Source organism: Euprymna scolopes, chromosome 11 (assembly GCF_053919585.1).
Source record: "Euprymna scolopes isolate OS-2025 chromosome 11, ASM5391958v1, whole genome shotgun sequence".
In the NCBI taxonomy this organism is placed as follows: Eukaryota; Metazoa; Mollusca; class Cephalopoda; order Sepiida; family Sepiolidae; genus Euprymna; species Euprymna scolopes.
Window position 1 is genome coordinate 22,569,889 of NC_136492.1, and position 142,313 is coordinate 22,712,201.

General features: G+C 33.5%; 1 protein-coding gene across 1 annotated transcript; it reads right to left on the reverse strand.

Annotated features, from left to right (window-relative positions):
* Positions 1–33,668: 33,668 nt before the first annotated feature.
* Positions 33,669–121,045, reverse strand: LOC145287804 (putative sodium/potassium-transporting ATPase subunit beta-3). Its single transcript, XM_080135649.1, has 6 exons — positions 120,651–121,045; positions 79,269–79,409; positions 73,295–73,402; positions 56,033–56,214; positions 37,308–37,409; positions 33,669–34,590 (listed from the first exon to the last, which is right to left on the reverse strand). Exons 1-6 carry the CDS (start codon positions 120,781–120,783, stop codon positions 34,351–34,353), a joined length of 906 nt encoding a protein of 301 aa, XP_079991775.1. The 5' UTR covers positions 120,784–121,045; the 3' UTR covers positions 33,669–34,350.
* Positions 121,046–142,313: the final 21,268 nt, after the last annotated feature.

Sequence of the window (142,313 nt, forward strand, 5' to 3'; positions counted from 1 at the left end):
GAGCAAATAAATACCATCTGTTCCGGCAGATACTGCAAGCTATGACTAGCTATGACTAGCAAAGACCAGATGTGGGGGCAACCCCACATGCCTGACCTTTAACCAGCTCCCATTTCCCACCTCTCGGGAGCTGGTCCCCTTTTTCCCTTCCCCCTCCCTTCACTCCTCACATTAAAAATTGGCCTTGTGCCTAATTTGCTCGGTGGGGGAGCAAATAAATACCATCTGTTCCGGCAGATACTGCAAGCTATGACAAGCTATGACTAGCTATGACTAGCAAAGACCAGATGTGGGGGCAACCCCACATGCCTGACCTTTAACCAGCTCCCATTTCCCACCTCTCGGGAGCTGGTCCTCTTTTTCCCTTCCCCCTCCCTTCACTCCTCACATTAAAAATCGGCCTTGTGCCTAATTTGCTCGGTGGGGGAGCAAATAAATACCATCTGTTCCGGCAGATACTGCAAGCTATGACTAGCTATGACTAGCTATGACTAGCAAAGACCAGATGTGGGGGCAACCTCACATGCCTGATCTTTAACCAGCTCCCATTTCCCACCTCTCGGGAGCTGGTCCCCTTTTCCCTTCCCCCTCCCTTCACTCCTCACATTAAAAATTGGCCTTGTGCCTAATTTGCTCGGTGGGGGAGCCAATAAATACCATCTGTTCCGGCAGATACTGCAAGCTATGACTAGCTATGACTAGCAAAGACCAGATGTGGGGGCAACCCCACATGTCTGACCTTTAACCAGCTCCCATTTCCCACCTCTCGGGAGCTGATCCCCTTTTCCCCTTCCCCCTCCCTTCACTCCTCACATTAAAAATCGGCCTTGTGCCTAATTTGCTCGGTGGGGGAGCAAATAAATACCATCTGTTCCGACAGATACTGCAAAGCTATGACTAGCAAAGATCAGATGTGGGGGCAACCCCACATGCCTGACCTTTAACCAGCTCCCATTTCCCAACTCTCGGGAGCTGGTCCCCTTTTTCCCTTCCCCCTCCCTTCACTCCTCACATTAAAAATCGGCCTTGTGCCTAATTTGCTCGGTGGGGGAACAAATAAATACCATCTGTTCCGGCAGATACTGCAAGCTATGACTAGCTATGACTAGCTATGACTAGCAAAGACCAGATGTGGGGGCAACCCCACATGCCTGACCTTTAACCAGCTCCCATTTCCCACCTCTCGGGAGCTGGTCCCCTTTTTCCCTTCCCCCTCCCTTCACTCCTCACATTAAAAATTGGCCTTGTGCCTAATTTGCTCGGTGGGGGAGCAAATAAATACCATCTGTTCCGGCAGATGCTGTAAGCTATGACTAGCTATGACTAGTAAAGACCAGATGTGGGGGCAACCCCACATGCCTGACCTTTAACCAGCTCCCATTTCCCACCTCTCGGGAGTTGGTCCCCTTTTTCCCTTCCCCCTCCCTTCACTCCTCACATTAAAAATCGGCCTTGTGCCTAATTTGCTCGGTGGGGGAGCAAATAAATACCATCTGTTCCGGCAGATACTGCAAGCTATGACTAGCTAGGACTAGCTATGACTAGCAAAGACCAGATGTGGGGGCGGCCCCACATGCCTGACCTTTAACCAGCTCCCATTTCTCACCTCTCGGGAGCTGGTCCCCTTTTTCCCTTCCCCCTCCCTTCACTCCTCACATTAAAAATCGGCCTTGTGCCTAATTTGCTCGGTGGGGGAGCAAATAAATACCATCTGTTCCGGCAGATACTGCACTTAAGATGGTTTGTACCAGTCAATGGAGGGGAAGCCCTCTATACTGGGACAATTATTATTTTTGGTAACCAGAGTGCCCCCTTTTTGCCTACTTTTGGGGGAGCTGGTTTTTACCTCACATTAAAAACGGCCTTGTGCCTGATTTGCTCAGTGGGGGAGCAAATAAATACCATCTGTTCCGGCAGATACTGCATGCTATGACTAGCTAGGACTAGCAAACCCCACATGTCTGACCTTTAACCAGCTCCCATTTCCCACCTCTCGGGAGCTGGTCCCCTTTTCCCCTTCCCCCTCCCTTCACTCCTCACATTAAAAATTGGCCTTGTGCCTAATTTGCTCGGTGGGGGAGCAAATAAATACCATCTGTTCCGGCAGATACTGCAAGCTATGACTAGCTATGACTAGCAAAGACCAGATGTGGGGGCAACCCCACATGCCTGACCTTTAACCAGCTCCCATTTCCCACCTCTCGGGAGCTGGTCCCCTTTTTCCCTTCCCCCTCCCTTCACTCCTCACATTAAAAATTGGCCTTGTGCCTAATTTGCTCGGTGGGGGAGCAAATAAATACCATCTGTTCCGGCAGATACTGCAAGCTATGACAAGCTATGACTAGCTATGACTAGCAAAGACCAGATGTGGGGGCAACCCCACATGCCTGACCTTTAACCAGCTCCCATTTCCCACCTCTCGGGAGCTGGTCCTCTTTTTCCCTTCCCCCTCCCTTCACTCCTCACATTAAAAATCGGCCTTGTGCCTAATTTGCTCGGTGGGGGAGCAAATAAATACCATCTGTTCCGGCAGATACTGCAAGCTATGACTAGCTATGACTAGCTATGACTAGCAAAGACCAGATGTGGGGGCAACCTCACATGCCTGATCTTTAACCAGCTCCCATTTCCCACCTCTCGGGAGCTGGTCCCCTTTTCCCTTCCCCCTCCCTTCACTCCTCACATTAAAAATTGGCCTTGTGCCTAATTTGCTCGGTGGGGGAGCCAATAAATACCATCTGTTCCGGCAGATACTGCAAGCTATGACTAGCTATGACTAGCAAAGACCAGATGTGGGGGCAACCCCACATGTCTGACCTTTAACCAGCTCCCATTTCCCACCTCTCGGGAGCTGATCCCCTTTTCCCCTTCCCCCTCCCTTCACTCCTCACATTAAAAATCGGCCTTGTGCCTAATTTGCTCGGTGGGGGAGCAAATAAATACCATCTGTTCCGACAGATACTGCAAAGCTATGACTAGCAAAGATCAGATGTGGGGGCAACCCCACATGCCTGACCTTTAACCAGCTCCCATTTCCCAACTCTCGGGAGCTGGTCCCCTTTTTCCCTTCCCCCTCCCTTCACTCCTCACATTAAAAATCGGCCTTGTGCCTAATTTGCTCGGTGGGGGAACAAATAAATACCATCTGTTCCGGCAGATACTGCAAGCTATGACTAGCTATGACTAGCTATGACTAGCAAAGACCAGATGTGGGGGCAACCCCACATGCCTGACCTTTAACCAGCTCCCATTTCCCACCTCTCGGGAGCTGGTCCCCTTTTTCCCTTCCCCCTCCCTTCACTCCTCACATTAAAAATCGGCCTTGTGCCTAATTTGCTCGGTGGGGGAGCAAATAAATACCATCTGTTCCGGCAGATACTGCAAGCTATGACAAGCTATGACTAGCAAAGACCAGATGTGGGGGCAACCCCACATGCCTGACCTTTAACCAGCTCCCATTTCCCACCTCTCGGGAGCTGGTCCCCTTTTTCCCTTCCCCCTCCCTTCACTCCTCACATTAAAAATTGGCCTTGTGCCTAATTTCCTCGGTGGGGGAGCAAATAAATACCATCTGTTCCGGCAGATACTGCAAGCTATGACTAGCTATGACTAGCAAAGACCAGATGTGGGGGCAACCTCACATGCCTGATCTTTAACCAGCTCCCATTTCCCACCTCTCGGGAGCTGGTCCCTTTTTTCCCTTCCCCCTCCCTTCACTCCTCACATTAAAAATTGGCCTTGTGCCTAATTTCCTCGGTGGGGGAGCAAATAAATACCATCTGTTCCGGCAGATACTGCAAGCTATGACTAGCTATGACTAGCAAAGACCAGATGTGGGGGCAACCCCACATGCCTGACCTTTAACCAGCTCCCATTTCCCACCTCTCGGGAGCTGGTCCCCTTTTTCCCTTCCCCCTCCCTTCACTCCTCACATTAAAAATTGGCCTTGTGCCTAATTTCCTCGGTGGGGGAGCAAATAAATACCATCTGTTCCGGCAGATACTGCAAGCTATGACTAGCTATGACTAGCTATGACTAGCAAAGACCAGATGTGGGGGCAACCTCACTTGCCTGATCTTTAACCAGCTCCCATTTCCCACCTCTCGGGAGCTGGTCACCTTTTCCCTTCCCCCTCCCTTCACTCCTCACATTAAAAATTGGCCTTGTGCCTAATTTGCTCGGTGGGGGAGCAAATAAATACCATCTGTTCCGGCAGATACTGCAAGCTATGACTAGCTATGACTAGCAAAGACCAGATGTGGGGGCAACCCCACATGTCTGACCTTTAATCAGCTCCCATTTCCCACCTCTCGGGAGCTGGTCCCCTTTTCTCCTTCCCCCTCCCTTCACTCCTCACATTAAAAATTGGCCTTGTGCCTAATTTGCTCGGTGGGGGAGCAAATAAATACCATCTGTTCCGGCAGATACTGCAAGCTATGACTAGCTATGACTAGCTATGACTAGCAAAGACCAGATGTGGGGGCAACCCCACATGCCTGACCTTTAACCAGCTCCCATTTCCCACCTCTCGGGAGCTGGTCCCCTTTTTCCCTTCCCCCTCCCTTCACTCCTCACATTAAAAATTGGCCTTGTGCCTAATTTCCTCGGTGGGGGAGCAAATAAATACCATCTGTTCCGGCAGATACTGCAAGCTATGACTAGCTATGACTAGCTATGACTAGCAAAGACCAGATGTGGGGGCAACCTCACTTGCCTGATCTTTAACCAGCTCCCATTTCCCACCTCTCGGGAGCTGGTCACCTTTTCCCTTCCCCCTCCCTTCACTCCTCACATTAAAAATTGGCCTTGTGCCTAATTTGCTCGGTGGGGGAGCAAATAAATACCATCTGTTCCGGCAGATACTGCAAGCTATGACTAGCTATGACTAGCAAAGATCAGATGTGGGGGCAACCCCACATGCCTGACCTTTAACCAGCTCCCATTTCCCACCTCTCGGGAGCTGGTCCCCTTTTTCCCTTCCCCCTCCCTTCACTCCTCACATTAAAAATCGGCCTTGTGCCTAATTTGCTCGGTGGGGGAGCAAATAAATACCATCTGTTCCGGCAGATGCTGCACTTCAATTTCTTGTTCTCTGTCAGTTGAGGAGAAATCCTTCACGACTGAGACAATTTTTATTTTTGTTCCTTTTCTCCACGTTAAAAACGACCCTGGTGTCTAACTCTGTCCCGTGGGGAGGCATTGTAAATAGGAACATGTTCTTGGTGCCAATACCTGGTACAGCATTCACCCACGGTAGGTTGAGCTGGATTTTCCCCAAAGGAGGAAATTCCTAAGCTTTTATGATATTTGCCAACAAAATGTGCTTTTTTGCTTGAAAAAAAAAAAAAGAAGACAACACGTTCAGTAGCTTCCTTGTGAAGTTTACTCTTTGGGAGGAGAGCTTTATTCAAGGGAGAGAACTCAGACTGCAGTTATAAATGGGTTGAATTTTTGTGACAGAAGTAGTATCCGGCTTAGCAGTGTTAAATATACACTGAGAAAAATCATTTTGACAAAGACGTACACCTGGCGACAAATTCGAGAAACAATAAAATAGTTATCAAATGTATCAAAAGGTTATTTGAATAAAAATTATGAATCTGACACCAGGCACCTGCATGAAAAGGAAGATAAGTTCAAAATATAATATTTGAAAGTTAACTTTTTCGCAAAATATTACACAGATATAATCAAGTCACACCAAAGTCAGGTCAATTCAGTGAAATGATAATGGCCTAATAAAACGCCCATTGACATCCCAATATGGCGTTTCAGGTAGTTATAAATGATTATATAATAACAACTGAAAAGGTTATCATTGTTGGTTGACGATTTGGGCTTGAGAAGAATCAACCCATCATATTCCTGTATACGCATCACATAACAACCAACCATCCATCCATCCATAACTGACAATGAAGACATATTCTAATAGTGTTATATATCAGTGTATCGCCATTCTTTAAACGGATGTTACGTGCTTAGTCTGTAATGGTATGACCTTTAAGGCTGTGATCATAGCGTAGTATCTGTGTTAACTGTGGCAAGCAGGGCCAAAGGTCAAAACATTATTGTTATTATTATTATTATTATTATTAATTGATTTGAGCAACGGATGGTCACTGGATTAGTTATTATGAGTAGAAGAATAAACAATTAGATTATTTTTTTTTTTTTTTTTTACAAGGGTGTCACCACTTATCAAGGCCCAGAGGCCACTCGAGGATAAGGGTTTATAGGTATACATTAGTCATTGTGATTTTAGCATAGTAAACAGTGGGAATCTTGAAACTTGGATTACTTAGGGGGACGATTCAATTAGAACTTGTTCACATTGGACTTTTTCTTTTTTTTTTTTTTTCATAGGTATCAACTCATTATCAAGGCCAAGAGGGCACTCAAGGATAAGGGTTAAAGAGTGTACAGTAGAAATTGGACAATATAATAATCATTAGTAATGAAAATTTGTTAAATTTGATAACTTATATGGAACGGCTCATCAAGAACTTATTTACGTTAGACTTGAAGACAACCATATTGTAGTCAGCCGGAAAGCAGGAAAACGGAAGACAATTCCACAGGCGTGCAGTTCTAATAAAAAAGCTTTGTTCATGGAATCTACGTTTAGGTTTAGGCACAGATAAAGAGTGGGGGGAATTATTGATAGTGTTTACAGCTAGACGAGTGTTTCTTGTGAAAGTTTTGCAAGGGGGGACCATAGATTGAAGCTCAGTCGAACACTTTCTATGAAAATAACGATACATCAGAGACAAACTCGCAACATCTCTTCTGTGAGATAGAGGTTGCAAGGAAGAGAAAAGGACATCTCCTACGAGGCTACGAAGTCTATTTTGAACTCTATCAAGGCAGGCCAAGTCTTTTCTAGCAGCTCCTGCCCAGATGTGGCAACAGTATTCCATCCTTGGACGTACCTGGCTCTTATATAGATAGAGAATTGCATCAGCAGTGAGATATCTACTGGATCGATAGAAAGATCCCACCATTTTTCCAGCGGCCTTGGCAACAGATTTGATGTACGTGTTCCATTTAAGATCAGGAGTAATGGTCAAGCCCAGAAGCTTGTCAAAACTTGAGGCCTCCTGAAGATGTAAACATTATTTTGGGTTTGGATAAACAAATAACTAGTTGGGGACATTAGATTGGTCTGAGACACGTAACGAGGTGATGTAAAGGAACATGTGATGTAGTTAGTTTTGGAGAGATTGAGAGAGTTGAGGTTTGACCATGACAGTGGACAGAAGATCTAGACAGGGGTGGACAGACAGCGTGGGAGCAGGCTGTAAGAATAGAAAATGTAGACGAACTGACCATTTGAGACAACTGTAATAAATTTATATTATAAAAATATAAAGAGTTGGTTTGTGGTTTCACAGGTAAGAACAGATGTCTCAATTGGATGGTGCTGGTCGTTTCATGGTTCGTCATGGAGCAGCAGGAAGATAGAAGAACTCTTCAAGAAAAAAGTTATGAAGCATATATTATTATTCTTATATATGAACTATAAAATATTCCCGTGCGATAAGTCTGATACAACATGACTCAGTTTACACGTCAATATCATATCCTCTTAGCTAAACAACATGCATACGATTTATACATTTATTATCTGTCTGTTAAAAGAACAATATCTCACATCCACTACATAACAAATGATACGTTTTATTAAATTTCTCTGTTAATATAATCTCCTATAATATACAAGTCTAGGTTTTTGCATGAAACAAATCTAAAGAGAAAATAACACCAATTGCCTCCCAATTATAAAAAGAAATTTTTATTTTACAAAACTGAAACAAAAACAATTGCTTAATAGTTATAAAAAACACTCTGTGTACTAATATTGCAAGAAACGTAAAAATGTAAGGGAAGTAACTCTTCTTAACTTTAAGTCAATTATTTAAACAATACTAGACTACTCATGGCCCGTTGGGTCAGTATGTTATATTAGCTATGGAATTCATGTATGAGCGTGACACTTGTGACGTAAAGGAAATAGGGTTTTTTTGACATAACAGAAACATTTCTATGAAAGTATATTAAAATGAAAAAAGAATATAGATAGATGTGCACTGAACAGATACCATAATACTTATTTAAACGCAAAAAAAAAAAAGAACAAAAGAACAATTGGGACGCTGAAATATTAACGTTATTATTTCGAACTTATTATTTAGCATGGGAAGAGTGTAGTTTAAAATAACTTAAACGTAATAAGAAATGAACGATGTAAAAAAAAAAAGAGCAGATATATAAAAATTTGAATTTAACTATAATAAGTATTATGGTATCTGTTCAGTGCACATTTACCTATAAGTATGGCTAACCGCTTATAATTCAGTAACTGTAAATTTTTTTTCAAAAATAATCAATTATAATAAACAGAACGACTCATAGAAATCTACCTATATTCTTTTTTCATTTTAATATACTTTCATAGAAATGTTTCTGTTATGTCAAAAAAAAACTATTTTCTTTACGTCACAAGTGTCACGCTCATACTAATTCCATAGCTAATATAACATACTGACTCAACAGGTCACGGGTAGTCTATTATATATATATATATATATATATATATATATATATATATATATATATATATATATATTCTTCATAAGTTATGGTTTTGGCTTCAATTCAAGTTGCTGCACCCAAATCAAATGGATATATATATTTTTACTTTTGAAATCGCAACTTTATAATGAATAAAAATCGATAGAGAATTAACTCTATAACAATATATATGAAATCTGCATGAATTAAAATATATTTAAGTGTAATTTAGATAAATACTTTTGCAGTTTTAACAAAAGAGCTACAATAATATCAGGGCATATCCATTTACGCTGAACATTCACAGAATGCTAGCATCAATATATTACATATGAAGAGTCTGCTGTGGAATTTCCATAGGTCTCGCTAGTTCAGATTAATTATTTTTATACAAAAAAAAAAAGGAACAAGCAATCAAATTGTTTTTCAGGGGTACAACTCTAGTGACCAACGTCAAACGATTGTCCTCTTGACCTTTAATAATGCAGGGAAAGTAGTAATTTGATGGACCAGGACACTTCAATATCTCTGCACTCTTCATCAGAGTAGGTATCAAGTGATCAAATGAAACCCAAGAACGGCCAAAGTTGTGGACATCACGAGAAGTAAGGGGCACCCAAACACGCAAGACAGTTTTTTTTTTTTTAGTTGCAACAGATGCTTTTATTGGACAGTTAATAATGCCTCCGTTCAGTCTTAAAACACAAAGGATACCCCCTGTAGGGGCAGCTGCACATATAATTGTGAGGCAAGAGTTGTACAATAACCAACCACACCTCTCCTGAATCAGTACTGTTTGAGTCCAATGGCAAGGAGAAGTCCAGGAGGACTGGAAACAATGCTGAGATAAGCGGGGAGCACATAGAACACCTGGAAGTCCCAAATGGTCACCCATGGTACTGACCAGTTAAATATATTCACAAATAGATCAGTCCTGAGTGGTGGCCATTTTTAACACTCGATAAAACCGGACACCTGTTAGGCCCTTTATCTCCCCTTAACATAAACAGTGTACATGTTAAATGTGTACTTGTAAAATCTGATCTCCTATGGCATGTTTCCTGGCCTTGATAGAGGCCATTTTGTCTGACCATAGCTTCTTTGAATAGTGCTAAGAACCTCACTGACATTTAATTCAGTTTTTTTTTTGTCTCAGCAAAGGAATGTATATATATATATATATATATATATATATATATATATATATATATATATATATTATATTTTATAGAGGGAATAAACCTGGAGTCTAAAAGCAAAGTTTATTTTAATGTATTAAAACTTTAAAAGAACAGTGCTCATAGTAAACTTCTCCTTCTTTGTGCAAATGAGAAGACCATGTAGGGGACTAGAATATATAAATAGCCCAATCCCGTTACAAAAGAATAATGAAACGAATGGGAATTGAAGGAAACAAAGACTCAATTGATGGATAAGATAAATGTCGTTTATTTGCTGTTGAAATAAATGAACGTTTTAGTTATAACATGTCCGCGCGTATGTAACCGAGGTTCGTTGTAGGACTGGTGTTGTAGCAAGAAAAGGAAATGTGTTTTCATCTCAAGTTCGGGTCACTATTGTTTGTTCGCGCGTGGGAAGAGAAATAAATGTTGTAGGAAAATTGAGAATGGTAGTCCACTGTGTAGACAAAGAGTGGATATTAGAGTTGTCATCAGTTAGTAGTCAGCTACGCGAAGGTGTTCTTAGTGACCAGTAGTAGATGGAGAGAGAAAGAGGGAGAATGTATACATACAGTCATTAGCTCGTGCCCCATATATAGTAGGAAGTGGCCGTGAGGTGCGCGTGCGCGCGCCGAAACGGCGGCGGCTTGTTAGCCCAACCTCTCTCGTTGAGAGTTGGTCCTAAAAAAAAGGGTTAGAAACAGCTTGTCTCCATGTTTTATACTCGTTTCCAGAGTGTATTTTGCGCATGTGTATTTCCTTAGAAAGCGGGAGTGACGTCGTCCATGTGCGTGTTCGTGTTCGCGTGTATGAGTACATGTGTATACGTAAGCGTGTGTGTATATATACGTGAATGTGAGTGTATGTACGCGAACGTGAATATGTGTACATGTGTGGACGTGGGCGCGTATGTTTGTGTGCGCGTATGTATATGACAGCTTGAAATATGAATGTGTGTTTTGTGTGAGACTTGAAAAAGGCTCGTACAACCATATTCGAAAACACAATCTTTGTCAATTATTGTCAATGTTTATTGTCAATTTTAATAAAATGAATATCTTTTTCAAAACAATCGTACACTCAATTTGATTTTGTTTGTTCATCCTTTTGTAACTGAGTTATAATATCCAATTATTAATCTTTATACTCAGTATATATATATATATATATATATATATATGTTTTATTTTTTTTATTACCGTTTTATCTGTTTGGTTACATGTTTCGGATGTTGGACCGTTTTTACGATCTAACAGCCTTGTCAGACCTTACAGAAATGGTTGGTTAGTATTAGAAAGAATTGTTTTAGGAGGAATACGGAAAAAAAAAGAGGGGGGGTAGGAGATAATAGAGGGGGAAGGCGCGTAATGACAATATTTCAGTTTTGAAGTTTAAAGTATGTTAGGTTGTATTGTGTGTGTGGGGGTAGCAGATTCAGGTAGGCTTGTGTGGAGGTATGTGGATATAGGGAGGAGGAGGGGGAGAGAGGATGGTAAAGAGAAAAGAAAAAGTAATGAGAGGAGGGGGGGGAAGAGTTTCAATTTTTGGGGTTTAAAATTTTGACTACTTTTTTTTCCTGTTCAATAAGGTATATATATATATATATATATATATACATTATTGAACATATATATTTATATATATATATATTTATATATATATATATATATATTTATATATATATATATATATATATATATATATATATATAAAACATGTATATATATAAATATATATATAAAACACCTTTATAAGAACAAAGGAAATCGGCATTGTTGCAACAATTATCGTAGAATTTCTCTTCTTTGTATCGCATAAGGGATCCGGTAGATGACATTCATTCTGAATCAAAGTGCAGGTTTAGCTCTGGCCGGGAAACTGTGGATATGATTTTTTCTCTTAGACAAGTTGCCAAAAAAGCATGGGAGATAAACAGTGAATTGTACTTTGTCGACCTTACTAAAGCTTTCGACACAGTGAACAGAGAAGCACTTTGGAAGGTACTGAGAAAGTTGGGAATATCAGATGCAATGCTTTTTTTTTTTTACACGGTGGTCACCACTTATCAAGACCCGGAAGCCACTCAGGGATAAGGGTTATTGCAAGTACAGTACGTTAGTGTGGAGATTTGATGAAGTGTTTACTTAAGGGGGCGGTTTATTAGGAATTTGTTAACGTTGGATTTGAAGACATCCAAGTTGTAGTCAGGTGGGAAGCAGGCAGACGGAGCAGAGTTCCACAGGCGTGCAGTTCTAAGAAAGAAGTTTGTTCATGGAATCCATTTTTTGATTTAGGCACAGATAAAGAGTGGGGGAAATTTTTCACAGTGGATTCAGCTAGACGGGTGTTAATGTTATTGTATCATTCCATGACAGCATGAAAGGTACTGTGATCTCAGATGGATCTGCTTCGGATCCTTTTGATGTCTCAAATGGTACAAAGCAAGGGTGTGTGCTCACTCCAGTTCTATTTGCGCTGTATTTTTCAGTGATGCTTCGGCATGCATACAGTGATTTCAATGGTGGTGCGAACTTCCAATTTCGTACCAGCGGTGGATTGTTTAACCATCAGTTAAGGCAAAAACATTGCTGAGAACCAAAATGATATATGACATGTTATCTGCTGCATTGGTCGCTACATCGTATGCCGAAGCCCAAGAACTTGTCAATAGGTTTTCTGAAGCCAGCCAATCATTTGGACTCATAATAAGTATTAAGAAAATTGAAGTAGTTCATCGGCCGCTTCCTCTTCAAAAGCAAGCAAATGGTGTGAAACAAAATCCTCCAGCTCATTCTTTTCCTGATTATTGTACTACAATAGATGGAAAGAATTTGAAATATGTCAAACGTTTCACATACATGCTGAACTCAAACGGATCTCTTAACAATGAAATTGTAAATCGTACAGCGGAGGCAACATCAGCTTTTGGTAAACTCCGGAACTGTTTGTGGAATGACAGAGGTATAAAGCTAGAAACTAAAATCAAAATGTACAGAGCTGTTGTTCTGACAACTCTTTTTTTATGGTGCTGAGGCTTGGACCCCTTTACCGCTCACATATCATGCAGTTGGACATATTTCACAAATACTACCTTCGCACAATATGTGGATTTACCCTGAAGAACAAGATGATCAATGCTGATCTCTTTGAAAAGTGTGATATTAGTGGAATTGAAACTTTTCTTATACAGTGTCAGTTACGTTGGACACATAGTCAGAATGATTGATGATAGAATATCTTAGGCACTTTTATACAGTCAGCTTCAGACTGGTAAAAGGTATGTTGGCCACCCACTGTTGAGGTACAAGGATAAGCTCAAACACAATCTGACAACAACTGTAAATGTTTGAACAAACTGCTTCAGACAGAAAACAATGGAGACTGACATGTCACAAGCCTTAAAAGTCTTTGAATTAGGAAGAGTGCAAAAACTCTGAGAATCAAGAGAAAAGATGAAAGAATTGGCTGCCAGACCAAGTGACATTTCATTGAATACATTTTCATGCATGGCTTGTAATGACATCTGCAAGTCACTGGCGGAACTCAAGTCCCATGAAAGACTGAAACACTGAAACTGAAATTGTTTTTGCGACACTCATGCGTCGAAATCGACAGGAGAGTCCATCATATATATACTAGTGATGGAACGATTTCAATATTTTTCTGATCCTGATACAATTACCGATTGTGTTCTATAATCCCGATTCTGATACATTTACCAATTCCGATCACGATTCTTTTTAAATCTCTTCTTTATTTTTTTTTAAATTTGGATTACTGTAAAAGCCTTTTTCATATGTGCAAGTTCTTGAATCATCCTTCTCAGTCAGTTGTTGTAGACCCGTGCTAGGGGTCACAAATGAAAAAAACCACAAGTAGTGTAAAGTGTATAAATATAATATGTATTTATCATAAAGAATACAGGAGCCACTAAAGTGGTATGAGAGGAACGTGTTCGTAGCATACGCTTAAACATGGTATGAATGTCTCCCTCTAGTCTCTGAAACCAGTGGTATTTATAGGACTGGTTAATTTCACTTAGGGGTGATTTGTACCCCACAACACCCCGCTTCCGAGCTTTTCATTCCCCTGGAATGAACATATAGCTCTTTTCCCTGTGATTGATCTCTATTGGGTCGATCATTTTCCTTTTTCTTAAGGACTGGCATTGTCCAGCTGCTTGTGGTGTTACTAGGTCGAACGTGTCATGTATCTGATCCATTACCTCTTCTTGTTCAGCAGGAGGTTGTCTTTCGTCATCTGTGATACGTTTCCGAATTTGGTTCAAATGCTTCTTGTGAGTAAATCTTGGACCTTCGATAATGTAAACCATCCGCCGATCCTTTTCTGGACTTTTCCTAGTTCCCACATCGTACTATTATTTTTGGGTACCTGGAAAAATACCTTTTCACCAGGTAAGTAGCTCTTTTTAGGAACTGCAATATTCAGCGGTTTCACCTGTTTTGGCAAAAGTTTCTTGGAGACCGACCTAATTTTTCTCACGAACATTAACTCTGCCGGTGACATCTTCAATAGAGCGCTTCCATTTGGCATAATTTGGTAAACTTGTAAAAACTGCTGTAGCACCTTTTCTGAAGGTGTTCCTTGGGACTTCTTCAAGACTCTTTTCAGTGTGTCTAAAAACCTCTCTGCCTGACCATTTGATCAAGGATGATAAGGTTGACATCAATATGCAGTTAACCTGGAAATCCTTGCAGATGCTTTTAAAATCTGCTGAAGTGAATTGTGTGCCATTGTCTGATACTTGGCAATCGACTACACTAAACAATTTGTGAAGAGCACTGATTGTAAAATCCGTCATTGGACCTTTACATCGGAATACGTCAGACCATTTTGAAAAACTGTCTACCAAAAACTGTCTAATAGTGTCACTGAGACTAAAGCTGCCTTCAGGACCGCCAGCAACCACTGTAAAAGAGTAATAAAAAAATGCAAGAGAGCTATATGCTCAGTTCATTAAATCCAAAGTAGCTGAGCAGCGGCTTGGTTCCCACCAGTTTTGGCAAATAGCAAACAGGATCCTGAACAGAAGCATGCGTTCTATCCCAACCATCATCAATGGACCTGAGGTCATCTCATCAGCACCAGCCAAGGCCAAACTATTTGCCAAGAACTTTGCAGCTAATTCTACCCTATACGACGAAGGTCATCAACTCCCTGTATTTCCTCCTATAACAGACAACATGCTATGCAACATAAAAATATCTGTGCGTGAGGTCAAGCTAATCAAGAACCTTGATTCCAGTAAAGCAACTGGCCCTGATGGCATTCCAATTATAGTGCTGAAAAAGCTTCAACCAGAACTTGCCCCCATACTTACAAAACTGTTTAAGCATTGCCTTAAGAAGTGCTTCCCAACATCCTGGAAAACCTCATCAGTATGTCCTGTATTTAGGAATTCAGGTGATAAGTCGTCTTCCTCTCAGTACAGACCAATAAGTCTCCTATATGTCATGAGTAAGTTGCTGGAATCCATATTAAATAGAGAAGTAGTCAACCACCTCAGCAGAAATAACCTTCTTAGTGACATGCAATATGGTTCCCATTCTGCCAGATCTACAGCAGATGTGCTAACGGTTATCTCTCATAGGATTAGTGAATCTCTCGGCAAAGGCTTCCTTTCTGGGGCAATTGCTCTTGACATATCAAAGGCCTTCGATAAGGTATGGCATAAGGGCCTATTTTACAAGATTTCCAGCCACAGCATAACTGGAAATGCTTTCTTAATCATTAAATCATTTCTCTCTGATAGGCTCATAAGAGTAGTGGTTGATGTGCAGAAATCAGAGGCCCACAGTATTAATGTGGGAGTCCATCAGGGGTCCATCCTGAGCCCAACTCTCTTCCTGATCTACATCAATGATCTCCCAAAACACATACTTAAATCCTTCGTTGACATCTATGCTGATGACACGACCATCTATGGCAACACATCTAAGGCTATAAATGACAAAGTTCTCTCTGATTCTCTCTCCTCTGATGGTACAGTGGGGAAAGGGGTGACTGGTTACTTTTAATGCATCTAAAACCAAGCTCCTATCTTTACATCATCAACGCTCTAATCCCCCATCTGGCATCAACTGAAATGGATGGCTCTTGTCTAGGGGAAGCTCCATGTTTTGATAAGCTTCTGGGCTTGACCTTTACTCCTGACCTGAAATGGAACACGTACATCAAGTCAGTTGCCAAGGCCGCTGGAAAAATGGTGGGATCCTTCTACCGCTCCGGAATATATCTCACTACTGATGCACTTCTCTATCTGTATAAAAGCCAAGTACGTCCAAGGATGGAGTACTGCTGCCACATCTGGGCAGGAGCTTCTAAAAACAGTCTATCCTGCCTTGACAGAGTACAAATACACTTCGTGGCTTAGTGGGGGATGCCATTTTCTCTTCCATGGAACCTCTCTCCCACAGAAGAGATGTTGCGAGCCTGTCTTTGTTTTATCGTTATTTCCATGGCAAATGCTCGTCTGAGCGCCAATCTGTGGTTCCCCCTCACCAATCTTTCATGAAAACCACTCGTCTTGCTGAAACCACTATCAATAATTTTCCCCATTCTTTATCTGTGCCTAAATCAAAACGTAGATTCCATGAACAAAGCTTCTTTCTAAGAAGTGCATGCCTGTGGAACTCTCTTCCGTTTGCCTGTTTCCCACCTGACTACAACTTGGATCTCTTGAAGTCCAACATAAACAAATTCCTGATAAACCACCCCCTTAAGTAAGACACTTTATCAAATCTCCATTACTAACGATTACTACGATATTATCTGATTGATTACTATACACGCAATAACCCTTAACCCCAAGTGGCTTCCGGGCCTTGATAAGAGGTGACTACCATATAAAAAAAAAATACATACTCTGCCATAAAGGTCTCTTGATTCTACCCCTATCAGCTTTAGAACTGTGCTGCTCAACCGCAGAATACTGCACAGTGGAATGGTCTTCTTTTGCTTATGCCGCAAAGGTTGACGTCAAACTCAACAAGTCATGCAGGACAATTACTGGCAACCTGAAATCAACCAACCCATCATCTGTCTACAATCGCTCGCGGATTCATCAAGAAATGACGGTGAAAGTAGAACACAACAAACAGAGCAACGGCAATCGTCATCCTCTGTTTGGACATCAAGAGGTGCCGCAGCAATTATTTTGAGAAGTTTTATTACGACACAAGCTGTAAAAATCAATCATAGGTTCTTTGATATAACAGAGGCGTGTTAGAAATGACCGTTTCTGTTTAAAGCACAATTAAAATACAGTAGAACCCCAGGATACAGTACAGTATATAATACACATGTATATAATCAAATAACATTATTAATAACACCGTAAGACGGGGCAAATACTGTAACCAGGGGCAGAAAAACCTTCGTAGTCCACATCCACCTTAAAAAAAAAAAAAAAAAAAACGTATCGCAAGGTTCTACTGCATGATATTTGACTTTTACATTTTAAACTTTAATTGAAACCATTATATATAGAAATACTTTTATAAAATCAACAGTAGGTTCTCTACAGTGCAATGTATTGTGGATTAAGTCACTACGGTGATATATGTGAAGCTTTCTCCTGGTGCACAGCGATGGGTCCCCAACTAGAGTAGGCAGCAATCAATTGATTTGATTGAAAAATTTGTGATTTCACCAATTTCAACAACAATAAAAATATAGGATTGTAAAACATTTGCTGATCATCATTCCATCTCGGGTCACGTCAGGTCTCCCTGCTAGTATATTATATTAGCCGTATCGCCTGAAGAGGTCTCTAGTTACTTATAACTGGCTGACCGAAACATGCTCAGGAGTGTGTAGCAAGATATAAATGCTTATGTAAAAGTATATCCTGTTCTACTTCAGTATCAAGCACTTTTGTATTAACATTGTTAAATTTCACTGGGTTTTTCACATTTAAAAAATATCAACCTGGAATATTTATAACAACACAAAAATTTTTTTCTGTCCGTTGTAACATTCTGTTGTTTTTATTGTTTAATAATTATTCTTTTATACTTACAGACACTAGTGTTTCATGCTTACGCAATCATCAGTGTAAGGTAACAATCCCTACCGGTCATAAAATTCGAACCCAGCAACAAAGCTGCCTTTTGCACCATTTGCTGAGCCTCTACCTCAGGGTCACCAAACAATTACGGCGGGAATAAAGGGAATTAAAAACTATTAAATGCCAAAAACTGCAGACGTGTTTTCATGCAAATAAATAAAATATTTGTTGTACTGCTTCATGTTCTGTCTGGGAAAAATTAACGTTGTTTTTATTGTTTACCAAAAGAAAGTAATCAGGTGATCGTTCATCCCCCTCTCAATACAGGCCAATAAGTCTCCTGTGCATCATGAGTAAGTTGCTGGAATCTGTGTTAAATACAGAAGTAATCAACCATCTCAGCAAAAATAACCTTCTTAGTGACACACAATATGGTTTCCGTTCTGCTAGATCTACAGCAGATGTGCTTACAGTTATATCTCATAGGATTAGCGAATCTCTCGACAGAGGCAACCTTTCTAGGGCAATTGCTCTTGACATATCAAAGGCCTTTGATAGGGTATGGCATAAAGGTTTACTTCACAAGATCTCCAACTATGGTATTGCTGGAAATGTCTTCTCAATTATTAAATCATTTCTCTCTGATAGGTTCATAAGAGTAGTAGTTGATGGGCAAAAATCAGAAGCTCACAGTATAAATGCTGGAGTCCCTCAGGGGTCGATCCTGGGCCCAACTCTTTTCCCGATCTACATTAATGATCTTCCAAATCACATCCTTACATCATTCGTAGACATTTTTGCTGATGACACTACCATCTATGGTAGCACATCTAAGACAGTAAACGACCAAGTTCTCTCCGATTCTCTCTCCTCTGATCTTGATCACGTTGTACAATGGGGAAAGGAGTGGCTGGTTACTTTTAATGCATCTAAAACCAAGCTTCTATCTTTACATCATCAACGTTCTGATCCCCATCTGGCATCAATTGAAATGAATGGCTCTCGTCTTGGGGAGGCCTCAAGTTTTGACAGGCTTCTGGGCTTGACCATTACTCCTGATCTGAAATGGAACACGTACATCAAATCTGTTGCCAAGGCCGCTGGAAAAATGGTCGGATCCTTCTATCGATCCAGTAGATATCTCACTGCTGATGCAATTCTCTATCTATATAAGAGCCAGATACGTCCAAGAATGGAGTACTGTTGCCACATATGGGCAGGAGCTGCTAGAAAAGACTTGTCCTGCCTTGATAGAGTTCAAAATAGACTTCGGGGCCTGGTGGGAAATGTCCTTTTCTCTTCGCTGCAATCTCTGTCTCACAGAAGAGATGTTGCGAGTTTGTCTCTGCTTTATCGTTATTTTCATGGAAAGTGTTCAACTGAGCTTCAATCTATGGTCCCCCCTCGCCAAACTTTCACAAGAAACACTAGACTAGCTGAAAACATTATCAATAATTTTCCCCACTCTTTATCTGTACCTAAACCTAAACATAGATTCCATGACCAAAGCTTCTTTCTTAGAACTGCACGCCTGTGGAATTGTCTTCCGTTTTCCTGCTTTCTATAATATGGTTGTCTTCAAGTCCAACGTGAACAAGTTTCTGATGAGCCATTCCACTTAAGTTAACAAATTTACCGAACTTCCATTACTATCGATTACTATATTGTCCTTTTGACTACTCTACACTCTTTAACCCTTATCCTTGAGTGGCCTATCAGCCTTGATAAGTGGTGACGTCTATGTAAAAAAAAACATCCTAGAGCCACGGTATCTCGGGGTTCTACTGTAATATTTTGGTATCTTATCAATAAAATGAAAAGTGGTTCTGGTGAAGTGGATACTGGCCTGAACTGATAACCTGGACGTAACAAGTCCGAATCTCTCATTTGCATAGCACCACTTTTACTACGGATGTTGGCAACCTTCAGTAATTAACTAATTCTAAAAAGAAATGGTGGGGAGGGGAATATTTAATATTTGCTCGATGATGACACGATGCGACACTCCAAAAAGTACAGCACACTTTCTAAGAGCATTGTTTTTACTGTTTATCAAGAGAGAGAGAGAGAGAGAGAGAGAGAGAGAGAGAGAGAGAGAGAATCAGAAAGAAAAAAGGAGGCCTATCTGCTTTATATGTTGCAGTTATATTGTCTTCCTGGTCCTTATAAGCAGATCATAACAATGAACACTTCATTATAAACGATGCAGAGGTTTTTTTGTTTTTTTCTATAAGGAGAAAGTTTCTAGGGAATATTATATTGGTCAGTAGAGATGATTTTGATGATTTTTTTCGCAGTGAAGTATTGGCATCCTCCCATACGGATCTCTTGTCTTTCGTTAACATCAATGATCAAACGAGAACTGGTGTCGAAACATGCTTCTGCTGCAAGAAAATTTTGTATAACAAAAAAAAAAAAAAAAAAAATTGTATTTGATTGCTATCAGGTAGAATCAAAACGAAAAGCAAAACTGTAGCATTCAAAGCTGGTGACGTTACCACTGTACCAACATGACACGCATATGGACTGCTTAAAAATTAAAAAATAAAATAAGATGAATGTACAAAATGTATAACGATTTTTTTTATTTTCATCCATCTTTGACTCCTTAAAAGCTATTTTAACCGGTTAAAAACCCATAAAAGAACAGCCTGTAAAAAAAAAAAAAAAAATCCAATCATTTGAGGTTCCTAGCATCGTTCTGCAACTTTTACTTTCGGTAGAGATAGATTTTGAAAATATGGAGACAGACAGACATAAATCCTTTGATATATTAGATCATCATTATTATTATTTTGATTCATTCGACTATTGTTCTCATATTGAGTGTCATTTTCACAACGTTTCGGATGATGTAACCTCCAACAGGTGTAACTTGTTGAATTCAGGAATTCGAACTCAAGAATCCGGATGGAATTTTGAACAGAACCCTTTATTTACTTCACGGGGGTAGCATGCTCTTGTTCCGTCAGCCACACTTGGATAAAGTGGCTAAGTAATTTGCAATTGTATTTTTTGGTCACCTAAATTGAACCTTCAGATTTCAGGAGAAAATCACTTTAACAATTAATTTTTCCAATTACTCTAACCACAGCACCATCCTTGATAATATGATAACCAATCCTCATCTCAAAAATTCTGAAACGTTATAAGGAAAATAGATGTTTTTAAATCTTTAAGCTGAGGATTAATAACACTGCCACACTAAAAAAGTACAGAACATGTGTAGTCATTTTTATGTGCACAATGGCATAGAAAATACATTTCTGGCTATCTCTGTCAAATTACAGGGTTTTTGTTTTGTTTTTTTTGAAAAAATTATCACTTTTATCAGAATTTTGCAGCGAATCTTAGTGATGTGAGCAAGAAACAATGGTGAGAGATTCCATCAAGATATTTCAGTGATGAAGAACCGTTTTAAAAGGAAAATGGAACCCTGGCATGTTGACAAACTACTGCCAGAATATAAAAAGAAAAAAAATGACATTCAACACAACAGGGTTCAGAGGACAAATGTTTAAACTGACAATTCTGTGGGTTTTTTTTTCATTCATAACCTACCTATACATATATATATATATATATAGATAGATAGATTGGTTAAGAATGAAAAAAAATATATATATATAAGTGAAAGTGTGTGTGTGTGTGTGTGTGTACGTACATTTCCATATGCAATAACTCAATTTTAAGTCTACGGACTCGAAATTTGATATACAGGGTACTGAGATTTGGGAAAATCTTTGATCGGTTTTCGGCCAGAAATTTGGCTGTTAAGAGGTCAAAGTTCAACGATTTGACCTTTGAGAACTCTACCAAACTCCGACAATTTTGGGTCTAAACACTTGAAGTTTTAGATATAGGTTCCTTGGACATGGATCTAACTTAATAATTCTGTGTTTTTCATTCATAACCAATAATAATTAAATATGATTTTTAGTACATGAAAACAGTGCCTAATCTTAAAATTAATGTTAGATTTAGTGTCAAGATATTTTTCTTACACAGAAACAGGAGATTGGACCTAGTAATTCACTTCCGTTTGTTCACACTTTTCTCAACCACGCCTTCGATTTGTTTGAAATTTTGCACAAATATTAGTTGTGGTGTAAGTAAATTTTTGCCAGAACAGATTTCGAAGGATAACTTTGTTGTTCAGTGTAATTTGTATTATTCAAACTAAGGTTTTCATCTGGTGTTATTCACACGTTTCATCTGATTTAAACTCACACCTTCTTCAGGCATATCTTGTCGAACTCTGGACTCTTTCTATCAAACTGAAGAATCTGAGCGGAACCTTTTATTTATTCATGGAGGTAGCATGTTTTCGTTCTGTCAGCAATTCAGTCGTATTCATAATATCACCCGTACTGAGGATTAAACCTTCAATCTCCAGATGAGTGTCACAACTGAATTTTACCTAGTACTTTATCTGGTACATCATGGGTCATTGCACAAGATAAAGCTTCAAGTGATACGAAGAATACAATTACAAATTACGTCTACCCAGTCATGGCAAACAGAACGAGAGCATGCCACCTCAACAGATTAAAGAAAGGGGGTTTTGTTTGAAATTCTGTGCAGATTTATGAGTTTGACAAAAAATACCTGAAGATTAGAGGTGACATCGGCTGAAACGTTGTGTAAATAACAATCAAGACGAGAGAACAGTAGTCCAAATAATCTGAAGAAGTATAAGTTTTGTTCGCATGTTAAAAATCAAATGCAATGCCACGTGCGGACACCAATCACTTTAATTTTTTTTTTTATTTACTACTTTTGTCTGTCTTGAAAATAAGGCTTACTATCAGTGAAGTTATAGAGATTACTGTGAAAGGACCAGATATACAAAGTAGAAGAACCCGGATGGAGGAGTTGTGGAGCAAGAGGTCCAGATTATACTTCTCTCTGTCCAATTTACTTTTTCTCAGAAACTACTAGTCCAATCTGGTTTAAATTTTGTATGGACCTTTGTTATGGCATGGTGCAGTGAACTAAGTATTATGGTATCTGTTCAATGCACAGTTAGAGTAAACAGTGATTTGTATTTCATGCGAAATCGAACCAAACCATCAATTATCAGAAGAAAAGAAAAGAAAAACGAAACGAAAGAAAAACGAAAAGAAAAAAAAAACGAAACGAAAAAAAAAACGAAAACGAAAAAAAAAAAAAAACGAAAACGAAAAAAAAAAAAAAAACGAAAACGAAAAAAAAAAAAAAACGAAAACGAAAAAAAAAAAAAAACGAAAACGAAAAAAAAAAAAAAACGAAAACGAAAACGAAAAAAAAAACGAAAACGAAAACGAAAAAAAAAACGAAAACGAAAACGAAAAAAAAAAAAAAAAACGAAAACGAAAAAAAAAAAAACGAAAACGAAAAAAAAAAAAACGAAAACGAAAAAAAAAAAAAAAACGAAAAAAAAAATGAAAAAAAAAAATGGAAAAGAAAAGAAAACGAAAAGAAAAAGGAAAAGAGTTTGAATTTTTGATACTTATCGAGTTTATAACAATCTCCTGCAACTTTGTATCGGCATCTTTTCATAAGTTACATAAACAGCTAGAAGAATGCTGGAGCAAAGACTGCATGATGATTTATTTGAAATGTGCTTCTTATTTAGAAAGCCATTTTTAACATGGGGAACGGGGTGGGGGTGCGACGTTGACATAATGTGTTAAGTCATTTTTGGTTTTCAACATTTTTTTCTTGATTTAATGACTTCCACTGAAACTTGCCGTCTAACAGCCCACCGGCTGCGGTAGCAGTGTCAGAAATTTCGTGAAAATAGTGAATAATTCCACCCCATCTTTCCAAGCTTATAACTCCTCGAAAAATGTAATTCAAGCCCTAATTTTTTTTTTCAATTAAAGGAGTAAGGACCAAGGTTTTATTTTAAAAAAAAACAAAACAAAACAATGTGTTTTTTTTTTTTTTAAAAGGTTTTAAACTTCGGACTTTACAGGTAAATTTCTAAAAAACTGATTTTTTTTTTGTTTTAAATTTGAATATATTATTTATTGACCTTTTCTCTTCAATTTGTGATATATAAACCTATTAAACATAAATTAATTATTTACTTTTTAATAGACATTTCAAAATGAGAGGCGTAAATTATTCGACCCCCTATCTTTCTAAGCTTATAACTCCTCGGAAAATGTAATTCAAGCCCTAATTTTTTTTTCAATTAAAGGAGCAAGGACCAAGGTTTCATTAAAAAAAAAAAAAAAAAGACAAAAAGAAAAAATGTGTTCTTATAAAATAAGGTTTTAAACTTCGGACTTTACAGGTAAATTTCTAAAAAACTGATTTTTTTTTTTGTTTTAAATTTGAATATATTATTTATTGACCTTTTCTCTTCAATTTGTGATATATAAACCTATTAAACATAAATTAATTATTTACTTTTTAATAGACATTTCAAAATGGGGGGGGCGTGAAAATGGGGGGGCGTGAATTTAAAAAAAACGTTTGTCTAAAATATTATATTCGGTTTATTGGAAAGAACATAAAATTTCACATTGACCCTGAAAATATCGTAAAAATAGAATCAATAGAAAAATTTTGATAGATTTTTAAAATTTAAAAATTTAAAAATATTGAGTTTAAAAATTGAAAAATATTGAGTTCGGAAAATTCATTACTGTTTTAAAAAAAAAATAAAAATATTTTTATTACTTTTAAAACAACTGTAATAGTTTATTTTGGAAGTATAATCCATAAAGAAAATAAATAACCCACTTTTAACAGAGAAATTACGAGATTTTTATATTGTATTCGCAGTTTCGTGTTAGGGGTGTCAAAAATTCCTACAAAAATTCTGATACTGCTACGGCTGCGGCGCTCCAGCATCTTTTGTCTACTTATATAACCTACCAGAAGATGCTGGCGCGAAGTTGTCAGAGATTGGGTCATAAAATGTATATGTACGGAGTTTTCTGTCTTTTACAAAGAAGAAAAAAAATATCACGAAGACTTTTCTTTTATGTCCTTTTTATTCAGAACAGTATTTCTTGGGTACAATAGAATGACTTTTACAGGATCTCTATCGATAGAGGATCATCTGCAACATCTATTAAAAATCATATGAAGAGTGAAATTAGAATGCAGGAGCAAAGAAACGTTTGCTGGGTGATCTGTCTTTAATAATAATGATGATCATCATGATGAGCATAACAATAAAAGTAATAATAATAAAAAAAGAAGTCTTAATTTTTTTTTTTTTTTTTTTTTACTTTAAGCTAGCAAAGGGAGATAACTTATCTTTTTTTTTTCGATAATTGATTCTTATAAAAATTATTATTATTATTTGTTTTCTTGTTGGTTGGCAAAAAATAGCCTACTTTTATGTTTCTTCCAATGAAAAAGTTGCTTTCAAATAACTAACTAATGAAAAAAAAAAAAAAAAAAAAACTTTCATTTCCATTTTAGAAATTTTAAAAAAGTTTTTGTAAATAAATTAAATTGTTTGCAATAACATTTAAAAATAAGTTGAGAAAAAAGAAATAAACATAGAAATACGAAAACTTTTCGTTAAAAAAAATCTCGTAAACTTAGTTTTTATTTACTTTTTAATTTATTTTACAAAATAATTTTACAGTAACTGATTTTTATTTTCAATAAACATTTTATTTATTAATAATGTTAATGTAAAAATAAATAAATAAATAAAGTCCTACTTTTCAGTTCTTCTAATAGAAAATTTTCTTTTTTTGCACCAATAAGATTTTTTCATTTCCATTTAAAAGGTTTTCAATGCTTTGTTTTTATAAATAAAATCTAAAATAAAGTGTTGATAATAAAATCTAAAACTAAAAAGATAAAAAAAATAAACGTAGAAGAAATATGTAAAAAAATAAAAAATCTTCCTAAAAATCAATTACTAAAAAAGAAAAGTTGAGATGAGTTATCTACCCTGCATTTTCAACCTAAAGTAAAAAAATAAAATAAATAAAATGAAAGAGGTCTATATAAAAAGTAGAATATTTAAGTGGCAAGGTATCCACATTTTATAAATAGCATCATTTTGCAAGCCAGACATCAGTTCATCATCATTATTATCACATTAATAATAGTTCTCAGTTTTCTTGCTAACAGCTCTACCGTATTCAGAAAACGGTTACTAAATAACAAGGCATTGCAGGTTTAGGTTAGGCCCCACCCCCTAATTAAAATTTGGAAAAAGACTGCAGCAAAAAAAAAAAAAAAAAAAAAAAAAAAAAAAAACGCCTACACCCCTCAAGTAAAAAACAGAACCTGAAAAGATGAAGCCCAAAAAGAAGCAGAGAACTGGAGAGAAAGAAAATTTTCACCGTTCAAACTGGAAAAATATATATATATATATATATATATATACATTTTTTTTTTTTTTTACTTAAGAGGGTGCTGAATAAATGCAATCTAGAATTCCTGAACTATTTATTTTTAGATCAACTTAAAAAAAAAAAAAAAAAAAAAAAAACAGTTATTAGAATTTTATATATATATATATATATATATATATATATATATATATATATATATATATAACACTTTTAGACTTCATCAGGCGATGTTGCTTTTACAAAATTGGAAAAGCAACATCATCCGATGAAGTCTCCAGTTATCTATAAGTAGTTAACTGAAACATACTCATGATTGTGTAGCAATACCTAAATGTTTATGCCAATACACAGTATATCTTGCTCTACTTTGTATAAACCTTATAATTCATTCTTTGAATATTCTTGGAATATATATGTTATGGAATGTTTTATGTATCAAATTTTAATATTTACTTCAACAGTGCTCAATACACGCGCAGAGCTAGGTAGTAATTTATGAAAATTACTGACAATTAAGCTACACAGAATCTTCCACAGATTGATTTCCATAAATTACTAATATACAAACACACATAATTTAGGAAGTACAAACACATATTGCTCAACTATGTTTGGCTGAGTAATATTTAATAATTATATGCGATACGAAACAATTTGTGCCAAAGGCTTCAGATCGGATAGGAAATTTGGCACAAGAGGCACCAATAAACTCTACCATCCTCTCAGTCAAATAGTTTAAATATAAGTTATAAATTACATATAATACTACAAGAACTTGATTAGCTATTGATACTTGTGGTTTTGTAAATGTACAAAAAAGTTCATCCACTGAATAGCTACATTGTGTAGTTCATCTTCTAGTAATTGGCCTCATAGACAAAATTATCCAGGCCTCTGAAAACATAGGTATAAATGGCTGATGGAAGTATTGTATCATATTTTATGTAGTAAATATATTATTAGGGTTATGATGAGAGAATATCATTGTTTTGATTCAAGTATATATATCTGACAGTTCATCAATCGAGAATCACATTAGTCTATATAAAAACATAATATATTAACGGATACATACTCTAGAGTCAAAATAATGAAGAGAATATTCTCTTGTCTTAGCCCAATATATTACACTCTAATGTAATTAAGCATCCTGGTCTTATTTCTCCCAAAACACATTACCATATTTATTGATAGTAAAAGGAAAATTAAAAAACAGAAGGAATAAAAACTAGCAAGAGATTGACCGGTTTCGTTCTGATAAAGTAAAATTTTCAGAAAATACTTTTTTGTTCCCCATTACATTTTATCTGACTATTTTATGACATACTATGCATTTTAACATGATATATATATATATATATATATATACACACACACACATAATATATATATATATATATATATATATATGTGTGTGTGTGTGTGTGTGTGCATGTTTGCGTGTGTATATCTATCTCAATTAGCAAGTAAGCAAACATTGAGATAATCAATTAAAAGTCTAGTTATGCAATAATTCCTAAAATGTTGAGACAAAAAGAAAGACGGATGGATGTTCTTAATCATTAAAAAAATACATAAATAAAACAAACAAACAAAAAAATAAAAAAAAATAAAAACTTTGGTGCTTTCTCCGAATTTACACTATATCAAAAATAAAGAATATAGAAAAAATATGTATGCTCTTTGTACCGGTGATAAAAAGAAAATGTCCTGCCCCAAAAATCACGTAAATTAATTAAGTAGTTCAATTTTAAGTGAGAAAATCAGGTGTCATGGCTAAACTATGCCATCTTAAAAGTTTGAAAAAAGGGAGGTAACTCCAAATAATTCAAACATCAAAGATTTTAGAAAGCCATTCTAACATGGAGAGAGAGGGCACTGAACCAACTCAAAATCGCTTAAAAACGACTTTTTATTTTTTAAATAAAAATAAAACTACTTGAGAAATTGATGTGTTTTTTTTTGGTGTATGATATTTTCTTTTTCTTGCACCATACAACATACAGATTTTTTTTTTTAATATAGGGTGAATTCTAGACAAGAACCAAAAACACCTTTCACATCAAAAATGCTCAAATAAGATGAATGTAAATTGTAAAAAATTTAAACAGAAAATATTCCTAATGAAAGATGTCTACTATAAACTATTAAGAAAAAAAAAAAAAAATCAATTTACTTTTCTGTTAAGCAACATTGGGAATAAGGTAAAAAGAAAACAGTGTGACTATTAGATTATTTTTCTTTGATTTTTAAATTATAACTTATGAACAATTACTGAAAGAATATCATAAGAAAAACAGAAAAGCAAAAAATAAAAAAAAACTGATAAGATTATTAAATAACATACTTTTATATATATAGGATAATCAAAACCTACTAGTTACAACAATACTAAACATAAAATTTCAAGAATTCATATGCAATAATTATAAAGACCTGAAGATATTACATATTAAAAAAAAAAATTTGTTATCAATCTGTGCTGTGCTTACTGTTATCTTATAGCGGCACGTAAGGTTGGGTGATAAGGAGGAAGGCTGGACACAAATGCAATTAAGCGCACGCAGACAAAATGTGTATGCACAAATATTTGTTGCATCAACCTCGATGGTTAAAAATACTGTGACCAACTGAGTTTTTAAACAAATTATTTGCTAAGATCTTTCCTCTGATAAGAACACATTCTTTGAAACTCCACGGATTAAGGAAATCTTTATATTTCTTTTTGATCAATAAATTCTTGTAAATTATAATTTACAGTCTTTATTGTATTCTTTTATGACAAGCTCTATTTCTTATTTTGGTTGCATTGAGCTTTTTTTTTTTATTTGGTTGGTATTAATATATAAATATTAATGGAATATACATATACATACATATATTTATTCGAAGGTAAACAGTTACATTTAGGCGACCAAATGTAACTGTTTACCTTTGAATAAATAAAATATTTTGCTCTTGTTATTAAGCACTATCTAACACCTCGTTGAGTTGATTAGTTCCTACTTTTGAATATTTCAAGCTTAGATTTATATATATATATATATATAGCAGGTCTCAAAAATATACTTATCAGCATTGTCTGGACAATAATGGTCATCAATTAGAACATTTGAGAACATAATTCTTCAATTACATTTATCTTCTGTATTCAAAGCTCATGTGCATAAATAAAGGTTTTATCGTCATTTGAAGTGCGAGTACATTTTTACCAGAATCAAACTTCATAAAAGTCTGAAACCAGATGGAGAACAAAAACTTTGACAGATAAATATCCAGCTTGCTTTTAATTTGTAAGGGTAAGCATAGTATAGCGACAAAGTTTTCAAAATACTGGTCGTATAAAGTCAGCTCAAATTGTAGAAGAAATGAATCTACCATCTATAAAAAGAAGTATTATATAATGTTTATGGAATATTCATTTATGTAGGCGGCAAGAATTAAACCAATTTGTGTACGATCGTTTCTGAGATGACAATTTTTTTTTTTTTTGTATAGTCACCAGCACAGATATTAGACACTAATGAAAAAAATTGAACATCCCTGTGATGATTAAAAGACTTTATTTTAATAAAAATTTGTATTGTTTCAAAAACTAGCATACACAGATTGATTATTGATGCTTAATCCTTGGAGAATACACAAATTATTTTCCATATATAAAATAAATATAACTATCCAATAACCATTTATATATATATATACATATATATATATATATATTATATAAATAAATAAATTTCTAAGATGTTTAGAATGGGGGGGAAGAGGAGGTCCTTTATAAAATGTTTTTTTTTGTTAAAAACATTTAACTTTTGTTCTGATTTTCACGATTTATTTGTCTCCACACAAGGTCAAAATCAGATACAAGGTCATTTTTCTCCCCCTTTTTTGTGTGAAGATATCCAGCTCCCAAAAAGCGGCACTCCATATGGGACAAAAAAATAAAAAATTGCCCTCATCAAGAAGAATTTCTTCTGAAAATAGAGATACTATACTTTGATTTCAGCACAAGAACCAAAAAAAAAAAAAAAAAAAAAAAAAAAAAAAAAAAAAAAAAAAGTGCGTTCCGATTCAAGCGATAGCAGAAATTTAACCAATTTAGCTTCAGGTGATCGAAAAGTAGGATGAAAGATTAACATTATAGTGTTCGATCTTTAACATTCATCAATGGGATGATGATCCTTTCTTGAATCTTAAAAAGTAATATGAAAGGAAATATAAACATTTTTAAAAGATTAAATAGATCATAGAAAAATGAATAAAAGAAAGGAAAGAAAGAAATTAGGCAATCATGCATTTATTTTATTTTTTCCTCTAAATTAAATCTGCAAGTTTGAGGACAATGCTCAATTTAGGATGTGAAAGCGAACTTGTTAATGAGATTAATACAAATGTGATGACAAGAATTCTAGGTAATCTGGCAGTATGGTTAACAACCAAGAAAAATATGCTGTAAATTTATATACTTTTACAAAAGTATATATAACTATCCAATAACCCTTATATATATATATATATATATATTATATATTATACTCGGGTTTTTTTATATTCAAAAGTAATGGACTAATGAATTCAACGAGCGAGGTTGTTAGATAGTGCTCAATAAAAAGAGCTGATAATACTTGTTTATTATATAAACATGCTCACATCCCGCTGCTACAAATAGCCACTTGTTTCAATCAAACAACAGATATCATCAGGCAGCGACTTGACTATTCAAAAGTTCAATGAATAATAATAATAGGTTATTCATTGAACTTTTGAATAGTCAAGTCGCTGCCTGATGATATCTGTTGTTTGATTGAAACAAGTGGCTATTTGTAGCAGCGGGATGTGAGCATGTTTATATAACAATAAACAAGTATCATATATTATATATATATATATATAAATAAAGGATAGCTGTATTGGAATAAACAACTGGTTCGACCCAGAAGCAAATATTTCTAAGATGTTTAGAATGGAGGAAGAGAAGGTCCTTTATAAAATAAAATGTTTTCACACATAAAATTTAAAAAGAAATTCTTTTGTTAAAAAGCATTTGATAACTTTTGTACTGATTGGAGTCACCAGTTGTTTTTCTCCACACAAGGTCAAAATCTTTGCAACTAACTTTAATAACTTTTTACGAAAGCGTATTAAATTTTTTTTTTTTTTTTTTTTTTTTACCAATCTGTATATTTAAAATTTTTTGAAACTTTTCATTTTTTTTTTTTAAATTTCAAAATTAAATCAAACTCAAACAAAATTAAAATGGCTGCATTATTATTTTTTTTTTTTACTATCTTAAGACTGAAATTAGTAACGATTTTTAAAACACACAATGTTTGTTTTTTTTGTATTCATCTAAGTAAAAATAATAACAAATTCAGAGATAATACATGTTGCAATCAGTTTCTATACTTTATAATTTTAAAAGTCAGTAGAAAAATAAACTTTAATACATCATATATATATATATATATATATATTATACACACTTTTCTTCCATTCGATTTTTTGGCTGCTAACCATATGGCAATAAAATAAAAAATAAAAAATTCACAACAGAAAGGTTTAAATTACAAATAAAAGGAAAAAAACAATAGCTTCACGGATATTAGGTTATCTGGATTTTCAGTTTAATATATAATAAAATAGAAAAATGAAAAAATAGAAAAAAAATGAAGAAAAAATGGGGAAAAAGAGGAAAAAAAAATGAAAAGAAAAATCAAAAAAGAAAAAAAAAAAAGTTGAATTTTCCATGTTTCATTTAGCCTTTCCGACAGTTTCAGCATCATCAAAAGCCAATATGGCCCTTTATCCACCATTTCTACTGGCCAAGCAGGAAAACAAGAAAAGAGAATCTAGCGCTTAAAAAAAAAGCATATCTCAATTGAGCCGAAGCCCCAAAAAAGAAAATGCGAGTTGAAAGAGCAAGATTATGACTTATATCATTTTAGCATTGTCGTTATAGAAAAAACAAAAATCAGTTTTTCATTTGCTTTCTAATATTTAACAGGAGACGTATTATTTCAGTAACGATTGAACATTTTTATTCAAGTCAGAACAGAAGAACAGAAAAAAAAAAGAAAATCAGAGTGAAGAAATGTTTTTTTCTTTTGTTTAATCTTAAATAGAAAATCGTGTAAAAACAATAAATTTTGATGGTTATTCGAATTGAAAAATGCCACATTCCTCCTCTCTAAAAACATAAGTGTACACAGACGTCGTGTAAATGTATGTAGAAGAGTTTAAATGCAGAACACAAGGTGGCATTCTTTTTTTTTTTCTTTTTTTTAATAGCTTTGAGTAACCTTTCTTTCAGCCAACAGTAGCATTTTCAGTTCTTTTCCAGAATCGCCTCCACTTTATTAAAAACAAAAATAAAAGTCTGTATGATGTATATACCTGTGATGAAAATTTCATATTCCAAAAATCATGTAAACTGATCAAATAGTTTTTTTGTTTTTTTTTAATAGAAAAGCCAAAATTTGATGAGTAACCGAAGAATGGCTGCTTTGTTTGCCATTTTGAAATTAAGAAAAAAAAAAAAAGAGGGGATAACTCAACAAGAATTAAAATTTGACATTTATGTTGTAGATATTTACTTAGTACTCGCCATAAGATGTGACAAGGTCGGAAGGTGAGGAGAGTCAAGCCAGCACATCTAATCAAGAAGCACTGTTTTTTTTTTAAATTGCCTGAGCAGCCCTGCCGGCATTTTCCGTTAAAGGCGCCTCACACAGTAAGCAATAAACTTAGTCCACCCAAAAGATGGGGAGCAACGACCTGGGAGGGTGGATCTCCTTGGATTACCCAAAACCACAACTCAGCCTAACTGATGTAAGGTTATTGCTTACTCAAAAATAGCCAAGAGTCTGCCAGACTGTGTCGAAGACATATGCTTGACTAGCTCGAATATAATCTACTGAAGCTGTGCCAGGTAGTTGCTATGCCTATAAATTCCCATTAATCATCTGAAAAATTTTTTTTTTAAATTAAAGTAAAAATACTGGATCAATTTATATGATTTTTGGAATATGATATTTTTGTTTCATCATGGGTACGTACATCATGCATATTTTTCTTTACTTTTGTTTTTAATAGTGGGAATTCTTGACAAGAACTGCATCTTCTATCTGCACAAAAAACATCTGGCAAGCTAGATGGAATAACATACATGCAGAGTCTTCTCGTTGATAAAAAAAAAAAAAAAAAAAATAGTGACAAGGTTGCTAATCTCAGCAGATGAGAAGACTCAACTATTTATTTCTAAGATTTTACGAATTTACTTACAGCAAATATTACAAATAAAATATAGCAAAAAAAAAAAAAAAAAAAAAAAAAAATATATATATATATAATAATAATAATAAAAACAAAACTAGATGCTGAGATGTTAAGTTTTTGTTTTTTTTTTCTGTTAAATAACAATGTGTTAATATGGTGAAAAACTAAGACAGTTTTTGTATATATTTTCGCATCTAAAACGATTAAATTCTTATGACAGGCTGCATTGTTTCAAAACCGGGTTAGGAAATTGAAACATCTCAACTGGAAATTATTTGCTCTTGTCCGTTTGATTTTTAAAAATCTTTTTTTTTTTTTTAAACATTTTATTTTATATTTTTTTTATAAGAAATTCTACTTTTATGAATTGTCTTCCACGTTCTACATTCTCTGGCTAGGTTACTCATATATTGAAAACCTAGTAACAAAAAAGAAATTGAAAAGAAAAAAAAAACAATAAAAAAGGGATAAAGGGGATTAATGTAATGTGATTGAATATCCTCATTCAAAACAGTCAGAGAAGTAAATATTCTTCAAATCCGACTCATTCACGCAGCATCCATTTTTCACACAGCCATAAACAGATCTTTTTCGCACCAAACACTTTTTCAGTATGTCGTGTTTGTAACTTATCCAATTAAAAAATTAAAAAAAAAAAAAAAAAATCATACTTAAACGATTTCCGAAATTACTAGGTTTCTCTTTTTTCTCTCTTTTTCCTTTTCTCTTATAAGGGACTTTAATTTTTATTTTTTTTGCTCATTTTTATTTATTTATTTTTTTTTTTTAAATAATTTTTTTTAACGAATATTTTATTTTAAGGGGTGGGAAATGTAGTATACTCATTATTAGTATACAATTCGTTTCTTCAAATTTTTCCTCATTTTTTTTTTTAATTTTTTTTTTTTTTAATCATTTTATATTACCTTATTCTTACAGTTGGTCTTAAGGTTAAGGAATTTTAATTAAACTAATCAACAAGTAATTCAAAATGAACAAGTCCTAGGCTGTTCATCTTATTAATGGCAATGTTGTGTGCATAGGCCTTGCAGGTAACCATCACCAAGAATCCACGAGTAGGGTTCATGAACTGGACCACAACAATGGGGGCATGGTAGCCAGGCTGGTTGAGGAAGGGGAAGTATTTGATCGGGAATCCATGCGGTGGGTAGTAGTTGACTTGACCCAAGTTCTCAATATCAGACTCCCGCTGGAAAAAAAAAAGAAAAGAAAAATCGTTGATAATTACAGGTCAGAAAAATATTTTTTTTTCTTGGCTTATTTAATTAATTTTACAAAAAGAAAAAAAAAAAAAAAAAAAAAAAGCAGTATAGATAGAGGTCTAACTCATACGATACTACTATTCAAAGGGAAGTTATGGAAATTTAACTCAAATAACACACATGGCACAAAGGAAGGAGTTGAAAAAAAAAGCAGAGCAAATCTATGTTCGTGGTAACTAAGGTTATGACAACAGCATATTCTTTTCATTGTATTGACTCGAGTGTATCATGATATTTTATATGCTTTTATATAGAGTGACATGGTTCTCGGTTGATTAACTGTGTAAGATATATACTTGAGAGTCTAAACAACAAAAAGAATATTCTGTGGTCATAGCTCTAGTGTAGTGATAATAATGGTCTAGTGAATGTTGGATCATGGCTGGGCAGTGCCAGGATTTGGAGTCAAATGATGCCCGAAAACACCAAATTCTCAAATATGTCCCAGATTTTGACCCATGATGCCAATTCTGGCAGAACAAAGGACTTAAAGTTATAAAAAACAAATGCTTTTGTAGGTCAGAGGAAAACGCAGATCTGACATGTGATTGCATTCCTTCCCCATTACCAACTGTCACACACCCATCCATGTCTATCTCCATAACTGATGAGCCTGGTTGTCAAAATCAAAACAGTTACTCGCTCGTAATATGAGCATGAACAAGTGCAAGGATTCAAAAGTATACATTTGCTCCACAAGAGATTATATATATATATATATATATATATATATATATATATATATATATATATATATATATATATATATATATAGTGAGAGAGAAAGCGCTGTTGGGATCGAGCAATTTTATAATGCAAAGGAGAGCAATTCTTTGCTTCTTTAGACAAAGTCGCCTCCCTTTGTCCTAAACTTTAATTTCTCGCAAGACGAATGACCGGAAGTGGACAGTGGAGGGAAAAGAGTGATTTTGAAAATGGCGAGATGAACATCATTCCCGTTCATCCATTTATCATATTTGGAGGACAACTTTCATCTATTATGTTTGAATTGTAGTAACGTGTGTGTGTCTCTTAACAAATGTATATCGTTATGTAACAGTGAAATGTTTCCTTATTTGTTCGTAAGTGTTACATTTCTTTCCTTATGAGCTGCTATCTACCAAATGTGAAGGTTGGACTCCCTGCGATAAAATATTTTATGCTATATTGATCCAACGCATTCCACAATATAACAATAGCGATTGCAGGAAATTAATTGACTTACTGAAAAAAAATGGTACTAGTGCACTTATTGATCCGAGCTGAAATAATAACGTTATTTAAAAAGCCATTCTTAACATAGGGAGGGGAGGGGGTTTTGTACCTATTCTATACTTTAACCTTACAATTGAATAAAAAACAAAACTTTAATTAAACTTGGAAATACGATTTAAAAAATAGCGCGGATCAGTAAGTACACCTAGCACCGGAAAAATAATTATTAAACGTAGGACAATTAAAAAACATGTTTTTTAATTGTTTTAAAACGTTGAAAACTTCCAAGACTAATATATATATAATAGTTAATTTTAGTATGGTTTCTTAACAATAGTAGCAGCTTGTTCAAATTTATTTATCTAATGCTTGCATTAAGTTGCCATTTTTAATATAAATAATTTTTTCATGTACATAAAATTATCCATGGATGAAAGTTTTTTTGTTAACTAGCGGTCATCAGTATGGTTAAACTTTGACTAAGATCAAACCCGCAATTATCTATTAGCATTTCAACCCAGCGTTGTCCGGGTGTTCGGAGGTTTATGTTGAGAAAAAAAAAATAAAACACAAGTGGTCAATTTTTTTTCTCAACTTTGACCCCTATTATGACTCCTTAAAATTTATTTTGGGCTCAAATCAAGTTATTAAGTTGGATCCATGTCCAAGGAACCTATATCTAAAATTTCAATTGTTTATACCCAAAATTAAGGGAGGAGTTTGGTAGAGTTCTCAAAAGGTCAAATCATTGAACTTTGACCCCTTAACAGCCATTTTTCTAGCCCAAAACCGATCAAAGATTTTCCCAAATCTCAGTACTCTGTATATCAAATTTCGAGTCTGTTGACTTAAAATTGACAGAGTTATTGCATAGGGAAATGTACACACACACATTCACTTTTATAGATATATAGATTAAACAAAAATATATACGTATACATAAATATATAGGGAAACAATTTTGTGTTTACTGTAAACTAGTTACGCAAATATTATGCAAGTATAAATCATGTAGAATATCTGCATGAATACAATTACACGTAATAGTTAACTAAGATGATCATCCCATAAGAAAACTGAAAAAATAGGGAATTAATTTAAATGAATGTTCAAAAGAATATGCAAATTAGCTAGATCTTTTGCTAGTGAATACAATTCCACAACCCATATATAAGAAAATTGTATTTTCTTTTTAAGTAAATAGAAAAGAGGGTTTTTAATATGAATATCAATACACACAAAAAACGAATTTATAGCAGTATAGATAATCTGTCATTTTACCACTAGGCTACGAAGCATTATCTGAAAAATATGTAAGCCTTTTATCGCTTAAATATTAAGTTAATTTTGTTATTGCTTTATTAACAATATTAGCATAATACAATGGCAGTGTTCATATTGTAAAAGAGTTTAAGAATGAGTTTCTTACTTCGCCTTGGCATTTCACTGTGATGTGGCTAGCACCCCAGTTTTCTTTGGCTTCAGCTGGAACGGTTTCGTTTGAGTATGGCTTAGGAACCCAGTTGTAGATCTGAAAGAAAAAAAAAAGAAGATAAAGAAAAAATCATTTTTATTTTTTTTATTTTTTAAATTTTACTGGGAAGTTAACACTTATCAAGTTCATATTAGATTTGAAAACGGCAATGTCCCCCCCCCCATGGTATCATGTTCAATAGACAGACAGTTATAGGAAAGAAACTCTGCTCATGGAATTTTTTAGATTTAGGCACATATAGAGACTGAAGGAAATTAAGATTTTGTGGTAGATAGACGAGTATTTGTTGTAAACGTTTTACGGAGGGGGGGGCATGGATTGGAGCTCAGTCGAGCACCTACCATAAAAGGTAACAATAGAGCAGCTGTGAGAAACAGGAAGTAGGGAGGTGAAATTTCAAAAGGAAGTTTTGTACCCTTTCAAGGCAAGAAAGAGTGCAGTTAAAGAGCTCCTCTCCAGATGTGGCAGCAATAGTTTTTTTGTTTTTTTTTTTACTTGGGGATCAGCGCTTATCAAGGCTCGAAGGCCACTTGAGGATAAAGGTTAACGAATATAAGGTGGTAGTGAAGTAAATTGGGTAGAATTTGATTATTTTTGACAGGATTGCGTCAGGAGTAATATACTTCATAGAACAATAGAATGATCCTACTATTTTTTTCAGTGATTTTGGCAACAGATCTGTTGTAGATCTTCTATTTCAAATCGGGGGGGGGGGGTGAAGGCCAGTCCCAGTAGTTTGTCTAAGTAGGGTGCTTCCTCAAGATGAAAGCTGTTCATTTCAACTGGAATCAAATGGGAATATGAGCATTGGTGGTGAAAAGATAGACGTTTAATTTTGGATGTAACTAGCCATTTTTTTTTAATCCCATTTTACTACATGCTCCTGGTTGAGATCTTGGTCAACCTTTGAATTGTTGCCCTAAGTAGTAGTATTGTCTGCATAAATGTCAACAAATAGAGATGTACGAATGGGATTCAAATAGGCAAAATGATTGAATTACTATTTAATAAAAATCAATATGGCTATATATTAATTGGGACATATTTAAAAAACATTTTTATTAAAAATAGAATAATAATTGCAGAACACAGTATTAATTAGTTACTTTGCTAGCTTTTCGGGCTATTTTAGCACATGCTCCAGGTTGGAGAAGAGAGAACCAGAAAGATCTTGGTCATTATCAATCTTTGAATTAATAGAATAATTGCAGAACACAGGATTAATTAGTTACTTTGCTAGCTTTTTGGGCTATTTAATGCCAAATTCAGTAATTTTTGATGAGGCTTCTATGCTTTAAATTATTTATATCTTTACATATTTATTCATGAAGTTTGGTTCGGTGGTTTCGTTTTACAACATAACATTTTTCAGGTTATTAAATGCAGAATCCGGTCATCTTGGGAAAAGTTTTATGCTTCAAGTGTTTTTATGTTGAACTATTTATTCTTGGTGTTTGGTTTGGTTGTCTTGCTTATAGCATATCAATCTTAATTGCATCTTTATTTCTGGCTTTATCAAGACCACAACACAAAGCAACCATTATTTTAATACACAGGGGTAGATTGTTCTTATTCTATCTGATAGCTATACTAATAAATTATGTTATTCATAATTACAATAAAAACTAATAAGATTATAATTAGAAGTTTAGTTATAGCTGTCAGAATGAGAACAATCTGCCCCTGTAAATTAATAAGGGTAGTTTTGTAGATTAATTGGTTATAGTCAAGATTGTCTGTTTTTTTTTTGGGGGGGGGGGTTGTTTAACTTTCAGTTTCTGCTGTTTATTTGATTGGATAATTAGAAACTATGCGGACAAGAAAGCCATTCTTAACATGGGTAATGGGGAGGGTGGCTTTCACGTTATCAAAGTGGAATATAATCATTAACCAGAAGGGACTATATCTTGCTCGTCACCATCATCCTGTCAGCAGAACAGAAATCAAAAAGAGCAGACAAATCTTTACTATAACCCATTTTATGCATCCATTTTATAAGCAAATAAATAGAAATTGTTTCCAGACCAACTCATCATTGGGGGTTTGACTGATACAAGCATTCTGAGTTAGAGTGGACCTGTGAGCAGTCGCAACAAAGGAGCAATTCCATATTTCCCAAAGAATGGTAGGGTATATAGTGGTGATAGTACAATTCCATATAAGAGCCAGGTACGTCCAAGGATGGAGTATTGTTGCCACATCTGGGCAGGAGCTGCTAGAAAGAACTTATCCTGCCTTCAGACTTCAAAATAGACTTCGTAGCCTAGTGAGAGATTCTTTTTTTCTCTTCTTTGCAACCTCTTTCCTACAGAAGAGACTTGCGAGCCTGTCTCTGCTTTATTATTTTCATGGTAAGTGCTCATCTGAGCTCCAATCTATGCCCCCCCCTGCCAAACATTCATGAAAACACTATCAATAGTTTCCCCCCCACTCTTTTATCTGTGCCTAGACCTAAACATGGATTCCATGAACAAAGCTTCTTTCTTAGAACTGCACACCTGTGGAACTCTTCTATTTTCCTGCTTTCCAGCTGACTACAATATGGCTGTATCCAAGTCCAACGTAAACAAGTTCTTGATGAGCCGTTCCACTTAAGTTAACAAATTTACCGAATTTCCATTACTAACGATTACTATATTGTCTAATTGACTATATATACATATATATATGTATATATATATATATATATATATATATACATATATATATATATATATTGTCTAATTGACTATATATACATATATATATGTATATATATATGTATATATATATATATATATATTGTCTAATTGACTATATATACATATATATATGTATATATATATATATATATATTGTCTAATTGACTATATATACATATATATATGTATATATATATGTATATATATATATATATATATATTGTCTAATTGACTATATATACATATATATATGTATATATATATATATATATTGTCTAATTGACTATATATACATATATATATGTATATATATATATATATATTGTCTAATTGACTATATATACATATATATATGTATATATATATATATATATATATTGTCTAATTGACTATATATACATATATATATGTATATATACATATATATATATATATTGTCTAATTGACTATATATACATATATATATGTATATATTGTCTAATTGACTATATATACATATATATATGTATATATATATATATATATATATATATATATATTGTCTAATTGACTATATATACATATATATATGTATATATATATATATATTGTCTAATTGACTATATATACATATATATATGTATATATATATATATATAGTCTAATTGACTATATATACATATATATATGTATATATATATATTGTCTAATTGACTATATATACATATATATATGTATATATATATATTGTCTAATTGACTATATATACATATATATATGTATATATATATATTGTCTAATTGACTATATATACATATATATATGTATATATATATATATATATATATATATATTGTCTAATTGACTATATATACATATATATATGTATATATATATATATATTGTCTAATTGACTATATATACATATATATATATATTGTCTAATTGACTATATATACATATATATATGTATATATATATATATATTGTCTAATTGACTATATATACATATATATATATATTGTCTAATTGACTATATATACATATATATATATATTGTCTAATTGACTATATATACATATATATATGTATATATATATATATATATATATATATATATATTGTCTAATTGACTATATATACATATATATATGTATATATATATATATATATATATATTGTCTAATTGACTATATATACATATATATATGTATATATATATATATATATATATATATATTGTCTAATTGACTATATATACATATATATATGTATATATATATATATACAGTGATGATCATATTTATTGGCACGGTAAAATAAAAGTTAAATTTTGTCTAATGAATTCTAAAAAAGGGATTAAATTAAAGAAAATAACAAAGTATATTATGTATTTTTAACTGGCCTTTCCGATGCAGCAATCGGATTTAAGAAAAAATAAATAACAAAGGAACAACAAACATAATTGCAAAAAACCCTTGTTCAAAATTATTGGCACGGCTTTGTTTTTCTTTTAGTATCAGTATAATATCAATCAATTTCCGGTTTACGTGCTTTCTGAACTTTTTTATAGCCATATTATGCTTGTTTAACGCTAATTCAGTGAATAATTTTTTTCAGATAATTTTTAGATAGCGATTTATTTAAACTATTATAAGTGACTAAATTATAATTTTCAATCGCCATGGTTAAAACTAAGGAACACAGCGAAGACGTCAGGAAGCTTGTTGTAGCATGCCATACCAATGGGAAGGGCTATGATAAGATTTCAAAGAAGCTAAACCTTCCCAAATCCACTGTTAGAGCCATAATAAACAAGTTCAAATCGCAAGGCCACGTTATGAGTTTAGAGGGTAGAGGGAGAAAAAGGATTCTTTCCCCAAGAGATGAACGGAAAATTGTTCGACAAGTAAAACAAAACCCAAGGATCTCTGTTGGGGAGATTGTTGATGAACAGAGCACCTCTGGAGTGAATGTATCTCGACATACAGTTGGTAGAGTTTTGAAGAGAGCTGGTTTAAAAGCATGTCGTCCGAGAAAGACTCCCTTATTGAAGCCTATGCACCTGAAAGCAAGGCTAGCCTTTGCAAAACGTCATATTGATAAAGATGTTGCATTCTGGAAACGTGTTCTATGGACTGACGAAACGAAAATAGAGTTATTTGGCCATAATAAAGTGTCTTATATTTACAGAAAATCTGGCGAAGCTTTCCTGCCTAAGAACACCATACCCACAGTGAAGCACGGTGGAGGCAGTTTGATGTTTTGGGGATCCTTTGCTGCCTCTGGACCAGGGCAACTTGTTAAGGTCACAGGTAACATAAAAAAGGAAGATTATGTTAAAATATTGGATGAAAACCTGAAAGACTCTGCTAAAGAGCTCTCACTTGGTCGTCGTTGGTGGTTCATGCAAGATAATGACCCAAAGCATTCGGCTAAACTGACTAAGAAATGGCTTGAGGACAATCATATTAATGTTTTAGAGTGGCCATCACAAAGCCCAGACCTTAATCCAATTGAAAATTTATGGAGAACATTAAAATTGAGGGTAATGCAAAGGAAGCCTAAGAATCTTATTCAATTGGAGGATTATTGTCAGGAAGAGTGGGCTAAAATTACTACTGAAGAGTGCAACAACTTGGTTGTAAACTATGAAAAGCGACTGAGGAAGGTAATCAAGGCCAAAGGCTATACAATTGATTATTAAATAAATCGTGCCAATAATTTTGAACAAGGGTTTTTTGCAATTATGTTTGTTGTTCCTTTGTTATTTATTTTTTCTAAAATCTGATTGCTGCATCGGAAAGGCCAGTTAAAAATACATAATATACTTTGTTATTTTCTTTAATTTAATCCCTTTTTTAGAATTTATTAGACAAAATTTAACTTTTATTTTACCGTGCCAATAAATATGATCATCACTGTATATATATATATATATTGTCTAATTGACTATATATACATATATATATGTATATATATATATATATATATATATATATATATATTGTCTAATTGACTATATATACATATATATATGTATATATATATATATATATATATATATATTGTCTAATTGACTATATATACATATATATATGTATATATATATATATATATATATATATATATATATATATATTGTCTAATTGACTATATATACATATATATATGTATATATATATATATATATATATATATTGTCTAATTGACTATATATACATATATATATGTATATATATATATATATATATATATATATTGTCTAATTGACTATATATACATATATATATGTATATATATATATATATATATATATATATATTGTCTAATTGACTATATATACATATATATATGTATATATATATATATATATATATATATTGTCTAATTGACTATATATACATATATATATGTATATATATATATATATATATATATATATATATATATATTGTCTAATTGACTATATATACATATATATATGTATATATATATATATATATATATATATATATATATTGTCTAATTGACTATATATACATATATATATGTATATATCTTTATTTTTTATAAAGTAATAGGGTTCGTGTGTTTCTGTCTGTGTGTACAGCTCTCCATCATCAACGAAATATAAAGGAGGTAAGAGGGTAGATCTCTCCTGGTAGAGAAACATTAGAACCCATTTTAGGATGTTTCTGTTATAGGAGACATAAGAATCTTTGCCTAATTTCTTTATATACTATTCTACAAACCACCCCCATATCGAATGACTTATACTCATTTGCATATCACATTATATTAAATCTCTTAAACTAATTACCTCGACCTTATTACATATTGAAAATATTCTAATCATTTCAACTGTACTATTTACAAAATCTATTTAACATTTAATTATTTAATATATTTTCATTTAATTTTATATTCGATTTATTTCACTTTACGTATATTATCTGAAAGGTTTACTGTTTGTGCAATCGGAGATTTACGTCATTACATGTTGTCTGTAATAGATATTTTTCTTTTTATTGGATTTTTTCCCCACTTATTTTTATTATTAAATTTACCTTTTAAAAAAAAATAACAATATGAAAATGTTTATAATTTTAACTTCTGGTGCTTACGCATTAACACTTTCTTTTAACCTATTTTCAAAAATAAACAATAATTTTTATTTATTTTAAGCATAACTTTATTAATACATTTTTTTTTTTATCTAAACTTGAAATTTCACAATATTTATTTAAATTCCCACCCCCCTCCTCACACTAGGAATGCCTTTCGAAATAATAACGTATTCTTTCCGCACGCTACCAAACCTACAGACATATCTACGTTTGCTCTATCAACTGCTGGATTTTAAGTTAATACAACATTAAAAAATTGAAATTAATATTAAAAAAGGTTTGTGAACAATATTTCTTTCAAAATTATTTTTTATATCACTGTTCTGTTTATATTCCTATAAATTTATATTGTGAAAATTTACCACTTACCAATAATATAGACAGTTCAGTTCTTCGGTATTTGTGGTACCGTTCTGAAATATTAACGTTACTATTTTGAAAGCCATGAAGGCAAAGATGTTTTGTAACTTATTTTGTGCTTCCAACTAACAATTAAAAAAAAAATTATATCGTGAAACTTCAATTTTAGCTAAAAAAAATAATGTTTAAAATAAATAAAAATTGTTAACTCTTGAAAATAGTTTAAAATTTCAAATAGTTTTCATATTGTTTATTTAGATGATCTGCTTATTTACAAAATATCGTGAAACCTTAATTTAACCTAAAAAAATATTTAAAACATCATATTACAAGAATTACGCCCCCCCCCAATATTTTTTTACAAGGTTTCGGAATCGCCGACAACGAATCTGATATTCAAACACTTCGCAACTGAATACTTTCGTAGATATTATTATTTTCCCAGTACAAAAGTTGGATAAAATTTTACTTTAATGCCCATATTACAACTTGGTTCTTACAGTGCATAATTATCAATTTCTTCTACTGCTAAAACAATTTTTGGGTGAGGAAAGCTTTATGTTTTGGGATTGTATTGAAAATGTAATGGAAATTTCAATTTCGTTCCGTTTTAATCTTTTATATTTTACTTGCCAATATAATTGAAAGAATACAATTCAACTATCGTAATTTTATATAAATAAACAAAAACAAATATTTTAAAATAAAACTTTATTAAAAAAGAAATAATTTTATTTTTAAATGAAAAAAATCAATTTAGTAAAATAATTGTATTAAACATCCCAACCTCCCCATGTTAAGTATGGCTTTCTAAATAAACACCCCCAGCCTTGTCAGCAAACTTGTAAACCTATAAAAGTTAACATTTCGAATGTGAACAGTGATTTTTCGATTTTGTTAGCGCTTGCCGCAATTAAAGACAATTAAAACGGAACTAACTTTATTTCCATTCTATTTTTTAAACAACCCCCAAAACATAACGCTCTCTTCCAGTTATAGCCAATTTTTTTTTTAATTAAATAAAACAGTTCAAAATAAACAGATAAGCGCATTTTCTTTTACATTTTTCTTACAACCAACGTTGTCATTTAACCAACTGCAGAATACCGTTACTTTTGTGGGGTTGTTTTGAAAATGGCACGGAGATTATAATTTCGTTCTAATTTAATCTTTCTGGTCGAGCCTATTTCGAAAGCCTGTCTTATCATAGATTTGAACTACAAATAATTTATTACATTTTGATTATTACTATCTTAAGACTTAAAGTTTATATTTATTTCATTTTTCTATTTATATATTGAATTAGTTATTTCCAGTCTTATTTAAACGTAGTACTTTCTTTAAACCGGATGAACCTTTTATAAAAATATGAGTTTAACGTAAAGAACACGAACAAGGTTTTATTCAACTGAATTTCTTCCAGTTTACTAACAAAATATATAAATTTAAAAGAGATATAAAAAATAAAATAAAAAGGTTATGTAATTTAAAAGAAATACACGTACTCACAAAAGCAGAATTTTTGTTACACATTTTTTTCTTTAAAACCATAACAATGAGACTAACAATTACCTAGATCTTAGTAATTATTTGTTTTAATAGAACTGTTTTAATTGTACTGTTTACATATATTAGTTAACCTAAGTTGGTATTACATTTATTTTACATTTACTTTTTTTTTTTAATTATTACTTTTAGACTGTGACGTTTACACCCGGAAGTAATGAGTCACAAGTAGGTCGCTTTTATTCATTTTTGCTACAATATAATTGTTTATAATTGTACTGTTCAGAAATATTATTTATAGTTCGTCCATTTTAGTTAGTATACATTTCCTTTACGCTTAATTAATTTACAATCATTAATATCGTTAAACAATTCCGTTTAAAACCGAAATTATGCCACCCAAACGAAGTAGAAACGAAAGTGAGGAAGAAAGAATGGAAAGATTGGAAGCTAATAGACTAAGAGTTGCTGCAATTCGCTCCAATGAAAACTATTCAGATAGAGAAAGACGTCTAGAACTTAACAGGATACGTCAAAGAGAAAGGAGAGCAAGACTGTCAGATTTGGAAAGAGAAACCCAACGTGAAGCTGACAGAACTAGACATGCTGTAAGGCGGTTAAATTCATCACAAGATGAAATTCAAGAAAGGCAAAGATATGCACTGGAAAGAGAAGCAATATTACGATCGAATGAATTATATGAGGTAAGTAGACATACACAAGGTCAGTTGAGAGTGGCTCAACGACATCAGAATGAATCGGAAACCCAACGAAGCTTTCACCTATACCAAGGGCAACAACGAGAGGCTGCATGGAGAGAGAGTATGACTTTGCCCCAGCAATTGACAGAAAACGAGGCAGCTAGACAACGAATGACTGCTTTGAGACACCATGAAATAGAACACTGCAATAGAAAAGGATTGCTCTACAACAAAAATGACTCTCTCACTACAGCTGATATAGGAAAAATGGACAAAGTATGTCAACATTGCTCAGCTGTAAAATTTAAAGGAGAAACCCCTGGTTGTTGTTGTTCTTCTGGCAAAGTTGTGCTTGATAGCTTTCCACCACTGCCTCAGTTGCTTCAAGATTTGCTCTCCGGCAATGGTCCCATCTCTAAAGATTTTCTGCAAAATCTACGCAGTTATAACAATTGTTTTGCAATGACATCATTTGGTCACAAAATTGCGGCAGTACATGGGTGGAATCCTTCTTTTAGAATTCGAGGCCAGGTTTGCCACCAGATTGGGAGTCTTTTACCACCTGAAGATGAAACAGCAAAGTTTATTCAAGTCTACTTCTTGGTAGTCTGGAAGAGGAACTACATAATCGGGGACGTGACAGTAGACTCAATAGAGACATTCTCCGAAGTCTGACTGAATTTTTACATGAGAACAACAGCTTCATTTGTCAGCTGAAAACAACAAAGGAGAGGATTGAAGAAGAACACTTGGTAGAACATAAAGTTGTCATAAGGGAAGACCGAAGGCCGCAAGAAGAGCATCCACGGCGATTCAATGCTCCAACAACAACGTATGAGATTGGAATATTAATGGAGAATGAACCAACAGCTAACCGGGATATTGTCTTGCGTTTTAGAAATGATACATTAAAACGGATCTCCGAACTACATCCCCTCTACGATACTTTAATGTACCCGTTAATGTACCCCTATGGTTCTCCATCTTACAACATCTACATGAAGGCATCCAATGGGCGAAAAGTTACCCAACAGCAATTTTATTCGTACCATTTAATGACTCGGCCTGGAAACTATTTTCTCTGGTACCGAAGGCTATTTCAACAATGGCTGGTGGATGTGTACTGCAAGATTGAAACAGAACGTTTACAGTTCCTGAGGCGTGAGCAACAGACCCTGAGAGCTGACAATTATAGCAACTTGAGAGATTCAATTCTTAGGGAGGATGGGAATCCAGAACAGTTTGGTCAACGAGTTGTACTTCCGGCAATTTATACAGGAGGCCCTCGATACATGTTTGAGCGTCAAAGTGATGCCATGGCATATGTTCGGCGAATGGGCCGAGCCGACCTCTTCATCACGTTCACAACAAATCCAAAGTGGACAGAAATTACAGAAAATTGTCTTCAAGGGCAAGACCCTCAGGATCATCCAGATATTGTTGCCAGGGTTTTCAGGCAGAAGCTAAAAAAGTTACTTGAATTTATTAAAAAGGGAGGATTTGGCAGGTAGAGGGCTTTCCTGTACAGTATTGAATATCAAAAAAGAGGACTGCCGCATGCACACATCCTCACCTGGCAGGCCCCAGAGGACAAACTTCTACCAGAAAAAATGGATCTCTGCATATCTGCAGAGATCCCTGACAAAGAGGAAGATCCTGATCTTCATGCTAAAGTGATGGCACATATGGTGCATGGACCTTGTGGACCATTTAATCCAAATTGTCCATGTATGATTGACAACAAATGTTCCAAAAAATACCCAAAAGAATTTCTTCAGTGTACCGAGCAAGGCCAAGACTCTTACCCCAAGTACAGGCGAAGAAAACCAGAAGATGGAGGCCAGACTGGTACAATAAGGATGAAGAGAAATGGTCGGTATGTTAATCAAGAAATAACAAACCAGTGGATTGTTCCGTACAACAAGGTCCTCCTTCAGCAGTTCAACGCTCACATTAACGTAGAAATTTGAAGCTCGATCCAAAGCATCAAATATGTCCTCAAATGCGTGAATAAAGGATGTGATCAAGCAGTGTTTGAACTACAAAGAACTGATGGAGCAGCTAACCAACAAGGCCAAGTACAAAGTCACATTGTGGATGAGATCCAGCAGTTCCAGAATGCAAGGTATGTCGGCAGTTCAGAGGCGGCCTGGAGGATATTGGAACATCCCATCCATGAACATTTCCCCCCAATTGTACAACTTTCTGTTCATCTTGAAAATGGGCAGCGTGTCATGTTCTCAGCTGATACTGCTCTGGAATGAGCCCAAGGTCCACCGCCTGCCACAACTTTGACAGCATTTTTTCAACTCTGCCATGAGGATGACTTTGCAAGGGGTCTCAAATACGTAGAAGTCCCTGAGTTTTACACTTGGAACAAATCGACAAAGAAATGGATGAGAAGAATGCGTGGGGTACAAGTTGAAGGTACTGAAAATGATGATGTATGGAAGGCACCATGCATTGGGAGAATCTACACGATTAGTCCAAAAGCAGGGGAGTGTTATTTCTTACGCCTGTTGCTCAATGAGGTTGCTGGTCCAACTTCATTTCAAGATTTGCGAGCATACAATGGTCAGGTGTTTGAAACATACAGAGCAGCGTGCCTTGCTCGAGGCCTTCTAGAAAATGACCATCACTTGCATCAAGCAGTAGGAGAGGCAAGTGCCACTCAATCACCTTCAAATTTGCGAAGCCTATTTGTGATAATTTTAACAGCCTGTGAGCCAAGCAATCCTCTTGAGATCTGGATGGCTTTTCGTGATGTAATATCTGAAGACATTCTTCACAGATACAGGCAAGAAGTTAACAACCCAGAAGCAGATTTTAATGAGGATATCTACAATAAAACTCTTTGTCTAATTGAAGAAAAAGTTCTCCTTATGTGCGGTCAACCATTGGCAAGCTATGGATTACCTGCACCAACGCAAGGGAGAGATGAAAGACTCGCGAGAGAGTATCAACGTGAAGTTACTTATAATCTTGAAGAACTTTCCCTACAAGCAGAAAATATGCAAGAAAAACTGACCGATTCTCAAAGAGAAGTTTACAATTCATTCATGGCAATGTTGGAAGCACAAGGTGAAATGAACAAAAACATGATGTTTCTTGATGCTCCAGGTGGTACGGGCAAGACTTTTGTAATCAATTTGATCCTTGCAAAGATTAGATCCATGAGAAAGATTGTGCTTGTAACAGCATCCAGTGGCATTGCTGCTACTCTACTACAAGGTGGCCGCACTCTTCACAGCACTTTTAAAGTACCCTTGGATACTCATCGAATGGATCAGCCAGTTTGCAAAATTACTGGTAACTCAGCCATGGCAAATGTAATTAGAGACACCTCTGCAATCATTGTAGACGAAGCCCCAATGACGCACAAGAGTGCTTATGAAGCAATTGATCGAACACTGCAAGACATCACAGGAAACAAGAATCCCATGGGTGGCATTCCAACCTTATTTTGCGGTGATTTCCGTCAAATCCTCCCAGTGGTTAAAAATGGCACAAGGGCTAACATTGTCAATGCAAGTTTGAAACAATCCTATCTCTGGAGGCACGTTATAGTGAAGAGACTGACTACTAATATGAGAGCCTATATCTCTGATAACACAGCTGCAGCAGACTTCTCAAAATTGCTTCTCCCAATCGGTAATGGTCAGTTTCCTATCACTTCTTCACCTGACACAATTAAGATTCCAACTGCGCTTGGTAAATGTGTCGGTAATCAGAAGCAACTGAAAGACAAAGTGTACCCAGACCTGCAAAACAATGGAAAATCACCGGATTGGCTTGCTGAGAGGGCTATTATTTCGCCATTAAACAGCAATGTGAATCATTTGAACAATTCAATAATGGATGAATTTCCAGGAGACACAAAGCAATACAAGTCAGTTGATTCGGCTACTAATGAATATGAAGCTGTTCACTACCCTGTGGAGTTTTTAAACTCTTTGGAGATATCTGGAATGCCTCCACACATTTTAAATCTCAAAATTGGATCGCCAATCATGATTCTTCGATTCTTGGAACCGCCAAAAACAACAAACGGAACCAGATGTGTTATCACCAGATTGCACACCAATGTACTTGAGGCAACCATTTCCTGTGGTCCCTACAAAGGCGAAACCGTTCTACTGCCAAGGATCCCCTTAGTTCCATCGGACTCAGAACTTCCATTTAAATTCCGGAGACTCCAATTTCCTGTGAAGGTGTGTTTTGCAATGAGCATAAACAAAAGTCAAGGTCAGACATTTAACACCATTCGCGTAGACTTGACATCAGACTGCTTCAGTCACGGTATGTTCTACGTCTCCATCAGCCGGACAGGAAGTTCAGAAAAACTCTACATTCTGGCTCCAAATTCAAGCAGCAGAAATGTAGTTTACCCTGAGGCTCTTCAGTGAAAAGTTCGAGAAATGGATATGAGGAAAAACTGACATGATCTGATTGTGGTAAGTTTTTAGTATTGAATGTGCAAGATAAAATTTAAGCAAGAGTTGAAAATTACTTCAATGAAAAATTTACTATGTAACATCAAGTAACCTTCCTTTTTGATGAAAATGTTTTGTGAAGTTCCTGATTGAATTTCAGTCACTACAAGAGGTAGTTAAAATGTTAATCACCTTATGCAATCGTTGCTCTTACAACATCAACTTACTGGAAAGGTGCCCACAGATTTTGGTACCCGAGTGCGCAACAAAGCTCCGTGCAAAGCACGGGTATCTTTGCTAGTATATATATATATATATATATATATATATATATTGTCTAATTGACTATATATACATATATATTGTCTAATTGACTATATATACATATATATATGTATATATATATATATATATATATATATTGTCTAATTGACTATATATATGTATATATATATATATATATATATATTGTCTAATTGACTATATATACATATATATATGTATATATATATATATATATATATATTGTCTAATTGACTATATATACATATATATATGTATATATATATATATATATATATACACATACATACATACATATATATATATATATATATATATACACATATATATATGTATATATACAGGCTCTTTATGTACAGGACTACCGGAAACAAATGGAGAGATAAGTGAAGATAAAGCGTCTAGAAGAGATGTAGCGAGTTTGTCTTTGCTTTATCGTTGTTTTCATGGCAAGTGCTCGACTGAGCTTCAATCTATTGTCCCCCCTCATCAAACTTTCACAAGAAACACTCGTCTGGCTGAAAACAATAAATAATTTCTCCCCCACTCTTTATCTGTGCCTAAGCCTAAACGTAGATTCCATGAACAAAGCTTCTTTCCAGCTGACTACAATATGGTCGTCTTCAAGTCCAATGTAAACAAGTTCTTGATGAGCAGTTCCCCTTAAGTAATCCAATTTTACCAAATTTACACTTCTAATGATGACTATGATATTGTCCTTTTGACCAATGTACACTCTTTAACCCTTATCCTCGAGTGTCCTCTGGGCCTTGATAAGTGGTGATTCCTTTGTAAAAAAAAAATTAAAAAAATAAAATAAAATAAAATTTTCCTGATTCCAATACAATTACAGATTCTGATTCTTTAGAAATCATTTATTATATAACAATAGAGTTGTTATTTATTCCCAATTGCCGTAAAAAAAGTCATGTTAAAAATACAGATATTTTCTCGAACATGGAAATACAATTTTGGGACAGGTGATCTATAGATTTTAGTTTTACTAGTAGTTTAAAAATCAATAAATATTGATTTATTATGACTACCAACAGTGAAAAATTTTTGCCTTAAATAAAATCAAATAAAAAAAAAAAAAAAAAAAAAAGAAAATTAAAAGAATTGTTTTCAACATTGGAAAATATACATTTTTTTTTTTGATACCCCAAAATGTTTTGATTTTTCTGATTCCTGATTAATCGTCCCAACACTAGCATATAGAGTGAACTTAAACAGTTGATAGTGTCGGGGAATTTCGTCGGTAGAACAAAAATATAAGGATACTTTCTACTTAACTTACTGACATGCTATACTGACAGTGAAGACCACTTCTCACAAGAGAGCATCTGGGAATACTAAAAATAAAGGGATGACTCCCAAATTTAAGTCTCACTACTAGATGCAGTTTTATTTTTTAGCTTAGAATAGGTTAAGGGGATCAGATGTTTATACAGTTGATCGGTTTAGAAAATAGAATAGGCAAAAAAAAAAAAAAAAAAAAGCTAAAAAGGAAATATGGATTACTGGATGGAGTATGGGCGAATACCGTGGACAAATGTTTCATAATGGATGGCTCTATGTTGGATAGCATATATCAGTATATCAGCTACTATTATTCTTGAGAAGAGTTGAATTAAGTAAATATGGTCAAAAGCAGAGTAAAAGACATTTAAAGACATGATGCATGACGTTATGGATATCGAGGTTGACAGAGAAATGGAGGTTTGAGATCAGTTTGTCTGGACGTGGAGAGAAATAATCTATATAATAATAGAGAAATAATCTATATAATAATAGAGAAATAATCTATATAATAATAGAGAAATAATCTATATAATAATCCTGTAATAATGATTGATAAGTTGGATTATTTGGATTTTCTTATCTTTGTTGCTATTTTAAAATTTAAGGCCGATTTAACTTGCAACGGATAACATTGACAGTTCTAACTCTCCCCACTAGTTCATGGATTAAATAAAGTTCATGAATGTTTCTAAATTAGACAGAGATTCTCAAGTTCCAGAAGATGTGCCTAATAAATAGATTGTCAGTGTGTTATATAATGAATGGCCCTATGTTGAGTAGTGAGTATATCAGCTAATGTTATTCTCGACAAGGATCGACCAAAGTGCAGATCAAAGTGACACAAAGTTTGGTAAATAAACAAGTTCCTACAAAACATGAAAAGGAAAAGATGCCACAAAGTATATAGAGCTTAAGTACTTGGTAAGGTTGGGAAATAGGGTATACAGATAAAAAAAAGTCAGGGCTAGGAAAGATGAATTCTAGGGTAACGGTATAAAGGCTTTATGTGTTATACTCTGGAAAAATTCTTTTTTAACTCACAAATAAGACCCCAACAGATACTACTACTACTATGTATTACAGTGGATCCTTGGAATAATGGTAACTAATGAGTGACTCCACACTCCCCAGAAAGCTCCCCAATTGGGGCCATCACCATCAGATTAGCATTACAAGTTGATTTTTTTCTTTTTTTTTTTAGATAATTGTTATTTTTTTTCAACTTTCATGAAAAGAGCTATGTAAAAGATGCTTAAAACCGTTTGAATTATGCAAATACTATTAGTAGTTCAAAAGTTACGAGAATTTTAAGTGCCAAAATTTAGGTTTTTCCGTGGACATTCTTCTTTAGAAAAAGTGGGCTAAATTACGAAGCTCAACATTTGAAGAAATTCGGTAATTTCGCCACCATTTATTTATTTTCCAAGCTATTCTCATGAAACTTGGCACTCTTATGTAAAATTGTGTGCTCTTTCTGATTTATCTCTTTACCATAAGCCATGAATTATAAATTAAGATGTACAAATTTCAATTTTTTTAAACTGGCGCATGGTATAATACAGTGGGTGTCTATTCATGAACAAAACTAAGTATTATAGTGGTATTTAAATATAACTTTATTGAGAATAGGCATTTTTCTGCCTCCTCACCAAAGGAGAGCTTAGTCTGAGGTGTAGCCATTGAATGCCTAAAGAGCATTCATGGTCGGTATTTACTACTCTCCTCAAAGAAAAAAAAAATTGAGTAAATGCGAATTAATCTCAGAAATAAATCGAAAATTTTTCAAATAGATTTCGGATTTCTCTAAAAGATGGAAATTCCCATAGTCAACTAGAACTTATGCATTTTGGGACCAGTCCTATTTTCAATTTTGTAAATCCTTTCTATCTGGCCCAAAATATACCCCTATTTTCAGAGATGCAACCATAAATCATACTCTACATGAATCCTTGATGTAGCTTTCACAGTACCAGGATACCAGGAAACCTGATAAGCAACAACTATATATTCACTAGGTGATGGTAATTTTCATCATTTCTATTCTATTGTTTTACTGAAAATTCAACTATGTAAACAAAGAAATAAAATGGTCATTTTTTTTACCTTGTTTCCACCATAACATTTTAAAATGATTACTTTTAAAGTTTTTAGGGTATGCTGAAAACGATTATCAAATTTAAAATTTCTGCAAATAAGTAGTTTTCCAGATACTAAGCAATGTCATTACTTATGTTATCGCTGGTGGTCATCTTGGTATGCCGAGCACACAACCGTAACCCTGAGAAACTATGCTCAAACGCATGTACCAAGATGGCCACCAGCAATAGCATAAGAAATGACATTGCTTAATATCCGGAAAGCTACTTATTTGTGGAAAATTTAAATGTGATATTCGTTTACAGCATACTTGAAAACTTTAAAAAGGTAGTCATTTTAAAGAAAAATGTAAAGGTGGAAAAAAACAACAAAATGGTATTGTTTGGAAATCAAATTTGAAAAACTTGAATTTTTTTTTTAAATTAACAAACTCAGAATAAAAAAAATGAAACTGATTTTTCTGCTTTTGTTTTGAAAGCAAAAAAAAAAAGTTTTTTTATTCTTTAGTCAGCTGAGCGCATAGCAAGCCGTTTTCCCAAAGCAGATTTGAATTTCTATAAAAGATAACATTTTAAAGAAATTTCCACACAATTAATAATTATCAAATATTTACATATACATGAAAATAATTCTGAAACTATTATCTATATGAAAATGGATGACATATACCAATTTATCTTATTAATTTTGAAATATTCTTTCAACTTTGCTTGGTCGTAACTTTGCTTCCTGTGGTTGTAAAAATATAATTCAAAGTCCAATAGAGATGGACTTCTATGCTTATATAGCTTGTAAAATTTCAGCCATATCTAATTCAATTTGACCCCGCGCATATGTATCCAAACGTAACGTATGAAAAAAGTTTCCCTTTTTGCTGTTGTCATTTTTTACCGCTTTTTCATATTTAACTTCGAGCATAAAAACATTGAACGCATAAAAAAAAAAAAAAAAAAATGAAGATAATTGGAATGCTTATTCTATTCTCTTTCCAGCAATGTAATTCTTTTAAAAATTGACCCAAAAATAAAAAAGATATGACTTGTCGAAGCACATTAGGTATGTAATATTGCCGATGTCCACGAAAATACAGCATATGCTTGTAATGCTAATCAGATACACTTTAAGGTCATCCGCAGGACGTTGGGAATAAATTAATGTGAAAGTTACCTTGTTTAACTTCAGGATTACACAGGGTGTGCCGTTTTTGTAGCCATAGTCAGCTTCACGAAGACATGGGGCATCAAGAGCTAAGGGATCAAACAAGCAAGGTCTGTGTTTGTTGGTCTCGCGTTCACCAACGATAGAATCGCAGTTCTCATAACGGCTATCATATTTAGTTGTGTTATAGTCTGAAATTAAAAAATTGTCAGAATAAAAATTAATTTTTTTTCAACAGTATACAATAAATTAACAAAGATTTTAAAATTCTTTATATATATATATATATATATATATATATATATATATATATATATATATAAGCTGAACATCTGTGTGTGTGTGTGTCTGGTCCCGAATAGGCTCTTATATGGTTATTTTAAAAAAAACTGTTTCCATATAATGATAGGTGTATCAAGGATCAGGAATGGGTATGTTTCTGTCAGAACGGTGGTTCATAAAAATTGTGGGATCTGCAATCGCGCCTGACCCCCGAAAAAAAGAAAAAAAAACGTTTACAAGGTTGTTTGATATTGATGTACATAAGAATACTTTGATAAGTATGTTTTAACTTAAATAGGGATGATATAATAAAATTGTAGAGTCTGCGTTCGCGCCTGGCCTCCATAGCATGGAAATAGGCACAAACTTTAATAAAGACTTCATATTTATCTGTGATAATTATGTATCAGTTTGAAGAAATATGGTATAAAATTATAGGGTGTTCGTTCGCGCCTGACCGCATAGTTCTGGGATTTGGATGGGTGCTAGTCTACCCACACTGAAGAGCTGTGATACAGCAAAACTGAATGACTATATAAGCTTCCCCTCCCTTTCTCAGGTAAAGTACTTTTGGTAATTGATATCACCTGCAACTGCTTTAGCGTAATGCAAGGCTCTTTGTAAATAAACAAATAAAGCACTGTAGGAGTGGTGGTCAATGTTTGTATAAAACATGGTTAGACATTGCCAACTGCACCTTACCTCGTGGCCTAATGGATGGAGCTACTATCAACTTTATGGTTGTTGGTTCAATTCTGGATTTGGGATAGGTGCTGATCTAGCCACACTGAGGAGCTGTGATACAGCAAAAGTCTGAGGATGATATATATATATATATATATCATATATATCATCCTCCAAAACTAAAACATTACCAACATACCAAGCACCCTCTCCCACCTTTCCCCCTTGTTCCATTCCTCTTCTTTCCGCTCTTCTCGCACCCCTCCCCTGACATCATTCACTCTTTCATCCCATCATAAACATTTCTGTAAAAGTCTGAGGAAGCTACAGACGTGTAGCTGAAACAATATAACTTAACAGAAAGATACAGTAATAAAAAATAAAATGCATATTTGCTCTACAACAGTATTGAGCACTCTTCAGTTTTTATTAATTACCATTTCTACTAAGTATATATATATATATATATATATATATATATATATATATATGTATATATATATATTATGTGTACATCGCTATAAAAGTGAGAATATGTGTGTGTGAGGACACTTCTCAACCTATATACTCCAGATATTTGATCTACAGACTTGATATTTGGTATATAGGATATTGAGACACATGGAAAATTTTAATTCATTTTCACCCAGAAAAAAGAGCAGCTAAGGAGTCAAAACTGAAAAATTGGTACATGAGGTTCGTCGGATTTTCAACTTTTTGCTAACTGTTTCACGAATGTGCATGCAAGAATGGTTCACATTACAGATTCATCATATTAAAAATAAGTAGGTTTGAAAACACCTTTAAAATCGTGTCAAGCCAGCCTAATGGTTATCTTACCTGACTCATTGTCTAAGTTTTTGTTTCAAACTCAGCTTGTGGGTTTGTTTTATTTTATTTTTTTTTTTACCAGTGAACCGTTTAGAAAAACAATACTTGCATTCACATGTCTCAGTTTCTGTATTAATTAAAATATAATTATGTGTATTTTATGACCAGGCAATGCCAGATAGCCTGCTAGTGTTTTATAGAGTGTTTTTTTTTTAAAGTCAATATGAGAATTTCAAATTTAGAGTCTCTTGTGGTGTTCACCTTACAGATAATAATGAATTCTTCCTCGTATAAGGAAGTGTCTCTCGGCAGTTATGCACAAGTAATGCACATTTGGCAGTCGGACTGACGTATAACTTCTTTATTTGCTTTTTTGTTCGATATATTTTGTTTCTACTGAATAATGAGTTGTGTTTTTAAAACCAGGTTATCAGTCCACAGCAGAATCATTTATAAAAATTTTTTTTAAAAAAATGTTCATTTTCTTATATTTTTAGGCTAGCAGAGATATCTGGCATCACCTGGAGGTAATCAATAACAAAATAGATGTGATAAAAAAAAGTACTAAGCCAATCTTTGCCAACCTTTTTCAGGTAGATTTTATCGAAGTAGGAAATCTATACAATTTTGAGCAGAACTCTTATGATCCATGGCACAAGCAATATAAATGCTAATAATCAGTCCTAAGTCTTCTGGATGTTTATGGTTCAATCTAAGGCAATACTAAGAACACTTTTTTTCTTTTTTTAATGGAAATCACTCCAGACAAGGCATGAAGCTATTTGTTGTAAAGAGCTAAAAAAAAATACTACTTTAAAGTTAAAAACTAACCAATGATAATTTTTAGCTAAATTTCAACCCGGAAAACAGCAATTTTTCCCTCTTTGTCAAAAACATTGCTCATGAAATGTGAGGAATTAGTAAGACTAACTTAGGACTGATTATTAGCATTTAAATTTCTTGTGCCATGGATCATAAGAGTTCTGCTCAAAATTGTAGATTTCCTGCTTCGATAAAATCCACCTGAAAAAGGTTGGCAAAGATTGGCTACAACGTGAGCATAACGTCCCAGATGAGGATAAGTAGTACGATTAATTCTAAGTATATTCTAGTTCAACCATGCAAAAATATACTTTAAAGATTTGCTAAAGAAATAGTAAACATAAATAGATATAAACATGTGAATTTTGGTAGCTAATTCCATTAATGACAAATATTTAACAATAGTTATAATAAAAGGATTAAAAAAAAAAAAAAAAAAAAAAAAAAAAAAATCTTACAATAAATTTTGAGATGGAAAGAAAGAAACCAAATGCCCAATGATTCGTCTGTTCAGTGGGTTTTATTCAAACGACTCTTCAAATGTGAAATATATCCCTTCAGTGTTGGGTATTCAGGATAAAAATATGGATCGCTTTGTCACCTTCTTATTGTAGTTCTTACATTTGTAAATTAGTTGTAGGCTGTTTTTAATTGTGGGAGATTATTTTTGTTTTCCAGAAAATTTTAGTTCATCATCAGGAGAGAATATGCACTGTTGGCTCTGAAACAATGTGCATTCTCTTCTGATGACCCAATATGAACTAAAATTATCTGGAAACCAAACTTTAATACCCCACAATTATAGACAGTCTACAACTAATTTACAGATGAAATAACTACAAAAAAAAAAAAAAAAAAAAAAAAATAGATAAAACGATTTATATTTCTATCCTGAATACTCAACACTAACTGAAAGCTGAAGGGGTATACTTCACATCTGACTGAAAACAGTCGGTTGATTAAAACTCACTGAACAGACGAATCATCTAGTATTTTATTTCTTGCTTTCCATTTTAAATTTAAACAACAGTTATATATTCAAATAAATTATAAAACAAAATTAACTATGAATCAATGAAATAATTATCAATAAATTGACTCATGCTTAATTATTTATATGAAGACAATTAAAATTTTATGTAAAAATTTTATGAAAAAAAAAAAAAAAAAAAAAAAATCAACATTCATGTATAACATTGGTTTATAAGAAATAAAACATTTTTAAACATTGTATAAAAATGTAAATATAAAATAAAAAAATTCAAAACAAAATGAAAGACTGGTTTATGAAATAGTAGATAAGTATGTCAACATGCTAGTAAAAATAAGGACACAAACACATCATTCAAATTGAACCAAAATATTCTGTTTCATTGGCGTAATGGGCATATGCGGGAATGCCCAATAACTGTGTGAATGTGCTTTTATCAGACACCTCTTGAAATACCAGAACACACTCGTCCAATCTATATATCTATAAAAGTGAACATGTCTGTGTGTGTGTGTGTGTGTGTGTGTGTGTGTGTGTGTGTGTGTGTGTGTGTGTGTGTGTGTGTGTGTACATTTCCCTATGCAATAACTCAATTTTCAGTCTACAGACACGAAATGCGAGATACAGGGTACTGAGATTTGGCTGTTAAGGGGTCAAAGTTCAATGATTTGACCTTTGAGAACTCTACCAAACTCCAACAAGTTGAGATCTAAACACTTGAAATTTTAGATATAGGTTCCTTCGACATGGATCTAACTTAACTTGATTTGAGCCCAAAACAAATGTTAAGGGGTCATAATAGGGGTCAAAGTTGTAAAAATTGACCGCTTTTTTTTTTTTTTTACTCAACATACACCGCCAAACACCTGAGCAACGCCGGGCTGAAATGCTAGTAGTTATATAAAGATGACAGTCATTACTCTTAGATTGTGTCTACCTTTATAATTATCAACATGTCGGGCCGTAGCAACGTTATCGCTACAGTCCGTGTCGGATCATATTAAAGTCATCGTTCATATTGACAAACATTCTGGTCCAAGTCAAGAGTTCTTTTGTTTTTATTGACATAATTTGTCAAACCATATTATTTAAGATCAAATGAATTGACAGAAATATCTTAGCTTTAACCATGCATTTGTGTTTGTATTTTTTTTTTTACAAGCATGTTATTTTGCTTATCCACTATCCCATAAACATTGTATAAAAAAATATTAATCAAAACTGTTAAGAAATTTATTAATTTTTACTATTAATTTTAATATTAAAAAAAATAAAAATAAAAAGCAATGGTTAAAAAGTTAATATTCAACAAAATGTATGAATTTAAATAATACAAGCAAAACCATTCCCAGTAATAAAAAAAAAAAAAAAAAGTGAATTGAGAAAATCGAAACTAAAGATAGTGAAAAGAGTTGATGTAAAATATCAGAAAATATTAACATTTGGAAGCCAACAAAGTTGATTAAACCAGGCGAAGAAATTGGTATTTTTTTTTTCCTATGATAAAACTTATGAAATTAAATTATAGATGAAGGTCATTAAATAACAACCAATCAAATTTATTATCCAGCTTTTATAGGATTGTCTTTATTTTTTCCAAAATACCATTTCCTTTACCGGTATTGTTAGCATCAAGAAAAAAAAAAAAAAAAAAAAAAAAAAAACGAAAGCAAAATTTTTATTTGCATTAAAGACAGAAGTGCTAGAATACCAAACCCCTCAAGATAGAAAAACTGAATAACTCAATAGACAGGCACATAAAAATTGTTTTATAATTTAAAGACGGATTTTATTTTGTTATTATAAAATATTATAGAATATTTGCATCTACAAAATTAATTGCTTTCTATGAAAACAAAAACAACAAAAAAAACAACTAATTTTTGTCTAATTTTATTTAAATTTATTTAGCTGCAAATTAAAAATGCGATACTCATGCAGACATACGAATTTAGAAACCCATTTTTAACATAGGGAGGGCAAGTGTTTTTTTAAAAGAAAAAAATTCTGTACTGTTGCCTAACAATTTAACAAAATATACAGTAAAAATTGAATTTAACTTGAAAGTCCTACTTAAAAAAGAATGGCACTGTCCGTATTCTTCATAAGCACCCTGAGTTTAAAAAAAACCTATTCTGTACAATTTAATAAACAAAATATATAGTAAAAATAACTTGAAAACCCATTTTAAAAAATAGCATGATCCATATTCTATACCAGTCTGAGATTAAAAAAAATAAAAATAAAAAAAAATGACGAGAGACTAAATTGCAACAATTTGAGTAAAATTTTCAGTTACGTAAGTTTGAGATTCAACAGGATTTGTGTGACCTCCCCACAATAAAGATGTTTATTTAAGAAAAAAAAAATTAAAAATTAATTGAATGTTTTTCTTTTTTAAATGTTTTCTACAATGGATTTCAAGCATTTCGAGCTGCTTTTCTTTTTTTTAACGTCAGTTAATCTGATCATTTCATGATGGGAAATACGTCTAGAAGAAAAATTGAAAGAAAAAAAACGAAAGTAGAATCAGAGACAACAGCTACATGAGAACCCAGAAACAACTGCAAACAATGAATAACTTGAGAAAAAAAAAAAAAAAAAGAAAATCAGGAGTACTGATGCCAACAACAAATCAGCCCCTTAATCGATATGGAAAAAAAAAAGAAAAAAAAAAGCACAACTGACCTTTGAAATATAAGAAAAAATATTCAAGGGTTCAGGGCTTTGTCATTTATTCTACATTAGCAAATCAACTCGGCATCTCAATTTCCGTAAATCACAAACAGTGATTTGTGCTTGGATGGACAGTAGTCTCCAAAGCATAGAAAGTCAACTCTGGACATTAAATGAAAAATGTTCAAATACATCATGCCTATTATGGTATAGGATAGCAAAGACAGACACTAACGCGACAGAAAAAAAAAATGGTTTCAATATTTATACTAAGGAGTTAGAATTGGATATTGTAGAATTCTTGGAGTCAAAGGCAGATAATATACTTGCCGACATTGCAAGCCTAGTAAAAAGTTGAAAAATTAGCTTAATAAATGAATTCAAATTATTTTGATTCTTCAAACTACTGATCTCGTCTTAAGTTATTTTCATAAAGTTTCAGTCGATCTAACCTTTAACCTTCTTCAGTTGTAACTTGTTAAATTTGAGAATCTTTCCATTAAAATTGGAAATCTGCACAGAATCTCAAACAAAAAATAGAATAGTGGAGACTAAGACAACTCAAAGAAGCAGCACAATTCTCAGTGCGGGCAACACTCAAAATACAACTTCGGATTACTTAGAACTTCTATCCCGTTATGGCTGATTGGAATGAGGATATGCTACCTTTGTGGATTAAATAATAGGTTCAGCTTGAAATTCTCTAAAGATTTACGAGCTTGAAAAAGTTCAGAGCTTACCAAAGCACTGAAAATGACACTCAAGATGAGAACAGTAGTCTGAATAATCCTAATAATACAAATAATCAATCTTCGTAACATGAAAGTTAATTCAAACTTTTCAGAAGTGAATCAACTAAAAAACTCTGTTAACTTGAAAAACAGATCAACCATGAGCTGATCTGTGATCAACCATCAAGATACTTTATATCTACATTTCCCTGCATGTGAACAGATCTTGCACTTTGGGGACAGACTAGTGCCTAGAGCGGAGGGAGGAATGGTGAGAAGAACTAACGTTTTACAAAAACTTGGGGAGGAGGGGTAGGACAAGCAAAGCATAATCTATATATATATCTCGATCTATCTAATCGAGCCAGAGATGTCTCGTGATGCGGGGTTCGGATCGTTCGACTAGTATTAATCGTGACACCCTGCACTGAAGATTCCCGAAAGGGTGAAACACTAATGTCTGTAGGTATTTAATAATTATTATAGTAAAAAAAAATATATATATATATATATATATATATATATATAAAAAGGTAAAATGTATGTTTGTGTTTGTACATCTGCCAAAAATTTGACACACGCAATGAACACCGACAAAATCAATACCGTTAAAAAGATCTCTTGGACGACAAACATCAAAAAATTGGCCGAAAACATTAATTCTTTCACTGTCAACTGGGCCATTTTTTCCAAAGAGGGGGGGGGGTCAGTTTTTGCGTCAACATTTGTTGAAAGTCATTCACGCCTCACAATTTCGATGCACATATAAAATACGTTATTTCAAAGGCCCGTAATGTCACAAGTCGCATGGGCGAGACAGCTAAAGTAATAGCTTTTTTCACTTTTTCCTCTTAGCGTTACAGGTTCGAGCCTGGCGACTGCAGCTTTTTTTTTTTTCTTTCTTTGCATAGGTACTCGCTATTTTGATTCAAACATTTTTTTTTTAGGGCTGGGTTGCCTTACTATACCACCTCTCCACACTTGCCAATGCCAGGTACCCCCGCTACTTTTGAATGATTCTTAGGGAGTTGTGGTGGTTCATTTTAAATTACAAGTCAAAATTACAATTTACAGCAGACATGATATGCTTTTTATCGAGTTCAAAATACTGAAATTCTATTTTGAAAATAGCTGAACAAGACTAACCGTGCCACATCATAACGACAATGCATCAGCACATTTGGAAAAGATGAAAGAACGTTGACTTGGAATTATTCCAATTCCATTTAATCGTTTTCGATTCCAGAGTTCTTATATAAGACCAATGCATAGCAGTTATGCATAATACCTCCAGGAGACGAATGCTCATACCTTGCACAAAAGGTGTAGCATCTGTTAGCCCATTTCTAATGCTCTGGAGGGTTCCCATAAATGGAGTCCTCTGCCATGGTGAAGGCAATACATCTAGGAAAGGCGTGGGTGGGTGGGGGTGTTTTGTTGAAAAACCAAACTGGACAAAAAGGTATCTAGTTGGTCGTGTACGGCAAACTTCTAGTGATGAGGTCACCAACACAACACTAGTTTCCAATTTATCATGAGCAAGCACGGAAATGGTAAGGCCCAGAAAACTGTCACGAGAATGTACAATGGCTAAACCACACTGGCTTTTATGAAGAATGGTGCACTTTCTCCAAGTGATGTTACTTTAACAGCACGAAGCTGGATACTCCACCAGACAAGAAATTCTTTTCCTGAACTCTATTAAGACCAAAATACCACAAGGAAGGTATACTATAAACATATTAGGAAATAAATTGTTTTCAACTTTATTAACTCAGTATTTGAGATGTAAAGGAGAATTTGAATGGAATTTTTGAATATCTATGAATGAAAGTAAAATAAAACAAAAAGTGAAGTTTATATATATATATATATATATATATATATATATATACGGAACATTTGAATATCTATGTGTCTTATATAGAGATCAAATGGGGCATCCTTGCTTTCTTAGAACTTTGACTGAATTAAAAATAGAACAAAAGTCTAACCGGGAATTGTAAAACAAAAATTGCGTTGTAATTGCGTTCTATTCTAGAAGGAGGGTTCTTATAAGATACATTTTCCTATAAATCAAAATTAAAAAAAGTTGGGAATTGTTGGGAATATATTATAGACTAAATATAGAACAAAGAAATTTTTTTTTTTCTTTTAATCAATAATTTGTTACAAATCTTAATTTTTGCTTCTTAAACTGCGCAGGCGCTTATTTAGAATTGCACTTGGAAATCAAAAATAAAAGAAAGTGTACCTACTTGTCACAGAATGAAGAGGTTATATTCCAAAAATTGATCAAGTGGTTTATTTTTTTTTATTTACTTAATCAAATTTTACGATTTTTAGTGATAAAGTATTTTTAGCAGGCATTGACTAACCCTTAATTATGGAGAGATTGTTAACAGGGAGGTAACCAGGGACGAATTTCAAATTGAATCGAATATTACATATTGAAAAGTAAAAAAAAAAAAAAAAAAAAAAAAAAAAAAAAAAACCTAGTGGATCTAATTGCAAGTTTTTTTTTATAGGGGGGAGGGAATAAAATAAATGATCAGGAGTAAGAGTGGCTGGCTATAATTTATTTTACTTTAAATTAAATAAAATTCTAATAGTGTACAGAAGAGGCGAAAGGAGGAGTGGAGTCTGGAAAAATAGGGAAAAGGTAGGTCAACTGGCGCATGGCTTGTGTTTAAAGAGGTTCAACACTAGGAAAGCAAGGATTGAAAGGATTTTTTTTATTTTATTAAAAGTCATCTTTTAATATGTCCTATTAAAGAAACAAAAAAGAAAAACAAACTAAATTTAGAAAAAGAATTTCTTAAAAGAAACTGGAAGCTTATTTGCGAAACAGAATTAAGCTATAGATCATGCGAATGGTGAAAATAAAATACAAATACAAGTTTAAACAAGGATCAAGTTTGATTATGACAAGGTCAGCTTAGGTTAAATACAGCCAAAAACTATGTTGAAAATTAACATTGATTCACTTCTCACTGGTGAAGAACAAAGAAACGATTTAGTCTTTTCTTCAATGGAGAATATTTTTCTTCATTTATTTACCAAAATATTACACAATTCATATGAACAAAAAAAGGAAAAAAAAAAAAAATTGTACAAGTTTACAGTTAGTTTTTCTTATTTTCATTGTGAACTCTGAGATAAACCTTTCTATTGGAGGAAATTCTAGATTATCTTCTAGAAACATTAAATGCTATAAAATTAAGGATTAACCAAGGATGGATTGACTCTTTATGGACACATTAAGTAAAGTTTGATTCAGCTTATGGTAAGGTTCAAAAAAGAATTTTTAAGTGTTATGTCTAAAAAATTAACTTGTTAATGTCAATTGCAATGCTTCAACCATAATTCCTGAAAAAAAAATTTTTTTTTTCAGATTTTTCATAATTTTTATTAATAGTTCTGATTATAAATAGGGCATCACCTCCATACCTAACCCACCCTTCTTAATCAATTTTAGTTTTGAAGAATGTATATCTCATTAAGCAAAAAAAAAAAATAAATAAAATAACAAAAAAAAAAACAATCAAATTAATTAATTGCGCCGAATCACAATATCCCATAATTATATTGAAGGTGTCTAATATATTTTATCAAAATGTATTATAGATTTTCTAGCTAAAATAAGTATGTCCATTTTGGTAGGTATCAAAAGTTTTCTTTTCTTAAATGTGAGAGCTTTGTTCTTCATTTATTTATCAATAAAATACACAAATATGAACAAAAAAAATTAAAAAAAAAAACAAACAAAAAAAAAACTGGTTTTGCTAGCTTACAGTTAGTTTTTCGTATTTCCACCTCCCGAGTTCTGCACATCATGTAGCCACTGCAGGTGTTGGGAGCATTAAAAAGTGAAGTCTAAAAAGTGGCAAGCTTCATGCAGAAATCAACTGTTGGTCTGCGGCGAGTGTCGAACACATTTAAAAATAGCCATGCAAATGGATTGGTGGACACAACATTGGATTCTGCAGGGAGGGAAACTTTTTTTTTTTTTTTTTTTTTCTTTTTTTTTTTTTTACACATTTTATTCGATTTAAAATCACCTGATAAAAATCTAATGCTTATATTATATCCATTTTTTTTTTTTAAGACAGACTAACAGTGAAAATACAGATTGTGCATCATTTTTTTTTGTTTCCTGTCAATAAATAATAGCGAATGCTTTAGAAGAAAAAAGGGGAAAAAGATTGAATGTTAGGTAAAAAGTTTAGCAGGCTAGAAAAGGCAAGAGCGTGCACACTAAGAAGTAATGAAGAGTACTTGTTGTAAGAAGAGTTATAATAGCTATATATTTTTTTAAAAAATAAGAGTAATAGCACACCAAACTAAAAAAGTGGCCAATAACAAGAATGGGGAGGCGGGATATAGATATATAAACATACGCACTGTAGCCTAACAACAAAAAATAAAAAACAGAAAAAAAAAAAAAAAACAGGCGTTATTATTAATTCGCATGAATGTATAATGGACTAAAATAAACAAGGGGAATAAATCAGGTATTAAGAAACGTTAGTTTCCACTCAATATGCTGAAATCCATTTTATCAAAAATGCAAAACTAAATGAAACTTGGGTACATTCCATTCATTAATTACTGTGAAAAGATTAAAAAAAAACATACAAATCATAACGGAAGGAAAAAAGACAAAATAATGAAACAATAAGTAAGAAAAAGAACATTTTTAAAAGTAAAAAAAAAAAAAAAAAAAAAAAAAAAAAGTTTGAAGTAATTTTTTAAATAAAACACTAAAAATTCAACAAAAAAACAAAACAAAAAACAAATAAAAGCAACAATGATTAATTTCTAAAAGTTTTTTGCAATTATTGGAAACATCTGTTGACAAAACCTTTTTTCCTTACAATCTGAAAAGATTTTTTTTTTTTAATCAATTTCAATATTACATTATATATATATATATATATATATATATATATATAAAATGCTAATAAAAATCTGAGAAACATTAAGGTTAAAAAAAATTTTGCCTGGAGATGGGGCACCATGCCAGATGCTAAACATCCACCATCCATTTCAAAGATTCCAACAAATTGTTTTGAGATTCTAAAATTCTAATTGTTTTGATCTCTCTCTTGCACTTTTGATTTAGTGGATAATTTATGAAATTCTTTAATTTCTATGATTATTGATTTATTCATTATTGAAATGAAGATCTTTACACACCCCATTGTCAGATTGTATAGTATGCATAACTGGCTACGAAATACTTCATTATACTGCAATGACAAAAGTCTCTAGTAGTAATGGGACGATTCCAGTATATTTCCTGATTCCAATACAATTACCGATTCCGTACTAAATTTCCGATTCTGATTCTTTATAAATCTGTAAATATTTAACTATAAAGTTCTTATTTTTTTCCAATTACTGTAAAATCACACGTTAAATGTGCATATATTTTCTTAAAAGTAAAACACTCATGTGCAGGGGGGGGGGGATCTATAAATTTTAGTTTTACTGGTTGTTTAAAATCAATAAATATTTGTAATTCAATCTTTACTACCAGCAGTGGAAGATTTTGTTTTAAACAATAAAAATTAAAAAAGATAAAGGAGTCATTTTTAGAATTGGACAATAGGCACAAGTTTTTCTGATCAGGATACTAACTAAAAGTTCCAATTTTTTTCGATTCCCGATTTTGATTTCTTGTCCCAACACTAGTATCCAGGTCTTAAATCTGTCAATTACTTGTGTAGTTATTGAAAGTCAAATTGCGAAAATCTCAGTGTATTTTTCTAAGTAAATCTTTTGTTTTTTATGTATTACATCATTGTTTAAAATACGGTAACACAAAATACTAATACTTTTGAACCCTTTTTGCAATGTTTTGTGCAGCTTAACATGAAATATAGTGTGTATTTTGTGCTACCATAGTTCGATACGGGGAACATCATGACACTCATATATATATATATATATATATATATAAGCTTATTATTAAAACAGTTTATAGCATTGATGAAGTTAAAATAATTTTGAGGATAGAATAGAATTATGCCTTTTTTAATAAGATGTTTTAAAAGTGCTTTGAGATAAAAATCTATGTACACAAAAGGCTTCATAATGGATTAAAAAAATGTTTTTATTCAAAAGTGCAGGCTTATAAGGATTTTTATTTATTTTATTTTATTTATTTATTTTTTATTTACAAGAAAACAAAGTAGAGGGAATTTTCTAGAAAAGTTAAATTAAATTTTCAACAAAAGCAAACAAATAATCAATACTCCTCTCATATGCAAATTAATGCTTTTTTGAAGTACAATTTAAAATATCAATATTTTTGTTACGTTTGTTTGGCAGAGATTGGTTGCCTATTATGTAAGTGGCTGGTTACCCCCTCCCCCTCCCACCAATCATATAAATAAATGAGAGAGATATTTTTGTTTTACCGGGAATAGACATACATCTTACTATTTATTTAAAAAATAAGTTTTATTATCAATATTATTATCAATATTCGTGTACAATTGGTTTTACCCATTGCTGGTATTTAAGTATAATGGATTTTAATTACCATTTTACCAGCTGGGCAACAAATCAGCTCGGAAAAAGTGCATAAACTAAAAACCATGTTATTTTCTTTGAATGCTATTCCAATTAGTCAATTATATATATATATATATATATATATATATATATATTTCTTATAACGCCTCCATAAAAGTAAAAGAATAAGATAGATTTTTTTTAAGAGGAGACATTGGCATAATGCAAAGCTCAAATTATTTTGAAGCTATATATATATATATATATATATATATTCGTTTATTCAATAAAGGTGATACCTCAATTAGGAGTATAGGATAAGTAAAACTCTTACTTACACCCCTAATTGATGTATTTGACCCAGATTCTTGAGATTTTCTGTCAATTATGGTTTGGACTCGACTTGTAGTCACCGGAATAAGTTGAGTGAAGTAACAGACAAATTACAAAACAAACCAGAAAAAAAAAAAAATACAATAAATAAAAACCTATTGTAAATTTACTGAATATTTTTTTTTCAAAAAGTTTAATTTTGTATTGTTTATTAACTTATTTTCTTTTTTATCAAGAACAGATCAGATGAATGTTTTTTTTTAAACCATAAATTGTTAGGTGAAAGTACATTTATTTTTTATTTTTTTTAAAACTTACTTTTTTTTTAAAGAAAATTGGCAGTAAACGTTTTGTCAGCATCACTTGCTTTTCTTCTAAAAGATGAATGATTTTTATAAAAATCGTAACTTGTTAGGTGAAAGTACAGGATTTTTTTTTTTAAAGAAAATTTACAAATAATTTTTTGTAGACAAATGTTAAAATAAACAGAAAAACTACCCCCATCACCCAAAATAATTAAAAATTACATTTTTTTTTATACAAAAAAAATAAAAAAAAATAAGATAAAATAAAAAAATTGATTTAGCATTTCAACACTTGAACAATGTTTAGCTTAGTTTGGTGATTATCGGTTGAGCCCAAACCATAATTGACAGGAAATCTCGAGGATCTGGGTCAAATTCTGCAAGAGGACTATATTTTTATAGTGTCTTTTTCTTATTTTATTGATATATATATATATATACACACACACACATAGTTAGTATTGTGACAAGATGGGACATGGAGGCCATTACACCATCCATCTATATGACAGGTCTAATTGAGGAAACTTAATGAATGGGTTTAGAAAGAAATTCTGTGATTTAATTATCTGTCCAAGTAAATTGATCCAGGAAAGAATCATGCCCATTGAAAGATTCAATTGTCAGCGTTTTTTCTTTCTTAAAAGACATTTCTGGCAATGAAGTTCAACATTAAATTATTCATCTTAATATAGCCTTGCATAGTCAAATCAAAGACATCTTTTTAGATTACAAATATAACAGTTAAGGAAAGATATTTTAAAATATAAGATTTGTTATTATCCATTTAAAATAAAAATTATTTTTAAGCAAATAATGGGAATTTGTAAGCATTACATTGCAAGTTTTGAATTATTGTTGATTTATCTCCCTTATTTCTTTAATTTTTTTTTTTTTTGAATGGCGGACGAACAGTCACTCCTCAAATACTCCTAAAATTTAATTTTCTTTAAAACAATAGAACTACTTGATCAATTTACTTAATTTTTGGAATATGATATTTTCGTTTTGTCAGGAGTATGTACATAGTACGGATTTTTCTTTATTTTTCTTAATATAGAGAGAACTTGAGACGAGAACTCTAAGATTAGATATTATAGCTATTTAAAAAAAAAAAGCTATAATTAAACTTGTCCATTTTTTCTAGGAGCCAAGAAATATAGATCAGAAAATTTGGTGCTTTTATATTATGCAAACGAAAACAAACATTGAATTTCAAAATTGGTACCTACATAATTGTCATAGAATAAATACTAACATATCCAAAAATTATGAAAAACGACAAGGTAGAAAAATAATTGTTAATTATAAAAACTGATTTCGATGAAGTTTATATGGAGAAAAAAATTTTGTTCAACATTTTTTTTTATGTTCGTTACGTGATGTAAGCAACAAAACTTAATTATCTCCCCTCTCAGCTCATCAGTTTTGAAATTAAGATTTAAAAATAAACATACTAATTTAATGTTAACGAAAAGTGACCTTCCCCTGTGAACTGGACCTGCTACCTCAACTGTTCTACATCCAAGCCAAGAAATCTCATCCATTCTTTTAATGTGACCATACCATCAAAGGCTCCAGTTCTGCACACATTTCCCTATAGTGTTGAGATTTAATCTTCCTTTGCGATCATCAGAATTAAGTATGTCTTTAAGACTCACATTACATGCCCATTATACTGTTCTCGTATTTCTCACCATGCAATACGTATCCTCAACCCTTGCTGGTTAGGGGTCACTTTCATACATAATCACTAGGGCTGTAACGACAACATATTCTTTTCATTGTTTTGACTCTTGAGTATATATCAGCTAATATCTTATATTTTTATATAGGCTGATGTGGTTCTCGGTTGATTGACTGTGTCAGATATATACTTGAGAGTCAAAAGAATGAAAAGAATATGCTGTTGTCACAGCCCTAATAATGACACTCTGTACACCTACCTCTTTTCCTGGGTCGACAATGGTAACGTTTTGTCTGTTAGTAATGGCAGAAGTTGCCAGAACTTATTTCATCTACTGAATGCTTGTAATAGCACCTGCTCCAATGGTATTTAAACTTCAACAATTTTAATAGACTTGTACACATTTGAAATCTTCACCACTTATGGTTGCAAGGAGAATACCAAAATAAAAAATTTTGGAGCCGTTTTTTTTTTATTTATTTATTTTTTTTTTTTTTAATTATTTTGTAAAATTTTATATTTTTTCTAGTTGATGATACTAGATGATAGACATTCACTTGCTATCTCATATATTCCAACCAAAAGATCTTTACGATTCTAACTGTCCTTTAACTGCAATTGTTTGGATTTCTCTTGCACTTGATTAACCAGGTATATCTGCAAGGTAGTTTTTGAAGCTTTTTTTTTTTTTTTTTTATGAATCTGCTTGCTCCTATAATTATTATGATCTTCCTATAATTCCAGCTTCTTTTCATGTCATATACAAAACCTTGGTATTTAGTTATCTTTACTCTCTCAGCCCTGTTTAACGCGGCATCATGGTGGTGGTGGTGGTGGGGGAGACACTAACTTTTAATGTTGCTTCTTTCTCCTTGTCCTAGATCACTATATCAGGCTTAATAGCTCAGTTTTCTAGATACGAAGCTGTAAGAATTGCAGATTCGTAGTGGATGATGTATGACTTATTTCCAATTGTTTTTTTTTTGGGGGGGGGGGGTAAATGCTCACGGGAATAGCTGCTATAATACATTCAGTATTAGCTCTACGAGACATTCAACTTTTTACAGATCGTCTCGTAGAGCTATTTACATACTGCAGTATGTCGCATTGTATAATAGCTGTTCCCCAGCAGAACCTTACAACTGGATGTTGGGTAGCTCAAACACTCTTTAGAAAAGATTTAGATGTAGTGAAACAATTTGTTTTAGAATATCACATTAAAGTTTAAAAAAAAAAAAAAAAATTTGGACTTTTTTTTTTTTTTTTTTTTTTTTATCAAGATACACAAACCATGCAAAGATAAACACATTTTCTGTTCTTTATTTTCAAGGGCTTTTTTTTTCATCCCTGCTTAAAACAAAAACAAAAACCATTTAATTCAGAAACGATTATAAAAGTGTAACTTACGTGCAAGAAAAGACCTAATGTTCTTGACATAAGGGTTCAGGCTAGCATCTCCCTTATTAAACCGAATGAGAGTGGATTCATAATTTGGTCTTGGTCGGTAGCCCAAACCTAAAATACAAAATTATAACTTATTTAATAAAAATTAAAAAAAAAATTTAAAAAAAAAACAAAATAAAAAACACACACACACAAACAAACATTGTGACTGACTGTTTTTGGTACAAAAAAGTCCCCTGATGTTGGTCCACTGCTACAAATTCTTTTTTAAATTTGCCAATATCTTCGTCAGATTGTGTTTAAATTACAGAAAGATACGAAAATAAAGAATCTAAGTTCAAAACCCTTAAACGGACTTTTTGGACACCCTGTATATTTTTATATCCTTCAGCAAAACAAATACATTGAATATTTAACAGAGAATACAACACACATAAGATAAAAGTCAAATATACAATAAAGAAATGTTGCCATAGTTAATAACGTACATTAGTACCTACCTGTTTTTTTTTGTTTTTTTTTCAAATTACTTTACATGTTTTTAATCTCAAATATTCGTTTTTTTTACGAGCGGTTTTTATGTGAAGCAAACCTACAATCATATTGTTTGCAAAACTGCTTGTAAAAACCGAATATTAATTGTGAGCCAAGCTTCAGCCTCTTTCCCATAGACAAAATGCTGCATCCCTCTGCCTGTTTTACAAGTACTTTAATGGTAGATGTTCTGATGAACTACAAGCCTAGCACTGACATAAATACTCCCGACAAACAACAAAATCCCACTCCTATACAGTAGAGATCCGCAGATGCAAGAAAGCCTTCTACTGTAATAGTTCCTTCCCCAGAACTGCTAGACTTTGGAACTTTCTTCAGAGTTCCTGCTTCCGACTGTACTGACATGCAGAAGTTCAAGTGTAATGTGAACAGACATTTTGTTGCTCACCTCCCTACATAGTATCCTTGCAACTTATGTCCCAAATAGTAGCTCCCTAAATCAAAATGGCACTGTGCCTTGTCCGAGATGAAAATGTAATAAAATATAGTTAGGTAGGTACAAAAGTAACTTTTATTAGCTATGGTAACACTTATTGTATATTTAATTTTTTTAACCCCTTTTTTGGCTTCTTTGCTAAATCCCTAATACATCTTTAAATTTTACTTAAAGTCATAATTTTACTATTTTATTTCAGATATTCTTTCAAATGGAAGACAGAAATTTCAATAAGAATCTTCATGAAGCTATGCAAGAAAAAATTTTTTAATTTTTTCATCCATTTATCAAACAAGTGTTTAACAAATTAATTTCCACAAATTTTGGAATATTGAATTTCACTGAAGTGTAAGAAAAAAAAAAAAAAAACCTAAAATGTTAAAATAATATAAATTAAATGCTTATGCACACACATGGGTGCATATGCTTCCAGGATTCAAATCTTGGAGTTGATAAGCTCACGTCTACCCACATTGAGGAGTCTTAAAATGACTAAAATAGCTCTGTGTATAACACATTTCTATTATATGCAGGGTGTCCTAATAAAATGTATACACTCTTTAAATGACCATAAACCCAACATTTATTATAAGAAAGATATGTTTCATATATCAAAATAATGAACAAATATAGAAATCAGCTAATTATCAAAAGTGTTCAAATTGTTGGCCATTGTGGTTCATGAACAGTTGACAATGCTCACTGATTGAATCGAAAACGTTCCTAACCAGTTCAATTGGTATGTTGACACATCTGTCAATGGTTGCTTTCAACTCATTCATTGTAGCTCTTTCTTGTGGTATGAACCCCAGGTTTAACATGCCCCTCCCAAAAAGGGAAAAATCCAGGGGAGGGAGGCAAATCTGGTGAGCGTGGACAGTACTCGATACTTCCTCTTTGTCCTAACTATCTGTTTTGCAGGTGACTGTCAAGATATGTGCTTACGTCATGATGATAGTGGGGAAGTGCTCCATCCTGCTGGATTGGGTGGTTGCTTTATGGCATATCAACCCTTTTCAGGTTATTTAATGCCGAATTCAGTGATTTTAAAAAAAAATTTTTTTTTACAGTGATCACCACTTATCAAGGCCCGGAAGCCACTCAGAGATAAGGGTTATTGCAAGTACATTACGTTAGTGTGGAGATTTGATGAAGTGTTTACTTAAGGGGGCAATTCATTAGGAATTTGTTAACATTGGACTTGAAGACATCCAAGTTGTAGTCCGGTGGGAAGCAGGCAGACGGAACAGAGTTCCACAAGCGTGCAGTTCTAAGAAAGAAGCTTTGTTCATGGAATCCGCGTTTTGATTTAAGCACAGATATAGAGTGGGGGAAATTTTTCACAGTGGATTCAGCTAGACGGGTGTTTTTCGTGAAAGATTGGCGAGGGGGGACCAGAGATTGGAGCTCAGACGAGCACCTGCCATGGAAACAACGATAAAACAAGGATAGGCTCGCAACGTCTCTTCTGTGGGAGAGATGTTGCAGGGTAGAGAAAAGGGCATCCCCCATTAAGCCACGAAGTCTATTTTGTACTCTGTCAAGGCAGGATAGGCTGTTTTTTGCAGCTCCTGCCCAGATATGGCAACAGTATTCCATCCTTGGACGTACTTGGCTTTTATATAGATAGAGAATTGCATCAGTAGTGAGATATCCTCCGGAGCGGTAGAAGGAGTCCACCATCCTTCAAGTGACCTTGGCAACAGACTTGATGTACGTGTTCCATTTCAGATCAGGAGCAAAGGTCAAACCCAGAAGCTTGTCAAAACACGGGGCGTCACCCAGACGAGAGGCATCCATCACAATTGATGCCAGATGGGGATCAGAGCGTTGATGATGTAAGGATAGGAGTTTGGTTTTGGATGCATTAAAGGTAACCAGCCACATCTTCCCCCACTGAACCACGCGCTCGAGATCAGAGGAGAGAGAATCAGAGAGAACTTTGTCATTTACAGCCTTTGATGTGTTGCCGTAGATGGTCGTGTCATCAGCATAGATGTCAACGAATGATTTAAGTATGTGATTTGGAAGAAAAATTTTCTAATAGAATATGTTTTTTTTTCAAGTCAGTTTCTATTTAACCCATAGTTGGGGCCCGAACAGGTACTACCACTCCGGGTCAGAGTGGACCTGGGAGCAATGACAAAGGGGTGGCTCCACACTCCCCAAAGCCAGCAAGCTGGGGCCTCACCATCGGATATAGTTTAAGGTCATATCCAGGACCCCATCCTGCTGGGAATACCATTATTTCTAAACATCTCTTGGGAACGTGGCATAGCGCATTCATGTAGCAAGTTGAGATAATTTAAAGAGTGTATACATTTTATTGGAACAGAACACCATAATCTACTTTGGAGATGGTTAGGTGAGCATGATAGGTACTGATTGCAATCTCATCCTTACCTTGTATGATAGCAGTAATGGTTGAACCAAGATAATTGAACTGCTCGACAATGATGCTGTTGAAAATGATAGGAGTTCTGTTGGAAAGGAGATAGTTGACCGACCGTGGAACATATGTTTAAGAGGCATTGATTATCATATCACCATGTTTGGAGGTGATATTGATATTATTAAATGCCTACTGTATACCAGCATATGTTTTATTACGGATAGGGACATTGTTTGCATCGTGCAGATCAGTAATGTTACGATCACCAACAAATTTGAAGATTTGGATTGAGCACAGATGTGGAGATGGTGGCAATTGTGCTCTAAACAGAAACATTCATTTCAAGCACGTCCCTATTGCATCAAAGAATGTACCGTTGATTTTATAGGCTGGGCCTTTTTGCTTGTGGTGATAAAACTTCAAGCGCACTTCTGATGTCAGGTTAAACAAAAAATGTTAACTTTGGATTTTTTCGATTACTGATTTTCTATACTTATCAGATTCATTCCAATACAAAACCTACGTAAGAACACTCCCAGACACATCAAGTACCTTGGTGTGAAATCCGAAAGATTCATAGGGAACGAACTAACAAAGTTCCTTTTATACAATAGAAATAAGTATCTTTCAGTGATTGCCATTATGAATTATCTTTCCGTACTATACCTCTTCAGAAATAGATTTAAAATGATGTTAATCCAGGAAAAAAAAACACACACACACACACACACACATTATTTATTAAATATTTTTTTTAAAGATGATTTAACTTTAAGGGTCGTCTTATACGCTAAAATATACAGTAAATAACTCCGATGATTTTGTTCCAGTCATAAGGAACCATAATGCAACAGGCCATGTAAAGAGACAGGTAGAAAATATTTAAATTCACATACAGTCTGAATATTTGTCAGAGGTCACTTAAAACTTGGATATGGTAGTCATTGTCACAACCTCCTCTGCGGTTTTTCTATTAAAACGAAAGCAAACTCGTCTAGTTCAAACAGGTGGAAAAGAGTTGTGATAAGAATTTTATATAGTATATAAAAAATAAATAAAAAAATAAATAAAAATAAGGTATGTACAGTTTTTTTTTGTTTGCATGTTAACTTTTTTTGTAATTTTACCAATACAAAAATATTTCCACATTAAAATTAGTCCTATTTTTGTAGAGAATTTCATTTTAACATATTTTATATAATATTTTTTTTTTAAAACAAGTCTCAAATATTAAATATTCTGAGCTTTTAAATGCAAAAAAGAAATCTGCGCTTGTTACACTGGGGATCTTTTTAAACCAACACATTTCAGATGAAAACATTACGTACTTGTGTGTCATGGCAAAATTAGTCTAAATTCTAAAAATAAAAATAATCAGGTAAAAGAGGTGCTAGAAATATTTTAAAGAATCAGCCACAATTACATTGCATGTTTAAAGATGGCAGCCCCTTAATGCAAGTCAAGGGTTATTTCCCTTGTTTCTCATACTGAATTGGTCATGAAACTTCCACATGAAAACATTTGACAAAACTTGATGCTCAATTTTTACTTGTAATTATTTTTCTACTGGATCATTTTTTTTAATTTTTGGAATTTATACTAATTTCGCCATGACATATGTAATGTTTTCACCTGAAATGCGCTGGTTTAAAAAATTCACCAATGTAAACCAGCACCTAACATTCTAATAAAATTAGATTGCAACACAAAACTTAAATAGTTATCTAAGTTGATTAGAGAGTAAGCTCTATTGTTACATTGTGTGTGTATATGGATGTGTTCCATAACGTACATGTTGAATATTTGGGTTTTATTTTTTATCTGTATATTCGTGTATGTGTATACGTCATATTATTTAGTTGATCGTCTAGTGTGTATATTTTAACATTTATGCAATAATTCCAACAGGAAACCATGGACATGGAGTTGTAGACAAACAGTTCTTTTTAACAGATGTGAATAACACATGCCTGGATTATATACGAACATTTATTTTCATGATTTCAGCTAACATTATAAAATAACACATACCTGGATTATATACAAAGATTTATTTTCATGATTCCAGCCAGCAACTTCAGAGATTACGCCTTCACATCTTGGCTGCCCGAGAAAACGCCGCTCCCTGCATCATGGAGAGACCAACTCACTCTTTAGTCGTCCGTTCTGATATTCAGCTAACGACTGACTAGAATATCCCTGAATCTGCATCTCATCACGTGTCTAAGACCCCAACCACTGACATAACATAAATCTGATTTGTTTATCGAAACCAAAAATTATATTTTTCTGTATTTTCTAAAAATCACATTCTTTTTGTAGTTTATATTATTTCAGCTGTCAATCATTTTTTCCCAATCTAATTGTTTCATTTTTACAATCATAATAATCGATCCAACGACCGGCCGTTGCTCAAATCAATGTTTTGACCCTGGCCCTGCCTGCCACAGTTAACACAGGTACTATGCTATGATCACAGCCAAAGGGTCACATATTTTCAATTTTTTTTTTTTGCAATCTTTAATATTTTTTAAAGTATTTTTCATTCATTCCAAATTTACATTAAAAAGCTAAAAAGGTAGAAATCTACTTACCAGGAGAACCTTTCAAAAGACTGCTGCTATCTTGGAGTTTGGGATAATGTTTATCTATCGTTGTATAAAAAACAGCAATTGTTGCTATAAAGAAGCCCGCTAACAGCGTGTAGAAGATCACATAGAAAATGGTAATCAGTGCTGGAATGAGAAAGAAAAAAAACAAAAACATTATCAACCAAGTAAATAAATAAAAATAAATAGGCAGTTTGTTTTTATGTTAAACTCGTGGGGAAGAGAGGGAGGGTAGGAGGCAACCAGCCTTGCCCAGTCATAAAATATGTTTAAATATATTTTAATTCATACAGATTTCTTATTACAAAGCCAATTCTCATATCCCCAGTTACCTACAGAATTAACTAATCACATCTTACTGCGGTTCTAGCCTCTTGCTGCAATCCTGGTCTCTTCCGCCATCTTGATTATACTCTTGCTTTCTTTTTAAAAGGAGAGGTACTTTCTCCCGAAATTAAAGTTTCATGCCACCAATGGACTTTATATACACCAGACATACCAATAACTTGGTTTGCAGATTATTTAAGGAGAGGAGGAGTGATAAATAATCAGACATTTCTTTACTCGAACATACTTGTCCGTCTGTTTGTTTTTCCTTTCTTTCCTCTTGCGGATTCAGTCTTTCCCCGCATTGCTCTCAGCTTTTTAAAACTCCCATATATAAACGGATTTCAAAAATTAAAGACTTGAGTGCCATCATCTAGAATTCAAACCAAAACCTTGAGCACTTCACTACCATTTCAGCTATTGGCATATAAAAAAGGTTTAAAATTAAACCATTTCAAGCTTTGAATGAATTTGTGCATACGCAAAAGTAATAGAAATATTGGAAAGCTGAAATGAACATTTTGCATTTCAATTTGCTGACATTTCTGTATGCCTTGTTTATCCACCCAAACCAAGATTTTACTCATTAGAAACCATCCTTATTGTATGGATACTATATCCTGTTTATTTCAGTGTTATGTGACCAGTAGTTTAAGAGTTTATTGGTTAAATATTTACAGATACACATCCGTTTTATTTATATAGATAAACGGTACACATTAAAAACAAATATATAGTTCATATATAAGATTCTTTTTAGCAATATTAACAGCTTTGAAATGCTGTTATCTATTTTTTTCCCCACTACCTTAGTATTTTTTTTAAAGAACTATAAACTCTTTACATACACACACACAAAGAGTCGTCCCTTATTTTTTTATGGGACATTTTTCTTTCTTTTTTTATAAAATGTTATTACGCGCAAAATAGGTAAACCCAAAGACCTGCATGTTTCTAGCTTTCAGCCGTCAACAGCACGGATAAGGATTAAACTCCTGACACTAGTATCCGCAGTCTGGTGTTCGATCAAGGAGTTACAATAACTCACCACTCAAACAGTTTTTCATCGCTTTCTAAATTTAAGATTTGTTGCCATGTTAGTATATATATATATATATTAATCAGATTTAGTTTAAAAACAAAATTAAGGAAAAGGTTTTATTATAGGAAACTGCAGTTGGACATTGAAAAAAAATGCATTTTAAGTAAAAACACTTCTGTAATTACGTGTCATGTTAAAATTAGTAAAAGTTCTTAAAATTATGAATAATGATAGAATAGAAAAATAATTATGTTAAAAAGATTTTTATTTGAATGCAGTTTTAGTGGTTTCTTCTATTGTGGCTAATTCCGTATGACAAACGGACTTATCTCCCCTGTTCCAGTTACCTTTAGCTATTTAAAATTATAAAATGGTGGATGGAAAATATACAATAATAATGACTTTTGTAAAAATCATGCTAGCAGATGAGAAAAAAAAAAATAAGCATAAACAATACCAACATGTTAAGTACGTCAATCTTTTTGTTTGTTTGTTTGTTTGTTTTTTTTCAATAAACATTACATGCTTAAAACAAAAATAACAATGAAAACTAAAACATATTTCAGTCAGCTTCATTGGAAACTCATGCAGTTGATTGCAGTTCGTTAGAGAAAAATTTGATCAACCATTGTCTAAAGCAAAAAACGGAAAAGGCAAAAAAATAATTTCAACATGAAATTTACTTTAAAATTTAATGTAAAATTAAGCCAATTCAATGGATAATGATATGGAAAAAATTATATGGGAAAAAATTATATGAACATTTTCCATATAATTATCCACAACCACTCCAAAATTTATTTTCAATAATTGCGCCAAAAAGTAAAATTAGCGTCCATTCACAGCTGAACATTTTGCTAACCACATTTCAGTTCCTCTGATGATATGAGCCATTATTGAAAAGCCATGGATTAAGAAAATTAACATAACCCCTTCTATATATTCCTTTTGTCAAACAATAAATTAAATCGAATATATGTGTGTATATTTTGTTTTTTCAGAATTTAAAATTTAACCAAACATATTGCTCTATTCTTAAATATTGAGCTTTTCCTTTTTGGCTAGGATCGCCTTGAAAGTATTACTTCAAGTAATATCTATCAGGGTTTTTCATCTCAATTCTATCAGTGTCTTATCTCACTTTATATATATATATATATATATATATATATATATATATATTACTAGCAGTTCAGCCCGGGTTTGCTTGGGCCCTATGTACTGTTCGTAACTTTATGTGCATATATATATATTAAAAAGTTTGACTCCTGTCCAAGTAACCTCCATCTAAAATTTCCAGTGTTTAGACCAAAAATTTCTGGAGGAGTTTGGTAGAGTCTGCAAAGGTAAAATATTTTGAACTTTGACTGCTTGGCAACCAAATGTTTGGCTGAAAACTGATTAAAAAGCTTGCCTTATGTCTGAATACACTATGCAAAATTTTAAATGTTTAGACCAAAAATTGGCCGAGTAATTTGGTAGAGACCGTAGAGGTCAAAAAATTTTTTTTTACCTTTGACCCCAATTTTGACCCTTTAACATTTGTTTTGGGCTCAAATCAAATTAAAAAGTTTGATCCATGTTCAAGTAACCTACATGTAAAATTTCAAGTGTTTAAACCCAAAATTGGCGGAGGAGTTTGGTAAAGTTTTCAAAGGACAAATCATTGAACTTTGAACCCTTGACAGCCGAAGTTATGACCGAAAACCAATTAAAAAAGATTTTCCCAAATCTCAATACTCCTTATGTCAAATCTAGAGTCTGTAGACTGAAAATTTACAGTAATTTGGTAGGAAAATGTACACAGACAATTTCACTTTTATAGATATAGATAATATTTATGTATATCAAAATCTGTAAGAATGGAAGGGGATTTTGCCGACAACACGTCAAACTCTTCCTTCCTTTTCTGTCTTTCATTTCATCGGCATCTCTCACAACTAGCTAACCATTGCTAGTGTAAGAGGTGTGCTAGGTTTTCTCTATTATAACAATTAAAAATTTGGAGGTCGAAATGAAGTAAAAATGTCTGAAAATGTTTACGTAAGTATATTTTTTTTATTCAAAATTTTTATAAGAAAACTTAAAAAATATAGCTTATAAGCGACAGTAGTTCAAAGAAATAAATTCAATACAAGCCACAGTTTAATAATGTTTGCATTTTTAAATACACTTGCTGTACTCTGAAAGCCTTGCTTCCCTGGGCGTGGATTCAATGAAGCTCAAACATGTACTGCGCTGCATATGAATAGCAGAAAGTGTAGGTAATAGATATCCAGGCTAAAGGAAAGGCGGGGGGGGGGTCAGAAAAATGGAAATATCTTTGGTTGGAGTCCAGTTAACAAAGAGATGTTTTTTGTCTGCAATAAACTAAGTGCCTCTTTAAACAGAGAATCATGCAGAGACGAACTTACGCCAGAGAAATAATGTTCCTAGATGTGTTCGAGATAAACACCTTTGAATGGACACTGTCTAGCCATTATCTCTAGTGGATATCTCAAATAGTCAGCTTCTGGGTGGTCGGATGGTGACCACTAACAAAAGGCCAAGGTCTAAAGTTTCCAAGAGATGGGAAGGGGACACTCAGAGCCAGTCTTCTGGGAGATGAGGCAGTCAAAGTTGGATGTTTAAAGAGGCAATTGGTTTTCAGTGGTCCTGTCGAACAGGACGGGCAAGAGGGGGGAGAAGTCTGTTGTGTTGGGTTTGACATTTAGCAATTGATTTATCAAGCAACGCTTAAAAACTTAACCACCATTGACAATGACAACCACCCCGACTACTTTTTCATTATCTTCAAGTGTCTATGTAGTTACGATGTGGAGAGGCATAGAAATAATCGGCCACGATTAGCATGTGTCTGATGTAGGGAAGCAGTGGTGTACAAATTGGGAACTCTTCAGATACAAAAAATAATGCATCATTTAATTTTTGATGAAGGCCAGAGGAATGGTTGGCCAAAACATTGTGAAACAACTATAAAAGATAAGCATAATAGTTTGCAAATAAATTTAAAAAAAAAAAAAAAATGCAATTATGCAAATTCCAGCGCTGTTGGGACTTGAAGGTTGCAGGATAAAAAAAAAAAAGATGTTTAGCTTTCGTACATGATTTTTTTTATTTGGGGGAAAAAATAGAAAGGAACTTTGCTGCTTATGTGAAGACTAGACATTTTCATTCTAGTAAAAAAAAAAAAAAATAAATAAAATAAATAATAAATAAAATAATCCGGTTTGAGTGCAGGTCTTTTCAACACTAAATAATTTACATGACTGAAATAGATTGGTTGATTGTTGTCTTACAGTATATCACCTCTTTTTGAGTTATTTAATGCTGAATCCAATAATTTTTCATAAATTTTTATGTTTTAAGTTCTTTATATTTTCAGATATGTACTCAGTGTTGTTTGTTTTATAGAGGAAAATTGTTATTGTACTGTACAGAATGTAATGCAAAATATGAATGGTTACTTTTTGCAAATCTTCTGTTTTAGTTATCGTGAGAGAAGCAACATAAAATTTTAAACTAAAAGTATTGTGTCTCTTCTGCAATCATTAATGATGTATCTCCCCTTTATCTGTTAACAAGAATTGTTGCATAAATGTCTCAGCTCCGTATTATTAATAGTATGAAATGATCAAGAATCGCCACAGTTGTCGTCGTTGTGATGTAAACAGATACGTCATTTTTATCTTCAATAAATATGAACCCACTACACAACATTACCCCCCCCCCACTTAGCCCCAATATTCCCCAGGGAACCTTAAATCCTGGTGAAAATGAACAAACGGTGCAGTTTTAGGCCATAACATGTAAATTTGAGTTCTGCACCATGCAAAAAAAAGAAAAAGTCCATTGGCCTCCCCCTTCCTCATTTAGCCTCAAGGTTTTAACATTTAAATTTGAGTTCAGCATATGGTAAAATAGTCCAAAAAAAAAAAATAAAATAAATAAATAAATAAAAAATAAAAATAAATAAAATAAAAAAAAAATAAAATAAAAAAAATAAAAAATAAAAATAAATAACTAAAATAAAAAAAATAAAAAAATGGTGTTTTTGTTAGCCCTAAAAGGGCTCCTGGGGTACAACCCAAGAGTTATCACGAAGTATAGACAAACAAAATTATATAGAAATCAGTTAGTTACAACTTTTCAGAAAGTTTTATAAGAATCCAAGGCATCAATTTTCTTAAGCACAAAAGTGTCACTTTAAGCCATTTTAACACTAAAAGGGGGGGGGGCCAGAGTTTTACCGGAAAATCCGTTCTGTTACTTCTTTACTCCTATCATGTTTATTGTTTGTGCCAAATTTTAAAAAATTCCAAGAGTTAGTTATTGAGAAAATTGCGGATAGACGAACGGACAAGGGTGAATTTACAGGGCCACCCTCCTCTTGTCGGAGGGGAGAGGGGGGGGGAGACAAAAAAAAAAATTAAACATGATAATTGGCATGTCGGTTGTTAAAATAGATGGATTCAATTTGTGCTGGGTTGAGTCAAGCTATGGTGTAAAAACAGATTGTCGTACAAAAGTTTAAAATAACATTTCATTTTTAACTGCGGAAATGGGTGCAGCTTAAATGTATCCGTTCTGAATTTTATTTTAATATTTTTGAGTTCAATCATATTGTGAGCTTTTCACTTTTGGCCGCTTTGAACATTTTGCAATATTTTAATGATCATCATAACCATGAAAAAAAAAAAAAAAAAATTTCAAAAGCTACAATAGCAAATATACCTAGCAAATGCAGTGCAAGAGATTCAAGCAATTGCTCTTAAAGGGGCAGTCAGAATCTTGAAAAGATCTCTCGGTTGGAATAGGGGGTGAATGTCCTAGCATGTAAAGAATGTTCCATCCGCAGCTTTAACAAAATGATAAAACTAAAGAAATGAAGGACAACTACTCTGGAGGCACACTGCAACTCAGCAAAGTACATCTAGAGTATGTAGGATATAGTTGTCTTGCTAAAGGACAGTATACGAGTTCATCCTTACTTGCTTCGCCATGAGGGAAGAGTTGGTTTTTAAATAATTACTTAAAAACTGAAAATAAAGGGGAATAACTCGTTTTAAATTGAAGAATATAATAGAAGTTAGCTATTTTTTTTTTACAGTTTAAACATATGCAAATAAAATTAACAACTAAAATAACTTCATTGTATCCTGGGCAACGTTAAGTAGAAACAGTTTTATCTACTGTTATGTAAAAGTTTGTGTGTGTGTGTGGGTTGGTTGGTTCCTTCCTCACAGGTTCTGAAATGGCTGAGCCAATCTTTTCTTTTGCAAATTTCACACAAAGGTAATTTATATTTCTGGCAGTGTTCTTAGATATGTTTTGTATAGAAATTCATCCGATGAAAGTTGGAAGTAAAAAAAAAAAAAAAAAAAAAAAAAAAAAAAAAAAAGCTGATCTTAAAAATAATCTTTCTTCTCTTATAGATAAAAAAGAATTTTTACAGCGGACTATTTTGTGTTACAATATAAGAGAAAGACTATTTTAAGATCGTCAAACCCAAATATCAGCTGAGGGGATATTGTAAGTAAACAAAGGAATTTGATGAACGTCTACACCTAAGTGGCACTATCCTTCATTTGGGGTGAAAATGCAATTAATAAAAATCGTGTATAACAGCATAGTAATTGTTAGTGGTGGAAATTAATTAGATTATTTAAAGGGGACGGCTCAACAAGAACTTGTTTACATTGGACTTGAAGATGACCATATTGTAGTCAGCTGGAATGCAGGCTAGCAGAACAGTTCCACAGACTAGCAGTTCAAGGAAAGAAATTTTGTTCATGGAATTTGCATTTAGATTTAGGCACAGATAGAAGTTAAGGAAATTGTTGACGGTGGCTGCAGTTAGACGAGTGTTTTTGTGAAAGCTTGGCAAAGACAAGTATTTGCCACAAAAATAATTATAAAGCAGAAACAGACTCACAGCATATCTTCTGTGGAAATGCTTTTTTTTTAAGCTCCCTATATCAAGTTGCTTTATGACTTTTTTGGAGCAATTTTTTTTTTAAAATAACTTATTGTTTGGATTTTTATATACCAATTTTCTGTTTTGCAATATTTATTTTCTGTTAGATATTTTTTCATTTTTTTTGCGAATTAGTCCACTGGGCAATTTATTCCTCTTAATGTATCATAATCAATAGAGGATTCATTCTATAATAATACATATGCAATCTAGTACAATAATAATGTCCAGATAGTTCAACAACAATAATGAAATTGTGTGCAAGTGTATAAAAAGGAACATTATGTGCAGTTTTAGCAAATTTATGGAAGTATACAAGTTTCATGCAACGTCTCGGTAGCCAACAAACTCATGCAGGTAGTTCCATACTTCAGCCATTCTGTGTGAAAAAAGATATATAGGACTTATGCTGCTTTGACTTTTCTGTATGTCCGCATCTGTTAGATGAAAAAATTTATAAGTTATGTGACTAAAAATTCCTGTTTCACTACTCCTGGGTATGACCTTGAAGACATCTAGTAATGAGACCCCCCACCCCCATTTAGAGGCGCTTCTGGATAATCATCACTGGTCCAAGGTAGGCAACTCCATTATATTTAGAGATCCATTCATTTATTCATACGAGAATTTGGGATGCTAAAACCAACGCAAAACATTTAACATTACAAAAAAACATTAGTAACAAAAAAGAACCTGATATTTGGGATTGACGATGAATGCCCTGGAAAAGTCACCTCTGATTAATTACTAAAATGCTCTGGAAAAGTCACTTGAATAAATAAATGGATCTCTTAGTAAAATGGAGTTATCTCCCTCAGACCAGTAAGGCATAATCCAAAATCGTCCATTTGGGGGTTATGGAGTGGTACAATTGATCTCAGGTTCATTTTGGCCTGGAGTGGTTAAACACTAGTAGGGCTTCATTCATTGTTATAAGTTCACAGATCAGTTCTTTTCACATAAACTATTTAAGTAGGAGTGTACATACTCCTATTTAAATTTTGTATGATTATGTACGAAAAAATTCTTTAGTGCGCACAATATTCGTTAGTATTAACAACTCAAACTAGAAAGTTCAAAGAAAGAAATAACTTATTCGGTAAAGATTCAAGAAAAATTGTCTCATTATGAAAACAAATTTGAAGAGGGGATTGTCTGAATTGTTATTTAGTTTTTTAATTATCATAGACACTTGAAATAGATAAACATTGTATATCTTTTCTTTTTTGAATCCAAATGAAAAAAAAAATGTGGAAGTTGGACCCATTTTCTAACGGTAAAGTCAAAACGTCCCATCATAAATTAATTCAACTTTTAACAATAGATGTAGGTTTTTTTTGTTTTGTTTTTTTTATATTGCTTACGTAGATCCAGTATCAGTCATAAGGTTTCAATATTTGTTTTGAAACCATGCAAAATTTGAAAGCTGAAAATATGCATGTCGATTTAAAAAAAAAAGAAAAAAAAAAAAAAAAAAGAAGAAAAAAAAAGCATTTTAAATTGTTTTCTGGGTTTTAGCAGAGTTTTTTTCTTTTTCTTTTTTAACATGGGAGTCACCAATTATCAAGGCCCGAAAGTCACATGAAAATAATGGTTCGTTAACTCTCTACCGTGCTAGAAAGTTACTCACACTTGAAAGTATCCTGTACCTCTACAAGGCCACCATTCGCCCATGTATGGAGTACTGCTGTCACATTTGGGCTGGTGCATTTGCTACTAGTCTCATTCTTGGACAGGGGTCAAAAGAGTTGCCAACCCAATAGGTCCCTAACTGTCCCATCAGCAAAAGGTTGCATCCCTCTGCTTGTTTTACAAGTATTTTAATGGTAGATGCTCTGATGAACTACAAACCCTTGTCCCACCTCGATGTAAATACCCCTGATAAACCCGACAGCAGCAAAATCTCACCCTTACACTAAAAATCCACTACACCTAAGTGACACTATGCTTCGTTTGGGGTGAAAATGCAATTAATAAAAATCGTGTATAACAGCATAGTAATTGTTAGTGGTGGAAATTAATGATTACTTAAAGGGGACGACTCAACAAGAACTTGTTTACATTGGACTTGAAGATGACCATATTGTAGTCAGCTGGAATGCAGGCTAGCAGAACAGTTCCACAGACTAGCAGTTCAAGGAAAGAAATTTTGTTCATGGAATTTGCATTTAGATTTAGGCACAGATAGAAGTTAAGGAAATTGTTGACGGTGGCTACAGTTAGACGAGTGTTTTTGTGACAGCTTGGCAAAGACAAGTATTTGCCACAAAAATAATTATAAAGCAGAAACAGACTCACAGCATATCTTCTGTGGAAATGCTTTTTTTTTTAAAGCTCCTTATATAAAGTTGCTTTATGACTTGTTTGGAGCAAATTTTTTAAAAATAACTTATTGTTTGGATTTTAACATGCCAAATTTCTGTTTTGCGATATTTATTTTCTGTGCAAAGTTTAAGCATTTGTTTTCAAATGTTCCTTTATATGGACCGACTTAATTTTCAACAAGTTGCAATCTATTTCTAAATTCTAAGTTAAAAATGCAGTCTTTCTTTTACATTTAAAAAAGATAAATTGTGTCAGAACTATTAAATATTAATGTTTACCCACCTATATGAATAAAAAAGGATTTGTTGTTTCGTGTTTACAAAGTTATGAATGAAATGGTTATTATTTTAAATTAATGTTTAAACAGCAAACTTTTAGAAGTCAACTCGTTTACTAATAAACTAGACAATTTAGCTATACTCAACTGTAGTTTCTACATGCTAAGAAATGAATCTGAAAGTCTAGTTATCTCCCTTGATCTATTGTAGACACTTGGCCAAAGATCGTCGATTAAAATCAAAATAGCTTAGCATTGGTCAATCAGTTCATTAAACATGAGTATATGTGTAATATTTATTGTAAAATTTACCTGAGTAACATGCTTGCACATAGAAAATAGAACTAATCTTAATCTGCATATTAATAAAGAAAAAGCGGTACTCATGCACTTAATGATCCGTGCTGAAATAATAACGTTATTATTTAAAAAGCCGTTCTTAACATGGGGAGGGAATGGGGTTTTGTATGTATTCTGTACTTTAACCTTACAATTGAAAAAAAAAAAAAAAAAATGCAACCACAAACGTCTTAAAACTTTTTTCAAATTCCTATAAAAAAATAAAAAATAAAAAAATAAAGTCCATTACGGAATTACATCCATCACAACGGATTTCTATTTCTTTGTAAGCAAATCGACCATTTTTGTTATTTGTTGATAGAAAATAAATAATTTCGTAATTCTTCAAAATCGTTTAAAATGTTGAATAGGAACTTTAAAACTCTTAAATCCTTATATATATATATATATATATATATATATATATATATAAGAACTAGCTTTAGTTGCCAGGTTGTATTTGATATATTTAAATATCCCGTCCTCATACATAATTATGTGATTTCCGGCTAAAAAATAATTGTCAAAAAATATCTAAAAGAAATTAAAAAGAAGTCTTATTTTCCAAGCCTCTAAATAAATATTTTGATTCCTTCTGATGTAAAATACGTTCAAATATATTTAAAATTATGCAGATATTTGCATTTATTAATACAAAGACATGGAAAAAGTAAAAAAAAAAAAAAAAAAAAAAATGACTTACTACCATCAACTAAAATCGAAACCAAAACATTTCATGTTCCAGACGCGTTCTCTACAGATATTATCAAGACAAAAAACAATAAAGTCTAAACATTAACACAATTTTAATTAATTTTAAAGACGTAGAAAACATGTCGCCCGGTAGAAATGAACATTTCGCATTTCAACATGATATATGACTGTATGCGTTATTCATCAATCCAAACAAAGATTTTACATGTTATAAACCATCCTTGGTGTATGATTACTATTTCCTGTTAATTCCGGTGTTATGACCAATACTTTAAAAGTTTACCTGTTAGATATTTACACACACCCGTTTTATTTAGATAGAAAATTACCATATCAAAAATTAGTTTGAGTTTTAGAACAATTTATAGTGCAATGCTTCATGACAAAATAATTATGTAATAACTTTGAAAATAAAATGAAAAAAAGTGAAGAAACAAAAAAATGAAACAAATCTAAGTCTAGAAGTGTAAGCCATGTAAGTTTCCGATGGTTCGTTGTTACACACAAGTCCTAAGAGGTGACTTGTTTGCAGTAGAAAGTTCCACAGAGCAAAAGATTCTTACCGTGTCGAGACAGAAAAAAAACATGTGAAATTGCTACAGAAAGGGTTTGATATTTATGGATCAATTCTGGTTTCTGATTGGTTGGTAGCAGAACGTGAATTAATTTGATTCGTCAGTTCCTAGCAGCATCGTTTATAAATAGAATCGTCCGGCTGTGTGGGATCATACCTCCATTACACCTCTGATGTGATGGGATGTGTCTCCTCGCGGCTTCGGCTGCAGGGAGACAGGGTAGTACCAGTCAAGGATTCGTCACTTGACACTCAGCCCAACAGGTGAGGGGCCGGGAACCGGCCCAGCACCTGTTGGACTAAGGTACACCGCCTGGGTAATACCTAGGAGGTCCACCCTCCCAGGCCTTGCCACCGGGCTTTCCGGTGGGGCAAGTTTATTGCTTGCTGCCTGAGGCGCCCCGACCGGGAAATGCCGACGGGGTTACTCAGGCAATTTTTAAAATTGCAGGAGTGCCCCTCCTTTAGGAGAGCCTGCGAAGTTCCCACTTTCCGGCCTTGTGCCACATTTTGCTGAGGTGGGCAGCAAATAAATATATAGCCCCATTACACATCCAAAATATTGCAACAAAAAGATCCCGGACAACGTCGGATAGATACAATTAGTTTAAAGATAAAAAGTTAAACACAAAACAGCTGATAGTTATTGAAAAAAAAAAAAAAAAAAAAGCATAAAATGTGATGAAGAGTTGCTTCCCTTTAGTTAAACTGACAAAAAGGAAACATTTTTATACAATAAGAAATTTTTAAAGTAAGCAAAATACGATCTACTTCTATTTGGAAACAATTTAACAAATAAAAATAAACCAATTATGAGAAACTTATAAAAACTATTGTGGGCTTACTTTTTTTTTTTTTTTTTTTTTTTTTAATAAATTCGAACACTCCTTTTTCATAATTAAAATATTTACTTAAAAATACAAAGCATTTTATAATACGATACGATTACGAGACATCCTGCACTAGCAGTCCTAGCAGTCCTAGCAGTCCTAGCATTTCTCCAGATTGAATAAAGACATCATGTGAACATAAAAAGGGTGTACTCAGCACAGCACTGACGGAGTGTTAAGTACGTTAACATTACTCAAATAATTTGTGATAAATTTATAGTCTTCCTCTCTCAGGGAATAAAATGAGCAACCCCTTACTTCTGCTCCAAGCCCTTAACCTCAATACAGCCATTTCTATTAATTTTGTTTTAATTTGTATAAAGTAAAATATTTCTTTTTAATGGATGTTTGGCATGAACTTGAGACTCCACAATATTATTTTACCAGCTTTGATCAAAATAAAATATACTTAGCCAAGTATGCTGGGTAATGTAGTTCCAGAATATATATGTGGAACCCAGAATCATGGGGTACTAATATGGGTAACAGTCAGCTAACGTACTTCCCAATTTCTGGCATATCGCTGCCGGAAGCGGTGACAAGTCAGTTCCTTTTGGTTTTTTTTTTTTTATTCTTTCACACCTGTATCAACCATGTGCATGTTGCATGTACACCTTTAATTACATTTTTTGGTCTTTTTATTTTTATACTTTCATAAACATATTTAATATATAAATTCAAATAAACTTATTTAAAAAAAAAAAAAAAAAAAAAAAAAAAAAATTATTTTTCATATAATATTATATAACTAGCGGGGGTACCCGGCGTTGCCCGAGTGTTTGTTTCCGGGACGGGGGGGGGGGGGAGTTTTAAAAAATGTTATGGTAGGTAAGTAGGAAGGATCAAACCCGGAGTCATGAGTAAAAGTAGGAAAATAAAGTGTGGAAAAAAAAAAACAAAAAAAAAACATCTGCAACGTTAACAGTTCGGCCACCAAGAAAAGTCCATTCCAGTTGTTTAGGAAAAAAAAAAACACTATGGTAGGTCGGCGCGAACGTGAAAATATAATGTGAATTGTCCAGCACCCTAACCACTACGCCACAGAGCACTGCAGCTTAGTTTAGTGATTTTAAATAACTTCACATGATAGGACTACGAAGCCAAACCGGTGTTCTCTTCTCAACTGTTCCTTGTGAACGATCTCCAAACGGTGTTAAGTGGTGGCAGGGGGAGGAGGAATTTTTAAGAGAGAAAATATTTTACCACTTCCATTGATCTTAACCGATTTTGGCCGTGACTTCTCAGCAGAAAAAGTATAGAAATCTAAGATTATCGAGGAATTTGAGAACTAATAAGCCTATAACAAACCTCAGATATTGTTCTGCCGTTTGTGCATAATGTATTTGCATGAAATATCTTGATTTTTAATCCTATTAAGGTCAAAATCCCACGGGAAAAAATGAGTTCATTTTATTTATATAGAGAATAACTAGCGGGGGTACCCGGCGTTGCCCGAGTGTTTGTTTCCGGGACGGGGGGGGGAGTTTTAAAAAATGTTATGGTAGGTAAGTAGGAAGGATCAAACCCGGAGTCATGAGTAAAAGTAGGAAAATAAAGTGTGGAAAAAAAAAAAACAAAAAAAAAACATCTGCAACGTTAACAGTTCGGCCACCAAGAAAAGTCCATTCCAGTTGTTTAGGAAAAAAAAAAACACTATGGTAGGTCGGCGCGAACGTGAAAATATAATGTGAATTGTCCAGCACCCTAACCACTACGCCACAGAGCACTGCAGCTTAGTTTAGTGATTTTAAATAACTTCACATGATAGGACTACGAAGCCAAACCGGTGTTCTCTTCTCAACTGTTCCTTGTGAACGATCTCCAAACGGTGTTAAGTGGTGGCAGGGGGAGGAGGAATTTTTAAGAGAGAAAATATTTTACCACTTCCATTGATCTTAACCGATTTTGGCCGTGACTTCTCAGCAGAAAAAGTATAGAAATCTAAGATTATCGAGGAATTTGAGAACTAATAAGCCTATAACAAACCTCAGATATTGTTCTGCCGTTTGTGCATAATGTATTTGCATGAAATATCTTGATTTTTAATCCTATTAAGGTCAAAATCCCACGGGAAAAAATGAGTTCATTTTATTTATATAGAGATTTCATAAATATTTCTTAAAAAATTTCAAATAAAGACTAATTGTTTTATTTTTACCTGTATATTTTTGTTAATTTTTATTATATATTTTTCAGTAATGTTTTTTATATTTTATTCCAATAAATCGCTTCACAACAGAAATACTGAAGAACAATAAAAGTGAAGGAACTGGTTTGCTTTGTACCCGCTTCTGATAGCGCTACGTCAGAAATTAGGAAGTACATTAGCTGACTATAACCTTAAAGTGACATTTTTAAGAACGATTATGGGATGACGTCCAAGGATGGAATACTGCTGCCATATCTGGGCAGGAGCTGCTAAAAACAGCCTATCCTGTCTTGACAGAGTACAAAATAGACTTCGTGGGGGATGCCCTTTTCTCTACCTTGCAACCTCTCTCCCACAGAAGAGACGTTGCGAGCCTATCCTTGTTTTATCGTTATTTCCATGGTAGGTGCTCGTCTGAACTCCAATCTCTGGTCCCCCCTCGCCAATCTTTCACGAAAAACAGCAGTCTACCCGAATCCACTGAAAAATTTCCCCCACTCTTTATCTGTGCCTAAATCAAAACATGGATTCCATGAACAAAGTTTCTTTCTTAGAACTGCGCGCCTGTGAAACTGTTCCGTCTGCCTGCTTCCCACCTGACTACAACTTGGATGTGTTCCAGTTCAACGTTAACAAATTCCTAATGAACCACTCCCTTAAGTAAACACTTCATCAAATCTCCACAATAACGTAATGTACTTGCAATAACCCTTATCCCTGAGTGGCTTCCGGGCCTTGATAAGTGGTGACTAGAAGGAATTTGCAAACAAATAGGAATTACATGTCAAATATGCTGTTAAGTTTCATTCTAAAAATAAAAAGGTTTTTAAATGTTCAAACATGATGCTCATTTTTTTTTATTAAATGTAGGCGAATGTTTATATTTTGTTTTTTATAAGTGTCTTACACATGTTTTGCTGTAAATATAGACAATGTTGCTATCTCACAACTTGTGAGAGCAAACAAAAACAATCACACCATCATAGATGTAATAAAAAAGGATGCTTCAAGGAAGAACATACCAGAAATTTAATTAAAAAAAAAAAAAAATAAATAAAAAATAAAATACTACTGTTCTCATCTTGAGTGAGATTAGATTTTCACGACGTTTCGGTCGATGTAACCTTCGACCTTCTTCAGGTGTATCTTGTCGAACTCTGGAATGTTTCTGTCAAATTTGGGAATTTGTTCAAAATTCTGTCCAAATTCCCGAGTTTGACAGAAACATCCCAAGTTTGACGAGATACACTTGAAGGTCAGAGTTTACATCGATCGAAACATTGCGAAAATGACACTCAAGATGAGAACAGTAGTCCGATGGATCCAAATAATACGAATAACCAATCCTCATCTCAAAAATTCAGAAACGTCACTATTAAAAATAAAAAATATAAAAATAAAAATCTGAGGAATGATGTCCCCCTCTAGGTGTATCAAATTTGGAGGAATGTTTGACACCCCTAACAGAAAACTGAATAAAAATAAAAAACTCCTAATTTCTCTTTTTAAAGTGGGTTGTTTATTTTCTGTATAGAATATACTTAAAAAAAATAGAAATATTTTTAATTTTCTAAAAAAAAAAAAAAAAAAAAAAAAAAAATGTTTACAAAATGCTGGCATGCCTTCATGCAGCCATTTTTTTACGTAATAAGATCAATTGAATTTTACGTACGAGTTAAATATTTTTCAATTTTTAAACTTTAAAAATCTTTCAAAATTTTTCTATTGGTTCAATTTTTACGATATTTTCAGGGATAATGTGAAATTTTATGCTCTTTCCAATAAACCAAATATAATATTTTAGACAAAAATTTTTTTTTTTTCAAATTCACCCCCCCCCATTTTGAAATGTCTTAAAATTTTAATAATTAATTTATGTACCAAAGTTTTATATATCACAAATTGAAGAGAAAAGATCAATAAAGAAAATATTCTAATTTAAAACAAAACAAAAAGAATAGTTTTTTGGAAAGTTACCTGTAAAGTCCGAAGTGTAAAATTTTTTTTTTTTTTTTTAAATGAAAGCTCATGTTATGCTTATATCGTCAAGTAAATAGCAGACGCTGATGGCATTTTTTTTAGATATTAAAAAAAAAAAAAAAAAAAAAAAAAAAAAGGTAACTTCAATCGATGAAGTATTAAAATATATCAATCAAAAACTCTGGTATTTCATTAAAATAAATAAAAAAAAAATCGATGAAGTGGATTTTTTGTTTTGGGGAAAAACTTATAAGTAAATGTGCGTTTCTTTTTACTATGAAGGACGAAAAATACTAATTTTGGTTAAAACGCGCAAAAAAAAAACATTTGTCACTTGGACGAATCCATATTTGATAAATTTCATATTAGCAGCAGCAGCTCTTTAAGCTTGCTGCAAAACGCGTTACGAAAATGCGATTTTCTACAACCCTTGTTTAAAAAAACCCTTTTATTTAAAAAATACATGGAATTTAAAATATAAATATGGATAAATTCTTAACAATGAAGAATGGAACTACCCATTTAATAGTATATTTTTTTAAGTAAGTGATTTTTTGGCATTTATATATATATATATATATATATATATATATATATATATATATTATATTTATAATCCAGTCAAAATATGTTGATTTTCTTTATATTTTTTTTTAAGAAAACCGCTTGAAAAAAAAAAAAAAAAAAAAAATTGCATAATTTGCTATTAAAACTTTTTTTTTTTTTAAATTTGGTCTTTGCTCCTTTAATTGAAAAAAAAAAAAATTAGGGTTTGAATTTTGAATTACATTTTTCAAGTAGTTATAAGCTTCGAAAAATAGTAAGTTGAATTATTAAAGTTCTGATGAGCATTTTTCATGGCGACCTTCTGATACACCTAGTCCCCATCTATAAAATATATCTGATCGCATGGGGGAAACATCTTACAGAACCTTAGGTAAGTGAGCATTGATGCACTCACATCTAGTAAACGATAGATATATGAAGAGAATATTTAACATCACAAAAAAGAAAATCAATAATCTAAATAAGGTTCTTAGCTTGTGAATGAGTCAGCTTTCATTTAACAGCCATTAAAATCTTACATTGCATTTATAAAATAACCTTCATTAAAATGATAATCAGATTATAGGATTCACTATGACTAAAAAAAAAACTAAATTAAATGCGTTGAAAGCATTACAATGATAATCAGTTTTCAATCAAAAAAAAAAAAAAGATCGCTGTTCTACCACGCTGCCTTCACATCTAAACTTCTGATCCATTATTTTGGGTTTTGAACTCATTTTTATTATTGTAAAAATAAAAAAAATCGGGTTTGTATTACTATACAGATTCAAAAACAAAATTGTAAAAATAAAGAAAAAAATAAAGAAAGAAAAAAAGAAAAAAAAAACATTACCAAAGGCAAGATAAGTTACTTTTCTACTTAACTGGATAATTTTTTTAGTGTTTTTATTTAATGTAACAAGTTTATTCAGCTCGAAACATACAATGTTTACCAATGTATTGGAAAATTTAAAATGGCGTCAGACTCTGTTGAATATGTAAGTTTTGGAAAATGAGTTAATAAAAACGATACAAAATACTGTTAGAAACTCTAAATATGTTACCATGACATATTCGGTGGGGTTTTAACAGTACTGTGTATGTTTTTTTTATTTTTAACTCATTTTCCAAAACTTACCATGTTCAACAGAGAGTTCGGCGCCATCTTAAATTTTCCAATAGATCGATAAACAGTTTTTCGGTTTAAACATGTTACATTAAATAAAAACACTAAAAGATTATCCAGTTAGGTAGAAAAGTAACTTATATTGCCTTTGATAACATTTACTTGTTACATATTTATTTTTTTTGTTTTTTTACAACCTTTTCAAATTTATGTGTATAGTAAAACAACCCCAATTTTTCTTTTATACTTGTCTATGTGTGTGTGTGTGTGTGTGTGTGTGTGTGTGTGTGTGTGTGTGTGTGTGTGTGTGTGTGTGTGGAGGGGGTATACAAAAGATTACAAAACATAGCAATTGACAATTTTATTAAAATCTTAATTAAAAACTTCCACATACAATATAATTAAAAAAAAACTTTTGCCCAAGAAAACTGTTCTAAATTTGAAAAAAAAAAAAAATAAATAAATAAAAAAATAAAATAAATAAATAAAATTCCTTATTTGGTCATTACTTGTCTGCATCGGAGGATGAACAAATGATTTTACCATTTATTACACTGATGATCAATGAAAAATTGACAGAAATTAAAATTTGTGGTAATTAAAAAAAAAAAAAAAAAAAAAAGGTTTATATCGCAAGTAAATCAGATATGCATGTGGGTCATCAAGTTCAAGAATATCAGATTTTTTTTTTTTTTACTACATAGAAATCACCACTTAGAAAGGCCCAGAGGCCACTCGAAGATAAGGGTTAATGGGTATACATAAGTCATTGTAATTATAGCGTAGTAAATATATGTAGTGGGAATTTTGTAAATTGGATTACTTAGGGGGACTGTTCATCAAGAACTTGTTTATGTTGGACTTGAAGACAAGTAGATTGGAAAGCAGGCAAACGGAAGAGAGTTCCACAGGCGTACAGTTCTAAGAAAGAAACTTTGTTCATGGAATCTACGTTTAGTTTTTATATCAGATTTTCTAAGATTGCTTTTGAATATTATATTATTCAGAAACTAATATTAACTCTTTTCTATATTACGACTAAGGTTTGAGATTTTCTTTTAAATGGAAAGATTTTATTGTTAACAACATGGACTAACGTTCAACAAAATAAAATGGCTATTCAGAATAAAATAGTTCAAGGAAAAAAAAAAAGAAAAGAAAATCGAGAATTCAGCTTGCAATAGCTTCCATAATTCCTTTTTTGGGACCAGGTACTCACAGAAAGAGCCATGTAGAGGTTGCCAGCATCAATAGTTGATGCAATATCTTGAAACAGAAGGGATTCAAACATTGTGTGAATGTATCCACCTTAACACTGTCGCCTCCCAATTAACAATTACTTTTAAACAAATATAACAAGAGATCCTTGTTGCTATTCGTGATCCAGTATATTTTCTTTTATGAAAAATCACTCCAGACAAGGCATGAAGCCACTTGATATAAAAGGAGCTAACAAGATGGTTACTGCAAAGACAAGAGATACTTTTAAAAGACTAAAGCTATAGGCAAGAAAACAGCCAGCAGAAAGAGAGTTCCACAAGCCTGCAGTTCTTAGAAGCTACTGGAATAGGAAGCTGTATTTCAAATGAGATATCAGAACAGTGGATTGATGAGGACCACTAGACCAACAAGTCAAACGAGCTGGAACAAAGGAAGCAGGGAATAGATCAGACAATTCTGAAGAACACATGCTATAGTAAAAACTGAAGCTTGAAAAAAGTATTTTGTTAAATGAGAAAATTATTGGTGCTTGTCCAAATCCCTGCCCCCCATGAAAAAACATGTTCACTGGAAAGAAAATACTGTACTTCAAGTATTATGTACATTGATTAAATAGTTTTTTAAAAAAATTGTGGCTAAATGAACAGCAATGATATCATGACACCATTTTGAAAACAGGTTAAAGGAACAAGGGAAATAACTCCATTATTCAAACTAGCGCTATTTTAAAAAACCATTCTTAATATGGGATGTTGGGGAGGGGGACATCGGAAAAAAATCAAATTAGATTAAAAAAAATGATTTTCTTTAAAAAAAAAATTAAACTACTTGACTAATTTACGTGATTTTTACGTGCACAAATTTTTCTGTCACGGGTACATATACAGATTTTTTTTTTTTCCATATGGGGGGGGGTAATCCTAAGGGAATTTAGTTCTTTCTCCCACTGCAAGAGCTGTGACACCAGGGTCGGAAAGCGGGATTATCCCTCCGAAGAGGGGCATACTGACCTGCAAAAACGCCTAGGCAGACCTGTCTGCATTCCCTGGTAAGGGCGCTTCAGGCGATTAGCAATAACCTAACTCCTCAAAAAGAAGGGAAATTTGCGAGAGTGGACCTCCAAGAACTGCACAGAATCAGTATTACATAACAATTAGCAGGGGCCCAGGTCACTACATGAATGATCTAATCTGTTGATTTGGGGAGGCTGAGGGAGGAATGCCTACCCAGGGGGGGGGGGGCAATTCTAGACAAGCGGCGAAGAAGCGCCCATTTTTTTAATCTGAGAAAAATTTAGATACGACCGCGCACAATTTATTTAAAGATAAAATTGATATATAAATTTATGAAGACGAGAAGATTGTACAATTAAAATATGTTATTGAGGCGGATCTGTACGAGAGTGCCCCCCCCCCCTCTAAAAATCCACTTTTTCATCTAATTTTAACTTTTTTCTCCCACGGTTATCATAGATTACAGACTTAACTTGATCATTAGCAGGAAAAAATTTCGATAAAAATCTAACTTGCTCCCCTGCCTTACATCCTTTTTACCGACGTATCACGTGATACGTCACGGTGAGATTTTCTTAAATTCCTTTACAACAAACGTAAAAAAAAAAATAAATAAATAAAATAAGGTAAATTTATACAAACACCGTGACAGCGAATTAACCCTAACCCTAAACCCTAACCCTAACCTAAACCCTAACGCTGTCACGGTGTTTGTATAATAATACCTAAAATAAAAATAAAAGGTTCCCTACTGATCCTGAAATATATTTTAAGTGTCTTTATACGGGACTAAGTAGGCCGTTCATTTTTTTTTTTTTTTTTTTTTTAATTTATTTTTATTACTTATCAAAGTTACATAGACACGAGGACTACGTACACACAGAAAATCTCACCGGTCACGTGACACGTCGGTCAAGAGATGTACAGTAAGTCAGGGAGCAAATCAGAATGTTGTAACGAGGAAGCGAACCCCTCCCCCTTGTTGAAAGTCATTAATTTATTTTATCAATTTATTTTTTCTGCTATTATGATAGTTAAGTCTAATCTATGATAATCGTCGGGAAATAAACTTAAAGTAAAAAAAAACAAAAAAAAAAAAAAAAAAAACGCATTTTGGGGAGGGCACTCTCGTACAGGTCCGCCCTTCATGAAACATTTGTGTTTAAAGGATAAATGTTAACGGCTTCAATAATATTGTATTTGCTGAATTAAACGAGAAACAATGAATGCACATATCTGGGATATTCATTTGTTTTTCTTTACTTTCGAGATATGGATATAAATACAACGAAATAAGACACAGCAGAGGAAAAGAAAGTCATGTGCCCACACCAACACGAAATGTTACTTATTTTAAATCAACTATTATTAACCGGAAAGCACTCCGACTACTACATCAATTGTAGTTGATAGCGTTGAAACAAATCTCGGTGCTTATTCAAATTAGCACTTTATGACGGTAATTAAAAGGAAAGAAAATATTTTAAAAGTCTGATGTACGTACACACGTCACGTCACAGATCGAAGATGTTATATTCCAAAAACTACGTAAATCGATCAAGTATTTAAAAAAAAAATAAAAATAAGAAAATCAAAATTGACGAATTTTAGCGATTTAAACTGTGTTGAGTTGAACACAAGGCTGATTTTTTTTATATACCTCAAGTTGAACTGTCCTCTTTCTTACATCGGATTTCATCAAAACTGACGAAAACACGACTCGCTTAATCGTAAAGTTTGGTTTTCTTTAAAAAAAAATAATAAATAAATAAACTACGTGATCGATTTATTTACGTAATTTTTGGAATATGACATTCGTTCTGTAACGAGTACGGACATAAGATGTTTCTACATTATCTTTACTTTTAATTGCTGCTATAAGTGTCAGTCTGAATAAGCACAGATATATTTTTTCTGTTGCATTGAATAATAGCACAAGGGAGAGGTGGAGGGGGGGTCTGGTGGCATACCTCAACGAGTGTAGGAAAACGTTTCTTTCTGTTTGTTTGGCGGACCTGAACGAGAACCCCCCACACACACACAGACATTAGTGTCCAATAAATTATAATCCACTAAAAAAAAATCCCCCAAAAATCGAAAGCCGTTCTTAACATGGGGACGTTGGAGGTTAAATTACGCACAAGGCCATTTATTGGTATTTATTTGCTTCCCCACGAAAGCAAAATTTGACAATGTCGTTTTTAAAGCGAGGGAAAACCAGCTCGCCAAAATCAGGCACTGGAAGTAAAAATAAAAATTGCCTTAGTATCGGAGGAGGGTTTCCCCTCTAGGGAGACAAGAACAAGTCAAGTGTAGCAGCATCAGAAATGTGAGATTTTTATAATTTTCTGTAAACGTAAATATTACAAATATTAGTCAAAAAATAAATTAGGCACAAGAGCAACTTAAAGAAATGGGGGGGGCATAGTCATTCTTTTCACTGCACCTTATTTACTTGTCTAACGTACATGTACAATTTTTTCGATGAACAAATTCGATTTATTTGTAAAACGGGCGTATTAATAAGCAATCGATCATTTGCCGATATCACACAGTTGATTTCGACACTTTATTGTCGAAAGTAAGCAAACGTACAAGAAGTTCTAGTACCAATCGTATACTTTCCTGTTACATAGGTCGTATATCGAAAAAGTGTTAGCGTACCAAACGTTCAACGGAAAACCTAAATGACATAATGGAAAAATACTCGCGTAAAAAAAAAAAAAAAAAAAAAAAAAAAAAAAGCACATGCTGTTTTTTGGAGGTCATTTAGAAGTATTTTAAGGAAATACACTTTGAAAAACAAATTGTTTTTGTTTATTCGGAAAATGACAACTTTGGGAACGAAACGTTTATTTCGTAAAAAAAAAAAAAAAAAAAAAAATTTGTAGTAAAAGAAAGAATTGCACCTCACCTATGTTTTTTAAATATCCACATCTATTTTAACATGTCAAAACATATATATATATATATATATATAATATATATATATATATATATAATAAACTGACTGAAACAGACACCTACAGTAGTTTTTTAATTATTTTTAACAGTTTGCTTCTTTCCTTTCTGAGAAAAAAAAAAAAAGGGTTCTTCGGTATAATAGCGAAATCCGACAGTAACCCCCCCCCCTCTCTCTTCGAAAAAATAAAACAATAACTGCTTACTTTTTATGTCAATTTCAACTAAAAGCAATATCATCTACCTATTTGTCATGTCAGAATTATTTAAATATTAGTGCATTATTACATAAACCATGTACTTTGACAAATAGATGATTGCGTGACAACCACCATTAATTATAACGAGACGAACCGAGACATTTCCGACTTAATCATATATAAACTTGAAAATTATTTCGAAAACTATTTTCATAAATCATTAATTTCCTATCTTACAGTTTTTCGTAATTTTTGGATAATTCGACATGACAGTTTAGTAGATTCAATTGGTTTTACTTGAAATTCTATATTTAGATTTTCGTCATAACGAAGAAGTGCCGAAACATGTGTAGTATCTGTTCTGATACTACATTTCATCTTTCGTATTCTTGGTCACTGAAATCCTTCTAGTCAGACACTTTTTTTTTTTTTTTTTTTTTTTGTTCCAATCCAAAATGCTCCTACTTCATTTCATCTGCAGGAAAGGACATAACACAAGGTCAGAAGAGTTAAGCCAGTGCATCTAAATGAGGAGCACTCTGGCCTAGTGACCTTTTTAAGATTGGCTAGACAGCCTCATCGGCATTCCTCGGTTAGCGCGCTTCAAGCAGTTAAGCTTGAAACTTACTCCACTCAAAAGACAAGGCCTGGGGTAGTGGAGCTCCTAAAACTGCACAGAACAAGAAATATCCCTTCAGCCAACAGAGAACATGCCATTTTAACAATGGCCTACTCTGTATGCTTTGTGGTCCGAGGGAATCTGGAGAATTAGATTAAAAGCCAACATTATGTCTAACTGCTCTCGTGGGGAGGCAAGTAAATAGGAACGCAGGTAGTAATAGTAGTAAAACTACATAAATATCAATGGCATTTGGATTACAATTCATTTCCGTTATATTCACAACGTTTCAGCCGATGTAGTTTCCGCCTTACATTTTTCCGAACCTAGGAACTTTCTAGTCGATCTTTAGAATCTTTAAGCCGAACTCTCGAACGAGATAGATTTTTCAAACTGAATCAACCCTCTATTTAATCCACGGAGAATAGATTGTTCTCATTGCATCAGCCATGACCAATTTTTCTGCCAATAGCAAGGTTCGAACCTTCAACATCTAGAAGACTCACCTCAAACTGATTAAGCAATTGAATTCTAGTATGAATTTGGAAAGCCTCAAACATAATATTGTTTAGATGTGCCATTTGCTATTAATTTTATGTATTTATTTACAAAAAAATCAGAACAGCATCGGTACTGTCGGTTTCAAATCCAATGGTGACCGATAGTTGATCCCACATGGCGAAATCTTCAGCAACTATTTATATCTGTCTTATTTGTCTTTCAGGTTCCAAGACATTAGTTTCCCTGGAGGAGATATAGTCAGAGGCTGAAGAGAGTCCGATATAGGTGACTAATTATAGGTTCTTTGTTTGGATTTGAAACTGAGGGTACCGATGTTGTTCTAATATTCTGTAACGTGTAAATATTACGTTCTTATTTTTAATTTTTCTTAGTAATCGAGCAATGGAGACAAGGTATTTACAGCTTCTCTTCCAATTTTTGGATTTTAATCATGTCAAATCACATTTCAATTCATTTTGACAGATTAATTGTTGCTATTTCTTCTGAGAAGTTAAGGGCAAAATAGATCCACTGATTGATATAATAATTAAGTGATTGATTTTGCGCTACAAAACAGATACTGTCAAGAATTGTAAATGTCAACTGAATTAAAGGAATAAATTATAAGATGGTCGACATCATGAACTTTGGAATAGAGTCTTTTGCCATTTATTCACTATATATTTCCAGGTTAATATTTCCAGAGGTAAAGTAACCAATGAAGTTTTAACGAGGTTAATACAAGAATGCTTAATACCAAAATAGGACAAGATACACCTTTTAACATAAGCATTAGGTTTCGGACTTAACCTTTTGTATAAGCTATATCGCTTGAAAAATAACATTAATGTTTATGTAAAGACAAATAAAAAGTGTATATATATATATATATATTGTTCAGAAAGTGTGAGAGAATAGATATATATATATATATAATGCTTTTCCACAGCCGAACCAATGTCGCAGTCCACAAGAGCCAAGAAAGCCAACAAACCGGAAGTCTAAACTCGAGTTTCGCTCTCATCAGTTAAACATATCCGCACTCAGGATTTGAAACCCAAACCTCTTGCATGCTAGGCGAGCACTCTACCAACTGAGTAAACATGCCACACACACAAGATAGTCTAACTTACACAAATCAAGTAACCCGCGGCACAGATCCGACAGTGGAAATAACCTACCTCATATAGAACAAGGGACGAGGTATTAAACCAGCTTTAACCCAAGCCGACGTCTCACCAGTAAGAATTTTATATACTCGAAAAGACAATGTTACCCCAAAAAGCTAACCTTACAAGTAATCAATAGAATGTTTAGAAAGTGTGAGATTTTATATATAATGATTTTTCACAGATGAACCAACGTCGCGGCCCACAAGAGCCGCGGGTTGCTTGATCTGTGTAAGTTAATAGACTTTCTTGTGTGTGTGGCGTGTTTGCTCAGTTGGTAGAGTGCTCGCCTGGCATGCAAGAGGGTCAGGTTTCAAATCCTGAGTGAGGATATGTCTAACTGATGAGCCCAAATGAGGGCGAAACTCAAGTTTTGGACTTCCGGTTTGTTGGTTTTCTTGGCTCTTGTGGACTGCGACATTGGTTCGGCTGTGGAAAATCATCATATATATATATATTATATATATATTTCCACCCTAAACAAGGCCACTTTGATGTAAGGGGGGGGCTACTATCAGGGACAGTAATTATAGGCATACTATGTAGGGAGTCGAGCAGCAAGATGTCTATTCACATTACACTTGAACTTCTGCATGTCAGTACAGTTGGGAAAACATGAACCCAGAAGGGAGTTCCAGAGTCTAGTAGTTCTGGAGAAGAAACTATTAGAATAGAAGGCTTTCTTACATCTAGGGATCTCTAGTGTAGGGGTGAGACTTTGCTTTTCAAGTTTGTCGGGAGTATTTACATTGAGGGAGTACAAGGTCTTGTAGATCGTCAGAGCATTCACCATTAAAATATCCGTAAAACAGACAGAGGGATGCAATTTTTCGTCAATGGGACAGTGGTTGAAGCTTGGGTGACAGTTCAGGACTTATCAGGTTGGCGACACATACACACACATCAGTAGCAAACATTCTAAAGCCAAATATATATATATATATATATATATATGAAGAGAGCCTGAGGCGGACATAAGAGCAGTCCTCAACTACCGGGCTTAAAACCGTCGGTACCGACTACAGATATAAATGTAAATTCCTGTATATATTATACAAAAAATATATTGCTCTTATTTCGAGAAAGGTTTTTTCCCTAATAATAGAGCACTGTATGGGATTTCTTTTTCTACAAAAAAGTACAAGTATATATATATATATATATATATATATATATATATATATATATACATACACATTCTTACTTTCATAATATTTGGTCTTATACGGGTTTCGTTGAATGGCAGATGAACACTAAACAACTTGGAGACAGTCTATATGTTCCTTGAAAAAAAAAAAAAAAAAAAAAAAAAAAAATTCCAGATTTTTTTTTTTTTTTTTTTTTTTGATTACAGAGGATAAAAGCTAGTGAAAATGGAAATTGTTAAATGTCATGGAATCTTTCCTTTCTTTTAGGCATACAAAGATGATAAAGGACCTAGTTTGAAATCCCATCCATTTTTCCAAGTTCGAAAAATGCACCTAAAGATTGAAGATTACACCGGCCCAAACTTTCTGAATATAATAACCAAGATGTGAATAGTAACCCGAATTTCGATTCTAGATCTTCAGGTCAAATTCCAAAACAAAAAGGTTGACGGTTTTAATGGTACCAAATAGTACAATAAAATAAAAATTTAATTTACAATTAGAATCATATATTACATTTAATTTATAATAACTTAAAAAGAATAAAAACATTTGATTATTTTTATCAAAAAAAAGGTAGACGCCATGTTGCAAATTAAAATCTATAAAATGGCAAGGTTAATGCCCTTCAAATGTCATATTGTATGGATATAATATGGATATAAATTTCGTATTTGAAGGGATATACGAATCACAACAACGCAAAAACAGGGTCAACAATGAAGAATGTCTTTTAGATTTTAGTAACAGACATTCTAACGATGGCAATGCAGTCATCCTCATGCTTTGAGAAATAAGGAATGCCGAGAAAAAAAAAAAAAAAATAGCTTTATCAGAATTTGCCGATCGCCGACCCAAGGACGATTCTTATTGATCGACTCGACTGCTGCTGCATCACTTGAAAACTATCTCAGACTCTCCCCATCCTTCTGCCCTAGATTAACAGATAACCAAATCTATAGAAACAATATCTTATTAAACTATATTAGTGGTCAGTTGCGGGGGGGGGGGGCAGGGGCAAAAAAGTCAGAGGATCATCAACAAATAACTTAGTACAAGCATTATTTAGTTAAGAAATGGACGAATTTATAAAAGAACTAGCAGGACGCCCGGCGCGGCCCGGCCGTAAAACATGCTTAAATATGATATTTTGATTAATTTTCGTATTTATTATTGTACAAGTAGTTCAGCCCAGCTTTGCTTGGGCCCTATGTATTGTTAATAGCTTGTCCTACGTGTGAATACACTAAGATTTCAAATGTTTAGACCAAAATTTGTCTGAGCAATTTCGTAGAGACCGCAGAGGTCAATTTTTTTTAAAATTTGACCCCAATTTATTATCATACTAACAGTTCAGCCAAGCTTTGCTTGGGCCCCATGTACTGTTCATAACTTTATGTGCATATTATATATATATAATAGTTGTTTGTTATATAAACATGCTCACATCCCGCTGTTACAAATAGCCACTTGTTTCAATCAAACAACAGATATCATCAGGCAGCGACTTGACTATTCAAAAGTTCAATGAATAAACTTTTGAATAGTCAAGTCGCTGCCTGATGATATCTGTTGTTTGACTGAAACAAGTGGCTATTTGTAGCAGCGGGATGTGAGCATGTTTATATAACAATAAACAAGTATTATCAGCTCTTTTTATTGAGCACTATCTAACAACCTCGTTGAATTCATTAGTCCATTACTTTTGAATAAATAAACTCGAGTATATATATATAATAAAAAGTTTGATTCATGTCCAGGTAACCTAGATCTAAAATTTCTAGTGTTTATACCCAAAATTGGTGGAGGAGTTTGGTAGAGTCTGCAAAGGTAAACTCTACCAACTTGGACCTCTTGGTAGCCAAATTCTCGCCCTAAAACTGAACAAAAAGCTTGCTGCATGTCTGAATCCCTTTATGTAAAATTTCAAATATTTAGACCAATAATTGGCCGAGTAATTTGGTAAAGACCGCAGAGGTATATTTTTAAAAACTTTGACCCCAATTTTGACACCATAACATTTGTTTTGGGCTCAAATCAAATAAAAAAATTTGATTCATGTCCAAGGAACCTACAGCTAAAATTTCAAGTGTTTAGACCCAAAATTGGCAGAGAGGGTTTGGTAGAGTTTTCAAAAGGTTAAACTTCGACCCCTTGAAAGCAAAATTTCTGGTCGAAAATCAATTAAAAAGATTCTCCCAAATCTCAACATCCCTTATGTCAAATCTTAAGTCTGTAGACTGAAAACTGACAGAGTAGTTTGGTCGGGAAATGTACACAGACACAATTTCACTTCTATGGATATATAGATTATATTGGACCTAATACATAGTAGATTTAAAAAGTTAAGACTCGTGCGCCACAACCGAGAATCGAAACCAAAACGTTTAGCTTACGATTTACTTTTTCCTTTGACGTTAATGACTATACTATTAAGATATGCTTACTGCAAGGCTAAAAAAATCATGAACCAATAGCTATTACGTCACGCATACATATTCGTCATGCCGTCATTCGACATTCACCTGGAAAATTTCATTTTTAATATTGCATCGATTTCCCCCCGTCTAGCACCCAAATATAAAGTTTCAACTATCCCATAAAGTTTCAGGTCTGTAGACCAAAAACTGACGGAGGAGTTTGGTAGGCAACATTTTTTTTTTTTTTTAACATACGCATACATAAATATATATAGAAAGAGGTTTGTGTTTACTATAACATTTTTATGCAAATATTCCGCAAGTATAAATCATGTAGAATATCTGCATGAATATAATTACACATAATAGTTAACTAAAGATGATTATCCCTTAAAAAAAAACAAAAAAAAAACGAATAGGGAATTAATTAAGATGAATGTTTAGAAGGATATGCAAATTAACTAGATCTTTTGCGGAGGAACGCAATTCCACGACCCATATATAACAAAGTCATATTTTCTTTTCAAATAAATAGAATAAAGGGTTTTTAATATGAATATCAATATAAAAAAAAAATCTAGGAATATAGATAAAAAAAAAGGACTCTTAAATGTATTCGATGCCCAATTATTCATAACAAAATTCTCTCACACACACACACAAGTAGGGAAACTCTATGTTGCCCGAGATTGATGATCAACGAAAGTTTCACATATTTGTATTTTCATCGAAATCAGTGAAAAAGCCCATTTTTCAATCAAATTGTTTGATTGCATGCTCTAGTAGGGGACCCACTGTGGTGCACAGAGAGGAAGTTTCACAATCCTCCTCAGTGACTAAGTTCACAATATAATGTAGTCTACATTGTACTGTAGAGAACCTACTATTGATTTGATAAATATATATAATGGCTACAAATAAAGTTTAAAATGCAAAAGTCAAGTATCATGCTCTAAACAGAAACATTCATTTCGTATGCGTCCCTGTCATATCAAAGAAGTTTATCTATATTTTATATGTAGAGACTTTCAGCTCGTGTGGTAATAAAAACTTCTCAAATGCACTGATGATGTTAGGTTGTGTAAGGGGTTAACTTTTGTCAAAATCGCCTGGTCTTTCTTTCATCGGATTATTTTGATTATCGATACTTGTTGAAGACATTCCAACATAAAGTCTATCTAAGAACACTGCCTGGCACGTAACATATCATCCTGTGAAATTTCATAAAAATCGACGCAGCCGTTTTCGAATTTATAGGGAACAAACTCAAAGTTATTTTTATATAATAGATTATACATTAGGGTGTATACGTTGGGGTGTGTTGAAAAGAAGTCAATGCAGTGTTTGATCGTAAATGTGAGAACTAAAATAGATATGCGACATATTCCAGATAGATACCATGGTTTTATTGACGTGGGTTCACTTTTTACCATTTAAAAGGCGTTAAAAATCCATCCGCATCCTCGGTGAATAATGAAATTTCGTCAATTGTTGAGGATTTAAATGGATTTTTAACATTCTTAAATAATAAAAGTTCAATCCACGCCAATGAAAACATGGTGTGTCGCGTAAGTATGTAACAGTTTTCAAATATAATCTATATAAATAAAACAGTCCGTGTGTGTGTGTGAATATTTAACTGATAAACTCTTAAACAACTGGTCACATAGCACCGACATTACAGGAACTAGTAATCATACAGTAAGAATGGTTTATAACGAGTAAAACACGCACGGGAATATGTCGGCAAGGTGAAATGCAAAATGTTCATTTCAACTTGCCGATATTTTTTTTTTTTAACTTCTTTCTGCGCATGCCCAAATTCAATTTATTTAACTCATTTAATATGAAATCGATCTCTCGGTAGCTATATCGGTAGGAGACGCAGCTGAGGTGCTAAATGTTTCGGTTTCGATTATAACTGATGGCACCCAAGTCATTTTTTTTTTTTTTTTAACTTTTTAAATTATTACTATATATTTGGTACAATATAATATTCAATAGAGAATTAGCTCTGTAATAAATACGAGATTTGCAAGAATTAAAATATATTTAAGCGTATTTCACGACCCAACAAGCCCGAGCGCATGCCCCCCGCTCGTCTTTCTCTCTCATATATTATAATATAAAGCTAAACGTGTGCGTGTGTGTGTGTGTGTGTGCGCGCGCGCGTGGTCACGAATAGGCTCCTGCATGGTTGCCTATTATAGAAAACTGATCACATATGATAGATGTATCGAGACACAGGAATGGGTATGTTTGATCTGGCAGAACGGTGATTCATTAAAATTGTAGGGTCTGCGTACGCGCCTGGTCCACAAAGTATGGAAATAAATTTAAAAATTTAAAAAAAAAAAAAAAACGTTTACAAGTGTTTTTGATATAGATGTACATAATACTTTGATAAGTATGTTTTAACTTAAATAGGGATGGTATAATAAAATTATGAGGTGTTCGTTCGCGCCTGACCTCCATAGAATGGAAACATGTCACAAAGTTTAACAAGGTTTTTTTAATATAGATCCACAGAATATCATAAGTACTGTTTCAGTGTGAACAGGTATGGTATAATAAATTATGGGGTTTATCTATTTTATTTTTACTTTCATCATATTTTGCTTTGGTTTTGATACCCCGAATTCGAAGCTATCTCTTTACAACCGTTCCTTTTTATAACCTATCATACTTTCATAAATCAGAGTCCATTTTCTGTAGGCTGTTTTTTAACCCAGTCAACGATGGGTACTTTTGCTAGTGTGTGTGTGTATATATATATATATATATATATATATATATATATATATATAAACTAGTGGAGCGATCGATGTTGCCCAATGGTAAAATACGCTTTAACATTTTTATTCAGGCAAATTTCGTATTTATTATTATAAAGCAAAATCTCTTGATTATTATATTGTACCCAATATAGAGTAGGGATTTCAAAAATTGAAGGAAAACATGACTTGATGCCATCAGTTAGAATCGAAACCAAAACATTTAGCATTCCAGCCTTAGTCGTTACCGTCAGAGCTATTATCAGAGGGTTGAGAAATAAATATACTTTAATGCATAAACACATATGCGCATAAAAGCATTTTGAGTCGACTTACGCTTGCCAAGTTCAATTAAAAAAAATGACCTCTTAGCAGCTTTTTACCGGTTAAACCCCATAAATGAACGGTCCATTAAAAAAAAAAAAAAAAAAAAAGCAATTATTTAGCTTGCCTCGCACCGCTCTGCGACCTTGCAACTCGGAGAGATAGATATACAGGGAAAGAGACTCGGGCCAAGTGTAGTATCTGTTTGCTACAGTTCATCTTTTTTGTCCTCGATCAGAAGAGGAGAAATCCTTCATGACTGAGATAATTTAAATTTTTGTTCGCATCCAGATTGCCCTTTCTGGGGAGCTGGATTTTCCCCACATTAAAAACCGATCTTGAGTGCCTTCGTAGGGAGGAAAGTAAATAGAAACCATAATTCGACAGAAAAGAATAAATTTAAATGTAAAATAAATATGCCCCCCCCCCAATTCAAATATAATTTTTATGTATATTTCCACTTGTCATAACATCTTAAACCACAACGTCATAATTGTAAAGCTACAATTGTATGATTATTTGAAAAAAATTTGGGACATTAAAAACGTTCAGAAAAAAAATGCGCAAGTTAATTAATTGCCAAATAAAAAGATATCAAATAAATAAACAGTTTCACTGATAATGCTGAGAGAGAGAGAGAGAGAGAGAGAGAGAGAGAGAGAGAGAGAGAGAGAGAGAGAGAATCATTTTATTCATGTTCTGGCAATATTACACTATAGTTAACACTAACACTTTAAAAAGGTACAAAGGATAATGCGTTTGGTCAAAGTTATTTGGCGGACCTGAATGAGAATCCCCCCCCCCCTCAGAAACAGCTTTCGGAATAAACAGTAAACACCCTCAACCTTATGTTAAGAACGGCTTTCGGAATAAACCCTCCCATGTTAAGAACGCCTATTTATATTTTTTGCAGCTTTTCAGTGGATTATTATTGATTGGACACTAATATATAGATAGGGGTGGAGGAGTGATTCTCGTTCAAGTTCATCATTTATTTAATTTTCTGGGCGGTTAACTAGACTGCAAGATGACCAATATTCATTTGGAAGTCATGTTCCAAGTATTGTATGTATGTGTAGCGACAGCGTCTCTTTTTTTGAGGAGCTGGATTTTTTCAAAATTTAAAAACGGACTGTGTTATAGTCACACCCAACCTCCGTTGGGGAGGGGGTGATAAAAAGGACAGATTACATTTTCATCACATCTACTGATTGGGGCCAAAGTGTGGTATCTGTTTGGTCACAAGAGAAATCTCCTAGGCATTTCCTTCTTTCTGAGATGGACGAGTTTAATGTTTATCGCTTGAGGCGCCCTCATTCACAAGGGAGTGTTATGTCCTTTTGGTTCTCATCCAAAGTGCCCTTTTCAGGGGACTTGGATTTAAACCAGAGCCTGTGTTTAACTGTCATCGCGCGGGGGAAGTAAATTATGAACTAGAAGATGGCCAGAAATCTCATCAAACCTAGTTTTGAAAGTCCATATTTGATAAAGATTAAATAATTATTAGTATTTATACAATATACGGCATAATCACGTTGACACACACACACACACACACACCGGTTCCCGCTGGATCACCGAAGTTAAGCAACGTTGAACCTGGTCAGTACTAAATGGGTGACCATTTGGGACTTTCAGGTTCTGTGTGTGCTCTCCGCTTATCTCGGCATTGTTTCCAGTCATCCTGGTGCCTGGTCTTCTCCTTGCCACTGGACTCAAACAGTGCCGATTCAGGAGAGGCTTGGTTGGCGATTGCACAACCCTTGCCTCACAATTATATGCGCTCTTGCCCCTACAGTGGGTATCCTTTGTCTTTCAAGACTGAACGGAAGCAGGGGGGGGATACTTATACAAAAGACGGACCATGCTTTTTGTATTTTTAAGTTAAATTAAATGTTTATGGTATCTTCCGTTTATTAAATTGTTAGGCGAAAGTACAAAATAGTAAAAAAAAAAAAAAAAAAAAAAAAAGCTCCCCCCCTCCCTAGGCCTTAATAAATTAAGAATCGATTTCGAAATAACGTTACCATTTCAACACTCTGCATGATTATCAAAATATTGAATTATTTGTTATAAACCGAATATTTATTGAAAGAAAACAAGAGTTACAAAACGTAAACGCATATTTGAATATTTTATTTCGTTCACCTGGACAACGCCGGGTTGATACAGCTAATTATAAGTAATTTTTAAAAGGCAAGCGGGGGGGGGGGGTCTCTGTGGATCATTCGATAATCAATAAGAAAAAGAAAAAGCAGAAATATAACACGGGACTTTTGAGACGCGAATCTCAACCTGTGAAGGTCACTTTCAGGTTGCACAACTTTACAGGTGGTTGTTGCTGACTTTTTTTTTCTCTCTACACGAGAAAGAAAAATGCGTTAAAAATACGCATTTTTAACAAGGCAACATTCACGTGTGTTTCGAGAGAGGGGCAGAAAGGTCTGTCTCCCCACCAAGACCAGATAGAACACAAGATCCTATTTAAAGTGTTATGCCCCCCCCCCCCATAAAAAAAGAGGCGGATGGAGTGGGGAGGGGTATTGAATGCGTACAAAAAAATCTCAAATGTTCAAACCAGTCGACACGAGAGCGCGGTTCCTTCCCCGAAAGGAGAAGGCAAATCCCGGGAGAAGGCTCTTTCGGACAAGAGAAACATTTTAAATGGTCCCACCACCACCACCAGGGTTGTAATGCATTTATTTTATTTATCAAAATAAATCATTTATTCAGATTAAGTTTAAATGGTCGCTTCCAAATCAACAGCCGATTGGAAAAAGTATGAACGGGGTGGTTGTTGTCTATCCGTTATATAAGAATGACCTTTCTTTTAAGGACATGACAGCAATCACTCGGAGAAAACTGGGTCAGCCAGCACACACAAAATATTTAAAGACAAGACCCACACACACAAAAAAAAAAAAAAAAATATTTACTAAATAATTTTAAAACATACTAAAGGGAATAAATCTAAGATTTGTTATCAACAAACCCTTACGAGAATTTTGCGTTTTTTTTTTTTTCGCTTTTTAAATAGATTAATTAGAATAAAAATTAGTTTTAAATGTCAGCAGTAATTAAACGCAGAGGTGTGAGAAAGGCGAACGCACCTGTGCCTGTGCTGTGCACACGAAATCTTTTAGAAAGAAATAGACTAACAGCTAAAAAAAAAAAATGCTTAATATTAGGTACGTGCAAAATGAATGGCCGATACCTAAAATGCATGAATATTTTTACCTGTCCTTCATTTAAAAATTCACCAAAATTCAGGAAATCAACTGATTTTAATGACATTTTCAGTGTTTATTAATTAATAATCACATAAAATAAAAATCTGTTCATTATATTATTTTAGTAAAACTGTATTTTTTGTAAGTAATAAACACCTTTGCTAACGTTAAAATTTTAAGTACTAAAAAAATAAATAAAGACGCATGAATTTATTTTGTTTCTTTTTTTTTTTTGTTTATATGATAAAAATAAAGCATGGTAGCTGTTAACAATTTAATATTTCAGAAACACTACGGAAAAAGACCCTAAAGTCGGTGTTAATGAAATCAATATAACTTGAAGAAAAATAAATTTCTCAAGCTACTGCATTCAATATGTTTATTCAATATGTGCTTTTCTACACTTTATAGCCGAAATTTCGGACACCATTTTATTTCACGCACCTGTTCTCTAAATCCAGGGGAGACTATGGCCGAAGCATGAAATAAGAAATTAAACCGTTTAAAATTATTTGTTCGAAAAAATTATAAATATTGCTTTCATTACAAAATTGTTTTGTTATAATTATATTTTTTTTACGCAAACTTTTCAATAAATGTTTTTCCAATTATATTTTGTAAATTTTTATACAATAAATGTTTTAGTTTTGTTTTCAAATAGCGCTCGCCCAGTTTAAACCATTATATGTCATTTCATTTTCTGTTTTTAATAATAATAATAAAAATATTTCATGAAAAACTTTCCCGTTCTCATTAATTAAATCGAAATATTTCCAATTAAACAATTACGAATATATGTTCTCTTTCACTTTATTTTTTTTCATAGTTTTTTCCGGAAGTTTAATTTCTTGTTATTTATTTCATGCTTCGGCCATAGTTTAATATAATGTTCTCCCCTAAATTTGGAGAGCAGGTGCGTGAAATAAAATGGCGTCTCCAATTTCGGCAATAAAGTATAGAAGCACCATTCAATGTTTTCATAAAAAAAATAAAAGATAATTTATGCGAGTTTAAAACTCACAAAAATTTATAATATATTTTTCTTATACTTATGATGGTGCAAACATTAGCGTAAGAATTTTTAAAAATATAATCCTGAAAAAAAAAAAAAAAAAAAAAAGATCCAGTATCACCGAGAAAAATTAGTTAAGAAATGGTATTTTTAATAACGATTAATTTAGACAAATACGGATGGGCAAAATTGTAAAAAAAAACAACAAAAAAAAAAAACATTAAATTAATATAATTTCCAAACTTTAGATTAACTTTAAATCTTTATTAGGATTTTACTTTTAAATAATGATTGATAATTTGTATTATTCGGAATACGACTCGCATTATTCTTATGTTAACATTTTTCAGCCTATGCAACAATGCAACATTGCAACCATCCCGACATTCCTCAGATGCACCTGGATATCGGGGGGTCGTTACATCGGCCAAAACGTTGTGAATATAAAACCAAACAATGAAGATAGTTCGAATAACAAAAGATTAATAAATAAGCTTTAAAATTATAAAGGTTGTAAATTCTGGAATTATAGGCTTCTTGTGCCCCTACCACCCCAAGTCAGAGTTAGACACAAGGACAGTGTTTAATGTGGAGCATTGAGCAATCCTAGCTAATTAAAAAAGGGATAACTCCTGATTGGGACAAAAACTGCCTCAGTCTAGAAAGATTTCTTCTTTTACTCGTCTCATAAAAAAAACAAAGTATAGTATCAGAACAGATACTACACTGAGCTCATTGTTAAGTCCACAATTACTTGTTTTCTTACGAGGGTAAAAAGTTAGGCACTATGTCGTTTTTTATATGAACAGAAAAATAAAATGCAGCTAAAAAAAAAAAAAATTAAAAAAGAAAGGCGCAGAAAAAAAAAACTTGCCTCAGTCTAGAATGATTTCTCTTTTGGCTTACCTAGGATAAAATAGATATTGCTCCCAGGCAATATCACTTCTTGATTAAACATTTAAAAAAAAATCCATTTAAACTATAAATAAATTAATATTTTCTTAAACTCGGGATTTAAAAAAAAAAAAAAAAAAAAAAAAAAAAAAAAAAAATGACCTCTGACTAACTTGGGCAAGGAATCTCTTGAAAACTTCATTAACCAAATGTCACTCGTAGTTCGACTTGAATATTTCTTACAGACAAAATAAACAACTGTAATACGATAATTATTTAAATCAAAGTGCAAGCGTACATGATGAATACTGATATTTTGTAAGAAAATAGAAAGAGAGAGAGAAAGAAAAAACGGAGATCACTTTGAGCAAGGTCAATATCTTGGAAACTGATGGATTTTAATGTCAAGAAAATCGAAATACATTAAAATATTAATTTAAAAAAACATGGTAGAATTTACCATGAAAATATTATTACAGGAGATCATTCATCTACTTCAAAATTAGCAAATATATTTAAGTCAAGTGTAGCAAGCAATGGAGGTTGCGGATAAAAAAAATGTCTCGAGAGGAAAGATGAAAAAGAAAATAGTTTTTACATCACAATCAGAAAACTAACATCAGTTGTGTACGTTTTTAACGTCCCAAATTCCCTTTTCAAAAAAAAAAAAAAAAAAAAAAAAAAAGTATATATTCAGAAAGCTAATCGAACAAGACCCACCCCCTTAAAAAAAAAAAATAAATAAATAGTTTCTTTTTCTCATTTATATACATTCTATCTGACCAAGTTTTAAATGGATCTATTTCCCTCTTGTATCTGTGACTTCAGAATTCGAGTTCAAGTTATATAAGAATTGTCTTTTCCGCCACATTACGGTGGTGTGCTTTTTATGTCTATATACCTACATATTAAAGTTAGCAAAAGTTCTCTTTTGAAAACATAGATTCGGTGTCTAATTAAACCTTCATTAATAATGTCTTTCTTCCGTGCTACTTCTTAAAGTGCAATGCAATTTAAAACACTAGAAATCGAATAATCGTATAAAAATGACGTCGTTTGAAAGTGCGAATTTGGGACGCTGAAACCGTACACGACCAATGAAAGGATGCTTTTCTTGTTTTTTTTTTTGTTTTTTTTTAAATTTATATATTTATATATTATTCCCAAAGTTAAAAAAAAAAAAAAAGGTTTGTTATTTGTTATTATTCTTATTTAATTATCTCTCCCTCCACAAGAGCAACATTAGACACGACACAATATCGATTTATAATATGGAGAGAACTAACAAAACCTTAAAAGAAAAAAAGGGGTACTCTGAAATAATTAAACAAAAATTGCTTCAATCTTGAAGGATTTCTTCTTAAACCGAAAGTAAAACATCGGATACTAATTCTTTTAATATAATTTTTTTAAAAGTCAATTTATCATTACAGTATCGTTTGATCATTATATTATTAACTGAATTTAATTATTTTAAAACTATAATTAAGACAGTTTTAATTTTTATTTCTAAAATGATTGAACATAAATGTAGCCCAAAACAGTCAATTATTTTATGAAGATTTGTCAGTGATTCTAAAGCCAAAGTACGTTCTATTCAACAGTTTAAATGCTTCCAAATTGCTTTCAATATGCGAAGAATACTGAAGTAATTCATTGTGCCTTTTTTTTGTTCTTTAACTGTTAAGTATTAAAACGACCGACTTGTTTACAAAGAAATGGAAATGCATCCTGGTGGATTTAATTTTGTAATTTTAAAATAGGCATTTGTGTTTCGTTTAATTTTGCACTATTGCACCTTCGATTTCAACGAAAGATCGATTAATATTGAATTAAAAAAATAATTTGTAAGTCACAGATTCGAGAAACATAGAGTTGGTCATTGTATTAATACAGATTTTGAAAACGTATGGAGGGGCACTACTAACTGCTTCAATTTAAAAAATCGAATCAACATTAAGCTTATACAACACTACAACAGTAGATGTAGTAAGTAGTTTTATTTAGTCTCTTAGTGATTTGATAGTACTATCATGGCACGACAATTGCTTAGCAAATAAAATGTCTAAAAAAAAAAGAAAAAAAGTAAAACATCGTCATTTAAATATTTCTTAGATAATAGAAAATGAAGGCTGGGAGATTTTTCGAGCGAGCTCAATTGGTTCGGGATTTCACCTTCAACTGTTTGTCGCCTTCAAGGTTACTAAGCAGTAGCAATAACGCGTTAGCAGCAAGGCGCACACCACTGCACCAAAAACAGACCCCCCCCCTTCATTTTTTTTTTTTTTTTTAACGGTGAGATTCAAGCGAGACATTGAAAATACCCAGTACTAAACCTAAAATAACAGAATTCGAAATTATAAATTAATATGAAGTGGGGAAACGAAAAATCAATCTTGCGTTCAATTTTTACCTTCAACACCCCCCCCTCCTTTCTACTCCTCCTCCCCTGCCTTCCTCTGTTTTAACAGCGGGCGCTTGCTTAATACAGAAGCAAACATTAGCTTTGGTTATGAAAAAGAAAAAAAAAAAAAAATAGCACATTAATCTGTTAAACAAGTGGGGAAAGATTAAGCTACGGATTATCCCAACATAAATCAATTTCTAATTCCTATTTTCTTTGGCTGGCCCGTATTGTTAAAAAAAAAAAAAAAAAAAAAGAAAGTACAATAAAGATTATGTATCTAAAAAGCTAAAAAAGGGGAGTAAAAATAGAACATTTGAAATATTAAATAATGTATTGTATAGTTTATTTAAAATAAATAAAAGGAGGGGGTATAGACATTAATAAAAAAAAATAAAGAGAAATCAATAATTATAAAGATATATTGAACATCAGTTATACATGGTATATGTAGTTATATTTAAATGTAAATATACCTACATGTTATATATAACACCATTGTGACAGCTTCGAATATATGCATCACTTTTGCATACTGACAATGTTTCACGCAAAACTGTAATACGCTCTTCAATTCGCTTACTTGATTTTTAAATTTAAATAATAATGATGATATTATGACCAGGTAAGTAGATTTCCAGGCTATCCTATGCAAAGTTAGACAAAGGTCAGTTTATAATTGAGAATTCAGTCCTTTGGGTTTTTTTTGTTGGGTGGGGAGGATGGACGGGTGCAAAATTTGCTGTGATTTGATCTGGCAGGTACGCCTCAGGCGACGATAGTACAAACGATCTCTTCTATCGAACTCCCGAAAAAAATAAAATAATAATGCTTGGGGGATGGTCTCCTCAAGAAGACGCGAAGGGCAAATAGGTTTTAATTTATTTTATTTATCCTGTCATCATTCGAAAGCTGGATTCTAGTTTTAGGTCCCGATTGACACAAATACGGACGGAAAAAGAAATGGGTGAAAAAACGCAACAGGAGTGTAACGAAAGGGTCGGGAAATACGGTTGGTATTATTTACTTGGCAAGAATCGAGGATGGCAAATAAAAACTATCTTTTACTAATGGGGAAAAAATCAGATTATAACGACGATGATAAGTATTATGTAAAAAGAAGCAGAAGTACTTGCATAGTAAAAAAAAAAAAAAAAAAAAAAAAAAAAGAAAAGAAAGAAAAATGGAGAAGCGATAAAAAGACTTACCCCAGCTCTTGCCAGTTCGTCCGCAAACCTCACCAGTTTCGCTATTGTAAAGAAATGTACAACAATTATCTACAGATTGTCTAAAGCCACTTTTGCTTGGACCCGAAGCTGGATCAACATCAGAAGTCGCCATTTTTATCACCTGCCAGTCGTAGGTATTGGTAGTGAGATTGTGGTGATTATTTTCAACCGCTCTCTTTCTCTCTCAACGTAAAAAAAAGCAATCACTCGTCGGAGCAAAGAGAACTGACTGGTTACGTTCCCGTATCTACGTTCGATCAAATACGTCAGAGAGCCGAACCCACTTTCCGACAATTGCCGGAAAGAACCGACCGTAGTCTACGGTCGCGCGGAAATACACGAAAAGCACCGAACGATATTCACCAGCCCACCCTCACTCCTTTCTCTATCAAACCTATTTACTATCAAACCTCCACTCGCAATCCCTTTCTTGGTGAATATCCTCTTTTTATAAGTTTCTCCTTGGAATACCTAAGTAGAAAAAAAAAAAAAAAAAAAAATACTACCGTGGATGATCTAAAAGACGCGTGGATTTGTTTTTAATTTATGATTTGGGCTGAATATGTGAAGATTTTAATCCATTCGTACGATAATGATAATGATGTCAAGTTTCATTTAAAGAAAGACGGTTGAAGTCATTGTTTTACAGCAAATCAAACCCCGTTTTGACGTTTTAATATCGAATCAGTTTATTTTGATAAAAAGTTTTAAAATCTCTGTATGGAGTTAGTTTGCGTTAATAGTGCTCACTAGTAAGAATATGCATCTAAAAACAGGAATTGTTTTAAGGGTCTAAAATTTATACTTGGGTTGCCCGCGTAGTGGATAAAGTACTTGCTAGAATTCAGTTGTGACACGCTTCTGGAGGTTGAAGGTTGAAGGTTCAATCCTCAGTGCGGACCAGAAGAGGGCCAGGGGTGCCTAAGCAGTTGCCCCCTTTTACTCCTGTTTTAAAAGTACCCTTTTCAGAGGAATTTATTATAGGGCGAGGTTGATTGTTATTTTTTGCCTTTTTTTTTTTTTTCATTTAAGCAACAGCAACACTCAAAATACGGTAAATTTTTACATTAAGGTCCACCTCCACAATTTTTAATGGGGGGGGGTATTGTGAAAGCCGTTCTTAACATGGGAAGGTTGGGCGCGTCTATTCCGAAAGCTGTTCTTAACATTTTTAAAGAAAATTGTGGAGGTGGACCTCTTTGTATATCGCGCGCGTATACAAACATGGCGGCCAGTGAATTACAGTGCATAATACAGATCTTTACATCTCGAAAACTACTTGTCTCTGCAAAATTTAAATGAGATTTTCTTATTCAGCATAGTCGAAAATCTATACAAGTCGTCATTAATGTAAAAAAATACCCAAAGTACAATCGCTAATTACGTATGACTTCTACCCAGTCATGGCTGACGGAACGAGAACATGTTATTCCCGTGGATTAAATAAAGGGTTTTGTTTGAAATTCGGTGTAGATTCCCCGAGTTTGACAGAAAGATTTCCGAGTTTGACAAGATACATTGAAGAAGGCCGGAGGTTACATCGACCGAAACATTGTAAAAATAACACTGACAAATGAGAACATTAGTCCAAAGAATCCAAATAATACGAATAATCAATCCTCATCTCAAAATTCAGACAGGATTCACTTCTAAATTAATAAACCGATCATTGAATTTTGAAAGATAGCTGTTAGGTGAAAGGAATAACAATGTGGGCTATATTTAGTTTAATTTAGTTTTACGTAAAGGGAGGTAAAAAGGTATGGAAGCTCTTTGTCAAAATTCAGATACTTCCGTTTTGTTTTTTTGTTTTTTTTTGTTTTGTTTTGTGAAGTTTTAACAATAAGTATTAAAGATGAATTAATAAATATTTTCCAACTATTTATTTGCAATATTTTAAAGGGTTTCTAGGATTTCAAAATAGACTTCGTAGTTATTTATTTGCAATATTTTAAAGGGTTTCAAAGGGTTTCAAAATAGACTTCGTAGTTTAGTCGGGGATGCCCTTTTCTCTTCCCTGCAATCTCTCTCCCACAGAAGAGATGTTGCGAGCCTGTCTTTGTTTTATCGTTATTTCCATGGCAGGTGCTCGTCTGAGCTCCAATCCCTCGTCCCCCCCTCGCCAGTCTTTCACAAGAAACACTCGTCTAGCTGAAACTACTGTCAATAATTTTCCCCACTCTTTATCTGTGCCTAAATCCAAACGTAGATTCCATGAGCAAAGCTTCTTTCTTAGAACTGCCCGCCAGTGGAACTCTCTGCCGCTTGCCTGCTTCCCACCTGACTACAACTTGGATGTCTTTAAGTCCAACATAAACTAACTCCTGACAGACCGCCCCCTTAAGTAAAGACTCTATCAAAACGCCCAATACTAATGATTACTACAATACTATCTCATTGATTACTGTACACGCAATAACCCTTATCCCTGAGTGGCCTTTGGGCCTTGATAAGTGGTGACCCCCATGTAAAAAAAAAAAAAAAAAGAAAAGGAAAATGAAAGAAAATCTGACGTCTTACCGCTACTCCATGATGTGACCGGAAGTTCGGAACATTAAAGTCAATCCAACCAACACGATGACTTCCAAAAATGGTTCGAAAAAATCAACCTCTCCTTGTAGAAAATTGCCCAGTGTAGGGTGGGGGAATTAATGTTTTGGGCCAATGTTTTGATATTTGTCGTCCAAGACATCACACTTCAAAATGATACTGATCTCTGCCAAAAGTTTTAGGCATACATACATACAGACATGCATTTAAACAGATAGGTGAGATTTATATTATAGATGACATCTTAAATTTTAGACATTTTCTAGAATCAAAGTTTGTGTAATAGATTAGGGGTCTCCAAACTACAGCCTGCAGGCCAGATCCGGCCCGCCAAAGTCTTTAATCTAGCTTGCAGAACTCTTATGGAAAACGTAAAATTATTCATGGAAAAAAAAAAAAAAATTGGCGCTTCTACACTATTGGGACGAAATTTCGGAAATCCTAATACTGAATTTCACATGCAAACAATGGTATCTACGTATTCTTTGTATTCTTAAAAATGATTATATCCAAAAAGCACGATAATTAGTAAGGTAGAAAATTATTTATTAAAAAAAATAAAAAATAGAATTTGATGGAAGCGATCGTAAGGCACAGGAGAGTTCAAAAGCGAGGAAGATATCCGGTTTGATTGAAACAAAATGGCGGCAATTTTTTCGCCTGCTAACACGATTAAAGTTGTTTTGTTTAATAATTCAGTTATATTCAGGTCATTTTGACTGTATAATTTGGAAGCTACTATTGTAATTAACAAAAAGCTACTATTAGAATTTACAAAAAAAAAAGTCAGTTGAAAACTCCATTTATCGACTACAGAATCTTGTCCCAATTCTGTTAAAGTGTCAATAAAATTTAAATGGGGATGTGTGAAAATAATGTGGTGGTTTTTCTTTTCGTTCAGAAAATGATGAAAAGAATGAAATAGTACATGATCCAGTTTCACTAAAAAGCAAAGCTAGGAATGCAAAATAGTTTAAAACACATTCAAGTCATTTTTTTTTTTTTTATTATTTTGGTCCGTGTCATTCTAAATAGTCAGCAGTATGCGTCCCCCTTCCCTGCTCAAAAAATTTGGAGTTGCCAAGGTCGCTGGAAAAATGGTAGGATTCTTCTACGGCTCCAGAACATATCTCACTGCTGATGCAATTCTCTACCTATATAAAAGCCAGGTACGTCCAAGGATGGAGTACCATTGCCATATCTGGACAGGAGCTGCTAGAAATATCTTAACCTGCCTTGACAGAGTTCAAAATAGACTTTGTATCTAGTGGGGGATGCCCTTTTCTCCTCCCTGCAACCTCTTTCCACAGAAGAGACATTGTGAGCCTGTATTTTGCCCAATCATTAATTTCATGGCAAGTGTTCATTTGAGCTCCAATCTATGGTTCCCCCTCACCAAACTTTCACGCAAAACATCCGTCTAGCTGAAACCACTATCAATAATTTCCCCCATTCTTTATCTGTGTAAAAACCTAAACATAGATTCCATGAACAAAGCTTCGTTTTTAAAACTGCACGTCTGTGAAACTCTCTTTCATTTGCCTGTTTTCCAGCTGACTACAATTTGGTAATTTTCAAGTCCAACGTAAACAGATTCTTGATAAACCATTCCCTTAAGTAATCCAATTTACCAAATTTCTGCTACTAACGATTACTACAATATTATAGCATTAACTACCGTACACCCAATAACCCTTATCCTCAAGTATCCTCCAGACATTGATAAGTGGTGTGTAGCAGCTGAAACTTGCTACAATCACAGGCAGGAGCTAATTCTCGCAACTCGAGATTTGAAATCCATTTTCTCCCTGACTTGTCTAATCAAAACCCAGCTCTCAATCACATGACTGAGTGTATAAAAGGTAAAACCGCGAATGATCTCTCTCTCTCTTACTCCTCTTTCTCCCTGCTCTGCCCAGCAGCACACATCGCCGGGGGGGGGGGGGGGCCCTGGCCAAAGTGAGTACAACAAGCCAACATGGCTCTCTTCAAACTGCTACGTGCGGTAGCCACACAAACTTTGTTTATCATGCTGCAGAACTGCTCTCATCGATACACACGCATGTGCACACACACACACTACAATACATAAATACACTGAAGACTTTGTTCTTTCTTCCTCCTTTAACCAGCCTCCTTCCTCCTGACGACTGGCTGCAGACACCTGTGGACTGAACTGTTCTGTTCTCAACAAACCGGCAATATATTAAATCTATCTTTACACAAGAACACTTCCACCTACTAACCTGTTTCTCTCTTGTACATGCTACTAACGAGGATGGCAAATAAAGTTGCACATGCTATGATATGTCGTGTATAATGCTAAGCAAGCGTTCAACAACCAACCTGTTCCAGTTGGTGTCAGTTTATAAATATGAGCTATCTGCTCATATGCAAATTATACTTAATTTACATATCACAACACACTGCTAACAAATGAAGACTTTGCTCGCTCTTTCTCCTTTAACCGGTCTTCTTCGTCCCAACAACTACTGACTATAAACACGTGTAAACGGAACTATTCCCCTCAACAAGCCGGCAATATATTAAATCTATCTTTACACAATAGCATTTCCACCTACTAACCCGTTTCTCTCTTGTACATGCTACTAAGGAAGATGACAAATAAAGTTGTTTATTAAATGTTAAAATAAGATTTCCTTTCTTTGTCTTCGATTTTAACTAAAGATTTGATTCCTATGTAAAAATAATAAAGAAAAGAAAAGACCTCTGTAAAAAGTTTTTGACTTCTAATTGGGGTATGAGACGAAGGGATGCGCCAATCATTTTTATAACCAACGGCTGTGCTAAACAACCAATGGAAACGTCCCAAAATTATTATAAAAATTGTCGAACTTTTGATTCAATCAGCTCGCCGTTTACTACGTCACAGACCGCATTTAATTCTTGGCTGCCATCTTGGTTAGTGATCTGAACTACGCCGCCATCTTGGTTACTGATCTGAACTACGCCATCATCTTTGTTCAACACAATATCTCAGAACTTAAGGGGTTAACTACGCCACGGACCACATTTGATTCTTGGTCGCCATCTTGGTTACTGATCTGAACTATGCCGCCATCTTTGTTCAACACAATGTCTCAAAACTTAACAACCTCTGTAATAGATTTTAATCATAGTTGGAATAAGGATTCAAGACATTTTTTTTTATCGTATTTTGATCTTAATCTATATAAGAGGACATAAAGGCGAGGAAATCTATTTGGGGAAATCAATTTTACCTGTCCTGGGACGGGTATTCTTCTAGTTATATAATAATTAAGGTAAATTGCATCAAAAATATGCGTGCTTGTGCATACAAAATGGCGACCGTAAGGAATTAAATTGCTTAATATCCAGGAAACTACTTGCTTGCATCAAATTTAAATACGATATTCGTTTTCAGCATACCCGACAACCTCCAAAAGTCGTCATCTTAAAGGTGACTTTTAAGGTGGAAAAGAAAGTAAAAAAATTAATTTCAAGTATTTAATAGATTCTATTGATGGTGTGTAGATTAGTTTATTCTGTAGGTGTTGCCTCCCCACGAGGGCAAAGTTAGACACAGGGTCAGTTTTTAACGCAGGAAAAATCCAGATTCCCAAATAGGGGTGCTCTTGATTCAGACAAAATTTTAAATTACCTCAGTCTGGAAAAGGTTACTCTTTCACTGCCCGAAGACAAGAAAGATTAAGCATCGAAACAGATACTACACCTTACTTCTAGCTAACTTATTCAAGCAATATTAAAAACTAGAATAAAAGTCACAATAAATAATTCTTTTGTATTATTTGGATTCATCGGACTACTGTTCTCATCTTGAGTGAGATTTTCACGTTTTGGTCGATATGACTATACTAGGTCTACTATAGAATTTAACATGATATGGGAACTATCTATATCTGTAATATAAATCTCACCTGTCTGTTTAAATGTATGTATGTATGTATATCTGCCTAAAACTTTCGACAGAGGCGACGGATTTTCACAAGGTTGGTATCATTATGATGCTCGATGTCTCAGACGACATTAATTCCTTCACCCTCAAATGAGCAGTTTTCTACAAGCAGGGGTCGATTTTTTGCAACCCGTTTTTGCAAGTCATCATATTGGTTGGATTGATTTTGCCTAATTTTAATGTTCTGAACTTGCGGTCGCGTCATGGAGTAGCGGTAAGACGTCAGATTTTCTTTCACTTTCTTTTCCGCCTTCGCGCCACAGGTTCAAGCCTGCCTGCCTACTATCACATTTTTTTTTGCTGAACACACACCACCAAACACCCGGGCAACGCCGGGCACCCAGGCTAGTCTTCTAATATATAAAAGGCAAAATGAGCGTGAGCGTTTGTGCATGTCCACGAAAGGCTTTTTGCACCGGGTTTCTTGTGTCGGTTAGATTCTGCAAGAAGTTTTTGTATAATTCCCAGATTGTAATATCTCGCATTTGCAAACGGTCATTGTCTCTATCTTTTTTTTTTTATCGTGTTAAACAAAATTCCCACCGTGCCGTCGTCTCTAGTGTTTGTTTTTTTTTTTTGTATGAATAAAGCAAAACTATTGGAATGCAACCGCATGGCCTTTGAGCCAAGATCGCAGTGTGGTATCTGTTCTGATGCCCTTTTTTGGGGGAGCTGATTTTCCCCCACATTAAAAACGACCTTGTGTCTAATTTTCTTTCGTGGGAGGTTTAAAAACAATGCCATTTCTGCAATGACTACGTTAAATTTGAACGTTCTGAACTTCCAGTCGGGTCATGGAGTAGTGGTAAGACGTCAGATTTTCTTTCACTTTCTTTTCCACCTTCGCGTCATAGGTTCAAGCCTGCCTGCCTACTACCATTTTTTTTTTCATTTTTTTGTTCAACACACCTTCAAACACCTAGGCAACGCCGGGCATCCAAGCTACTTAATTATAAACAACAGATAATATATCCAAGTAATAAGTAAAAACATTAATATATATATATATATATATATATATATATATATATATATATATATATAAAATATATTTTAGTCATCGACATACAGACCTGTTTCGTTGTTTCACAACTCATCAGTGCCGCTAGACTAACACCTCTCCCAAGCCGAGGATCGAACCTAGAACCGTCGTGATGACAGTCGGCAGTCCTACCCCCTGACTACGGAATCGGTGGCCGAAGTTAAACTGTCCGAACGTCTATTTAAATAAACATCCGTCCGCTACTCGTAGAGGGCTCAAACGTTTGTTTGTAAACAAATCGCGAGCTTCGCATTATTTCAGCTAAATTAAGTAGCGAGTAAGATAATTTACGAGAGTACTCTACCGAAGAGGGGAGCTTTATAAAATATATTTTAGTCATCGACATACAGACCTGTTTCGTTGTTTCACAACTCATCAGTGCAGCTAGACTAACACCTCTCCCAAGCCGAGGATCGAACCTAGAACCGTCGTGATATATATATAGATAGATAGATAGATAGATAGATATATAGATGTTAATATATAGTAATAATTAGTAAAAAATAGTGACATTAACAACTAGAAATAAAAATAGGTTTAAGGCTCACACACACTCACAAACATTTTGCCTTTTATATATTAGACTAGCGGGGCTACCCGGCGTTGCTTGGGACCGTATAAACGATGAGAAAATTGAATTTGTTATTCTTATGAGAGAGGAATTTTGTATGTTTATCTATCATTTGCTATTTCGAGCAAAAGAATATTTTACCTACATAAGACGGGTATTACACATATGAAATAATTGTATCTTACCTAGGGTAGGTAATTTACAGCATGTATATGCAAGGACGGGTAATATACAACACATTTATCTCATCAAATCCCAAACGATGCCAGGTATTTTGCTAATATATATTCTCACTTATTTCATTCAATCCCGGGCAACGCTGGGTGTTGTGCTAGTATATATCTCAATCAATCTCATTAAATGCACAATACCTAAAAGCTCTTGTTGAACTCTTGTCCTAGCTTTTTTGGGATGAGGGAAAACACTGGGTGAGCAGACAGGTCTGTATTCAACGTCCGTGTGAGGGAGGCTTGGGGATGCTAGAGTTGAAGTGTAATTGAGACGCTGAGACTTGCTTTCCTGAGCAGCTGCCTTCAAGAAGATCAACTGTGGCACCCCACGCCCCCACGGTTACTGCCGCCTTTCCCGACCTCATTCTTGACCCCCTGTCAAGAGCTGTAGTAGGCCATGGAGAGAATCAGCCTTTCCTTAAAAAGTGCCTTAAACGATTACCAAGGTCCAGCGACCTTGAGACTGTTACCCGTAGGGAACTTCACAGGGATCTAGTGAGGGGGCCAGTGACAACTCGCTATGCACATGTATGGTTTTGCAGCAGAGTGAGATCCACTCTGTGGGGAGTTGGGTTCCGGGTTCGAGTCATCTGAACAATTTGGAGTTTTCTCTGACCTGGCGATTGGCCTGAAATGCACTTCTCTTCAACAAAGTACAATGCAGTTCTGGTTTTTTGGAGTAGTCTGCTTGTCTCTATTGCAGAACAACGGCTGTAGAAACGACTGATCATGCTTTCTCCGATTGCCGTGAACTCCACTGGTACTGGTCATATTTCAGGGAGTTGACGGCTCACATCGATCCCGAGCATCTTTGCCCGATTACCGTATCCAATGTCGTTGACAATGTGAGGCTGCCGTGGGACTGGGAATGATGATTTGGACGTTGTGACTGCAAGTTGACTGGTGGGGTAGGGGTGGGGGGGGTCTTTTTCTGATCAGGACCTGATCATTTTCTTTAAACACCAACTGCACGTGAAGATCAGATGTCATAGAAGAGGGCTGCATTGCACGGTATTTGACAGAAGATGGATACATGTAGCAAGTCTGTGTGTAAGAAAAGCATCCAAATTTGAATATGTGTTCCCCATGTAGGTGTGAAACGCACAGTGTGATCTAACTTTTAGCCTCTTAGCTAGCCAAATGAATGCCCCATCCGTTCCCGACTAGGAAGCCTCCAAGATCACCACTCCCTCTTAATTGAAATTTTTCTTTTCGTCCATCCCCCATTCTTCTGAGTTTCACCCATCTTGAAGAGAAAGAAATCAATCACTAACATCTCCCCCCTCACCCACCAAATTTTCTTTTCACCTTTTTGTCCCATCTAGAGGGCACCTCCACCTAGATACTGTCCCGCAGGACCTCAGGTTCCTTTACAAACCGAAGCGGGTGGTCTATCAATTAGACTGTGTCCGGAGGGTCTTACTAACCACTTTTTCATTTTCTTCCCCCTGCCCTCGACACAAATAAATTATCGTATCATCATTGTTATCTTTTTTGTTTTTGTTAATAAAAAATGTTTTAAATGATTGGGTTCTAAGTAGGACGTCCCCCAGTACGAAAAGGTGAATGCGGTATTATGGTGAAAGAGGATACTAGCTAAGAGAATCTTTTGTTTGGTTCTAGAGTGACAAAGATGACCAACGACCCTCATTCTTCCCCCTTTTTAAGTTAGCCGTGTGTCTAAATTTTTTGTTCATGTTTAATTTATATTGTATTTTTTAAAACTAAATAAAAGATTTAATACCTCAAAGTGTAGTATCTGTTCTGATGCGACACTTCAGTTAATTTGTCCTCAGTCAATGGAAGGGAAACCCTCTATACTGAAACAATTATTATTTTTGGTTCCTACCAGAGTCTTGCCCTTCTTTTGAGGAGCTGGTTTTCCCTATTGTATTTTTTTTTTCCTGTGAATAAAAATTTAATATCTCAAAGTATAGTATCTGTTCTGGCAGATACTGCAAGCAAAGACCATATGTGGGGGCAATCCAACATATAAGACCTTGGTAAATGTAGGGGAAACCCTTCATACCAATTGTCACCATCCAGCTCCCCTATTTCCCCTTCACTCCTCACATTAAAAATCGGCCTTGTGCCTAATTCGCTTGGTGGGGGAGAAAATAAATACCGCCTTTTTTCTGTTGTTCTTGGCCTTTGGGCCAAGATCAAAGTATAGTAAAAAAATTTAATATGTCAAAGTGTAGTATCTGTTCCGATGCTCCTCTTAAGGTAATTTGTCTCAGTCAATGGAGGGGAAACGCTTTATACTGAGACAATTATTATTTTGGTCCGAATCAGAATACTCCTTTTACCTTCTTTTCGGGGAACTGGTTTTAACCCCACATTAAAAACGACCTTGTGTCACATTTTGCTTTCGTGGGGAAGCAAATAAATACTAATAGAGAAAAGGGGTTTTAATATGAATATCAATACACAACACACACTAAAAAAACAAAATTTATATATATCATATCCAACATTATGCTACGTCCTACCCTCTGATGAGAAGGAAAGTATTTCTTCCGAAACTCCACTTAATTTGTGGGTCTGTTTTGAAAATTAAAAATGTTTTTAAATCTTCTTAAAATGTTTTTAACACGGTATATTAATTCTTTGTTCTTATATATATATATATATATATATATATATATATATATATATATATATATATATATATATATATATATATATAAAGCTGCGTGTGGGGGGGGGGGCACGAATAGGCTCTTATATGGTTGACTGTTTTAAAAAACTGGTTACATATAATGATAGAAGATGTATCGAGACACAGGAATGAGTATGTTTGATCCTGCAGAACGGTGGTTCATTAAAATTGTGGGGTCTTCGTTCGCGCCTGGTCCACAAAGTATGGAAATAAAAAATTTAAAAAAAAAAACGTTTCCAACTGTTTTTGATATAGATGTACATAAAAATACTTTGATAAGTATGTTTTAACTTAAATAGGGACGGTATAATAAAATTGTGGGGTCTGCGTACGCGCCTGGCCTCCATGGAATGGAAATAGGCACAAACTTTAATAAAGACTTTTCATATCTATCTGCGTAAGTCTACTTTGACAATTATGTTTCAGTTTTAAGAAATATGGTATAATAAAATTATGGGATGTTCGTTCGTTCCTGACCTCCATAGAATGGAAATATGTCACAAAGTTTAACAAAGTTTTTTAATATAGATCCACAGAATATCGTAATAAGTGTTTCAGTGTGAACAGGTATGGTATAATACATTATGGGGTTTATCTATTTTATTTTTACTTTCATCATATTTTGCTTTGGTTTTGATGCCCCCGAATTCGAAGCTATCTCTTTACAACCGTTCCTTTTTATAACCTATCATACTTTCATAAATCAGAGTCCATTTTCTGTAGGCTGTTTTTGAACCCAGTCAACGACGGGTACTTTTGCTAGTATATATATATATATATATATATATATATATATATATATATATATATATTAGCATTTTAGCCTGACGTTCTGACGTTTCCCTACGGGAATGAAATGCAAAAGCCAGTGTGTAGCTTAATTGCCATAAATATATTTTCATAACTTAGTACCTAACTCTATTCACATATTGAGCACTGTTGAAGTAAATATTGAAACTCAAAACATAAAATTTTGTGTGAAATAATAAAAATATTAAATGAAAATAGTGAGACTTGCTTTGAGGTATTTATTTGCTCCCCCACTGAGCAAATTAGGCACAAGGCCGATTTTTAAAGTGAGGATTGCTTTGGCTGCTGCCCAGAATCAACTGATGGAGGCAAAATGGTTTTTTAAAAATGTTTCTCATTAATGGAAACAATAACAATTGGCAGCAGTACGTTATTTTTGCAATCCTCTGGGATCAGTAATAACTTGTATTACCGTTAGCAACATATAGATGAATGAAACTCGAACCATTTTATTGCTGAATGAAACTTATTAAATAGAAATCAAAACATTAGAATAATACTGTTTGCAAGCATGTTTCTGTCATTAAAACTGAATATTAAACATGTTGGAATTCAATCAGTTTAAGTGTATACGTAAAATACTAACAATTTTAACTTGAGGCTATCAATCAAATTAAAGCATACTGTTGTTTGTAGTAGCAGTAGTAATAATAATAAATTCGTATTCCTGTCTGTTTGTTTGTTCACAGTTTCGTTAATATATACAATATGTATTTATTTGCTTCCCCACTGAGCAAATTAGGCACAAGGCCGTTTTTTAATGTGGAGAGAGAGGGAGGGAAAAGGGGGACCAGCTCCCGAGAGATGGGAAATGGGAGCTGGATAGTAACTGTTGCTATGAAGGGTTGCCCCTACATTGACCAAGGTCTTATATGTGGGATCGCCCCCACACATGGTCTTTGCTTGCAGTAGGTATTTATTTGCTCCCCCACCGAGCAAATTAGGCACAAGGCCAATTTTTAATGTAAGGAGTGAAGGGAGGGGGAAGGGAAAAAGGGGACCAGCTCCCGGGAGGTGGGAAATGGGAGCTGGTTAAAGGTCAAGCATGTGGGGCTGCCCCCACATCTGGTCTTTACTTGCAGTATCTGATCTTTGATCTTGTCGCCCGGGCCCGGGCGCGCAGTGGTTAATATATACAAACGATCCGTTACTTTACGTTTCCATTTATTTCTATATAAGTATGATTCTTGCAAAATATACAATTAAGAGGTAACCTCATTTATATATTACATTAAGGAAAATTGATTTTACTAAATAGCAATATGTTAGTTAATATTTCTAGCGAGGGAATTGTTTTAAGTGTTCTATTTAATATTGTTATTTAATAAACTTTAAATAACAATTATATTGATAGTATATTTAATTTAATTTATTTGGAATTATTATTTCCGACACTGACTTTTTTAAAAACGGGTCTAGAGTTATCTCTCTCTGGAAATATCGGAGTATAAAAAAAAGTTCAAACAAACTCTTCACCAGATAAGATAATTTAGTTATCCCAATAAGAGTAGACAGAAAAATGGTTTCCTTTTTTCTTTTTAAAATATTCAAACAAACAAAAAAACATTTTTGAATAAACTGAAAAGATTTCCTCTGTTTGTTTTTATTATTCATGAATTTTTTTTTTTACCTTTCCGGCAATTGAAAATTAAGCCACACTTTTAGTAACAAAAAAAAAGCCGCCCCCACAAAAAAAAAAAAAAGCAAATCGAAAATTTTCTTTATTTACAAAAAAAAAAAAAGCCAGTTAAAAAAGTGTCTATACAAAAAAACAAAAAAAAACAAACAAAAAAAACCAGTGTCTATACAAAAAACAAAAAAAAACAAATGCAAGTCGTAGTCCAGTGGGTAAAATAGCTTACAAAATACTTTTTTCTTTTCATTCGCATTTTAGGTTTGAACCTGCCTCCGTCACTACTTTTTTTTTTTTTGCAATCGCTCGGACACTCACTGCTATTTTTATTTAAACAAAAGCTGTTTTTATTTATTTTATTTTGGGGGGGATCTTTCCAGCGGACAGGCAACAAAAGTGCTCAATATCAGGAGAATAGTTTCTTCTCTTTGTATCCCTTCTGCCGAAATATCTGGTGGAGAGGGTATCATGTACTTCTTTTTTTTTTGGGGGGGGGATGATTACATTTACATGTTTTTATCCATTCCTTTATTTTTGAAATTGGTGTGGAGGTATCGACGTTGCCCATGATGAAAATGATTAATATAGCAGGTGTATTTCAAACGGAAATTTATATCGATGCGGGCAACGCCGGGTACCCATGTTAGTATATATATATATATAAAATATATTTTAGTCATCGACATACAGACCTGTTTCGTTGTTTCACAACTCATCAGTGCCGCTAGACTAACACCTCTCCCAAGCCGAGGATCGAACCTAGAACCGTCGTGATTACAGTCGGCAGTCCTACCCCCTGACTACGGAATCGGTGGCCGAAATTAAACTGTCCGAACGTCTATTTAAATAAACATCCGTCCGCTACTCGTAGAGGGCTCAAACGTTTGTTTGTAAACAAATCGCGAGCTTCGCATTATTTCAGCTAAATTAAGTAGCGAGTAAGATAATTTACGAGAGTGCTCTACCGAAGAGGGGAGCTTTATAAAATATATTTTAGTCATCGACATACAGACCTGTTTCGTTGTTTCACAACTCATCAGTGCCGCTAGACTAACACCTCTCCCAATATATATATATATAAAACTCAGATTAGCTTGCTTGCTTGTCCATCCGGTTTCTGACTTCCGGTTTCAAAAAATTCATCTGCTTACCTATGTCATGGCCCTCCTGCCTTAAGTCCGATATTAAAAGCCACTGCTGCTATTCAAAGTATATACAAGGTCAACAATATTTTTTGGTTTTAACTTATTTTAACATGTTTTGCTCACTATTAAATGTAATTTAACCTCTGTTGAATTAAAAAAAAATGATTTAAATATAAATGTACAATATATAACTATAATCATATTTATAACCATATTTACTGCTTTTAGTAGACTTCTGTGGATTCTGACGATTTATTTTTTTCAGACCTTACTTAAAACATACTCTCTCTTTAAGGAAGGGGGGTAGAAACTTGGTCACTGAAGGGTTAAAAATCTTTGTCATTTTACAATTAATGATTATTTTTTTTTTGTTTTTCCTATTTCAGATTTTACACATAATATTTTGAAAATTAATTATGGATAAATATAGCATTGAATATTTATGCAAGTTGTGAAAATGTTTTACCAAAATCTGGGGTTAATTGTTTTGACTCAATGGGCTTATCGACGACATTTTTCTTGTAAGAGATAGCCTAAGTCACAACACAACGTTAACAAATCCCAAACCCTACAAGAATTGAAGAGAAACATCGGGAACGTAATAAAGGAGCTAAATCGCAATCCAGAGATTCTGCAATCTGTCAAGAATGTTTTGGAAATAGCACAAATATGCGCTGAAAATTGGCAGCATTTAAAAGACATTTTTTTTTTTATAAATAAAGAGTATTTGAATTTTGCATTTAAATTTCCCAACGTCTTGGTCAGATTATGTTAAAATTATAGAAAAATGTCAAAAAAATAAAGAATCTATTTAAGTTCAAAACACTTCAGTTTTTGGACACCCTGTATCAAATGTGTGCAACGAGCGACCTGTGGGCCACAATCCAGCCCACCAGACCAAATAAATTTTTTTATAATTATGCATTTTAATTTCGATTTTTTTTTTTCCGAGATCGTAAAACTAGTTTTAACGTTTTTGAATTGACCACATAAAATAATATCACATTTTTATTTCTAAACTAGCAGTTCAGCCTGGCTTTGCTCAGGCCCTATGTACTGTTCATAACTTTATGTGCATATATATATATATATATATATATATATATATATATATATATATATATATATATATATATATTAAAAGTTTGATTCATGTCCAGGTAACCTACATCTAAAATTTCAAGTGTTTAGACAAAAAATTCGTTGAGAAGTTTGGTAGAGTCTGCAAAGGTCAACTCTTTCAATTTTGACCTCTTGGCAGCCACATTTTCGCCCCAAAACAGATTAAAAAGCTTGCTGCATGTCTGGATACCCTTTATGTAAAATTTCAAATGTTTAGACCCAAAATTGGCTGAATAGTTTGTTAGAGACCGCAAAGATCAAATCTTTTGAACTTTGACCCCTTGGCAGCCAAAATTTCGTCCAAAAACCGATTAAAAAGCTTGTCCTATGTAAAATCCGATTAAAAAGCTTACCTTATGTAAAATTTCAAATGTTTAGACCAAAAATTGTCTGAGTAATTTGGTAGAGACAGCAGAGGTCAAATTAAAAAAACTTTGACTCATATTTTGACCCCTTAACATTTATTGTTTTGGGCTCAAATTGAATTAAAAAGTTTGATTCATGTCCAAGTAACCTAGATCTAAAATTTCAAGTGTTTAGACCCAAAATTGGCGAAAGAGTTTGGTAGGGTTTTTTAAACGCAAATCGTTGAACTTTGACCCCCTTGACAGCCAGATTTCTGGCCGAAAACCGATTAAAAAGATTTTCCCAAATCTCAATACCCCTTATGTCAAATCTCGAGTCTGTAGACTGAAAATTGACAGAGTAGTTTGGTAGAGAAATGTACACACACAGACACACACAGACAGACAGACAATTTCACTTTTATATATATACTAGCATTTCAGTCCGGCATTACCCGGGTGTTTGGAGGTGTGTGTTGAGCAAAAAAAAAGTGGTAGTAGGAAGGCAGGCTCAAATCCGTACCGCGGAAGAAAAGAACGGGGAAAAAAACGTGACGCCTTTGCTGTTACGACCACCGGCAAACCGGAAGTGACGTAGGTTTAAATTAAGGCTACACAATCGAAAAGAGGGGACTTCGAAAATATCGGCAAAAAAAGCGACCCCTTCTTGTTGAAAAGTGCCCAGTTGAAGGTGAAGAATTTAATGTTTTAGCCAATTTTTCAGTATTTGTCGTCTGAAGGGTCGAGCTTCAAAACGATACTGATCTTGTGAAAATCTGTCGCTTCTGTCGAAAGTTTTAGGCAGACATGCAAATATACATACATACATACATACATTTATATATTGGTAGCTCAAATTTTCGACCCAAACCGATTAAAAAGCCTGCCCTATCTCTGAATACCCTTCATGTAAAATTTCCAATGTTTAGACCAGAAATTGTCTGAGTAATTTAGTAGAGACCACAGAGGTAAAAAGTTTTTAACTTTGACCCCTATTATGACCCTTAAACATTTATTGTTTTAGGCTCAAATCAAGTTATTAAGTTAGATCCATGTCCAATTGTTTATACCCAAAATTGTCGGAGGAGTTTGGTAGAGTTCTCAAAGCTCAAATCGTTGGACTTTGACCCCTTAACAGCCAAATTTCTGGCCGAAAACGGATCACAAAGATTTTTCCAAATCTCCATACCCTGTATATCAAATTTCGAGTCTGTAGACTTAAAATTGACAGAGTTATTGCGTAGAGAAATGTATACAGACAGACACACAGACAGACACTTTCACTTTTATATATATATATATATCTATATATCTATAAAAGTGAACGTGTCTGTCTGTCTGTCTGTCTGTGTACATTTCCCTACGCAATAACTCTGTCAATTTTTAGTCTATAGACTCGAAATTTGAAATACCGGGTACTGAGATTTGGGAAAATCGATGTGACGGGTGTCAGCCAGAAATTTGGCTGTTAAGGGGTCAAATTTCAACGATTTGACCTTTAAGAACTCTACCAAACTCCTCCGACAATTTTGGGTCTAGACACTTGAAATTTTAGATATAGGTTCCTTGAACCTGGATCTAACTTAATAAAGTGATTTGAGCCCGAAACTATAAATTTTAAGGGGTCATAATAGGGGTCAAATTAAAAAAAAAATTTACTCTTTTTTTTTTTTTTTTGCTCAGCATACACCTCCAAACACCCGGGCAACGCCGGGCTGAAATGCTAGTATATATATATATATATATATATATATATATATATATATATATATATATATATATATATTCATATTATTACTGAATATACTTAATTACTTACTTAAAGGTCTCATAAGTTTACATAAGAGTTCATTTTCTTATGGTAACTGGCCCAAATTGTATATACCAAGTTCAAATGTAGCCCAACGTTAGAAAATGTTGCACATCTTTGACTTATCTCAAAGGTTTTCAAATGAAATTTTATTGCCGTTCAAATCCCTCGAAATGAGGTTAACAAGTCAAAGAAAGCGGAAAGGGAGAGAATTAAACACTCTGGTGTCATTGAGTCACTCGTAAACAAATTATGTAAAGGACTATATCAATGGATCTGTGAAGGTTAGTCCTTTAGACAAATTTAAATGTGATTTATTAGAGAGAAATTCCAAAGATGCGTTGATGCGAGAATATCTAACTGAACGTCTAAAGGTCACAGTATCAACAATTAAAAAAGGTTATTGTAGTGTAGCTTGTCTGACATGACAAAAATCAGTGAAAATAACTAATTTTATAGATATACTAGCATTTCAGCCCGGCGTTTCCCAGGTGTTTGAAGGTGTATGTTGAGCAAAAAAAGAAAAAAGCAGTCAATTTTTTTAACTTTGACCAATATTTTGACCCCCTTAACATTTATTGTTTTGAGCTCAAATCAAGTTATTAAGGTAGATCCAGGTCCAAAGAACCTATATCTAAAATTTCAATTGTTTAGAACCAAAATTGTCGGAGGAGTTTGGTAGAGTTCTCAAAGGTAAAATCGTTGAACTTTGAACCTTTAATAGCCAAATTTCTGGCCGAAAACTGAGAGATTATCTGTATCTAGCCAACATTGTATGAAAAATTTTTTACTCCCACTTCCTCCTTTTTTTTTCTTTTTTTTTATATAGTATTTTGAAATTTAATTTTGTTTTGTTTTACGGCATATCAACCCTTTTCAAGTTATTTAATGCTGAATCCAGTAATTTTGGAAAAGGTTTTCATGCGTCAAGTTCTTTATATTTTCAAATATTTATTCAAGATGTTTGCCTTGGTTGTTTTGTTTTATGGCATATCCTTTTCTTGTTCGCTCATTTTTTGCCAAAAGTTTTTTTTAAGCTTCAAGTTCTTTATATCTTTAAATATTTATTCATAGAGTTTGGTTTGATTGTTTTGTAGAGAAAATTTTTTTTATTTGTTTTTGGTTTTGTGGAACATGGTTGACATTCGCTACTAGAAAGGAAAATAAAAAAAAAAAACAATAGCACCAATATTTAAAAGTGTATGTTAGGTCAAGAAACCGATATCTTCAGACAGCCTGATCACCAGATTTGAAAGTTAATTTTGATTATTACCATATCGTTTGGTTATTAAATTATTAATTGAACCAAATTGCTTAAAACCTATAACTACGATGGTCATTCCAAAAGTAAGGTCTTCTTTTTGTTCAACTCACACTCTTTAACCCTTATCCTCGAATGGCCTCTTGGCCTTGATAAGTGGTGGTGCCTTTGTAAAAAAAAAAAAAAAAGAAGAGCTACGAAGACCATTAAAACGAGCGACATTTTGTGTCCGACAATTTTTTTACTTCATAGTCACCATCATTCCCAACGCACTTTTAACCAGTCTCTTTTGATGTCTCGTTCATAAAAGTCCGAAACGCGCTTTGTCACTCCCATTTCTGTCACCACAGAAATCTACGAACCCATCTCCTAACTGTACTGACATCAATTGCATCAGTTTCGTAAACGTTGAACTGCCGCCGGTGAATGTTGATCGGTTCCATTTTTTTCTGCATGAAAGAATTCAATGATGCATCTCTGCTTCTGACACACGTCCATGACAGGGGTTGCTTTGTTAGAGTCTCACACATTCAATATCTGCAACAGAGAGATGAAACTTTCAGGTTATGAATGTTCAGTCATCATAGCAATACAATTTGAAATCCTCTCTTATCCAGTCGGGCGGAATAAAAAATAGGAGGCACTACTTTTGGAACGTTCCTCGTAATTTTGTTACGTTAATGTTGTTTTTAACCTCTTTATGAAATAATTAGATTTACACCCAGATATTTCCATCTTTTGATCCATGGAGATAAAAGTCGGAAATGATTTTTTATTCGACAGTTTAAATGCTTTCAAGTTCTTTTAAATTCCTTTAAAATTTCGATGTGTTACAAACTAATATTCTTTTGCAGCAATTAACAAAACATTAAAATGGCTGACTTGTTTACAACTAACTGGAAATGCATTCTGGTGGATTTAAAGTCCCAAGTAAAACATATTTTAACAGGATTTTTCAAAACTTTTGCATGATTGATTTCAAATAAAATTAATCAATTAATCGATTGATCTGATTTATAAAGCTCACTATATCTGCCTCCATTTTTTTTTTTTTCAAAGTACATCTCCGAGACGAAAGGTCGCAAAGCAGTACGTGGCAGGTTAAATGATTGCATTTTTCGTGAACCGTTCTTTTACGGGTTTTTAGCCGGTAAAAATTGCTGTTGAAAAAAAAATGAATTAATCGGAAACAAAATCGAACCTGGCAAACGTAAGTCGACTTAAAATACTCTTGGACATATGCATAAATAGAAATTTATATGTTGTTGCCAGTTCATTTTTAACTCTTTCTTATCCATACGACAATAGCTCAAACGCGTCGGTAACGTTCAAATTCAAAATGGTATAATAAAAAATAAAATAAAGGTAATTGCAACTTCTCTTCCAATTTTCGAATTTTGTAATCATGCCAAATGCATTTTACTTTCTTTTGATGGATTAATAGTTGCTATTTCTTCTGACGAGTTAAGGGCAGAATAGATTCATTGATTGATATAATAATTAAATGAATGGTTTTGCGCTACGAAACAGTTGCTATCAAGAATTGTTAATGCCAATTCCTAATGAACCGCCCCCTTAAGTAAACATTTCAGCAAATCTCCTCACTAACGTAATGTACTTGCAATAACCCTTATCCCTGAGTGGCTTCCGGGCCTTGATAAGTGGTGATCACTGTGTAAAAAAAAAAAAAAAAAAAAAAAAATTAAAGGAATCCTGGGCCCAACTCTCTTCCTGATCTACATCAACGATCTTCCAAATCACATCCTTACATCATTCGTAGACATTTATGCTGATGATAGTACCATCTATGGTAGCACATCTAAGACCGTAAACGACCAAGTTCTCTCCGATTCTCTCTTCTCTGATCTTGAGCACGTGGTACAATGGGGAAAAAGATGGCTGGTTACTTTTAATGCATCTAAAACCAAGCTTTTATCTTACATCATTTGAAATGAATGGCTCTCGTCTTGGGGAGGCCTCATGTTTTGACAAGCTTCTGGGCTTGACCTTTACACCTGATCTGAAATTGAATACATACATTAAATCCGTCACCAAGGCCACTGGAAAAATGGTGAGATCCTTCTATCGATCCAGTATATATCTCACTGCTGATGCAATTCTCTGTCTATATAAGAGCAAGGTACGTCCAAGGATGGAGTACTGTTGCCACATCTGGGCAGGAGCTGCTAGAAAGAACTTATCCTGCCTTGATAGAGTTCAAAATAAACTTTGTAGCCTCGTAGGGGATGTCCTTTTCTCTTATCTGAAACCTCTTTCTCACAGAAGAGATGTTGCGAGTTTATCTCTGCTTTATCGTTATTTTCATGGCAAGTGCTCGACTGAGCTCCAATCTATGGTACCCCTAACAAAAATTTCATAAGAAACACTCGTCTAGCTGAAAACACTATCAATAATTCCCCTCACTCTTTATCTGTGCCTAACCTAAACGTAGATTCCATGAACAAAGTTTCTTTCTTAGAACTGCACGCCTGTGGAATCATCTT

Bases quoted from the DNA above. Each gene is read 5' to 3' on its own strand.
- LOC145287804 (XM_080135649.1), bottom strand. From the start codon at position 120,783: ATGGCGACTTCTGATGTTGATCCAGCTTCGGGTCCAAGCAAAAGTGGC. The intron at 56,215-73,294 runs GTAAGTTACACT...TTTTAATTTCAG, and splicing joins CATTAGGTCTTTTCTTGCAC to ACTATAACACAACTAAATAT. The intron at 34,591-37,307 runs GTAAGAAACTCA...TTTTTTTTCCAG, and splicing joins CAGTGAAATGCCAAGGCGAA to CGGGAGTCTGATATTGAGAA.